General features: G+C 42.8%; 4 protein-coding genes across 11 annotated transcripts; 3 read left to right on the top strand and 1 right to left on the bottom strand.

The window, feature by feature from the left end:
- The first annotated feature begins 23029 nt into the window (after positions 1-23029).
- Positions 23030-68943, top strand: UBE2E1 (ubiquitin conjugating enzyme E2 E1). 4 transcript variants are annotated; one of them, XM_088053329.1, is made up of 6 exons: positions 23030-23209; positions 25348-25436; positions 27541-27591; positions 59839-59971; positions 66930-67077; positions 68029-68943. In XM_088053329.1, exons 1-6 carry the CDS (start codon positions 23030-23032, stop codon positions 68124-68126), a joined length of 699 nt encoding a protein of 232 aa, XP_087909455.1. In that variant the 3' UTR covers positions 68127-68943. The 4 variants fall into 4 exon arrangements, with proteins under 4 accessions (XP_087909455.1, XP_087909468.1, XP_087909466.1 ...); XM_088053342.1 differs by having other exon boundaries at positions 25258-25436; XM_088053340.1 differs by lacking the exon at positions 23030-23209 and adding an exon at positions 23859-23972.
- A 2404-nt stretch (positions 68944-71347) lies between these two features.
- On the bottom strand, positions 71348-84978 carry NKIRAS1 (NFKB inhibitor interacting Ras like 1). Of its 5 annotated transcripts, XM_014248555.2 has the most exons (6): positions 84925-84970; positions 83817-83910; positions 83016-83140; positions 75878-76119; positions 74797-74933; positions 72825-73063 (listed from the first exon to the last, which is right to left on the bottom strand). In XM_014248555.2, exons 3-6 carry the CDS (start codon positions 83107-83109, stop codon positions 72967-72969), a joined length of 570 nt encoding a protein of 189 aa, XP_014104030.2. In that variant the 5' UTR covers positions 83110-83140; positions 83817-83910; positions 84925-84970; the 3' UTR covers positions 72825-72966. The 5 variants fall into 5 exon arrangements, with proteins under 5 accessions (XP_087909490.1, XP_005519002.1, XP_087909475.1 ...); XM_088053364.1 differs by lacking the exon at positions 74797-74933 and having other exon boundaries at positions 71348-73063; positions 83798-83910; positions 84925-84978; XM_005518945.3 differs by lacking the exon at positions 74797-74933 and having other exon boundaries at positions 71348-73063.
- A 93-nt stretch (positions 84979-85071) lies between these two features.
- On the top strand, positions 85072-90547 carry RPL15 (ribosomal protein L15). Its single transcript, XM_005518948.3, has 4 exons — positions 85072-85154; positions 86546-86730; positions 88122-88258; positions 90191-90547. Exons 2-4 carry the CDS (start codon positions 86559-86561, stop codon positions 90494-90496), a joined length of 615 nt encoding a protein of 204 aa, XP_005519005.1. The 5' UTR covers positions 85072-85154; positions 86546-86558; the 3' UTR covers positions 90497-90547.
- A 15495-nt stretch (positions 90548-106042) lies between these two features.
- Positions 106043-130109, top strand: NR1D2 (nuclear receptor subfamily 1 group D member 2). The gene is made up of 8 exons (XM_005518954.3): positions 106043-106332; positions 109727-109987; positions 111921-112009; positions 112939-113083; positions 114681-115297; positions 118499-118684; positions 122486-122696; positions 127050-130109. The coding sequence occupies exons 1-8, from the start codon at positions 106317-106319 to the stop codon at positions 127244-127246; spliced, it is 1722 nt and encodes a 573-aa protein (XP_005519011.1). The 5' UTR covers positions 106043-106316; the 3' UTR covers positions 127247-130109.
- The last annotated feature ends 319 nt before the right edge of the window (positions 130110-130428 follow it).

Here is a 130428-nt window from a genome sequence, read left to right as displayed (position 1 = left end):
CAAATTGCTTTATCAGTTCTAGATAGCCGATTTTTCACACACACACGCACACACACACACCCCACCCCACCCCCTTGGTGTTTGCTGATAAAATGTTTGCACACTGTTACATGGGGAAATACAGAGCTCTTAGGGGAAAAGAAGGAGAGAAAAAAGGCCTTGATAATTTAAGAGCTGGCATTTCAGAACGAGAATGTCAAGTAGTTTGGATCTTGTTGACGTTGCACCCTGGGGCTCTTCCTCGCTCCTTTTAATTCATGTTTAAAGCAGGCAGAGTGATCCTGCGTTAAGGGCGTGTAGTCAGATACCTCTGCTGGGGATTCTTCTGACCAGCTTCAAGCATACAGCGGTGACTGAAGTCCGTGGAGACAAGGATCTGTGGATATAATACTGGCATTGTCTACACTTTCATTCCTGCCCTGCGCTGGCCCCTCTCCTCCTCTGCATTCATTGTCACTATTACATTTATCTGGGGAGAGAGGCCATCGTAAGCTGCATATTTATTAATCATTCTTACCTGCTTCTCTTTTTGTTCTTTGCTCTTGTTCTTTTCTGCACGTGGAGACAGAAAGGCAGCAGCATATCATTGCAGAAGAACTTACACAGCGCTTTTTTTATCCACAGATCTCCAAGGTAAGTGCTCTACCAAGGTAAGTGCTAACACAACAATTATCATTGCTGTTTCTGTCGAATCAGAGAAGCGATGCTAAGAGAGAAGCCAAAGGGCACACAGCAGGTGATACAGCATGGGAGAGACCTTAGAGTTTCCACAGTTTTATGCTATGTGCTTCTTAAGACAAGAATCCTGGTGGAAAGGCCTCTCTCGTCCATAATCAGAGAATTTTTGACCAGCAGAAGTTTACCTTGTTTTAGTGGGCAAGCCATCACAGCACAATATTATCTTCACTGTAGCAATAGGGTTACTTTCAGCACTCTGCAAAACTCCTTCCCAATCACTGCTTTCTGTAGAGATTACTAGGCTGATGTGGTAAGCAGGCTGCAAAGAGTGCATAGGGATTAGGAAATGAATATATGCATCAGGAGATTTAGAAGAGGTCACTAAACCCCTGACTGTTATCAGCTACCTCTAAATAGCCCTGCCTTCCAAAGCTCAGGCCGACCACCCTGGGTAGGCAGAGCTTTCCCCAATTACACAGACACAACAGCAAAATTTTGATTTGCCTGAAAGCAGTGGTGTCTGTGTAGTAACATAATGCTCATTTCTTGATCTTAATTTTAGCTTTGTTTGTCTTCTGAGAACAGTTTTAAAAATAAAGTCCATATTTTTTTTTTTAAGTGCTGATGAGGATGGGAGTCTGGATGTCTCAGGGATTAGGTAATGGGAGAGACAGTCTTTGGCTCGAAGTCACCCATTCAGCTTTGGTCAGGTCAGCCGTGTGTTAGCATTTATATTGCCTGCAATCCCAAGTACTGAGAAGTTGGTGGTCCTGTTCTGATGTGCAGCTCAAAAGGAACATTTCACTTTGAATGTGAAGAACATTTGTCAGCAACAAGGCTGAGGACTACATGGGCATTGAAAATAAAGCAGACCTGAAATTTCTGGGCTGTGCCAGGATTTGTGCTCATGGGAAGAAGCTGTGGATAATGCTGCACATCTCTTGCAGGTAATAGATCTAGGGAAAAGTCTTCAGTGCAATCAATCTAACACCTTCTCAAAGGTCCTATCGTCACTTTAAAAGAGGCCGAACATTAGTATTGTTTTTCTTTGATAATTGAAAGTTTCAGTAGATTCAAGATTTAACCAATCCCCTTTAGGCTCATAACAGCATATGAACTTCATGTAATTTTGTATATTATTATCTCCACTGAAAATATTCTGTAGTTTCTTTTTCCCTCCTGGTGTAAGTACAATATCTATAACACAATTCTTGCAGCCACTGCCAGCGCCTTGGACAGTTGTGAGGGGAAATGTGAATTAGAAGTGGATTTGAAAAAAAAAAAAAAATCCTTTCCTTAATGGTACCTTTGTAACTGATTAGATTTGGTAATGGACTTGCAAATGAAGTTTAAACATTAATCTAAGAGCTCAATTAGGTAGGGTATTATGGTGCAGCAGAGATTTTCTCCGTTCCCCAAGCAAGTGAAAAAAACCTTGGAAATTAAGACAAAATCAGCTCCTCTTCTTTCTTGTCTTTTGAGAGGTTTAACAGAGGTTGTTACTGAATTAATGAAATATTATTGATTCAAATATCCTTTCTACTAAGTAAAATGAAAAGGGATACCACTTATATTTCCTGAGCAGCTTCATACTGCAAATGGCAACACCACTGCAGCCCCATAGGCCTGAAAATCCCCAAACAAAAGTGACCTCTCTCGAGGTCACATCAGAGAGCCATCTGACTTTTCTGAATAAACTCTTCAGATTTAACGTCGCTCTGGGAGTCATAAAGTACACTTTTCAGTATGACCAAGTTACTGGACCCCATAATGTTTGCTCACAAAGGTGCAGACTCAAAAGTTGCACTTCACTGCATATTTAGATTGGAATTAAGCATATCATTAAAATTAAGTATGCACTTAAGTGCTGCTCTAAATAGAAATGCTTTCCTGAATCTGGAATAGTGGCAAAGAGTAATTTCTTCCACTGCAGGTTTTGCAGGATGGAATGGCATAACCTACATTATGTGGGAGGTCAGATAGGATGGTTGGCTGTAGTCATCCAGTTTGGATCTCCAGTCTGTGAATAAGACACATCGTTGAACAAATACCAACTTTCCATCTGGACTACATCCAGCACAAGTGAACAATGTTTAGAATTATACAAAGGAAATAAAGACAGGCTGGAGTAATTAAACACAGGGGAGATTTTTTCCATTCACAAGCCCTAGCCATCAGTGTTTTGAATAACTTGTTCTATTAAAAAGCTATCTTGCTACAATGTATTTGAACAATCCTTTATTCTGCTCATTCTATTAAGGTTGCGCTAAAATTATTCCACTGAGTATTGCCAGCAGCTTTGAGAACTTTAGCACATAACATTAAGTAGAAAAGAATAAAGACTTGGCTAAAATAACACATGGCAACTCTCTTAAAAGGCACCGTCAAGGCATTTTATACACCTTTGCTTTTACTCTGTTTTGTTTATAATATTCCTCTGAGAAGCCTGAAAATTCTGGCTCTTCCCACTGGCATTTGATCCAGTGTGGAAATAGACGTTGTCTTCAGTGAAAGTAGAAGCTAAGAGCTCTTTCCTCTTAAGGGTCTCAGCTTGCACAATCTGCTGCTGTACTGGATCAGCGGTAAAGGCGTCCCAGTAATAGCTCCTTTGCAGCTTGGTGATGAAAGGAGCATCTGAATTGGCAGTTCACGTAAACCAATGACTGTGAGACAGGTGTCTGCTAAGGAAGGCAGGAGCCTCCCTTGAAATGTAAACATGTAAACCCCCTCCCCCTCTGAATTATTATAATTCTGAAATCAAGGGTTTCTCAGATATTGTCTCAAAGATATGGGAATAGGAATAACAGTTCTTTATTAGGAAAATTAAAATTAAAATGCAGTAGTACGAAAACCCACTGACGGAGTCAGGATACAACCTGACACCCTGTTGGTCAGGGTGTTGGTAGCAGTCTCATTAAGTGGTGGCTGCAGCTCTCCTGGAGTGACAGATGTGGTTCTGTTGAAGCAGTGATCCTGTAGAAGGGTGTGGTTTTCCTCTAAAGGTCCAGTGGTGGTGTAGATGAGTCCGGTCTTCCTCTGGGAATCCAGTGCAGGAAGACTGACTGCGGTATTCCAGTCTCAGATTATATCCAGGTAGGAATGCTTGGCTCCTCCCCCTGGGTGGAGCATCTCACAATGGGATGATTTAATTTTATCAGTCATGCAGTGAGACTCAATGGCCCATTAACAGCAGATATCCCTCTGGAGGGAGGATGGGTCATGGAAGAGATAAAGAACACTGCCACACCTGGTTTTAACAGGTGGTAGTAGAATACATACTTTACGTCTTGCATTGCAACCTAAGACACCTTAAAATATAAACCCTTGCAAAGTAACACCTACTATCTGCATGCAAGCATAAAAATGTCTTCCCAGTACACAAACCCAGGAGATGCTGAGTTTGTTACAGAACAAGGCTGTCCGCTGCAGTTTCCCACAAGATGCACCTCCAGTGGGACACTCATGTGCCTAGTGATGCCTTGCAGCAAAAGACACTCTCCAGCTGCTGCAGGTAGGATAACCTGAGCAGGAGGACCGTTCTGCCAGCTGGGACCCTTTGGCAGTGGGTTGACAGCACGGTGTTGACACAGGTATACAAGCCTCACAGCATCAGCTGGGCTCATGTAGTGGAGTGAACACTGAACAACTCAGTGTAGCCATCCAAACCATCTCCATCAGTGTAGCCATCCAAACCATCTCCATCAAATGTGGGCTGACAGCCTCAGCTGCACCACTGAGTTAGAAGTCTTTGCTGAGTGGCGCTTTGAAGCAGGGAATTGCTTTCCTCTTCCCCCATCTTGTACTCTAGTGCTTTTTGCAACACATCCATCACAGCTCCTCCATCTTACTGTCATTTGGCTGTCTGAAGAACAGCAGGAACGTGGACCAAAGTGACTAGGTACTGATTCAGTTCTCTCTGAGGTAGCACCAACACTCTGCCAGCTTTAATTACATGAAAAATATTAATTCAGTAATGTGGGAGCTTTTTATAAGCCTAAGGACCGGTTCTCTTTTCATCTACGCTGGAGTCAGTCAGAAGGATGTCGATAAGAGTTAGTGAGACCCTGTTAAAAGTGCAGTCTTAATTCCTTTCCAAATATCCTAACAGAGTGTAGATGTCACTACACAACTGTTGCCTGCCATCAGTCAAAAAAAAGCATGCTGAAGTAGTACCTAGGACTAGCTATTAAAAAACTTGCTTTGATTAGTTGAATGACCATAATCTCCTCTCCCACCATCCTTTTTCCTGTTTCTCCACTGCCTCCTCACCCAGACCTGGAACCATTCAAAGTGACAGTTGCTGGTGACAGAACCCTGCAAGAAAAATGTTAAAATCCAGCCCAGGAATGCCCCAGGGAACAAAATGGAATTTCTTGAATTCAGAAGGAAAACTGGGGCAATTAAGATTTCACAGCATTATGGAGTCAGGGTCAGAGGTATTTCCATCCTGTTTCACAGATCTCCTGAGAGCAAGGCTCTCTACCAGCATTACATCACCCATCTTTAAGAAGAACAGCAGCAGCTGTTTAATAGCACTGTGTAACACTTCCTGACAGCTTATGACAAAATGGGAAGTGGAAATTGGACCTTTCTTTTGCAAAGATCATTGCTACTATTTTACCCACCAATTGTCTCTAATGAATTGTGTGATTCAGCCCCAAGAGAACTTGCTTGAAGAATTGCTCTCCCCAAGAGAGCTACTGTGAAAGCCCTTTTTGATAGTTTTTTTCTGGATTTGACAATTTCCTTGACACTAACCCCCCTCCCTCCCCCTCTCACGAACCTGTGCATGCGTGTTGCTCACTCTCTGCCTTCCTTTCCTTCCATCTTTCCATGAGAAGGATTAAAAGCCTCTGTGCAAAGATATCAATGAAAGTTTCGTGCCTGAAACACAGTTCTACTAAGATGAATATTTGAGGGAAGCCTGAAGTACCTTTTCAATCTTTGCCTATCAATTGCATTTTGAAGTGCTGATTGAATCTGACTTGTAACAGATAACAGATATTTAAAGAGAAACAATGCCTTGTTTCATTAAGGGTCCTGGTTTTCAAAGTACATCAGTCCTTGTCTTGAGGTGATGCAAATTTCCACTTGGATACCTTTACAGTGTTTTGGCCACACCAAGATCTTGTCCCTTACGTATTCATTGAGTTTGCCTTGGGTCATCTCTTTCCCTCAGAAACAGAGCTCAGACTCTTGCCTTCGTTACAAGGCCTAACAAACAGTCTCCCACAGGATGGGAGATTGTGCCCATCCCCTTGGCCCGTTGTACAGGGGAGGCAGCATGCCTGATGAGTCATACTTCAAGTGAGGTATTACAGAGCAGCTGAAGCATGGTACCCTGCTAGCAGGGTCATACATATCTGAGCACCTTTCTATTTATGGGATGCTCTTGAGACAATGTAGTTGAGATTTATTTTAATATATGTGATTCAGGACACACGTACAGAGTTGAATTTTTGTCTCCATATCTGTACTGTTTCTGTGTGTGTGCATGTGTGCATTTTCACTTGTGTGTTATGTATATATTGTAGGTATGTTGCTTTGGTTAGCGGCTCTTCAGATTCAGGACACAAATATTCAACAGTTTCATAATTCACTACTCACATTCACAGATCTTTTCAGCTTCCTAAACCATAACCACTCTCTACATTTTGTAAGAGCAGATGACAAGGACCACTGACTCATAATGGCACCTCATAACATTAAGTATTGAAGTTGGACATCATATTAGAGTGCAAAATTGCAGACAATAATCACGGCTCAAAGCATATCTCTGACATAAGCATAAATATTGCTCATTAAATATTATGGGAGAGGAATATAAAAGTCTTACTTGGTGTCTCCCTGAAGCAGTAAACAGCATAGCCAAAGCACTTGCTATGAACAGCTCTGTAAATCTTTATATAACATTTGGCATCCAGGAATGAAAAATTAGTTTGTCTTCCTGTTCATCTACATTTTGAGGAAAGATATAAGTTCCTGGGAAACCAAATCTAAACTTTTCCAGAGGTGCTCAGCCATGGGAACCTCAACACCCTGTTTGAGACCTCAGTAATTCTCCCTGTGACTGGAAAGCACAGCTGCTTCCAGTAGCCAACACAGCACTATAAAACATGACACCTCCATCCTTTCTAAAGCAGATCCTCCGCTAAAGTCAATGAGAATTCATCATCTGTATCAAATATAAAATAAAGTCAAAATAAAGTCTCCATATGCAGTTTTTAAGTCAGATGCCAGCAGAGATTTTCTTCTCTGGGATATGTCCCTAGATTTAAAAAAAAAAAAAAATTAAAAAGTTTTAAAAATCATGCTAGAACTTTTGTTAGTTACATCAGCACAAAACCTGTATATACACCAAGTCAAAGGCTTGGGATTCAAAACATTTGTTTTGGATACTGTTAGTTGACTGGAAGCAAATGAATACACTCAAAACCCTAGTCCAGGCAAGATAAACAATGCCATAGCACTCACTGAGCTGATGAAACTGAAGCCTTGCAGGCAAAGCCAGGCTTCAGACCAGCAATCATCTCCATGAAAGCAGGCAGGCAGTCGTGTGCTGCTCTGCCTGCACTCCAAGCCAGACAGATGTGAAGCAGCCAAGAAGTCCTAGGGAAGCATGTGTGTTGGATCCAGTGTGTCATATGTGCTCTTGATTAGTTTTCCATTTCCACTCTTGGAAGACATCCTTGTCCATATGTGGATTAATTATGTGTCACATGCTCCTCTTGCAATCAAGAAGCAATATCAGCATTTTCCTGCAGCTACAGAAACACCTTTACATTGAAAGTCTTATAGGCTGGCATCTTTTACTAGAGCAGAAGGGGGGAAAGGGAAGGAGAAGTAAGATTACTAAAAATGTTTCTTAGATTTAATTTTCTTACTGGGAGCTATGGTTTTACAGGTAAATAATTAAACCAAAAGTATCACATAGGTAGCTGACATAGGGTTCCTAAATTTATAATGACCACATAAAAATTACCAAGTAGTGAGGGATGCAAAATATTTACTATAGCTTCAGTAGTCAGCACTTTTAAAAACCAAGCCACTTGATAGAGGCAGCTAAACAGGCACATTGGAAATGGTTTGCCTTAATTAGTTCCCCAAAGTTACATAGATTATTAGGAAAATAACTAAAAAAGCATTTTTATTCAGAAGGCAAAATTTAATGCAGCGTTAAACTATTAAGCATAATTTGCATGAATAGTAGTGTGCACACACAACTGCCTCTGTTTGAACTTTACAGCCTTTCTATATAATATACTAGTAATAATTTTCCTCTTGTAATACTCGTTACATTTCTCTTGCTTTGGGGGATATTAAGTGAACTCTTTTGTAGGTAAAATGACAACTGCAAATGAATGGTAAGATTGTGTAGCTGAGCGGATAAAATACTTTAAAATATGGCACTATGATAAAGACACCTCTGCAAAGGTTGCAAATAATTTTTCATTTTAAGGTCAGTGTTCATGATTCTACTAACATTTTTAGATAGGTTTAAGAATGAGGTTCATTCTGTTTAAATGTATCACAGGGCTGTATCTGTAGAAAGCTTTCTGTGCCTGCAGAGAACCTGCTCCTTTCCCACAGCAAGGGAAGATGCAACCCTCTATCTTTGAGAGCTCATCAGGAAATTATTTAATTTGGCACTATATAGTTTGATCTCTCTAGGTTCTGTCTCCTCTAGGTCAAGAGGTAAGCTCTTTTTTACTAGTCATAGGCACAGCTTGCACTAATAATGAGGGTCATGTGCTTATAGATAAGGAGGGGGGTTTACCTTATAAAGCTATCTCACGAGAGATTGCCAGATATCAACTTTGGGAATTTTCATGGATTTTATACAGGAGAATTATACAGACACTTAGGGGAAGCCATAAAAGAAATCTCTCTCCAATTGAGCACTACAATATTAGGAGATTAACTTTCCACGTGGTTGTCTGCAGTAGGAAAACTACTGCAAAAACTCTTTTAGATGCAGTACTGCACTAGCAGGCTGTGCACGAGGGCAGGCAGGGCTTGGTCCTACCACTATGGAATCCTGCTCCCACTACTGCTGTGAAACCAGCACAGTTTGGTTTTCCTTGGGGCTTAGATCCATAACAACCGATGGTAGGTTTGTCTGGACAGATGCATTCTGCAAGCTGCAATTTCCTATGCATTCTTGGGGAGAAATGTCTTCAGGAAGGTGCTTTGACAAGTGAGGAATTTTCCCCAGATTCTGCCTTCAGTTGACTTCTCAGAGAAAAGAGTAAAAATAGCAAAAGCAAAAGAAGTAAACGGTGGTGCCCGCAAGTTTGAGAGGAATTTTTCAGAAAAGCACCCTAACTTTGAGAAGCTTGATGTTAACTTGAGCTGAGCCTGGGGTCAGGCCAAAAGGTGTGGCAGGAAATTTGTGCATGAACCCAAATTCTGCCCCTGTTACTCCATGTAACAGCACAGACTTGAGTACCCTTTTCTTGAATTCATACTCCAGAGGAGATTTTGTGTTTTTATGTTGACACTGGTAGCTGATGCTTTTCTGCTTCACTTCTGGAAACAAAGACTTTTCTGCTGGCATGGGTTTTGCTCTCTTCACAGGTCTCCTAGCACACACAAAACTTTGTTCAGTGCCAGTGTAAGTGGGCTCCACTCTTGATGGCTCAGTGGAACTGAGGAGCCTACACCAGCAGTGAACTTGTCCCAGTATACCAGAGGAGAGGTGTTACTGTCTGCTGGGAGCATCTTACTCCTCACTGCCAGCGCCATAAATATATATTAAGATCCATCCTCTCCATCACTTCCTGGCAGCTGCATTGCCTCTCACCTCCCTTTTAATTTGATTTCATTCTCCATCCTAACCTGAACCCCAAAATAAACCCCCCTTATTCCTTTTCTTTTTTTTTTTTTTTTTCCTCTTTGTTTTTGTAGGGGGTGGGGGAGGAGGTGTGGAGAAAGGCCCTTTGGACATCTCAGCCGCAGTGGTGATTTTGCAGCGTTGCTAAATGAATTCTCCGAATAAAGCCGGCGCGCTGCGAGCTCCCCCTCCTGTCGCCGAGACGGTGCCGTCCTGCCCGGCTCTGCTCGGGGCGGCTCCGACTCGGCACCCGTGGTACCTGCGGCAGGGCGGAAGGATGCTGAAGAGGGGCTAATTTCGAAGGAAAACTCCTTGGCGCCGCCAAGGGAGGCCTGGCACTGAAAAAAACCTGGCATGTTGGAAAGCAAAGCAGCTTTATGTTGTACACTAGAGCCTTCATGGGCTAGGGTGATAAAATTGTCTGGCACAGCATAACACTAGCCTTTGCCAGGACAGCACTTATTTTATACAACTGCATCTTTAAGAAGGAAATAAATGCTGAAATTACAAGAAAATCCCTTGTTCCTTTGCAATCTCTGTATCTTCCTTTGTCATGGTTTAACTCAAAGGGCTTGGGATATAAGAAGGAGAAAACAGAATTTTTCAGAGACTGTAAACCTGCCCCTGAGTCACAGAGGAAGAGGGAATGCAGACTAGTGTTGAGAGAGGGCACCACATGCACTGTAGTCAGAAAAATTTTGTGCAGGCTCTCCGCATCTCTGCATTCTAGATGCTGTGTCTCTGTAGAGCAGGAGGAAGAGCAGAACTTTGCATGAGGCATGAGGGATGGGAGAGCCACATTCAGAAGTGCATAAGCTGTGGACGCTACTGAAGCTCATCTTTGCACACAGCGTCGTGAGAGCACTTTAAGAAGGAATTAAGTTTTTCAAGTGAAAGCTCTGCTGAGAAATCATCACCAATCAGTGTTGCCAGACAACAGGCAATCACTGTGGATCTACCCTTGGGTCTGACGTGGGTTAGAGCACAATTACACAGTGAAGCTGAATAGAACAAGTCCAAGAGCTTCCTCTCACTTTTCCAGAGGTAGGGTACATTCTGAGGAAACTGAACCAGCTACTTGAGGAGTGTAGCTGTTGTCTTGTTTACAAATCTGAGCCAACAATCATTAGGCAGGGGGGAGTAAGGGAGAAATTGGATTCAGGCCTCTCCTGAATATGAGCTGAGAGCTGTAGGCTATTAGGGAACAAGAGGAACACCATTTGAGGTGAAAATGAACCCCAGACCCAGGAGAATTTCACCTGTGTCCTTTTATGACTTCCCACTCCTGGCAGGCCCTGGAAACGAATGGAAGATGGTCTAAGCCATTAGACTAGGGTGGGGAGGACACAGGGGTATTGACACACAGGGAAGCAGGCTGGGGAGAGAGGCTCACTCCTGGAACTGAAGTGATTCATTAAAACTCTGCATAGAGTACAATGAGTCAAGCAGCTATTCATTTAACACTGGAGGTGGGAGTAAAGAATGCAGTACTTCATCTGTGGGCTTGCACTAAAGCCTAAGCAAAAGTCTGAGAGACAGCAATGTGTGCTTGCACAGTTTGCAGCCCAGCCAGGGAAATCTGGCACAGCTCAGGTACCACTGGGTAGATGTTTTCCAAAAAATCCAACTTCTGGCCTGCCCACTCCCATCTCTAAAATCCATCAAAGCCATTCATAGGGCCCTATAAACTGTGGAGCACAGTTAGACCTTGGGACAAAACACATCTGTACTTCTGAGCAGAGACTGTGCCTGTATTATGGGCTGCAGCTGTGAGCTGAGAGGTACATCTATAAGGCAGGGCAGAAGGAGACCACCACACAGGCAGAGAGGAACAGAGCTTTACACCTGGGGTAAAGGCTTTAGCCCTTCCCAGACCAGGGGACCAAGTGGATTTAGAACAGGCATAACCTCCACTGGGCAGTTGGGGTGGGTGAAGATGCCTGTGAGTACTCCATAAGGCTTTTCCCCTCCTCTTTCCCAGTATCTTCACATATGCTAGAAGCGCATCCCATATGCCAGGAGCCAGGAGGGATGGACAGATTAAATTCTCACCCCTGTGAGCTGCTTCAAAACACCTTTAAGCCACGAGACTACTGAGAATTATTCTTAGTGAGAGCCAGACCCTTCCTCTTAGTCAGAACTTTACATGAGGCAAGTTTGCTGGTTTCAGTTGGACACTAGCGTTACTGATTTTGATTTCTAAAAGTAAATCAGAGATTTAATCTTAGAAACAGGCAATGAGGAAACCTTCCAGCCATCAAAGTGAGGTTTGACTCAAAAAGGAAGAAAGAACACGGTTGTTCATAGGCAGCTTCAGAAATCAAAGAAGCCAGAACCAAATACTGACTTCCCCAGCTGCCACCTTGCCAGCGCTGCCTTGGCACCAGGCTCCTCTTCTGAAAATGTGAGTGGGTGGAGTTGTATTTGCAGGCTGGAGGGAGTTCCTGAGCTGACACACTGCCAGATTTGGGCCTTGTTAACTGTTGCCTTCACTGTCAGATGCTGAGATTATAACAGGAACATTTTTAATAACAGGGGGGCGGGGAATTAAAAAGAGGCTATTAGATTAAGCAGCAACCCTGAAACAATCTGTAAGTCACAGTAAAGAGAGAGAGATCTGGAAGATTTGCCAAGGTCAAAGGTCATCATTATTCATGTTCCAATAGCTGACTTGATGGATTGTCTCTAGTCTGTATCCCTTTATTCCTTCCATCTCTCCTAAAGACAAATGCTTAAGACAAATCTCTAGATGGAGGGATAGCCTCTGTAATAGATTATTTCTTATTACTTAGAAATTGGTTAATAATTTACTAATTCAATTTCACTGCTCCATCCCCCACTTCAATTAATCTTTAGGATATAGAGTAAATGCTGTTCTTTGTTCTTCCAGTACTAATGAAGAAAGAAACTAACAAGGAGACCTGGCCTTGATACCTTTCTAAAGATGATTTAGCTGCATAGTAGTCAGGTTTTTTTATCTGCTTTTATGTACTTCTACTTCTTAGACACAAAATCCATCCATAACCTGGAAGTTGTACAGGCTGCTTATGAGCCAAATTTCAAGCATGCTTGAGTCTTGACACAAGTCTTACTCTACAGAAATTCCATTGCTTGTCAGTGTTACAAAAATCATGCACACCTATTCTCCTCCATCCTGTAGATAAATATTTTATACAGATACTTTATACATACTCAAATAAAACAAGATATAGCAGCTTTTGTACAGCAACTCAAACTCCTGTCTACCACTCTGGGAAAGTGCTTTAAGATTTAGCAGATGTAATTTGTTTCTAACAAATTTTATCTGTGGCTCTATGGCCATAATGCATTTCAAAGAGATTATTTTTAATCTCGTCTGTCAGGAATTACACCAGCATTGTCAATTCAGATTCCTGATATCCTCTTCAGCCCTGTTTCCTATAAATCTATTACCTTTGTTTTCTTACTTTTCTTCTATTGTTTTTTCTTACCCAATCCTTCCCATCAGCACTCAGAAATGTTTCCAGCCCTGCCCATAACAGTTTACCCAGGATATGCAAGAGTCTGTGATGGATGGCTGCTTGTCTGCCAATGCACAGGTGTGAATTAGGAAACCTGTTCAGACTCCAGCCAACAGACTTTTGTTCTTGCAGCATGTTGTGTCATCAGTGGCAGGGGTTTGGACATAAACATTTAGGGCACTAAATGACACATTCCAGTGTCCAGATACTTTTTGCCAAGTGGCAGTTCACACCTTGGGGAGGACCAAATAAAGAAACTGAATGAATATGTCAAAAAAAACTCCAAAGTGAAACATACATAAGCTTACTTGATGTAGCTGCCACTGATACAGGAAGCAAACAACCTTTTTTCCCACATCTCCAAGTTTGCTTAAGCAAGTTCAATTACAGGATAGTATATTAAGCCATTTAATAGATTAATGAAAGTACTGTCCATCCAATGAAGGGAAGAAAAACTGCTGTTGAGCGTGGGAAAAATCCTGTCAGGACAGGACTCCTCACAGCAGGCTCTTGGCATCCTTTCCCCCATGGACAAGGGCACCCAGACCTGTGTCTGAGTTTGCTTCTGAGGGCTTTGTAAGGAAGCAGTGGATGGAAGGCTACATCCACGTCTGCTACAGGCCAGCAGCACTCATTAGTTTTTTGTCTTCCTATAGGGGTGGGAAATTCCCTGTGCATCTTATTTTCTACTTTGCCCTTGAGCATTAAAGAGGGAAGGGCTTGCTGTATGAAATTTGCTTAACAGATTCCTAATTCTACTAAGCAAACACATCTACACACTACAGAGCAGGCCCACAAATATATTAGAATTGTGAATTGTCCCAGATCTTTGGCAGTAGGGGAGTAAGATTTTCCAAGTGACTGAGTAAATTGATGCCTCCAAAAGCACTGTAAACTGATCTGTTGGGCTTGACTCTGAGCTCCCTTTATTCCAGTGTAAACCTGCTGAACTCAATAGTTATGCCAAGGCAAAGTCAGAATCCTTCTCTGCACTTTTTTCCTTTACTGTGCTGCCTAATCCCATAGCTGCAATGAAACTGAAAAAATCTATATATACAAACTCCATTGGCCAGGCTATCTTATTGTGAAACCCACAGTATATCCCAACCTTATAAAAAATCATTCAAGTGTGACACCGTCCCCTCTCTTGCTTTTTTGATAAGCACAGAGGAAGGGCTGCCAATAGCATAGAAACTGGAAGACAGGAAAATGAGATTTCACAGCAGTGGAAAAAACATAACTAAATGGATATTAAGGCAAGTAAATTAAAGAAATGCACAATACCTGGGTAACACATCCACAACACATGGCTACAGCACAGATGTTAAGGCAACTAAAGGACTCCCCCAATGGCAATCTTTGAGTTGCAGAAAGCAGCAGCATTTCCACTAATGAGTTGCTTCTAAAAATCGGCTCCTATCCAATGGCTTAAATTGAAACATATTAAACTAATGAAAAGAATTTTATAGACTTAATCATTCAGTACATGAGGCTTGATGAATTTAAATACAAGGTAAACTGTTGAAATACTGTCATTTTAAATAAACCCACAGTTTCTCGGGTTGCATATGATTGTACTGCATTGTTTGTCCTGTGTGACACTGTGTATTTAGTAGGGTGAGTCCTTCTGTGGCATGGACAAAAAATAAATGGACATCTTCTGAGATTAGTAGATGTTTAAAGCAAAAATAATGGCAGAATTTAGAAGTGGCATTGGAAAGGTGTTAGTCCTGTCTCTGCTATTTAAAAATCTACAAGTTCTTTGTCAATAAATTCCTAGAAAAAAATGGTAATGCTCCATTTCCTTATTAGCTGTTTTTAAAAAATCATATTAATATGCCTTTCATATCAGCCTACGCTGTAAAGACTGCTTGTAGTTTCAATACATAAATTCTGAGATATGAAATGCAAATTTCATTTTTGAGAACACGACAATTTATGTGCAAATCTTCAAAGAGCAACTCTCCTTCTGACTATACCTAGCAGAGGAAGTACTCGACATCTGTTGTACAGTGTCTTTTATATTTTTTTTTTCAACCTCAGTTTTGAAAACAAACCTTTTCAGGGTGTGGTACAATTGCCACCCAAAGTGCCATGGAGCTGTGCAGTTTCACTGACACCTTAAACATTGTATTCTCTATAGGAGGCATGTTCTTCTGCTTTGTTCTAAGCATACACATCACTGGATTCTTACCAGACACATGTCTCTGGGCTGGGAGACATCTTACTACTACATAGATTTATTTCTATGAAAATATCTATTGACTTGGGGTATGGTTAAAAAAAATAATTAAAAAACAAAGGAGTTAAAACCAGTTAAACAGGAGTTAAAATTCTGCAATTATGTTACAATGTCCTGTTCATATGGTGGTAATCCTTAAAGCCCAATTATACTGTAGCAATGAAAAGTTCATGTCCAGAGGGCTCCCATTTGTGTCACATCAACTGATGCAAGAGGTAGTGGTTCTCAAACTGTAGGCTTCTGTGGACCTGAGAGGCTGTAGAGCATTTGCTGTGTTACTGATCAATCCAGAGAAAGCTGCTTCCATGGACTGTTGCAAGGCCCTTTAAGGAGCAGCCTGGAAGCCTGGAAGAAACAGGAAATATGGAGCAGAACCTCATGTAGTGGCATTTTCTAGAGAAGGAATGGGGGAAAGGACCTAAGTGACCATTTCACATGCTTGGAGAAGATGGGAGAAAAAAAAATCTGGCTGACTGGACATACTGGCCAAAATGTAGGGAACCACTTCTGGAGAGTTCAGAAAAGAGAAAAGGAAGAAGAAATTGAAAAGGTAAAAAATCAATCAGAGAATCACGGTCATACAAATATAGAGAAAGACAGGAGAAAAGCTTGACAGCTTCAGGCTACTGGGAGAGGAAAAGAAAAGAAAAAGTCAGAGGGGTAGAAAAGCTACAATAAATTCTTTGAGAAAGAGTTGCAAACACAGCATTAAAGGAAGATCCTCCTGCTCCAGTTCTAACTCAACAGAAATGTTGAATGAAGAGATTGGCAAAGAAACTTCATTACACCATGGATAAAATTTTCCAAAGCATGTCTGTGCAACCAAAGAGGTTGTTATATTATATAATGTTGTATAATTATACAGTACCTTGTGTGAACACTCTAGAAGTGAAGCTTTTTCCAATTTGGATTTATATTGCTCTGGAAAGGCTATTAATTGAACCACAGACAGCATTTTTGTGGTGGGACAGGAGTTCACAGGTAGGGTTCTGCTTGTTTAATTGTATCTGTATGGTTGCATTGATCTGAAGGGTGAAATGTGTCTGTGTGGGTAAAGGCTGAAATATCTAGCTGCCCTTCAGGCCATAGACATGACGTTCTTTAGCTTAGCAAGAAGTCACATTTCAAAGACACCTTTTATGATGGTACGGGAAGAGAACAAAACAGAAAAAGTTTATTTAACAACAAAATGGGTATTTTAGGTACTCAGAAATGTTTAGGTTTCCTAAACTTATACATCTATGTCAGCAATTGCTGAATATGCTACACGGAACTTTCATGAACATGAATGAGAGAAAGGATAATGAAAAAGTGTTATGTGTGAAGTTTTAGTCTGTGCTGTGAACACTTCTATAATCTTTGGCATAATCTAAGAGTTACCATGGTCTACATCAGGAAGAAAAAAATAGACAATAATGTTTAAGAAGTTTTGAAATTAAGGGCTCTCTAAACCTGGAGTTTTTAACAACTTACACATTTTGTTTAGTTATTTACATGGGAAATGAAGAATACTTTATCACTCAATAAAGATGAAAAACTACTTGATTCAGGTGTTAAATATAACTACTGGTTAACAATCAGATGCATGTTCTATTCTTTGCTTTCATGTACTGGTCAGACAAAAAGAGAAGAAAAGAATTGCAATACACTGGTTTCTCAAGAATGCAGCATCAGGGATCTATAAAAGTCTGAGTGATTCTATTGCTTCCTTTTGAAGGCTCTGATAATAAGAAGGCCTAGAGAGAAAAATTGCTGTTGAAGACCATTGAAGTCTTGAACTGTAGTCAAGCCACAGAGTGAAATTACTGAGCCCTGAGCACCTCTCCTGATCCTTGTCTGTTGAGAAGAACCTTTGTTAGATGAGGAGCCAGAGGTTGAAAGACTCAATTGAAATCCTCGCTAAATACATTTTTTAAGAAGTCAGAACATGTAGATTTTTTTCCTCACATGGATTTAGAAATCCACAGAATAGTAGCAGATGGGAAATCTCTCATTTTTTAATAGAAAGAATAAAACAGAATATTACCAATTCAGTGTATGAGCAAGCAAAGCAGAATTTCTTGTACTAACCCATCTGAGCCAGGGAGACACTTAGTATGACACTGAGAAATATTTGAAGGTGCAGAAAGAAAGAACTGGAGGTGTAAATATTATTTATAAAGTGAGAAACCCTCTTATCCCAAATACTAGGAAAATTACTTTGTCCAGTTATTACTGAGTTCTTAAATAGCCCATTCAGTATAACTGACTGACATTTTATGTGTCTTATTGCAGATCTGCATCTCCACAGTGAGATTTTCCTGAGTATGTGTTCCATGGTCAATCTAACATTCTGGTGACCATATAATAAATACTGTCCTTTTTCATCTGATTTTGTCAAAGTGATAAAATCAAAGGCAGAGGCATAATCTGTGAGCCTACACTATTAATAAGCCATCTACAGTAGTTCTCCTATCTGACTATTTTGTTTCAAGACACAGACACTCTGAAGTTAAGCTTACACCAGAAAAAGATCTCTTGGATAGTTGTGCAGGCAACACAGTTGTACAGACAAAAGGCAATGTCAGGAGATGCATTCTGTGCTGGCAAACCAGTCTTTTAGACTGGCTTTTACTGGGCTACACCTGGTGTTATCCCAACATAGGCAAATCATAACCCAACCATACGTCAGCTATGGATTTGCTCCAGCAGTGGACATTGCCACTGGCCACTTAGTGGTGACAAATAAAAAGCAAACACAAGTTTAAATGTTAAGTTTTACTTTCCTGCATGCTAGCAAGAGAAGAGAGACAAAAGCAGTGTATTTGCTTCAGTTTGACCCATCACTTCCAAGAGTCCATTTGTCTGGGTCATGTTGGCCCACATCTTTCCTCTCTTCCAGAGCACTTGACAACAGGAACGTCATCACCATGGGATCTTTCCTATGGCAGTACTGTTTGATGATAGTCCATTTATTGCTTAGTCTGGTATAATCCTTCTACTATCTGAGTTTCTTCAGAACTTGAGTGCTGCTGCCAAGGCAAAGGGGAATGTAGAAATGGAAAGCTGATGACAATCAATAAAGTAACAGTTCCTGTAAACTAAAAAACCAGGCAGAAACAGGGAAAACAGCTGAACTACAGGAGCATGCATTGCCAGAAGAGAAAAAGTCAAAGAGTCTGGAATACAAAGAGTCGGGAACCTTAATGGGGCTTTGGGCAACCTGGCCTAGTGCAAGGTGTCCCTGCCCATGGCAGGAGAGGTGGAACTAGATGATCTTAAGGTGCCTTCCAACCAAACCATGCTATGATTCTACGAAGAAAAGCAGAGTGAGATACTGCAAAGCCCAAAGGAAGCACAGAGACCACTGGAAGCACAGAGAGTCAGCATTCTACAGAAAAGGAGATCAATCCATCAGGCACAAAAAAGGAAGTGACAAAAAAAATCTAATGAGTGGCTATGAGTGAAGTCTGAATGTTCACCTCTATTTATACTTTCAGTCTAATTCCAGATAAACATCATTCTCTTTTTTTACAGGATGGAAAATGAAGATCAGAAATATGGAGTCAATGCCAGAAACACAGACAAGGGAAGAACCATATATCTCTCAGTCTTGATTGCTAAGTAATAGCTATAGACTGGGCAAACTGAGAAAGCAGTGAATCATTGTATCTTCAAGGTAAAGCAATTCTAAGACTCAATCTTATCACCTGGAAGTGAGGCAGAAGTCCCTGGAAATATATCTCATGAAACTTCTTATGAGGCTGTGAAATTGAATTGATCTAAGCAACTCCAGTTTTTCAATTACCAAAACAAACCAGAATATATACCAGGAGATGCACAAAAGGAGCATAGTAAAGGAAGAAGATATGTATAGTTATATGCAGCTATACTTCTCTGCTTAAGCTTTTGAAATTAATTGCTGGCCAGTCACTACATCTATAGAGGTTCAGCCAGGACTTTAACAAAGGCAAAAATATGTAACAGATCTCAGGTATCTCTGCCCACACTGACAGTCACCCAGCAAAGCCTTCAGGTCCCAGGACTAATCTCAAGCAGAACCAAAACCAAGTAGTAAATAGCAAGAGTCTGACAAGGAGACCTAAACTTTTCCTTCACAACTAAGTCCTCTTTTGTACTGGAATAAAAGGAGAGGAAACAAGTATTTTTCTGCTGATGGACCCTTTCATTCTTCTGTAAGGAACTGAAAAAGATATAATTCTAAGGACTAAGAGCGGTATTGTGTGAGAAAATTACATCAAGGGAAGTTGGACAGCATTATTAAGTTATGGCAAGATAGTTGTGAACAGGAAACCAAGGGGTAAATTCACTATCTTATGTCACACACATAAGTCACTTGTGTTTTCTCTGTTACTTTTTGTCTCATTTGAATGAAGTTCCTTCCTCTTTTGGAAGAGTTTCTGTCTAGCTTTATTCAAATAGTTGTATTGTAAGTCCTGAGCTAATTGTAACTTTTCCTTGCCACCTCGCCTTGTATTACAGGGTCACACAGAAAGGACAAAGTGTGTCATCACAGGACTGTGTGAGGTATCAGCATGTTTCTCACTTTGCCACTTTCACTTGCAAGCGTGACATTACCAGCAAGCTGACATTAGGAGAGGCCAAAGAAATGATAATTTCTTTCTGCTCTCCACAGAAGGTCTGATGCAAAACTCACTGGAATTGCTGGAAATTCTTTGGCTCAGACCCAAACAGACCAGTCAGAAATAATGCTGAAAAGGTATTTGGAACTGAGATGATACAAAAGGATTAATGTGAGTCACCTTCCCTTAGCAGAAGACTTGGAGCGATTTGAACTGGCTACCTTCTGTTGTGAATTAAGCTCAAAGCCCCAAAGGCAACTCGATTCCAGTCATCTATCTTTTCAGCCTCCTGCAAACTCAATCCAGAGGGAAAAGTGACTAATCCTATTCAGTTGCTACACTGAACTAGTACCATCGATTAAAAAAGCTTAGGGCACAGGGAAAATGAATAATCTGGGTCAGTTTTCCTCTGCAAGTCCTTTGCACAACTTGGCCAAGAAAATAAAAAAAAAACCGAAACAAAACTAAGGAGACAGGAAGAGGAAGCACTGATAAGAAGGAAAGCTCACCCAATAACGTGCACACACTTTACAGGAAAGAAAGAGAAGCAGATCAATGGTGTTTTGTCAAAATTCTCGAAGTGGGATGCAATTGATTAGAGGAGGTAGCTCTCCTATTTGGTGGAAAAAGAATCATGTACTACACTCTCCTTTTTTTCTGTGTCAGTGCAGAGCTGAGAGGCCAAGCATGGAAGAAGGGCAAGCTGCAAAAACATTTCTGGGCATAGAAGTCGGCTTCTTGGCTCCCTCTCTTTCCAGGTTTCTGGGTATGGCATGGCTAGCACGGGAGAACTGCCCGTTGCTGATCCTAGCCCTGACCTAGGACATGAGTCATAAAATGGGAGTTGCCACTCTAGCAGCTGCTCAAGAACTGACATTAGTAGGTGCTTTCAGCAAAAGCATTTTTGGGTAGGCTTCAAAGTAAATAACCGCTGCTGCTGGTGTTCATATTATTACTTTGAACAGGGTTACCAAGGATTGTGTGCTACAGAAAAGGTTAATCTACAGATAACCCCCCACCAAGATTATTAACATAATATAGCAAAAGTGCCTGTGTGATTTTGTAGAAATATTTACACTTTTCCTGCCCCTTATTACAGAACTGGAGGGCTTTTGTTATTGGTATCAATTGTCTCTCTTGACTTCACTGAAGGTTCCCTGTGACAACAGGAAAGGGCTAAAGTTTGGGGTTTTTTTGTGGTGAAAATGAAGATTTTCTGTTTTAAAAGAGTCATTCCATATAAACAGTGAAATTTGTTAAGCCTGGTCACTTCGCTCCGTGTCCTCATATCTTTTGCATTTGTCACCTGACACATAGCACCACATTGCCAGCCCCATTCTCCACAGCCCCCTGAGTCATTTAGGAAAATGTTGGCAGAGGGGCTCATTGCAGTTTTCAGGAGCTGAATTCTGACGCCATTTTGTCAATGAGGGGCATGAAGTAATCAGATCATCCACCTTTATCTAAATGCCAGTTTTCATGACGTTTATTATATGTCTTCAGGGCCATGGTCAGTGGTGGAGATGCCACAACTCTAAAGTTCCTAGAAGGTAGGATTACCATAGCTTTCCAAGTGTCTACCATAGATCAAACTGGACAGGTTGTTTCTGCTAACAAACTGGTTTTGGAAGAAAGTTAACTGAAGCCAAATATGTGGTACTACTGGTAATAAAGACTGAAGAGAAAGGTTAGCAGGAAAAAAAAAAAGGCCCAAAATCAAAACCCACACACAAAGACCATTTAAGTGTGACACTGCAGTGGAATTCCTTCTGTTGTCAGGGTGACACTCACAGTGTCACTGGAGTGTACATATCTGGCACACTGCACAGCTCAAACAGGAGACTTGGCAGCAAGTTTGGGGAGTGTAGCTAGATGAGGGATTGGCCCAAGGGAAATGAGGTGCTGCTGAGATGTGTGCAGAAAATGGGTGAGGGAGGAGAAAGAGAGATGGTAAGGAGAGAGAAGCAGCAGATGCAGAAGTCCAAGGAAGCAGAGGAGAGGGTGATGGAGGAGAAGACTGTCTCTGCAAGGATGTCCACTCTAGGGTACCTCTGGCTCAGAGATTACAGGATATAAATGGTGAAATGTCAATGTCATGAGGAGATCCTTGTGTTGAGTCACAAAGTGTGAAGCTGCTGTCCCATGGAGGAAGGGCTCAGCATCCCCAGGCAGCCTGGCTGACAGCCAACCCCAAAAGAAGCCACGGGCACCAACTATCCTACCCCAGCCTGAAGGGTTTCATCCCCACTCAGCCCTTGCTAAGGGGCAGCTTCACACCGCCGCTGGCAGCGGCGGGCAGCCCGCCGTGACAGCACGGCGGGGCACGGCCGCTCGCCGCGGGGAATGGGGAGCGCTCCCCCGGCCGGACCCGCGCCCGCGCTGGGGCCATGGTGGCAGGCCGGGAACGGGCAGAGCCTGGCAGCGCCACACGGGAAGCCCGGGCTTCAGGAGGAGCCAGCCTCGGCTGCCCCCGCTGTTCCCCGCGGAGATGTCCAGCCTTGGGATGTCCCCCCCGCCCCCATCCCCCGCCGCTCCTGCGGTTTCGGATTTGTAATTGACCCCTCGGGACTCCCCAGGTGTCATGTCGTAACAGCGCCCTGTGGAGCCAGCAGAGCCTGCGGATCACCTCGAGGTCCTCCCGTGGGAGAAAGGGTGACATACAAACTCCGATCCATTATCGTGGTGCGTGGTAGTGACAGTCCAGCGTATTTTCGGCCACTGAAGACACCAAGTAACTCGATAGGCGATCCCTCGATAGGCTGTGGAAACTGGCGGCACCGAGCCAAATGTGCCCCGGGTGAGGTCGGTGGGAATGCTGGTCCCCATTGTCCCTTCACGAGTGGGTCCGGCACCTCCAGGAGGAGCCGCGGCTGCCCACCGGGGCTGCTCCCCGCGCCTGGGCCGGGGGCGGTGGGTCGCTCCAGCCAAATCACTTTTCACCGCTGGGAGAGAGATGGACAGCAGAGGCTTCGGAGAAATTAGTAAATCGCCTCGCGGTTACAACACGCTAGCGAATACAACACGCCTTTTCCCGCAGACGGGCTCCCCATGAGGGGACTAGGGGTAAAAAAAAAATCCCTAATACTTTTACCTTTGGAAAATCGAAAGGTCTGTGTGTGTATCTGTGTGCATCTGTGCATTAGTGCTGTCGCTGCCAAGCCCAGAATTTTGTTTTCTCTCCCAGCATGCGTTGATGACATCACGAAGTGCCCCTTCTTTGTGTGTCAGTGATGTCACCAAATGCAGTGTGGGGGACAATGGAATCCTGAACTCCGGGCGAGGGCGAGTGGGAAGCGGCTGCTCCTGCTGCTGGTTCAGGGCTGAGCCGGGGGAGGGAAGGGAGAACATAGCTGCTGCTTTAGGGCTGAAACAGGTGAGAGACGGGAAAGCTGCCGGGGATTCCTTTTACCTGGATTGCTGGGGGCGAGTGGGCTTTGGGCTAGGCTCTTTTTTTTTTTTTTTTTTTTTTTTTTTTTCTTCTTTCTTTTTTCCCCTTATTATTCCTTTCAAACTGAGACAGGTGAGAAGTTGCTGCTGCTGCCGGAGGGACAAAGCAGGTGAGGCAGGGGAGAAGCTTTGGGGTTGAAACAGTTGTGAGAATAAGAGGAAAGCAAGCAGCCCCCGCGCCGAGCTTAATACCCCTCTCTGAGCCTTAAAAAAAGCAGCCCCGGGAGCTGCCCCTCTCCCAGCCACCTGCTTCCACCGCGTCCCCGCGGAGCTCTCGCACGGAAGCTGCAGCACAGCCGGGGAGGGCGCCTGTCCCTCTCCCTTCCGACACCCTTGCAGGTTACTTTTCAGAGGGTCTCCCTCCATTAAAAACTCACGTCCCCCTCCCGTGTGCCCCTTTCTTCCCTCCCCGGGGGCAGGGAAAGGGAGGAGGCCGTGGCGGCCGGGATCCCCCTCCATCCCCGGAGCTGGGGCTCCGCCGCCCGCCCCCGCCGCCCTCCGCTCCGCGCCGGGTGGCGCCCCGGCCCCGCCGCCCCCCAGCCCCGCTCGGCGGTGGGGGAGGCAGCCAGGGAAGCCATTGCCTGTTTAATAGTTGCTGTTGCAGCACTTCCGCTTCTCTCCCAGCGAGAGAGACACGAGTGGCCAGGCCCAGCCGCACCGAGGAGGAGCAGCCAGACACAAAGGGAGAGGTAGGGGGACGGGGCACCCCCCGCCGCCCTCCCCGGGGGCAGGGGCGAGGGGCAGGGCCGGCCGCGGCCCGGCGATGGGGCGGCAGCCGGCGGGGCAGGGGGGTCGCGCCCGGGGCTGTCAGGTACCGCTGTCCCCCGGCCCTGCGGGGCCGCGGGCGGGGCAGCTCGGCCGGGCCCCCTCCGGCTCTCGGCCGGCGGGGGCAGAGGAGCTCCCCGGGGACCCGTGGCCCTGGGAAGGAGGTGGCCGTGTGTCGACCCCCCCCCCCCCCCTCGGGCCCGTGGCTGCTCTCCCTCCGAGCCCTTCCCCCGAACTCTCCCGGGGTGCCTTGCCAGCCCCCCCATTCCTCCCGACGGCTTCTCGCCCCTCTCGGGTGCGGACCTGCCCTCGGTAGCCCGCCGTGCTCGCCCTCCTCCCCCCGTGCTCCCAGGGTGCCCGCACGGACCCGGGCTGCCTCCCCTTGGCCCCCGCTGCCCCCCTCCCTGACACCGGCCTCCCTGGGCCCTCCACTCTTGCCCCTCGTAGGCCTTGGCCCTCCTTCACCCCGCTTCCCCCCCGGCACAGACCCTGTGCTCCCTCCCCCCTCCGCTGGCATATGCCCCTCGGTGCAGCGGGCCTCGGTGGGTGCCACCAGTGCACCCCACTCCCTGCTTAACCCTTCCCCTTGGTTTGCTCCCTTCCTGCCCGCCTCCCCTCACGGCTTCCAACACCCGATCCCACAGACGGGGGTTATCCAGCAGGCAGGGGTTTCCCCACCACAGGTCGTACATCTGCCAGGGTCTTCCCTGTGTTGCCAGTGATGCCCCACTTCCATTTTAGATCTGGCGACGGTCACCCTCCCGGCCCCGTCCCTTCCTGCCTCCCCCACGTGCCTCCCGGGAACCCAAGGGACCGGAGCTGATCCATTTTTATCTCCTACACCCCTAGGCTCGATAGTGGTGGGTGGTGATGGCTCCTCTTGTGTGTGCAGTTTGGGGGGAGATTAGAAAGAATTGCTTTGAGCTTCCCTGATCCTTGCAGTTGTCCTCGTTCCAGTCTCCTCTCATTCCGCACTTGCTTTGAGAGGAAGCTTTTAAAGTCCCTTTTCCCCTGCTCCTCGGTGTTACTAGTGCAGGGGAAGCTACTGCTCTTCCTGCTATGGCTGTAGGGCCTAGAGAGGAGAGGGAGACACGAGGATCCTTTAAAAGGAGCATGACCCAAACACAGAGCGAGATTGTCAGCAGCCTTTCTCTGTGTGTGTTTGTGTTCACTGTTTGTTCCCCACGCCCCATGGTGTCTCCTCTCCAGGTTGGGGTGTGTGGTGGGGGGGTCGCTATGTCGGATGACGATTCGAGGGCCAGCACCAGCTCCTCCTCATCTTCATCCTCCAACCAACAGACAGAGAAAGAGACAAGCACGCCTAAGAAGAAGGAAAGCAAAGTCAGCATGAGTAAAAACTCTAAACTGCTATCTACCAGTGCCAAGAGGTGAGGCTGCAATCAGTTTTCTCACTGATTTGTTGCATCTTCCCTTCTTCCTCATTTTATTTTGCTGTTCCCCTGCTGCTCCCATTCTTCATCTCTAGCCCTTGTGCTCAACCTTTCCACACGAAACTTCTATTGTCTCACTTTTTTTCAGTGTTTCACTGCAGTGAGTGTCTATCGAACTTCACTGCTCTCTGGTCCCTCTTCCTGCTTATTCCAAATATTTTCCTGGCTTTTCTTCTTCTGGGCTGTTACTCTGACCCTCAATTATTTTTGCTGTCTTTTCCTTTTTCCTTGCTAGCATTTGTTATGGGAATGGTGTAGGATTGACATTTAGACCTTTTTTTTTTTTTTTCTCCTACTGCAAGCTATATGGTCCAAAGTAAGGCATTGCATTTCAACATCTGTTTCCCTCTCTTGTGGGCTGGAGTCTAGAGTGTGTTCTTTTCTTTCCAGGACTGAGTTGGAGATTAATTAATGTTTGTGAAGTTTTGAGTTTGCTTGCTTTGGGCGAGTGCACTCCAGTGCAAGGGGTATAATATAGCCCGAGATTTTTACCAACAAATACATTACTATTGTTTTTGTCTGTTCATCACTTATATTGAATTTTCCATGTATGATTGGATGCTGCCTGGAATAAATAATCTGCAGCAGGCCCACTTGTGGACATTCAGCTCTAAAATAGCCTTTGCTCACAGCACAGAGTGGGCTTGGGCTTTTTTTGAGAATAAAGTAATTTTTATTCCAGAATAATGTGTAGGGAGAGACACCTGTGTAGAATAGTAATTCTGGAACAGCTGTGTCAGTCAGTTTTCTTCACTTGGACAGACTCTTGGAGCTACCCATTTAAAAAGGAAAAAAAAAAAAAAAAAAAGTTACCCTTATTTATTCTGTGTGTCACCTGAATTCAGCACCATCCTGCTCCAGGGAGCTAAGCTGACAAATGGAGGTTTTCAAGCAAACTTGCTTCAGTAAGAATAATAAACCATCTCACTGAACAGCTTTGCCAAGCAGCAGAGAGGTTGTATCAGTAGGTGTCTAGAATGACTGGGGTTTTATGCAAATGCCCTGTTGTAGCAACTAAGTTCTCTGTGGCTTTGTAGAATTTAGGCAGTTTGGTTATTCCAGATCTCCACTCAGCAGGTTTCTATGGCAAACTGACATAGATAGTGTCAAGCAGTGTTTATGTGCTGTGCCCTTCACTTTTAAGGAGAAGATTTTAAACTGCCTCCTGTGGAAAGGCCATGGTTCTTGTGTGTGACAAGTGGCAGGAGATGCTGGCTGAGTTTAAGGGAGAAGGGAGGCAGGCTGAATGCTGGGTGGGGAAATCTGGAAGGGAAGCCTGAGTGACAGTAATGGGACTCCAGGGAAGAGGATGATAGCTGGTTGGGCGTTTTGTGGCAAAAGCAGCGTATGCCCAGAATAGTCTGGGCCGGGAGGACAGGGTGTTGGCTGAGCACAGTAGAGAGAGGGAGCGTCTGGAGTCCTAGGGAGGGGCCATGGGGGTGTTGTGTGGCTCTCGAGGGTGAAGAGAAGGGAGAATTGAAGGTGGTAGGAATGTGCAGGAGCCTCGGAAATAGATATTCACCTTCCTTAAAGCGTCCTTGAGAATGGCGCAGTTATTGACTCCCTCAGGGCTGTGGGTTTTTTTTTCTCAGGATGGTGATGAGAAGCTGGGGGAGAGAGGAGGAAGCCAATTTGGCAATGACTGTTTCTCTCAATCCCGTACGACAAAATTCCTTTTTAGACTGCAGTTTCCTCCTGGTGCATCACATTTGCAGAGGTTTCCCCTCATTTACAGGCTGGTTGGCAGAGCAAAGCGGACAGTCTTTTCCACTGTGTGGTTGGCATCTTTGTGGGAGTGCAGAGCAGTGCACCAGTCTGGGTTCAGTGTATGATGCCTGTCTGCTTTTCTGCCTGTCTCTTTAACAGGGCAGGGCACCTGTCCTGCTTAGGGGGTTTGGACTGGTGGGAGGCTGCAGCTGAGAGTGCCTCTCTCTTATGTACTGTGGCAAGCTCACAGGGACAGTGTGTCTGCAAGGAGAATGTGTTAACTGCTATCCCACACAGTGACTTACCTTTGTTCCTTCTTGCTTTATTGCCACAGGATTCAGAAGGAATTGGCTGACATCACCTTAGATCCACCTCCCAACTGCAGGTTGGTGTCGATTCTTTACCTGAGGAGGGTGGGGGAAGGTGAGGGGCAGAAGTGTGCCTGTGTATTGTAACTGCCCTTAGGGGCTCTGGACTGAGCAGAGGAATGACTGTTTAGGTGGCCAACAGTAGTTTTGTGAATGCTTACATGACTTTAAATAGTTTTCAGGTGGGGGTACCTCCAGAGATTGTATATGTTTTGACCAGTTTTCTGTTTGTTTTGGGGGTTGTTTTGTTTTTTTAACAATTGCCTTTCAATATGTTATACTGTTTTGTGTGTGTACGTTTCAGAAACTGATCTAGAAAGAAGAGCGTAAAAATTTTCTCCTTGTTTGTTTTTGGTTTATAAATCTAATGCCTGACTGCACTAATCTTATATAAATAAGAGTCCTGCCAAGGAAGCAGAGAATGCTCTGAGGTTTTTAGTTCAGAGTTCTGTTGTGAACAGCAGCTGACAGTGGAAGAGAAGTGCAAATTCGTCACTCAGTGGGTGCCCCACTGGAACATACATCTCAGCTGATGAAACAGAAAGCAGGGATATTCTGTTGCCCTTTATAAAGCAGCTTGTTTTTAAGTATGTTTGAGAAACTTGTTTTGTTTTATTAAAACATCTGGCAGGTTGATTTGTTTCGTTGAATGGTGTCCCTGAACCTCTTTGCATTTGGAGAGGGGCAGTAGTAGTGTAACATCTTTGGTTATACTTGGCCATCTAAGAGGAAAGAGGCTTTCAGTATGGTCTGTTTGCTGTGGTTGCTAAGTCATAACTCTGTTCCCATCTTCTTGCTGTAGTTGAGGTTTGATGTCTTTTGATGTTGGTAATAGCCAAAATCAGAGAAAATTATGTTTATAACTGTTTAAATTGGTCTTTTTGGTACTGAGTTTCCATCCACAAATGTACACAAACCTTTTTATTGAAGCTTTTTGCCACTGTTAGTCTGTGGGGACGCATTAGCATGAGAGTTAGCCTGACAGGTCCAGAGCCACCCTTTCAGTACCAGTCCCTAGGATCATAATTAATTAAAGAGGAGATTGAATGTGATGGGTGACATCTAATCTGATAGTAAGAAGATTTTTGTGCTGTTGGGATGATAACCAATATGTTTTGAAATCTTTAGCTGTGACTGTTGTAGGGACAGTAATGACTTACCTGAATATTACAAAATTTCCAGTTCTTGGGCTGGAGATGTCTGTCCCGTGTGCATCCCAACTCTGTGTCAGGATGAAGTCCACATGCTTTTCCCTCCTCCTCCCACTTTAAAATTATTTTCATGGGAAAGAAACAAAGAAGCACATCTCAGCTGCTGTTACTTGCTCTCTAGGTAACGGACTCTGGATGGTCAAGGTGCTGGGGCTTCAGACTGAACTTTGCAAGTCTGCCCAAAAGCTGTGATAGTATATGAGTATGTTAGATTGTGTGTTTCTCCTGAAGGTTTTTGTAAATGATATTAGAACCCTTATTTGTCTTTGTTTCATTTGGATTCATTCACAGGTAAAGATGAACTAGCAGACTACTTGTCAAAATACAGTATAGTTTTGGTTTTTCTTTTCTAATTACGTAGACCATTGAGGATAATGTGCTTCAAGGCCTGCTTACTAAGTTTGTGTTCTTTCAGCCTTTACAAATATTTCTAATGGTAAAAATCAGTTTGTAGTACAGGTAGTGATGATTACTCTTCATCCATAGTGGAGTTACAAGTATTCTGCATTCATTTTGACTTTCAGACAGGTGTCAGTGAGGGCTGGCAACTCCTGCAAGTAATGCATGAAACTGGTGTAGTTGTTACTGCCTTTTAATATATTCATAGGTATGAGAACGTGAGTGGAGGGGTTTGTTGTTTGTGTGTGTGTGTGTGACCAAAGGAGTTTTGGTATTGCTCATCTTGGGGTGAAGTCATCCTACTTCTGTAAATACGGTGCTGAGAGCCAAGAAGAGCAGTTCTGCTTATGGCTAACAAGGCTCCAGTTGTGCAGGCAAGCACTGGGAGTTTGCCCCTGTAGCGGCTGCTTTGTAAAAAGGCAGGCACATGCTGATTGCCACAACAGTGGGATGAGTTTCAGCCATTGCAGTTCTGAGGAAAGTTCACCTCTTGTGAAAAAAAGAAATAGTCAGTTTATGACTGTGAGGAGATGAAGCAAATGAGAGACTGTGGTTGCTACATGATGTTTAAGATTGCCAAAATTTGTTCTTGGGAAGATTGCTAACAGTGTCACTGCTTTCCTTTATACTTTTTCTTTTCGTATGAGCATTACTAGCATGCTGTGAAGGAGGTATTAAATACACAGTTTGAGAACTTAGTTTCAATTTCCTGCCTTTATGACTTTGCTTATTCTAACCTTGCCTCTGACCTCCTGCCCCTCATATCTCTGCTGTCTTTGTGCCTCTACAGACTTTTTTCAGGTGTCACTGGAGGAGAGACCTATCATCTCCTTTTAGGCATCTTACTCTCTCCTGCAAGTTTAATCTTAGAACTTACATATTCAGGGCATTATGTGTGGTGCCACGTACTACCTGTTGTGCTGTCAATTTTAGGATTGCCAAAGCCTCATGTAACATTTGAAAATGTTTGTCTGAAACCGTATCCTTTATTGTGTTGGAAACATCATAATCTTTTTATCTTTTTCTGGACATCTGTTCTTACACCCCCCACCACCACGTTTGTATTTTCCCCTGTTCTGTGCGTGGTGTTTGATATAAGGTCGTGGTTGGCTGTGCTTTAATTTTTGGCCTCACTGCAAAATACTGTTCTTCTTTCAGACTTACTGCAGTAATGGGAGTTCAAGATATTTAACATATCCCAGAGCAGCTCTGCATATTGAAAGACAAAGGTTCAGGTTGTGAATGATTTTTAGTAATAACTGTTTTACCACATCTTACATGAAGTATTTTTCTTATAGAATATGACATACAAGATGCAATTACAAATAATGACAACCATTTGACATTTCAAACAAAATAGCTTAAAAAGAAATGTTTCATTTTTATTTTTGTAGCTTTCAGTGACTGTGTTTTCATGTATGTAACCCACAGATCATCTGTTTAAAAAACAAAAACCAAAGAACCCAAACCCCAAGCACACTCAACACCCTGTGATTGAACAGCTGTGTGGTTTTTACACATATGTGGGTAATATGAGGGGAAATTTATTCCAAAACTTCCTCTCTCCTCAGTACTTTGCTTGCTTCTGTTTTTTCCATAACTTGCCTGTGTCCCCCGAAATTTTACCTGGGCTCGTGTCTCATGGGCTGCTTAATTTCTCATAGACCCTTTGCGCTTGTGTCTTCTTCCTCAGGCTGGGATTTTGATTTCCACAGGCTAGTGCAGTTAGTTGTGCAGAGGTGCAGAATACGTGCACAGAAACAGTCTCTGTTTAGCTTGCATTTAAAAAGTAGATTTTTGGACTTGAAAACATTTTCTAAAAATACTTATTTAATACATATGGCAAATTCTTGGGTTCCTGCTGGGAGCGATGCTGTCCTTATAAGTGTCCTAGTGTAATGTATGTTTGGCAGCTATTTCTGAATGCACTTTAGCCCTCCTCATTGTTTTCAGTAGGCCAGTGCTCTGGAGGTCTTGAATTTCTGCAAGATGATTTGACTCCCAATATTAATACTGAGTTATGAAAGTTGAACTTGGCATTCAAGCTCAAAAGGTGGTTAGTGGTTAATATGAATTGGAGAATGACTGTTTAGACCTAAAGTGTTTTAAATATTTTAAGAGTATATCTGCTGATCTCTTCTACTTTGTTTTATATCAGAGAGTTTAATTCCTGTTTTAGAACTCAAAGAAGGTAACTAGGAACTTCTTAGTTTTGGTCTTTTGTATATGCTGATGACAGAGGGGGTGTCATGCCTTTGCTCTGGGTCTGCAGATGTTAAAATAGGGTTCCATCTTGCTGTGTAGGCAGTCTAGATTTTTGTTTGCTGGTAACACTTGTGCAAAACTAACGTGTTGTGCAAAAACTTTCCTTCTGTCTCTGTGATGAGGTGTCCAAAGCTTTAAGAGAAGCTTAATTTAAAGCTTTTAATTAAAGCTTTAAGTACTCTTTATTCGCTTTGTGTCATTTATTCAACCTCTGTATCTAAGCATCTCCTGGTGATATTGATGTGAAGTTATGGAACAAATGGTTTTCCCTGTTTTTAGGGGTGGGGAGTTACAGCACACAAAAAACAAATGACTTGTCCAAGGTCATGTAGGAAGTCTCTGGCAAAGTGGAGAAATGAATGTAAATCTCTTTTGTTTCAAGCTAACTTGCAGCTGAGCTGTTCTGCTGGAACTGTGTGCATCAGTTGCATTATGAACAGGGCTTTGAATTGGTGCTTTATTGGGTGTCTGGTATTGACTGTATGTAAGCATGGTAATTTAATGTTATTTTTCCCATCTGTGTAGGGGGACCAAAATGGATATTAACTAGAATTAATGTTTTTTAATCTATCTTAGCCAAACTGAAACAAGTTTGTCTCCACATGGCTCATTTAAGTCTATATAGGCAAGACCAGCTGTTATTTAAATAAAAATAATTTTCAAACCTTTGCTGAAGGAGGCATTTGCCTGCAGGGCTTACCGTTGCTTTAGAGTAAAATGCTATCACAAATTCATTATTTAAATAATAATAAAATACAGTTGTGTTCCTTGGCACTTTCAGCCCAGTTTTTGTAAATTCACAGAATAAGGACCAGATCTCCTTGAGAGTCTCATGAAAGTTAACTGTCAGCACTTAATAAATATGTGTCTCAATAAAGATGGTGGGGAGAAATGCTCTCTGTTATAACGTATGGAATATTAATAGTTTTTAAAACTTTGCAATGTGGAATTAAGATTTCTTGGCTTCAGAGAAGTCTGCATAAAATGTGTGGCTCAAAGGCAATTTTGAACTCAACAGCTTTATATTGTAATTAATATATTTCATCTACATACCATGAAAGTCTGGAATTTGTCTTGCTTACATTTGTTTTCTATGGTGCTTGTAATTTTTTTGCAAATGTATTTTTTCAATACTTTCAACTCCAATAATGCTTTAAGTACTTTTGCTTTTAAATCTAGTATATTATCTAAGGATGGATTGTCACTGTTAAACTCTAACATCAGTGTTGTTTTTGTTATTTTCATGTGCGAAATAGCCCTTCCTGAACACAATCATATTCTATAGTATATGAAGCTTTCTGGTCTTAAATTTTCTAGGTAAAAAGCTTAATTTCATTATGACTTTTTTCCTTAATATGCACAGTCAAATTATTAGGTCAGGAATGACACAAATGCCAGCTTTTGCTTCCTTGTAGAAATTAAAAATTATCACCTTTAAGGAAGGTGAAATTATCAGCTTGCAAAAGTGGTTTTAGAACTCCTTTTTTCTTTTTTCGCCTCATGTTGTGTTGAAAATGTGAGTGTTTTCTGTGAGACGTTTCCAGATGTAGGATAGGAAGGACCTTCGTAATTAGTGCTGTGTGTAGTTGAAAAATATCTTTTGTCACATAAACTACCAGTGGTTCGGCGTTCCCTCCTTGCTTTGTTTGGCACATGATCCCTGGAGAAATAACTCTTCCTTTTGAAATGGTGTATTAACTAATTTAAAGATCCTCTGCAGCTGTGTATTGTCTAGCTTGCAAACCATAAAAATAATACATTTCTACACTGGCTGTATTTAAGTATGTGGAGGTAGCAGCTCCTGCAGGCGAAGTCCCCTGCCCAATGTACTCAGACAAAGGCTGCACAGGAGCAGTTTCTTTTCTGGGGATCGATTAGTTAATATTACAGGAATTAACTTTTTCGAAGCCACTTCTGTTTTTATTTTAACTGTCAGAAATGTTTTGGTGGCCAGGCTGTTCGGATGCTGTGGCAGGAGCTGGCTGATGCTGTGGTAGATTTTGCTTGGCACGTCCTGGCTCGGTAATTCCCAAATGAACTGCATTCTGTGCTTTTGCGTGCCAAACATGGAAACGATGAATCTTGAGAGCGGCTGTGAAATTGTATCATGGCTAAGAACAAAGAGGATTGAAATCCCTTCTGTGCACACTCCCTTGTATACCACTTAATTTTATTATTTGGCTTTCAGTTTTGCTGCCCTTGGAGGGCACTGTGCAACTGTGTTTATGATGCTGCATATATGTTTTATCTGACAAATTCTTATATTTCCTCGTGGTTACACAGTCTTGTTTGGTTTTTCAGTTGTATTTCAGCGCTGCTTGTCTGGATTTTTATATTGGATATGTGTATAGCAGCAGTTTATATGTCTGGTTTTGTTTTAAGAAGCATACACTCCATGTGTATGATGCTTCATAGACATAAATGGGAAATAATGTGTGTGAGTTGTTTATACTTTAGGGCTTGAATCTATCTTGCCTTTTTATATGAAGACAAAATTACCCATAGATAATTAGCTTGTCTAGGGGATCGAGGAGGATGGGTTCATGTTTGAAGATTGCATCAAGAGCAGGTTGCCAGAGCCTTGTGGTTTCTGAAGAATGGGTTGGTTTTGAGAGCCAGTGTCATTGTGTCTGGCAGATGCTCGCTTTGGTCCTGCTAGTGGAGGGGCTTGTGCTGGGGATGGAAACGGAGCTCACCTGCACCGGTACATCAGTGGATTAAGGTGATCAGTGCGTAGTGAAACTTCTGCAGCCTCTGCCTGCACCCTTCTGTAATTGTACATGACAGACCAGCCTTCCATGCAGCACCTTTTCAGAAGCATTTAATGTACTAAAAAAAAGGATACCATTTTATGTGAATGGGTTAAGGGGTTACTGCACACCTGTGCAGACACACACACCACACTCAAAGTTAAGGGCTATGCTTTTTCCACAAAACAAAGTGCTTCAAACTAAGTTAAATTAATGATGCAATTTAGTCATTATAAGTAAAATCTTGCCAATCTGTACATTTATTTGAATTAAATAAATTTATACTTATTTTTCCCTCTGAGGTTTAACAGTGGAGGTCTAAATACTCACTTCATTATATTATGAAACCGAGGAGAGAACATGTATTGTCAAGTACTATAAATAAACTACAACTGTCAAAATAAGCACTGTGCACTCAGGAATTCTGAGGGGTTTTCTTGTTACTCTTGCCAATTTGCAAATTTCAGCTACGTGCTATTAAAATACCAAGGCATTTGGGGAAAGTGTAATGGTTGCAACCATGCATTTAATACATATTTTCTGTGTGTAAGGGGCTAATTGACATTACAAGGAGAGCTGTTGCAGAGCTGTATGCTTAACTTCAATATCCAATTTGCAGTGTTCTTTATTAACCTGGACTCTGGGGGAAGGAAGCTGGGGGAGAAAAGGAGAGTGGAGCATGCAGACCATAGCTTAGGGCAGATGTGGTGTTTGAATCTCCCCACTCCCTCCAGTCCCTTCCATAATTTCACAACTGAAAATATGGGTCAGGTAAGATGAAATTGAGCTGTTTTGAGAACTGGGTCCAGGCCAAGTTTTGGCAGTTCATTTGTTTAAGAGAAAATACAAAGTAATTGGATTAAAGAGGCTGTACAATTAATGATATAGAGTCCTGTTAGATTTCTGTGCTTTTGTGTTTCTGTAAATCATTGTAGAATTTAGGTCTCAATTCCTTCAGGACCTTCAGCTTTTAGAGTCAAAAGTGAGTGTGGACCTAATCAGATAAGCATGTCAGTAGATGGGTTTTGCACTTTGTATCAGTGTAAATGACTGTTTAACAAGATTGTTCATCTCTCCCTCTGGAGCTACTGGACTTGCTGGAAACACAGAGAATCTTGATCTGGTAGAGAATTGTAAAGGCAAAATGGGGAGTAGCTTCCTGGAGCAGGTGGACTGCTAATATTTAATGCTTTTTCTGCTGTGGGTATCTGAGCAATACATTTTGACCAGTGCGCTAATCCCAATGTCTCGCTGGGAGAAATCAGGAGAGGAGTCTTGGTGTGTTTTCTTTTGATGCCTAGAATCATACAGGAGTGAAAAGACCCCCAAACATTAAAAATTAATTCTGAAATCAAAAGTGTCTTTTCCACAATAGGTGAGTTGATGGGAAAAAAAAACAAAACAAAACAAACAAAACCTACTTCTGATACAGTCTAAGAACTTTGTCAGATTTATTTGAGACAGTGGTGATTCTACAAGGAAAACTGCCAGGATAACTGTCTCAAAGATTTTAGATGCAGCTTGAATATCTTCACTTACATTTTAAGGAGCTAATTTAGGTTATGACTGTTATGGATTGTCATAGGTTTGCAATTTTCAAATGGACAACTTCTAGAAAGTTTCAGTGCGTTATTTTATATTCTGAACAAGTATAGCTGCTCTGAGAAGTGGCCTATAAGTGGTGGAGAAAGTGCAATTTATTAAAGCAGTGTTTAGCTGCTGCAGATGGTTTTGAAAGATTGCTAAAATGTACCCAGCTGTAATAATACTATTTTAAAGTAATGAGATCAATACTGTAGTATACCACAAAAGGTCATTTTATCAGAAGTTTCTGATCAATCAGATTGTTGTAGTACTGTATTGGCACAATATTTTCTATATGTTTTAGTAACCTTTTTAAAGGAGGTAAATTAGGTGATACATACAAGCCTTTATAGTTAGTGTCCTCTTTGTCTTCCTTATAAGTTATTTATATTGACTTATAAGTCAACAAGAATTGTCTAGCTTGCTTTTTGATGGGGTAATTCTTAATTTGAGATTCTCATGAAATTTTGTAGTGCTTTGAGTTCTGAGGTAAAACTATTTATTCCTCCTTACACTTGGGTGACTGTGGGAGAGAGAAAAGACTGAAGGCTTTAAATAGCTATGCTAAGTCTCAAAATATCATGAATCTCACTGAGTTCTCCATTGCATTAAAGTTGTGGTGATGCTTCCCTTCCTACTTTAAATTGAATTTCTACAGCGCCCTTGTAGCCTAGGAAATCGGGTAGAAAGATGTACAGTAGCGACAAGAGTGACCTAGGAGATCTTAGTTTTGGATGTAACTAGTGCCAGGCCTTCAGCTGCCCTGCTGCTTGTCTTTCAGCTGCATCCCCGAGTTGAAATCTCTAGTGAAATCTTAATGTTTTCTTTAGAATAGCATCTTTGCAATTTTTCCATCCCCTCACTCCTCTTGTAAGGTTAATCAGATTGCAGGTATTGGTACAACTGAGAGATGAATGAGTTGCAGATGAGGAACAGAAAAGGACATAAAACCACTCAAGGCAGCAAGATTGTACAAGGCATTAACGGAGACTATAAGGGACAGCAGAGAGAGGTGGCCCATCAGGATGACTGAGATGATTTTGCACTGGTTGCTGGAACAGTTGCAGCAAAGTTGGAAGTAGAGACAAGACTGATGCTTTTTCTGCTCCAGCAGTTTAGCTCCACTTCCTGCTCCTTGCACTGTAAGGAACAGAAGACACAGGTCATCCTCATCTTGACGGATGGGGAGGACCATCCATGGGCCACCTTCTTCCTGGTCATAAGCAGATTTTTAAAACAGTAAAGGATACAAGCTGCAGCAATAGTTTTTCTGTGGTGGTTGTTTTACAACCCCACTTGGGAGATAAAATATTAATTTAGTAATAAAATTAATGCACTTATATAATCTTATCGTGGGAACAACATACTAATCCTTGAAGAATATGTGTAACAGGTGCCCCACTGTATTTTTGCAGACCTCCTGGAACTGCTGCTTGAATCACATGTGACTCCTGAGCCATGTCCTCCTAGAAGCACATCAGTGAAGTGTGAGGAGTGGGAAGAAAATCTGGGGAGGTGATAGCAAGCAAAGAAGCAGAGAGAGTAAAAATGCAGAGAAATGGAGGAAGAGGGCAGAAAATGGAGGGAGAAGCAAGTGACTCAGTCAATCCCAATCAAATAGACTAGTATTAAAAATAGAAAGTTGCAATTTGATTTTGTTGAAGGCCCTGTGAATCTGAATCTGCCAAAGAAGCACACCTTGCTGTTGTAGCAACTGGAAGAGAAGTATGGCAAAAGCTGTTATTCAGTATTCCCTAAGACTGGAAACACATATTCACTGAAACTGTTAAAAGGTCATTTTAGAACAGATAGGGTCCTTCTACCCAGTAGGCAGTGAGGTTCTGTAAACTCTTCTGATGGAGGTTGTGGAGGCAAATAGTATCAGCATGTTCAGAGGTGGGTTGAAGAAATTAACGAGCAACAAGTCCATAAACAGATACAAAAAGGAGAGTCAGGCATGTCCTCTTTAGCACCCCTAATCCAGTGGCTGTGGATTCTGAGGGTGTACAAAAGGGATGGACTACGGAGAGTGTCCACTGTCACCTATTCTGAGGAGTAGGCTCTTACTGCCAGGAGTAGAGTGCTGAGTTTAATGACCCCAAATGGTCTTTTTACGTTCAGTGTGGAATACCCACAAAATTACCTCCTTCCCCCACCCCATTGTCCCTCATTCCACTCCACTAACTTCAAGCTCTTTTCTATTTCCTTGTTCCAATTGACATGGCTTTTAGCCACAGAAAATGTTCAACTTCTGCCCTTCTTGCCTCTCTTCTTTTTATGCTTTGCCATTTAAAGCAAACTCTTGTTTCCTGTCACTCAGCCATTTCTCCTTGTTTTTGTGAAGGATTAACCTTTATGCATTTGAGTTGCTGAATTTAGACTGTAAGCTTTTCAGAGTAAAGCACTTCCTTAATTTTTGTTGGTGTTGGCAAAGTGGTATGTAAATTTCAATTTACATTTGAATGTTCTTTATTAAAAAAGTAGGTTTAGTCTTTGGGCTTGTAGGTGTCACCGTATCCTGCCATCCCCAAAAAAGTTCTGCTTATGTTGCAAAATTGCCTTTTTTTCCCCTTATCTGATAGAAGTAAATAAGTGAGTTGTTTTATTCAGCAGCTGTTGTATTATCTTGAATATGTGATTTGGTTATTTTCCGGTTTTATGCACACCAAGGTTATCACAGCTGTTACTTTGTGATACTACTACATTGTAATAGGATAGTGTATTTTGAGATATATTAGTGTTGGGGCTTTTTTCTTCCTGGATAGTGGCAGCGAAATAATAAAGCTGTCCAACAGCTAATCTCTTTCTTTGGTGTCTTTGTGCTCCTACTTCACCTTCCACCTCAATATCTAGGAAGACCATAACTATTTGTTAGGGAAATATGAGTTAAAATGCATAGCTATTACATATGTTGAGACATTCCAGTTTCAAGTACTTAGTATTCAGTGTGTGTGCTCTTAATGACTGTAAATATTATGTTACATACGAGGTTTTGTAATGTATCAGGTATGTGTTGTACATTGTTTTTCCCACAAAATATGCTAATTTTCTAACCCCATGGACTGTGCAGCCTCTATTTTCTGCATTGCATTTCAAGGCTTTTGCCTTGTATTTCATAGAAGAGTCTTATTTATGAGGAGCTGTAAAGTCCAGACAAATAATTTAGCATTGGGATTGTTCAGGTGCACATTTCACTGCATGCTGAGTAGTACAGAGCTAGCCATTTAGGACGTATTTATTAACTAGTACTGGATTTTGCCAGGAAAGACTAAAAAGTAGGGATTGGATAGCAGAGGTTTGTGTGGTGACACCTGTGGGGATACAAGGCGGCAGGGTTGAGCCATGAGTGGTAGCAGCAGAGTGAAGGGCTCTGGGTAAGTGGGGATGTGCCATGACCTCTTTCATGGCTGGCTGAACAGCTGGGTGAGTTTTGTTAGTGATTCATAGCTGGACTTAGAGAGGTAAGGGTGGAGTGCTGATTTAGCTTTGGATCTGGAAAGGAGAGCTAGATTTTGCTAACCAAAGTTTGTCCTGTTTGCAGCAGTCTTCACTGATTCAGAACAAATGAAGAAAAAAAGGAAGCTAGAGTTGATGCCTGAACTGTGACATACTAAGAGTGAAAATATAGGGTGGAATTAGATGTAACTCTTAAAATCAGGGAACAAGGCAGAAAAAATGATTGTTGCCAGATCGCTTTCCACTAGTAAATCTTACAGTCTCTTGCAGAGACTCCAAACAATCTCTATACTTCTTTTCCAGGTTTTACTTTCCTTTATCATAATCCAGTGTGTTCCAAGTCGCCAGTGTGGTGTAAGTTCTGGAAGAAAGATCTAGAGTGGCTGTTCTGCAAGCCATCTCAGCCTTGTAAAGAACAGAACTAGGAGGCTAGTGTCTCCTGCCTCCTAGTGCTTCTGAGCTGAGCATGTTCTTCTCTTTCCTGATGGCTGCACTGATCCTTCAGCAGTTAGCCATTACATCTGTCAAAGTCTGCAGCCCATGCCTACAGGGACCTGAAGAGGCAAGGTTGTGCTGTTGACAGAAAGAAAATGTGCATTAGGAATTAAAAAATAAGCAGACATAACCATTCTTGTTTTATTAATTTACTTGCAAATAAGTAGAAGTGATCAGCTAAACTACTGAATGTGTATATAGATTTTTTTATTTCTTTTTAAATTGCTAAAGTATCTGGTCATGAATCAGAGTAGCTTGATGAAAAGGAAAGAGGAAAGTGTTTTTAAAGTACTTAAATGGGAAAATGGGATAATCCTGAGTTGCAAAGTAATACAGAAACTGAAATTTGTCATCTTTCTTTATGTAGTACTCTTTGGTCATTGAAAAAGTATTTTATTAGCTTGAAAGGTTTCTAGTCAAGAGGATACATCTAAACTTCACTTGGGAGTTATGAGGACATTTGACTGTGTGGAAGATGAGCCTGTGTGAGCATTACATAGCAGACAGCTGTATGCCAGGCCAATGAAAGCTTCTTTGGTCAGTATTTTTACTAATCCTCCTCTCATGTACACATTGAATGTCACACCTGGAAAGTCATTTAGTTGCTGTTGTAGCAAATTATTTATTTTCAAAGGGAGATCTCATTTTTTTAGGTATTAAAATAATGGAACTGTAATGTTTGCTTAGATTTGCTTTCCTGAAAGATAATGTGTCATATCCTAATGACACACTAGGTCCAGTGTTAAATTTCAGTCCTTGCTAGAGATAGTGAATGAACTGTGTCCAGAAATAAGTGGTTTTGCATGTCCCTGCTTATATTACTAGAGTTCAAGGTCACTAAAACAGTTCTGTAGAGTTTAATGTACAATATATATTATTTACCCCATTTTTTTCTTTAAAGTGACAGACTGTTTACTGAACAGTGTGATCACTGTTTTATATGTAGGCAATGATTTTCTCAGCTGGTTATGCACAGAGGGTAAGCATTTTTTTGTCCTTATTTATATATTTATTAATTATGCTGAGACAACTGGATGGAAGAAAGCATTCTTGCCTTTGGAATATGAAGGAAAGATCTCTATTTTTGTTTAGTGTGCTAAACAAGGTTATTTTCTAGTAAGGGTTATATAATATGATTATAAAGTTATCCTCTCTTCCAGAGAGTCATATATGTGATCTCTGGTCAGTACGAAGAAACTCACACTTTTGACCTTTCTGTCTCTTTGGACCCATTACTTGTTGGACATAATGGTCCTTCTAAAATTGCTTAATTGTTCCAAGGAGATCATTTGTGCTTACTGCATTATTGCCATTTAATGTTGCCTCTCTACACACTGCCAAAAGTCCGTGGTATATTGCATTTTTATTGTTATGTAAAGCAGCTGTAAAACAAACTGTAGCTGTGTAAGTGTATTTGAAATTTTTGCTATTGGCTACTTTATTTTTTCCCTATATGTCTCTAACTTTTCCATTTATGGTTTCGCCATCACAGGGAGTTAATGAAAAATAATCATACAGACTGTTTAAAAAAAAAAAAAAAGCAATGCTATGCACAGATTCACGTTGCTTCCTTACTCATATTTATTTTTCTATTTCTTAGTATAAGAAAAGATAGGAAGGACATGCTATGCTGGGCTGTTTTTTGGTGGGAGGGTTGGGGATTTTGGCTTTGCTTTGCATTGTTTTGGCTGTTAAAGTCTTCTGATTTTGGGACACTTGAGGAGTTGTAGACCTAGTGGCTGTACAGCAGACTAAGGAAGGAGATAAATGCATGTGCAGTAAGACATGGATCTGGATGAGGGGAGGTCTCTTTAACTCCTGTTCTTTAATAGTTGCATCCCTGTGGGCAGTCAGGCCCATGTGCATCATTTGCACACTCACAAGATTATGAAAGGTGATTTCTCTTATGTGTTCAGATTTCTCTTTACAGGTAGTACTGAAGAAAACAAGGGCTTAAATTATCCTATGTGTTTGATTTCTTTCTGTATGTCTTTAAGTATGTAGTAGAACACTATGTCTCGTGTGAGTAAAATTATGACTTTCCACAAAAGCTGTTTCCAGTATGAGTACTCCTTGAGATGATGAGTCTCTTGATCATTCTTTGCCCTAGTGGTAAAAGTGTGTGAAACCAGCATAACAGCCACAGGGCAACTTCTTTCACCATTTCTCATCCATTCTGGCCACAGCTGCTAAGGTGTCTTTAATAGGTAGAGTTTTTCTTAGTTTAAGCTGTTTTTCTGCTTTAATTAGAGCTTGCACAACTTAGATCTTGCTTTCCAGTCTTTTCAGAAATATACCTGAACTCAGTCAACACTGAACCAGAGCTGCCTTCCCTCTGTAACCTGGGCTGGGGAGGCATACCTACTTGGTGGGGGTCTGTTCTACATGGATTAAAGGAACAGAAACTATAAAGATGAAAAGATGCTCAGGAGGGGAACATGTACTTGGATTTTGCCAGCAGTTAAAAGTAAATCCCTTACAGTTAGGAACACTCTGCATGTGTTTTGCAGTAGTTGAATTGTTTAAGAAGACTGAACCACTACCAGACTTCAACTTTGAAATGATGAAGTAGATTTTAGCTTGATTTTTATTTTGCCTACCATTTCATTTTGCAAATTATGAGGTAATTCATAGTAATTTGTGTATTTTAAAACTGTTAGATACAAACTGTTAGATACAGGAGCTCTAGGGGAACAGTGGTGAATCAGATCTGCTTTTTATCAGCAGTGTGTTTAAAGCATGCATGTGTGTGCAAACACATTATGTTGCGTTCACTTGCCACAGTGCAGTTGGAGTTTTGAGAAAGTAAAGAGTTGGTTTTTTTTTTCTTTATTTTTTCCCTCCTAAATGTTCAGAAGTAGCTGTGTGGAAAAGAATTACTGTAAGATCAAGTTTCCTTTTCTTTAGCATTTAATTTGACTTGTAGAAGTTCACGGAGTATGCGTTTTCATAAACTGCAAACATTGCATCACCCAGGAGAAGCACACATAGGAAAGTCTCTTAGAGGTGTGCAAAGCAGACTCCAAGGATAACTCTGACTTGCCAGTTAATACCAATGGAATAAAGGGTAAAGTCGAACTTCTTTTCATGGCTGAGAGGGAATCAGTGCTGCCATAATGTATATTCTTGTAGTTATTTTGTAGCAAAAATGATAACACAATTCTAGATCCTCTGCAATATATAAGAGTGTGTGTGTGTTCACATGTCACTCAACGGAGTGAGTACAGCTACGGGGGTGTACAGGCTTTGTGTACTCCAAATTTATGTATGAAATAATATCAGTATGATCAGAACTAGATATAACAGGACCATTCTCACACAAGTTTGTTAAAAGATGTATGACAGTTTTAGAAAATTCAATCTGAATGTTGTCACACTCAATCAGGACACCTCATTTTGTATATCACCCACCTGAGTTTCCTTTTTGTGTCTGATCCTGTCATCAAGTAGGAACTAATTGTGCTCTTGGCTAATCATAGCAGACTAGTAGCTTTCTTCTAGTCTTTGCAGTGTTTTGACTTGGAACAATGAACTTCCTAACTGTATGAAAACACTTTATTTATTTATTAATTATCTGTTTCATTGTTGAAAACACACCTTTAAAAAAAAAAATCTGATCTGAATGATTTCTCTGCTCCAGAAATTTGTTTTCAAGTCCTCAAAGCTGGGCAATATGGGTGAGGCCTTTTCATGTCTATCAAATGTATACTAATGAATGTGGTGTAAAGATCAAGGATACCATCATCCTGCAGAATGAAGCATTGAAGGGTGTATTTTTCCTCAACTGCAGTGTTGTTTCCATTAAAATAAATGAGGAAGGTTGGAATTTGGTATAGTAAGACTCAGTGCAGGCTGGTAGTGGATCTAAGGGTAGGCAACCTTTGTATTTAGGGATCAGTCCTATTGCTGAAGTAACATAAAAGCTGTAATTTCTCTGAATTGTCCTTTCCTGTTCTGGAATAACTAAATCAAGCAAAGTTTCCACTGAAATTGTAACACCAATGTCATCAGTCTGCAATGTGGCGAGTTCCCTCTGAAATCTTCTTCCACTTGCTTTTACAAATTTAGTGCCTCTACATGGATATCCCTATTTAATTAAGTGTTTTGATTGAAGTCATGCTTTTGTTTGATGCAGTTTACACCCAGATTAGTTACACGCAAATATAGATGTACACCCTTCCTGCAAGTGCCCAGAAATGTCCTTGCAAAACAGTGGCATCAATCCCTTTTTAAGCTGTTCATCCATGACCCTGATGATGGCACCTGAGAACTTGCTTATGCTCACAAAGGAAGCTGCAACTGTTCTAATTGCTTCTACAATGAGATTTAAAATAGCATGCTGAGTATGTGTGATACCAGAGGTTCCATCTTCAGCCATACACACTGTATTTCATTTGGTTAGTTTGTGGTTCATTGGGGTGGTTTGTTTGGTTTGTTTTTTTTTTTCCAAATATAGAAATACCAGGATTGAATAAGGGAGCATTTTTAATTCTTTTGATATTTGTTTTCTCATTTTCTGTCATAAACCTTATGCCTAAAGCTCATAGGTTTGAATTTCTTTACTTCCTTGCTCATCTTTCTCTGATTCTCCTAGTTTGTAGGTAAGTTTACTCTGGAAGAACAGATATTTACTCTGGAAGAACACAATCAGGATGAAATATTTCAGTCATTTAACTGCTAACTTCATGCTGCACTGAATTCTAGTGTAAGAGAAAATAAATTAGAAACATCTGTTTTCTTTTTCTCATAACAGAAGAACCAAGAGAGATGTTCTATTGAAATCAAGGATGGCAAATAGAAGAGCAATAAAAGGAAGGTATTATATGTGTTTTTCACACATATAATTAGTCTCTGGAACTTACTGTCATAGGAAATTATTGAGGCCAAGAATATAACAGAATTTGAAATAGAATTGGACAGGCATGTGGCTGCCATCAGTGTTCAAAGCTGATGTTATTAATTATGGTTATTTGGGAGCAATATTAAACTCATGCTCCTAGGTTTAAGCAAGATACTTTGAGATGTTGTATCAGAAGAGCATGGTGGAGGGTTTTCTGGGGGCTGGGGGAGAGTTATTTGTTTCTTCCAGTTAAACTTGGCTATAGTCTAAAATCTCCTTTAATTCTGAGCATTACATTGAAATCTTTTCCAATCCCAGCTTGCACAAAGAGTGTTTTTTCCCTCCTTCCACATACACATGTGCACACCTGTCTTGTATCTCTTTGGATGGACCAGAAATCCTCCCATACTGATTTTGTCCCTTTTCATGCTCCTTTTCCACATCCCTTTCCATCTCAGGTCATCCCAGAAATGACTTTTATGCATCACGTCTGATCAGGTTGCAAGGGAAATGCTTACGGAAATGACCTACAAAGTGAGCAATAGAATCCAAAGACTTATAAATGATTAATACCTACACAGAGCAGAAGCCACAGTGTTGATTAAACTTGAGTGTGCTGTAATGAGTGAAATCACTATATTTCTGTAGAGGAAGTGATGATGGTAGCAAGCTCTTTACCATCGCTTGCCTTTTTAATAAGTGGCACTTCAGATTACAGAATTAATTCTACAGAGTGGAAAAATATCAGGAGTGAAGAGAGAAATAAGTTAAAAGGCTAGACTATTACAGTTGACATTTATGCCTGCAAATCTCAGCAGGACTTTAAACTACACAGTTTCTACATGTTGGGGCTAGGGAGGAGAAATATCTTGATACACTAGAGATTTAAAAAAAAAACAAAACAAAAATGCAAACAACAAACCCCTCCAAAAAAACCCAAACCCAAAACCACATAACAGAAAAACCCAACACAAACCCACATCTGTAGATTCAGAGAGAAAAGAAAAAGGTAGTTGAGCAAAAACTAATAGCACTAAAAATTAGAAATACCTAGGTTTTGGTCAAGGCATTCCTGGCCTTTAAATTCTCATATTGGGATTATAGGAAAGGTAACTTGAATAAATCATGTGGCTTCAGACAAAAGAACTTTAAAATGTCTCCTGTAGAGGAGTTCAGCTCTCTGCAAAGCTCTGTGTATTCCTTATAAAGTTCTCTTCTGTAATTATCTATAAACTATTGTCAGTTTAATCACAGAAGCAAATCTTGTTTCTTGTTTTGAAAATGATCATCAGTAGCATTGATTAATAACAAACTTTTAGAATTAACTCTTCCATAAAAAATACAGTATTTTGTCTTTTCATGGCAGATGCAGCAAGATGCTTTCAAAAGTGTTCTCTGCTGACAGTAGGAATTAGGAATGCCATAATTACTGACTGGACTAAGTGTGATGAAGCAACCCCCCAGTCCAAGTGCTCTGTAGTGATCTGGCCTTTGCACTTGCTGCTGGCTTTGTTGGGGGGGTTTTGCTGGATTCCCAAGAGATTCCTGTGCCCTGCATTGCATATGAATTAGTTCTGTTGAACTTAATGGAATTTTTGTCATTGACTTCAGCTAACCCAGACTTATACAGGAAGTATCAAAAAAGTACAAAAGTACTTGATTTTAGAAAGAGACTTGACAAATGTATGCTTACAGGATAGGTCTTTAATAATGAGTGGTTTGCCACAAACTTTGAAGTAGGGAAAGAAACTTACTCTTTACTGACCTTGTGCTCGCTAGGGCCATTATCACCTATGGTGATAAGTTTTCCCATTTTGAAAAAAGGATCCTGTGAATGAGAAAAAGGCTTAATTCAAATACATGCAAAGTAATGGCTCATCTATCAGCTTCTGTGGAATGCTGTCCACTCTATCTTTAAAAGAGTGTATTGGAGAAGTAATTAGATTTTGGAGAGGAGAGATGGAATTTATTAAAAAAGGAACTGGAAGACTTCTCATGTGAAGACAGAGGGATTGTTTCCTTTAAAAACCAAAAACAACAAACACCAAAAAACCAAACCAACAAACTTAGCATTTACAGGATCACAGAATATGCCAAGTTGGAAGGAACCCACAAGGATCATCAAGTCCAGCTCCTGGCCCTGTGAAACACCATCCTCAAGGATCACACCATGTGCCTAACAGTATTGTCCAAACGCTTCTTGAACTCAGGCTTGGTGCTGCAACCCCTTCACTGGGAAGCCTGAGTCTCTTATTTTTTTAACCTCGAGAGAGAAAATAGAGAGGAAAGTTTTTTTCTTCCTCTAAGACAAGAACAAAGGCATATGGAATGAGATTAAAAATAGTGAAATTTAATTTGTTCACTTTTTACAGAACAAAATGGGGTTCCATGCTGTATTACACGACTGAAAGCAGGAATTAAGCTAGCCTCAAAAAGTCTTAGGCTTCTGTGGAGGGCAAAATCAGACAGAATTACAGCTTATTCATAATACTGACTTCAGAAGGAAAACATGGATGCCTGGTGTTGAGGCTCAAGCAGATACCACTGAGGGTGTTGCTATGGTAGAGGAAAACCCAAGACTTGGCAGAAAACTTCTGATGCCCATCTCTGACCCATTTGACACTGGAAGACAGTGAGATACAAGGTGTTAAACTAGGTGGACTTCAGATCAGCCTGGTGGATCTATATTTCTTTTGATAAGTTAGTAGATAAAATTTGCACTTGACCTGTGATCAAAATCTTTGCAGTGATACTATCTCTAGTATACTAATGTGTGAACTTTAATATTGTTCTATAGGAGGAAAAATGTGCTTAGAAAAATAATCTTTGTAAGCCATGTTGCAAAAAGTTCTGTGCTGTATGAAACACATATACATATATGTGTGTGTATATAGAACAACACCACTATTAAAAGAGTGATTTCTAAAAGTATTTTCTGTTATATTTTTGTCAAATTAATATGTCTCTCAGAGAACTGAGTCTTAAAGCACAAAACAAGGACTCACTTTGGTGTTTTACTCCAGTACTTAAGGTTGACTTTACCTGATGAGATTTCAAGTTTGTAGTATCATTAACTCATGTCTTAAAAGTTGCATGAGTTTTGTGTATATTTATATAGAGTGAATTTAAAAATCATATTAGTATTGGTTAGTTTTGTAATCTGTTAATGATACTGTCATTGGGATGATTTTTTTCTGAGTGATGTGTTCTACTCTTCTGATGCATACAAGCCTAGCAGAAGAGAGCTATTTTACCTTAATTGGAAAAAAAGTTGGCTCATCATAACCTGTTGGCTCATCATAAACCTACATTTGATTGAAAACCCAACCCAACAATATTTTTTTTTTTAAAAAAAAAAGGATAAGTCACTTTTAATGATGGGAATGTGAGCTGCCTTTGGAAATGGTCTATTCTCACTAATTTGTTAAGGAGGCGGTTTCTGTGTACTCTAAGAGTTTATTTACTGGCCTTTCTGAACTGAGGTCTTGACACAGAAAATTAAATGGAGAAATACCGGTTCATTATTTTATCTTGAAAGTTCAGGTGGAGTTGTCAAGACTGGATGAGAAATTTTCTAACATAGTGTAAATTGTATATTTCCATTGTAAACTTACTGCTGTTTGAACATCTTTATTTCACTACAAGAAATACTTGAAATGCCTTTTAGTAAGAAAAATCAAAGTGAGTGAATCTGGAGTGGTAGAAAACAAATCAGTTTCCCTTGTGCTTAGAGAGATTTTTCCCTGCCTTCAAACCTGAAAACCCTGTGATTTGTAGCTAGTGAGAGATTTATTTCTCTTATGTTGTTATGTATGTAACACTTTCAGGTGTTTTGCCATACCACTGTGTGCTATTATGCTGTTTTCATACTCGTGCCTAATTAGAAGCAATGTGTTCAGTTTATATTCAAAAACTTAATAGTGTAATATTAGGTGCAAACTGCTCATCTGTCTCTGTGTCAGTTTTGCAATTTCCTCGGCATTTATGGTTACAGCATAACAAAAGCAAGCCTCAACTCTCAAAACATAGCCTAATCTTGTCACTCTTGCTTCAAAGTATAACTTGTAACAATGCTGAGGTTAAAAGGTTAGAAAATGTATGCTGTTCTCTGTCTCTAAGACACATGTTTCTGGGAGGTGTGCTCTCCTCCTTCTGCCTCTACAATAGAACACCTCTTGCTAGAACTACTACCAATTAAAATGTTACCACCATCCAATGAAGGGATGTGTACTTCAGACCTTTTTTTTGTAAATTTCTTGGATTGCTTCAGAAGTTTGTGAGGAAAATGTCTTTATTTTTTAATGACTAGAAAAGCCTTCATGGCAACATACATGTAGTATTATTTAATGTGAGTGGCTTCAGGTAATTAAAGTGTGAATTTACCTTCTTTTTTTTTTTTTTTTTTGTCCATGGCACTGAGACGTTTAAATTTAGTTTAAACTAAGAATGTCAGTGATCAGCTGAAGAAGCAAGTTTCTAAGCCATGTGGGACCAGGATGCTTGAATTTCTTGTGTTCCCTGGAAATTCCCTGTTCCCTGCCTGTCATGGTCCTCTGTGAGCAGAACTTAACTGCCACACATGGGAGTTGTCTTTCAGCCTATTAAATTGTTGCTAAGTCATCTCTCTCTGGTGGAAATCTGGGAGCAGAAAGACACCAAGTGTTGGCTTGTGTGAATATAACATGTTTTCCATGAAAGATGTAAGTTATATAATGCCCTAAGTTGAAACTATTATTGCCTGCCACGTCATTGGTTCATTGTCTTTAATGTTTCCTTACATTTGGGATATTTGGACATTTACAAACAAAAGGGTCATGAAATAAAGGTATTGGGAAGGTCAAAAAGTTCCTAATACTTTGAAAATAAAAAATTAAACAAAAGTTTAAAAAGTCACTGCAAATGCCTGTTTAGGCTGTCCTTATGTATGTGAATCTATTGTAGAAAAATCAAAGTTCTATTTTTCTTATTAAATCTCTTCAGAGATTTTTTTTTGGTTTTTTTAAGGTTTTTCCCTCTTATCAGCTTTGAAATATTTGTATCTACTACAGTAAATGTTGGCTGGATATTGTGACTCACTCATGTTATTAATGGGAACAACTTGCAGTGATTTATAAACAATTTTTAGTGGCTGCTATGTAGTTGGCTGGCAGCTGTGCTGTATTACAGTATAGGTAATCTTGTTATATTTAAAGCAAGCTCTCTTAGATTTCTGTTTCTAGTCTCTGCATGCCAGAGTTTCAAAAGTCAAAGGCAGTGCTTTCAAATTACTTTACTTTTCTGCCAGGTAATTTTGATAGTTTAGACCTGTGAAAATCAGGAAAGAATTACTCTGGGTAGTACAGCATAATTGTGAGAATTTTGTTGTTGTTTTGAGAAGAGTAACCAAATTTTGAGCTGTTGTTAGCTGGTTTGTGTACTTTTGCTATTAGCACCCACAGTGAAATAGGTTCATTCAAATTCAGTGATCCTGATTTATTTAGTGAGTGGCAAGGAAAGAAGGTTTAATGTAGGTAAAGGAGAAGGGAAAGACATTGAGATTAGACTTTTTTTTTACTTCCTATCTTTTGTGTATCTTTAAGATATGTCCTTCAAGACATTTGTATTTTGTTCAGCAACATAATGTTATTGGTATCAGCATTGGTATGCTGATGGGAAGCAATATAAAGATGTGAAGCCAAGATAATGGGATGGCTTGTTTCTCTGGTTAAGTGATGTTGACTCTACCTGTCCTACATCTAATGGGAAGGGGACTCACTTTGTTGATTGGCTGATGGATTGTTCTAATTTGTAGCATGTTTTTAGGGTGGGTTGGTTGGTAGGTGTAGATGATGGAACAGGTAAATCAGCTTAGGAGCACATGGTACAGGAGCAGGTTTTTTTCTCTTAAATTATGTTCTCTTGAAAACTTAGAAGTTGCATATAAACTAGTAACTTTGAAATACTACTTCATCTGTTCCAAGTACAGACTTGAAGCAGAATTTCTGCCATTCAGTGCAACAAAGATGGTAGCATATCTCTAGTCTGGAAATGGACTGATTCCTGTCTTTCAAGTAGCCCTTTTCCTCCCCATGGAAGTAAGAAAGTTAGCTCAAGGATGCAGTTAGGTGAAGTTTCAAGAACCTTGTCCTTATTAGTTTGAGGAAGCTCAAGAGTCTTGTTTGCTTTCAATTTTCAGCATAGTAGAGGCATCTTGCCAAGCATTAACAAATCTTCAATTTTCTGGGGCTGTTTTTTCCAAGCTGGTTTGTAGCTGCTATTGCCCTTTCAATTTAACTTATTTAGGGTATGCATTTCTTGATCTACAGAATTATAATAAAATCAATAGGGCAAATGGATGATAAAGTCCAAAATAAACAGTCCACTATGTTAGCTTGATGCTGGATAGGTAGGCTTATGCAATGGGATCCTCTATTATTTTTTTTTCCCTTAGTAGGGCAAATGACTTGTGAAGAGACAGAATTGTCCAGATCACATGGGTTCAAACTTATTACTATTACAGTTGATGTACTACAGGGCTTCCAAATCTTTATGATGTACTGGGGAGTTTTATCTGCTTAGTGAGATCATCTTCCACATTCTCACACTGATGAGAACAGGACAGGCGATGGGCATGATAGACGAAACACAGATGTAGTCCCAGCTTGATTCTGGAATGGTATATTAATGGTCGTAGATTTCTATTTTCTTTAATGGATAAAGCACAGTATTTAGGACAGAGCCCTGTTAGCATTCAGTGTAGCACCTCTAGGGCTTATGAAGGGGAAGGGGGTATTATTAAACTGTTTAGTTGTCAGAGGGGATAGTTTCCTTTACGTGTATGAAGAATCTACTATATCACAGTAAGTGCCAGGAGGAAGTAGATTTTTCTTTTCAGGAGTATACCACATTTGAGATTAGTAACACAAGAACTTTCATATTTATTAGCAGTATTGATTGTCTTTTATTTGTCTTTAATTATAGGTCTGTCAGTTTGATGCTAGGCAACCAGTTTAGGGTATGCTTGCTTTATGCAGCCATTAAAATTACAGAAATAAATAGGTTCACTAGTTATATTTCTACACCAATTTTCAAAAATGTGTTGGAATATGAAGAGGCCCCCCCAAAAATGGTGTAGTTGCAGAAATAGTGCATTTGTGAAACTGCCTGGTTTTCCTTACCAGCTATAAATTACACATCTATGCTATAAATACATAAATAATTTGGAAATGAGGTCTGATGATGTGTGATAATTTCTGTCCCAGTGTAGGTAGTTCATAGTCAACAGACAAAAGGCAGGAAGGAAACTGATTTGAAAATAACATAAGATTATATTGGCGGACCACAGATTCTACCATCACATCTTCTTGTCATTTTAAATGAGACATTGCTAATTGTTAGGTGAATCAGATTCTCTGTTACTCTTGCCCAATTTGTTTTATTGTTTCTTATACAGGGTATTATTTAATGGGACATGTAAGGTCACATATAAGCTGGGACATTTTCATTTATTTGATTTTTGGTCATGGCCTCAAACTACACCTGTGAGGAGAAAAGAAAAATATTTGCGTACAATGAAAATAATTTCATTGATTACTTAGTCTGGCATTTTCTGTATTTCCATACTGTGCATACTAAAGTCTCTGACTTAGAGAAACAGCCTTTCTGCAGTCATGTTTGACATTGAAAACATTCCTACATGTATGTAGTGGGACAAACTTCCATTTCTTTGCAGTAGAGAAGGCTACAAAGAAGCCACTGGAAAGAAAAACTGAAACCCTTGAGAACTGAGTGGGTTGGATTTATTTTCAATTTTGCAACCAATGCTAAATGGATTAATTTCTCTTGAACCTTTTTATAAGAACTTGCTCCTAAATTTGAGTGATTATTGCTAAACTAAATAGAGCTGCAGCACACTCCTGAGAATACTGTAAATTTCCTCCTGACCTCCCTGAGGTCAAAACTGAGATTTTATTTTAAATCTTTGAAGCCTGGTTTAAAAATCAAACTGCAGTGAAATTGTTTAAGAGGGTTGGCCTTTTCACCAGGTAGCTTAGTAGTAACTTCACAGTAATGTTTTGCAGAGACTGAAATATTTCAGGTAAAAGTCCTACATTTCCAAGTACCCCATGGCATTTCTGTTCCTATTGCAATAGAAAAAGAGTGACATCTTGGCTGTGGTAAATCTTGGTTGTTGTGTGATCTTATTGCCAAGTATTTTTTATATAAATTGGAAAAAGTAGTATTTTTTCTTTCCTTCCCATGAAGAAATTCCCCTGATCAGTTTTCCTTGAAGTCCCATAAATCCCTGCATTACACCTTATCAGCTCTGTTATCAGAGCTATTTAGTTACTTAGTTCCTTTTTTAACCTAGTAAGAAAGTAATTCATTGCACATTTATCCTCCAGTTTAAGCTTTCTGCAATCGTTCAAACCTTCCTAATTTTACATTAGGCTGATACTTAAGGGAAAAGCTTTCCCAGATGCTAAAACAGAAATTTTGTGCATGGAAATGCAGAGAAGAATGATATTATTTCTAACTCTGTTAGAAATGTGGTGGGATTTGTAAGGCACTTATGCTTGTGCAATAATATTGTGACTGCATTTTAAATTGAAGGCAGAAAACACAATACTTTCAATGACTTACAAGAAAAATAATAGTATTTACAGCTTTGTTCTTGAGAATCAAATCCCTGAACATGAACAAGGAGAATTAAGTTCTATTTTCAAAATCTTATGTTTAGATTGCTGTACCAATATTATGTTCCATTTTTGCTCACTTACCTCTCTACGTCCTTTGCTCACTTCTTATGTTTTAACTAAAGCTGGCTGCAGCTTTTTCTCTTGCTGTCTTTTCCCTCTATCCCTCATTGAGCCTGCAGGAAATTCACCTGATATCAATCCATCATTTTTATGTTAGCACAGAGGAGCAGCTTGGTTGTGTTTAATGACAGTGGGCAAAAATTGCCACTGATTCACATAGGCACGTACTGATTCAGTATGTTACCTTTAATTTGCCATGGTTGCCCAGGAGTGGTTTTCTTGTGTTGTGATTTTTTTTTCCTTTGTTTTCCTTTAATTTCTATTCCTTGACTTAAAAATGGGAGGCATCTCACTTTTAAACTACTTTGCCAAAAAAAATTGCAATTAAGTGGAATGCCCCAGGTATTCTTTTAACTACTTCTGTTTTGTCTATTTGGATTTCCTCCTAATAACTACATGTTTTAATGCTTATTTTATAATTGAAAAACCTTTGTAAATTGTGTTCACAGGTCTTTGGATTGTATTGTAGCAGGCTTAGCATAGTGGGGTCCTGTCTATGAATGGTGCTATAGCAATAATAATAATAATAGATTTTGGTAGATAAAGCATATGCAGAAGATGACAGTTTGTTTCTAAAATTAGAACTGTGCATTAATATGAAGGTTTTGAAGTGATGTTTGGGCTGAACATCTGCATTTTGTTTTGTTGGTTTTCACTCTGTCCTTGAACACTCCCATTTTAAGACAGCTTGCTTAAAGGTCTGTAGAGCAAAATGTGTTTGAATGGGGGATTTGGTGTTTGTTTTCAATGGCTAAGATGGATGAGCTGTTCTGCTTCTTTGTAAAGGTGGCACTTGCCTCCCCCAGTGATCCAGTGTTTATGGGGTGCTTTTCCAATCTCTCCACCAGATTCGGCTTAACAGTACAAGTGAGCAAGTTCAGGGTGCACCCACCCAGCGGGCTACGAGAAAAGAAAGTGTATTTACCCTGAGGTCAGGGATGGAGTGGGCTTGTCGGAAAAATCAAGGTGCAACAGAACTTCATGTGAGAATGATACACTACCTGCCTGGCATCCAAAACATCTAATGTGTTTTGGGCTTACATCTTTGGAGAAGAAAAAAAAAAATAAATAAAAAGGAGGAGGTGGGGAAAGAAAAGGGAGAAGAAGGACCTTCTAACATTCAGCTATTTCCTAAAGCTGCCTAGTAAGTCTATAACTAAGATGCTCTTCCATGTTGAGCCATTAACTGTTTCTTACCAGAAAACAAAGCAACACGCAAAAAAAATTGATGTTGCTGTCAGTTTGTAGTGATGCAGTTTTACTTTGGAGATCATTAGATTCTCTGCCACCCTGAAAATTCCCATGTGCCATTACTATGTTGTTTGCTTTCTGATTTGAGCTATGTCCCTTGGAAAAGGTCATGTCTGCAGTGTTTTTAGAATTTATGTTTATTTTCCCCAAGTGTGCAACTTCAAAAAAGCTTAGCTACTAGCATCAGACTCTTCATGTTCAGAGCAAAATAGCCTCAAAAATAGCACCTAGGGATATGGAGTAGTTGGTGTATGAGTTCATGAGTTTGTTACTTGTGATTTTAACTGAAATATATTGTAGGATTTCATTATGTGTTATTTCTTTCATTGTACCATGGAATCACCCTTCTCATCACCCTGACGGATAGCAGACTCCGGCACTTCTAAACTACTCTGCTAAATTAGTTAGCTTTTAAAAGGAATATGTGCTGTTTTGGTATATCAGGGTATTAACCTAGTGTCTGTAGCATCAACTATTTTGATTTATCATTGCAGTGATCTGCTATTGTATGTCTTCTGTATCTCAAAGAAGAGAAATTAAACTATTTGCCAGTCTGAATTTTCACTAAAGGGAGTGCTTACATTATTGTTTGGTTAGCTCCTAGAAAGGACCAGGTAGTTTCCAAATGAACTAGCATATTTACATAAATGATGGACTCTTTCTGAGTCATTCTCTTGGAAAGTACCGTCACTATGTTCCCAGGGATTTTAGTACATTAGCTATACGTGGTGAACACCAGAAAATCCTGCCTTCCCTCTGTGGCATAGGTATATTTTGAGTGATTATCCCAGGGTGCCAGGGCAGAGGAGGAAGTTGAGGAGGAAGTTTTGCATGTGCAAAATATCAGGGTGGTATCATGTACTGCAGACCTGTGATGGAGGTTGTATCTGGCTGGCTTAATATGAAAAAGCCATAGGCTGAGTGTTCTTGCAGACTGTCTGTCATTTCAGCTTTTTCCAAATGTGAAAGTGTGTGTGTCTGTGTGTGTCTTCTCCATGAACACTGACTCTCTGAGACAGAGTTCTGTATTTGCAGTTGATTAGTACTGCAAGGCATCTGCAGCTAATTTACCTGGGCATTGTTCTGCTCCCCAGCCTCTGCTCCAGGCATTTCTAATTTACCGGTTGGATTTTTAAGTTGGGAAAGAATGTGGCGCCTGCCAGCAAAGAGAGGCAGAGCAAGATCAGGTTTTTCCAAAGAGCACAAGACTGGTTAGGACTTGGCCCATGCAGGACTTTGAGCTCAGTCTCACTTGTGCTGAGGCTTTCTCTGTGGCTTGTGTCTACCAGGGGGTAATGCCTTGCATTTTCCTGCTTCTAGGCTTGGAAAAATAGATATTCCTTGAACAATACCTTGGCTCTGGGAGGTTTCCCAAGAAGTGTTTCTGTCATAACATCTGTCTGGGGGATAAGCCAGCATCATTGGTGTCTTAGTTTGAAAAACAAGTGTCTGCTAAAGACAGCAGGAGCTTCTTTTGAAATGAAAAATATAAGTCCACTCCCTCCAAATTATTCAATTTTGAAATTAAGGGGCTCTCAAGCAAAGACATGGGAATAAGAGTAACAGTTCTTTACTAGGAAAATTAAAATAAAATGCAGTACTACAAAAAAACCACCAACGGAGTCAGGATGCAACTTGACACCCTGTTGGTCAGGGTGTTGGTAGCAGTCTCATTAAGTGGTGGCTGCAGCTCTCCTGGAGTGACAGATGTGGTTCTGTTGAAGCAGTGATCCTGTAGAAGGGTGTGGTTTTCTCCTAAAGGTCCAGTGGTGGTGTAGATGGGTCCAGTCTTCTTCTGGGAATCCAGTGCAGGAAGACTGACTGCGGTATTCCAGTCTCAGATTATATCCAGGTAGGAATGCTTGGCTCCTCCCCCTGGGTGGAGCATCTCACAAAGGGATGATGTAATTTTATCAGTCATGCAGTGAGACTCAATGGCCCATTAACAGCAGATAACCCTCTGGAGGGAGGATGGGTCATGGAAGAGATAAAGAACACTGCCACACCTGGTTTTAACAGATGGTAATAGAATACATACTTTTGGTTACATCTTGCATTGCAACCTAAGACAATTGGGAACAATCAGGATCAGTTGTTAGAGGGGGTGCAATGCATCTTCACTGAATATTCACTTGTTTTTCCAGGAGAGATCTCAGTTGCACTGCAGTGTAACACATGCTGCTTGATGGGATAATAATGGGTTGGGATCTTTCCAGTTTTCTTTTGGGTGTAATTTTTCACTCTGAATTTCTGGTCTTTTATTAATTTCTTTCTTTGGAGTGAAGAGGTTGTAGGCTGATGAGTCAATACAGAAAGTTGTTGCTTACATACTCATCTTGCAGTGGAAAATGTTTATATTTAATTGGTTAAAATTGTCTTCCTAGTGGTCATATGTTGGGCAGCTTCAAAGTGTTGTATTAGTAGATCTAGACACTTAATTTGAGCAGTGGTGACACGTATCAGGCAAGGTGACAGCTGTGCCAGTGAGCCCTGTGTCCATGCATCAGTGAATTTCTTTTTGAAGCAGATAATTGCAAGGATTTTAAACAAAGAATGTAATCTTTAGCCTTTGACAGTCTCCATATCTCCACCAAAAGTTAATGCCACTGTTCTTACACTGTGGTCAAGTATTGTGACTTTCCTATTATGTACTAGGTCTTCATGAGCTGTTTGATATTACTAATCCTAAATTAAATCTAAGCAGTATCATACTTGAAGCTGACTTGCATCTTCCTCTTTCAGTCTCTCTTTTATAAGAAATCAATGGTAATGTGTAAAAGTTGGGCATGCACAGCTATTTTACTCTGTTAATTGAATTATGAAAAGCTTAAAAGTAAACCTTAGCACATCATTGTTAAAGCCTACTGATGTCTTAAAAAGATGTTGCACTCTTAATATGGCAGTATATTACTTGTGTGCAGTGATAGCTCTAATTGGAAACCTAATAGGATACAAGAGATTTCTGTGACTATTACTAATGATAATATATTTTTTAAGTCTGTGGGATTTTTTTATTAACAGTCCTTTGAGCCGAAGCTGGGAATAAAATGTGAAATATTGGAATATTTCTCATAGGTTCAGAGGGCTGTATTCAGGGCTAATCACACATCACATTTCTTGAGTGCTGAAGTGCTCTCTGTTGGCAGTTCTGGTGATATAAATTCCAACAGTAAATCGGTGCAAATGAAGTTTAAGTACCTGTTCCCGTTCAGTAGCTCCACCTTTAGGAGGGGAGGGAAGGGAGGATGATTGCCAGTGCATCTTGCGGTAATGACAGTGTGTCAGTAGGTTGCTAATAGGTACATAAAGGGGTGATTCCTTGAAGCAGTGGCTAAGGGTGCCCTAGAGAGTCCTTTTCAGTAAGTTTGTACAGTTAAGTTGGTGTCTTTCCAGAGGCAGAGCTTCCTGTCGAAGTACAACACTTTTCCAGTCTAATGCACAAGTGGTAGCTGGAGAGTACTGCGTGCCCAAATATATGGACCTGCATAGGACAGGGACAAGTCATTAAGGTGGAGTGGGATGCCAGGAGTGTTCAGGATGGAATGGCTTTTACTTTAATTTAATAGTCATCTTGAGCTGTGCAGGGTTTTGTGTTCTGGAGAGAAAAATCCTTCCCTTGTGGCTGGTGCATCATTTGCAGAGCATCTGTCTTCCTTTACTGCTTTCTTACACACTTTGCTTTCCCTAGAAGCATGCTTTTAGTCATAACTTCACAATTGTTGAATTATCTAGCACCAACATACTGTGAAATTTTATTACTAGATTAATCTGGGGTGGGGGAAAAAAAGTTTAGTTTGATAACAGAATTAATTCCCTTTGTCTCTCCTGATTCTCCTGCTGTGAAGAAACATGTTCACCAGTACTGGGAAGAGCAGGGGGAAAAAAGTGTCTCTGATCACTCTTGTTATTATGACAATTTATGTTCTTCCAATTGTATTTCTGTTTGTAACATTGTTATTAACACTTTGTGATTGCTCTCATTCCCTGCATGTTAATCAAATGCATATTGTCATGTGTATATTTATTGTATTGACTTCCATCTCAAGTAATACTGCTCTGTGATTATTATAATATGAAAGAGTCTGGTTTTTACCCTCTGTCCTAGAGCAGCCTTGTTAAAAGGAGGAAGGAAGAGCAAGGCTAGTTTTCATTGTATTAGGAATGTTAAGATCCATCCCCTTCAGAACAACGGGAGAAGAGATTTCTGAAGCCATGGTACATCCATGACGAAAAAAGCTGTGTCAGCACCTCCCATTATGCAAAAGATTTTTCCAGCTCTGGCACCTTACAAACAAAATACTACCATAGCAGTACAGAAGGGAAGAGGCAGCATTAATGGAGTCCTACACCATTAATGGCTTTATAGGTTGAGCTGTACTTAGAAATACTCAGTGACACATGGCACACTACTGAGTACAAGTGTCTGAGGGTATCAGTAAAACTAGTTTTACCAAGCAGACATTTGATCTCTGAAACACCTTTAGTTTGTACTGCTCGTAGTGAGCTGCTGGCAGGTTAGGCAGAATCTCAAATAAGCAGAGCTAATTTGAGAAAGTGCTGTTTTAATTTGACACAGTGATTTTAATTCCTCCTAAAAAAAGCAGTTCCACAATGCAAGCAATATCAACAGAGTAAGATCATGTGGCCTCATCTTAGAAACCAGTGCAGCAAAATTATAAAATTGCAGAAAATTTTGACATTTCAGAGTGTCATCATTAATTTGGCTTCCTTCAGTTGTACTGTGAGCCTTTGTTTAACAATAATGCAGAATATATTTTAATTTTAAAGAGCACACAAAATTAATAAAATTAACCTAGATCCTTAATTTGTTTAGTATGGTCTTTAATATGGTACAGTTTATTTAAGACTGAGATGGAAGAGCCATTTCTGAAATACAATAAGAAATTGTTCTTTGAAACTTAGCTCTTAGTTCTGGGCAATGCTGCTCTTGTAACTGTCAAGATAGAGAAGATGGAAACTATACCCCACCCCTAGTTTCTCAGCTTTGCTGAACAGTCTGGAACACTGATAAGTTCAGGTAAGATCTCTTGGTGTTTGAAAGCATTCAGTCTTCTCTTAATCCCTGTCTCTACTTCAGGTGATATATGAAAAGTAACTGAAATATTTATTCCATATCATACTTGAGGAATGTAAGAAGTTGTATTTACTTGAGCTGTGGTAGTATTTCTAAATTATTTTGGTTTTTATCCCTTAGTGCTGGCCCCAAAGGTGATAACATCTATGAATGGAGATCAACCATTCTAGGACCTCCAGGTTCAGTCTATGAGGGAGGTGTTTTCTTCCTTGACATCACATTTACACCAGAATATCCCTTCAAGCCTCCAAAGGTAAGAGACCTGTAGCTAACATCTTAAGTCATGAGTGCTAAACATGAATAGCATACAGTGTTAATGGAATGCAGCCCATTTGAAATCCACTCTTCTTAAGAACAAACTTAAGCTCATTTTAGACATTATAGGAGTTTCTATTAGCTTATGTTAACAGCTTTTCCAGTCCACTTGGTAATTATTTTAGAGCTTGTTTTCTTCCTGCTTCTGTTTGTAAGAAGTCCTAAGCATTTAGTGCAAGCATTGGGACAGGACTGAGAAACTGAGAAGTAAATAAACTTGAGAAGGGGAGAAATGGTACAAATACTAATTTCTCAAACAACTTGGGTTCTGTAAGCGTAAGTTACATGTGTTTTGGCCACCAAAGTAGTATTTAATTTTTCAGCTTTGTTGGACACTTGTGTTGTTCACCTATTTGTACAGTAACAAATGTTCTGTAGGTGTGTTATATTTGTGAAGCTCATACATTCCAATTGTTCCAGTGTTCTAAGGCAAATACCAGTGCAAGTGAATGTTATCCCGTGGTTCCGATATATAGCCACAGGAAAAGTGTTGGGTTACAAGAGGTGTTTGTGTATTCACTTGGTGTTTGTCTTGTATCTGAAAGCATTTATGTACTTGTTTAACTTTCTACTTAGAAGTTGTTTGATTGATGAGATAAATGCCAATGACTGTACCATCTTTCAGACTTTGGTCTAGTCTGCAAGAGAAGGACTTCTTCAGGCCATCAGTCCATCTCAACAGAGCAGTGCTAATTGCTAACACAAGACAAATTAATACAAGCTTGCCAAATTAAGGAAACTGTTTGCCTGTTCTTGCTCACATAACTTCATGGTTTCTGGTAGTACCAACAGGTCCTTAAAGTCTACCTCTAAGATAGGGCTCCAATTCACAAACAGCATGGTCTACCTTGGGACGTCTCAAGTGCTTTTCTGCTGACATATTTCCATTTCTTTTTGGAGATTCTCTGGCAACACAGATGGTTCTCATGTCAGAATTGAATTCAGTTTAGTTTTTTTTGGTTGGTTGGTTTTGGTGGTTTTTTTTGTTTAATTTGCTGAACGTTTTTTTGTCCAACCAGCTGTTTGCTGTTTATTATGTTGTGAGCCCAGTAAGCATTTAAAGAGTAATCTTTGCTTTGCCCATGTGTGCTTTGTTACACCTTCGCTTTCTATGCTACAGGTCAGAAGCATTTATCAGCCAAGGCTTGTTCAGACTCATCATATACACCTGGAATGGTTTGGATTGGAAGGGGCCTTAAAGATCATCTAGTTCCAACTTCCATACTGTGGGAAAGTATCCCTTCCACTAGACCACGTTGCTCAAAGCTCTATCCAACATGGCTGTGAACATTTCCAGGGAGGGAGCATCCACAACTTTTCTGAGCAACCTGTTCCAGTGCCTTACCACAATATGGGATTTCTTCCTAATATCTCATCTAAATTAACCTTTTTTTCATTTTAAGGCCATGACTCCTTGTATATGCCCTAGTAAAAAAGGCCCTGTCCAGTTCTTGTGTGGGCTACTTTAGGTACCCTTTTAGGTACCCATTTAGGTATTAGGAGGCTGCTCTAAGTTCTTTTTAGAACCTGTTCCTTCTCTAGGCTGAACAAGCCCGACTCTCTCAGCCTCTTCATAGGAGAGGTTCTCCAGCCTCTTAATTGTCTTGATGGTCCTCTTTTGGACTCACTCCAGCTGATCCATATCCTTCTCATGTTGGAGGCCCTGGAGTTAGATGCAGCGCTCCAGGTGGGGTCTCACAAGTTCTTATGATTGCCAGATACAGGTGCAAGGACCTTGCACATGGCCTTGTTGAACTTCATAAGTTCACAGGCCCACTTCTCTCTGCTAGTCCTAGCTACCTGGCCTTGCTTCCACTTTCTGTAGAGTTCCTTTGTGTGTTTTTGCCTAGGAGCTCCTTGTTCATCCATGCAGGGCCCTTCCCCTTCTCTGGTTTCCCAAAGCAAATCCCATGGTCTAAGTAGCCAAACCCCTGGCTGTGGCACCAATCCACCAGTTGGTTTGCTAGATTTGACTAGCCCTTTTGAACCCTTTCTCTTTGACCAGGAAGACTGATGAAAAAACTGCCCATGCTCCAGAGTCCTTTCCTGTTACTCCCAGGACTGCCTTATTTGGCTTTAGCGTCTTTTCTGATATGACGTGTGTCGCCAGTCTGAGAGCAGCAAAGTGGTTCTGTGAGGACACCTCAGTCTTTGGGAAGAAGTCTCTTCCTGCAGGTCCTTGCCATGGCAAGCTTTCCATTCTTCTGCAATATTGGCCCCCCTCCCTTTTCTGGGAGTTTCTGGCTCTTTGGCTGTAGGCTGTGGGTCCAGTGTTCTAGTGTTTGGAACAACTGTCTAATTCCTCCTCAGCAGCCCTGATGCCACACAGGCTTCTCACTGCCTCCTACAGCACAGCCAGCTGCTACAGGAGGTTCCCCCACCTGGGCAACACCTTTTGCAGGCAGGCCTGCTGGCTGTCCAGCCCAGGGAAAGGGCTTGGCACAGCCTGCAGTATGAGGTCCACTCGGCAGCCTCTCCCTTCAGCAGTTCCATCTGGGTAGAAGTATCTGCCACTGGTGGGGTAGGTAATGCAAATGCCCCAGCCAGAGTTGCAGCCCTTGCTCTCAGATGCGTTCCCACCATGCTGCTTCGAGGGTCAAGTAGGAGGCCTTGCAAGACCATACTGTAACTACCAGAGCTGCTGAGACAGCAGCTGTATGCCAAGTTCCCCAATGCAGACCCTAATAAACAGTTGTGTCATTCCAGCTCAGCCCTGCTTTCTGCTTGGTGCTTCTGAGATCCCTTTGTCTTTATCTTTGGATCTAAACCCTCACCCAGATGAAAGGAAGGGTGAGATTAAAACACCAAACAGATAGGCACTGCTTACTGAGGCCTTAATAGAGAGTTTAGTAGCAGTTTCATTTAAATGGAGTCTTTTATTTAGAAAAGTTCAAGTTGGTTTACAAACCTCATGTATCCATGGAAGTAAAATGCACGTAGCTTCAGTCTCGTTGAGATGGTATGTAAGAGAAAGCATGGTGGTGCTATAATTGAACTCACTTTTTCTACTAGGGCACTTCAGGTTGAAATTAAGAACCTTCCTTTGAGAACCAAAGCTACTCCTGTATTAAAATCAACACTAGTATTAATCAATGATAATGTAGAAAATATGATTATCATATCGCTCCTGCTTTATTCCTGCTATTTCGTTGATTTCAGACTGTCCAGCTACTTGCAGTAATGAGTAAATACTGTCTGTGGATCGTGTTTAAGTGGTAGGCTAATGTAATTAAAGTTGCCTTCTTATAAGTGTCTTTTAGGGCAAGAAATAAAGAAACAGCTAGTTGCAACAAAACCCAGTGTTTTTGTTTATACCATCAAAGTATATCTCTTTGATGATATACACTCACAGAACAGTAGAGTAATTTTAAAATAGAGTAGAATGTCATTTTAAAAGCCTTCATGTCTGAAAAGATGAAGCTCTGTAAGGAAAAAGGACTAGTAACCCTTGAATCTTCCTTGGTAAGCCCTGTAAGACCAGTAGAAGAAAACCTCTTTGAGTCTTTGGTAACTCCAGTGAGGACAGTTCCTGCTGTGGCGGGCTGCCCAATGGTGAAGTGCTTGTACTTGAACACATTTCATAACCTGAAAATGAAATGTCATTAGTGGATTTACTTAAATAAAATTAGGTGAAAATGGTCATCCTGGCAAGCTTCCAAGCCCTCAGGAATATGTGTGAGAAAAGATGTTGAGGCATAAACACTGACATATGCTGTGTGATTGATGAGCATCTTGGAGATATGTGATGAAGGATACACAGGTGTAGACTTTGAGGACTGAGGTCTAGCTCCAGATGAGGGTTTGATTCAGTGTGTTGGAGCAAATGTTTTTGGAGAGGATGTTGCTGTAGGAGAGCCAAAAGACTGTGCTAGAAGTGATATTTAGATTCTTGTGAGGATATTAAGAGGGTCTGCACTACTGTGCTTGAGGCTGGAGAAATGAAAGATTTTAAATTTGACTTGGAAATGTGTTGCACAATACAAGGAACTTCAGTGGGAGAAATCTGATACAGGGATGGATACTCTCTTTCATGTCCTAAATATGTATAATGGAGTTATTTTGCATTTAATTGAGCATTCTATGCAACACCTTGAAGATGTTAGCATTAATATGTTCTCTGCTTTTTATGTTTTCTCATTTTGTGTTGTATTCTGGTTTTGCCTGTGTTTCAGATAGCAAGTGAGTCAGGCACGTGCTGGGTGTGCCTGGATTTAGAAGAATCCGATAAACAAGTATAATTAGAATTTAAGAGTTCAGTATTTGTACTATTACAATGGACATTTTCCCAAGAGTTACATTATAGTTGGTTTAGATTTCATTTACTGAGGTGAAAACAGTAGCTTGTGTTGACCTGGTGTGTGTGCTTTGATCATTTGTATTAATAACCTCTGACCACTTCCTTCCACCCACTCCTATTTTGCTGCTTGTGTAAATTAACCTCTGCTATCACTTCAGGGTAGGGTTGAGATTAGCTTCTTTTATGTCTTTTCAAAAGCTGTGCTTAACTCCATGTAGTTACTGCATTAATGTAATCTCAGGTGGGACATTTCCAAAGGATTGTTCAATTACACTGTATTTTTCTGCTATTCCACATGCTGTTCTCTTCACTACCTTCTAAGTAACTCCGTTTCTTTTGATTTTGGTCTGAATGTACTAGGTTTTGGTGAGATTTTTTTTTTTTTCCTCTTTAGGGTGTAATGAGCATTTACTTTACATATTTTTGTATGTTTACAAGTGGGCCTCCAATTTCTCCCACTTGCAGTTCCTTTTGGTTTCCCTGCACTGCTGGCTTTTGTGCCATCAGCAAAAATTGTAAATGGCAAACAGCTGGACTACATGTGTCTAACACCATCCTAGTTCTGAGTTGCTGCTAAAGTGAAAACAAATTTAGAGTTTTTCCACAGTGCTTGGTAGAGTTCCTCTAGCTGCAGGAAACTGCTTTTAGTGCCATGGATCTATCACTTAAGGATTATATGTTAAGGTGTGTTAAGGAACCGGGCTGTTCTGCAAGTATGTGAGAGTCTTCTTTCATTTTCACTTTCCCCTTCTTCATGAAAAATAATTTAAAATTAAACTTATTCTTAAAGGCGAGCAGCATTCATGCTTTGTTATCAGTTATTAGTCAAGTGGACTGAGAGACTGTCTACAGAGTATTTAGCTTTTGTGCTGAGAATCAAGATTAACAACTTAGTCTTTACAAATTAGAACTGTTGACCTATGTTAATTTGGGCTTTATTGTATCAGCTTGGAAATACTCCATGCTTCTTCTACTTCTGGAAGTGTTCAAGCTGTCAAAATTGTTACCTCGTTTACAGTTAGAAACCTTGGAAAGAGGCCAGGTGCAGGTCAAACACAGAAATACCGATCAAGCAGCAGGGCTGGGCTGAGGGCTGCTCAGGAACCCAAGGCAGAGCCATTGCCAGCAGCTGCAAATGCCACGAAGGTGTTTTGCCCTGAACAGCGTGGGCTGGGGCAGGTAAGCAGAGGCAGATACACCATACACCCTCTGCTCAGGCTGGTGCACGTGGACTTCCATGTGACTGCAGGGAGTAATTGCTGCCTTTCCTCAGAAGATTAGATGATCTGGGAAACAAAGGTCATTTAAGTTTCTTGTCTGCTGTACCTCTAAGGCTCCCTAGGTAGAAAGCATCAGGAGTTCTTGGTTTTGGAGTGGCAGCTTGTTGCAGAAAATGTGGGAGGGTAACACATCTCTGCTCTCTTGCAGTCGTTTTGCTATTTCCCTCATAATGTGCAAACGTGCAGGGATTCAGGGTTTCCTTTGTTTGCTTCCTGTTTTAATCCACAGTCCAAGCAGCTGACAAGAAATAAAGCATAAAATCTCCCCAAGCATGCAGTGTGGGTGTCTCCTGTGTGACAAGTAACCGCTTTTGGAAGTCCAGAAATAGCCCATGTGCTCTGTGCATTGGGAGCATTCTTGGAAACACTGCACGGATTCAGTGCGCAGGGACATGCCAGTCACCAGGGTTCTGTAGCTGTGACACCCCACCCTGTGCCTGCTCCCCAAGCCTGTGAGAGGGAGGGTCACAGGAAAATTTTTTGCATCAGAAAGGCAGTAGAAAAAATGAGGATTGACTGGCAAGTTTTATGAGTGGGCTGGTCCCATCTCAAGAGAAAGCCACTAGTGTGTTCTTGTCATACCACACGCTTACCAAGTGTGTTTTGCAAATTCTCTTGTGACCTATAAACAGACAATAAAATTTCTAGGTGTGGATAGCTGACAAATTTTGAGGATTTAGGACATGAACCCACCAGACTTTATTCATGTGCATAATCCTAATCCGTGCAAATTGCACCAAATTTGTTGTCACTGTTCACTCAGTGTGTCGGGGTAGGGCCTCTCTGCAGGTCCCATGGTGTTCTGAGAATGGCTCCTGCTGCTTGTGTTTCCCTTTTGGGTAACTTCTGTGGCAAGCTGCCTAGCTCATGAAAATAAGTAAATCTAACTGATTTCCCCCATTGTTGAGCCTCTTAGAAGTGATGGAAGCTGTGATTCTAAGTGCCTTGGCCTGTCTGGAAGATTTTACAAATCCTTGGGAGTCCAGAAGGAGAAAAATGCTGGTGTTAGGCCCCGGGCCCTCTTGTCATTGGGAACAAAAAACAAATTAAAAAAAAAAAAATTTTAAACCCACCACAACCTGGGTTTTACGTGGAAGTTGGCTCCTGAGACTTACTCGTTTCTTGTTTTAAATCCGGCTCTTTTTTGTTTCGCCGCGAGAGGGCGGCGGCGGCCCGGGGAGCCCGGCGTGGGTCAGGCCGGGACCCGGCTGGGCCGGCGCGCCCGGGCGCTGCTTCGCTCCCTCGCTTGGAGCTCCTGTCCTGTCCCTCCCCACAGCCTGCGGCACCCCGGCACACCCGCTCACACCCCTCTCTTGCAGGTAACGTTCCGGACAAGGATCTACCACTGTAACATTAACAGCCAAGGCGTCATCTGCCTGGACATTTTAAAAGACAACTGGAGTCCAGCGTTAACCATTTCTAAAGTTCTCCTCTCCATCTGCTCCCTCCTCACAGACTGTAACCCCGGTAAGTCCACCTGCCGCCTTGCATTCCTGCCAGCACCTAAATAACGTGGCCCTCCTCATTCCATTGGTATTGGCCAGCTCAGTTCCTGCCTCCGGTGGAGTACATTTCCCTCTCCAGGGCAGTCAGAGAGGGGCTGGAGCTGGCGGAGGGGGATATCCCCTACCAGCCTGCTCTTCACTGCTCCTCAGTGAAGAGCACTGCTCTTCACTGCTCCTCAGGCTGACCCATGGGGAAACAAGCGATCCTCCTGCACATGAAAATCCTTCCCCTTCCAAACACAGTCTTCACTGGTCTGTAGGGCTACAGTAATTCAGTAACAGAGCTTGAAGAGCCACAAACAGTTCTGAAAACGGGGGGTTGACCTTTTACTTTCCATCATACATTTAAAAGTGACCAACTATGCTGCAAGTGGTCATCACTGCTGCTCTAACCCACCCACTGTCCACACGAGTTAAGAGGAATATGTCTTCGTGTCTAAAGTCATTTTACAGACTGCATTTTTGTATGTCTAAAGAGGAGAGAAAGGTGAGATTTAACAGTGTCCTAAACTTGTTGTACTAAACCCCTTCTTGAGATTTTGCCTTTCCTAGAAGGCAGCTTTACTTTGTTACAAGTACACTTAGCATGAGTATCTCAGTCACCCTTAGAAGGAATAAAATAAACCTGAAATGCATGAATTGGTGAAAACCTTCAGTAATGCAAAATATGACTGATTGTTGTGTCTTAAACTTCTTAAAACTTTATTGGCATTTCACTTTGTTAAATTACAGATTAGTACATCACCATAAATACATAAAATCAGAGAAGATACAGATCATCAACTCAGTATGTTTAGGTTGTTACAGTGTACCTTGCCTGTGTGTTTGCCTTGTATGAAATTCACACTTTAGCTTTATTTAAAAGTTTTTATTCGGTAACTTGTCTGAAATAAGCGGTGTGTTTCCTTTTCAGCTGACCCCCTGGTTGGAAGCATTGCCACTCAGTATATGACTAACAGAGCAGAGCATGACAGAATGGCCAGACAATGGACCAAAAGATACGCTACATAAATTGGATTTTCTTCAAACTCTTACATTATTTGTCTGTGATGGAAAGAGCTGCTTATGATTTTGAAGGGGTGGGGGGAGGGAGGGTGCTGGTAAAGAGTAGGGTATTTCTATAACAGATTTTATTCAGTCTTTTATTTCCTAAGATTTTGTTGTTGTAACTTAAGGTATCTTGCTACAGTAGACAGCTAGGATTTGGAATAGCATACTTTAAGACTGTAATTAGTTCAGCAATATTAGCTCACATATAGTACCGAGAAGAATGTAAACTTCTTAGACTTCTTTGGTTTTCAGTTTGCTTGCAATATGTAAAAGATTAAAACAGCTTAATTTTGTACAGGTACATAGGTTGACATTTATGTAAAAGTCCTTTCAAGACTCTACACACTGTTTTTGCTTTTTGTTTGTTTGGGTTTGAGGGATTTATTTTGTTCTAGGTTGAGCTTCTTTTTTTCTTTTTTTTCTTTTTTTTTTTTTTGTAAAAAGATGTTGGGATTGTTTTTCCCTATGGAGGGCACATTGGTATTTAACAAATCCTTTTTAAAGACTGTCATCTCATGATCTGTGATATGGAGAGGTGTATATATCGCCTCATATATGAAATGAGAAGTAGTTAATGTATTATTTTATAAGCCAATCTATCTTTGTGAAAAGAATAAAGGGTTTAATCAGGACTTACGGTAACCTGTAGTGAAATACCTTAAGCTGTTTAACTGTAAGGTGTGGAATAGGAGTCACTCAGTGGATTGGTTGTATGTTGTGGGCTACTTAAGTCTGCATTTGTTACTGTGCTAATAAAAAGATGTTTAAAAAAAAAAAAGAAGAAAAGATTTCTGCTTAGTCCCTTGCTTTGTCATTTTGCTAGAATAGCATCTGTACGCTTCAGAGGATTTATGCTGTGGTTAAGGACAAGGGAGATCTGCAGGTGAGTGCACTGACTGCTGCTATTTTAGGAAGACACTTCTAGACAACCATACAATGAATGACAGCATAAGACCTTCACAAGTGTTCACTAAGTGTTGTGCAGGTACCTGGCCATGAGGAGGTAACTTGCCACAGAGTCCATGATAGTTAATTTTTAGCTTAAGTTTTCACAGCCTTGCCTCTGCAGGACTGGCATGTTGTTTGAAAGTACAACCAGAAAAGTGTAAGCTATCTGGAAGGGAAAGAGGCCAGAAGCAAAAGGAAGAAAAGAATGTCTTGATGCTTTTCTGATGGAGTGGACTATCCACACTTGGAAGAGAAGGAATCGTGCCCTGGTAAGGTAGCAGACAACACCGTAAAGGCGTATCTGTAGAGCCTTTAACTACCTATAAAGATTATCTCCTAGAGACATAGTGTTTACAGTGAGGTGTGTAGCAAGAGGGCAGTAAATTGTGGAGATGGCATTTGTAACCACTCCCTTAAGGTACAGGCCGGAAGCACAGATTCATTTTCACATGGCGAGCCCTTCACCTTGCGACATTCTTGTGAGTGCTGGGTGGTCATCTGTGCTCTCGGATTTGGAGCAAAAAAAATTCTGCATGTATTTCATTTGAGTACCTCTCATCCTATCTAGATACAGAGCAAATCTAAATTGGGCCAAAGTGGTCTGTTAATTAAAAGTGTCCTTTCCTTTGCTGGGTGGCTGTGGATAGTAGCACCTTACCCTCATCAGTTGAACTGCTGTCATTTGACAGTGCCTTTGGTGTATGAGTTCCCTCAGCTGTTTGCCTGTTTGGTATCTACATAACACTAGGAGCATCTCTGGTAATCTTTCCCTCTCTGCTACTGAGTAAAGAGTAAATGGCTTAATCTCTCAGTAGGTTTTTTCCAGCTTCTTGCTTTGTGCCACCAGGACATGTCAAATTAACTGTTGTAACTGGTGGGGGCAACTGATTTGTACAATGTTTATTCAGCAGGGTAGAGGCTTTAGAGGAAGAGAGAAAGATGGTTTAGTTTCCTAATTAGTTTTTCTTCTTTATAATAATTTTTCTCCATTATATTGTGAAAGGACTCTAGTTTTGCAGCAGGTAAATAATCCCAGTGACCTAGAACAGGGTTTGAGTCAGTGGAACAGTAAGAAAAAAATGCATGTTCTGCCCATTAGCTATCACATTATACACTGTACTTTGCCTGTTAGCCCTGTGTAAAACTCTACTACAGCAAGTTTCATTTTTATCCAGTAACAGCCACTGTGTGCATATCATTTGTAGATGAGACACCAGATTTTCCATCACTTGTCAGTAAAACACTATAATATTTAGAAAAAACATCAGAATAAGTTTATGAAAGAAAACAGTGGGTGGTGTTTTTTTTTTTTTATCTGAATGTCTCAAATAATCTAAACTCTAAATTTAGCCAAATCAAAGAAAATGTGTTTGCCTTTATGTAGCCTATTTGGAAAAATGGCCTTAGTCATTTAGAAGATCTGTTTCCCTTGCCTGTCTTAAAACAGTCAGGTCCTGGAAGTCCAGTGGAGCAAGCAAGCAAGCTACACTTGCACTGCACAGCTCTGGCAGCCTACAGGTGACATCAGTCTTGGCAGAAAAATTGGCACCAAGTCTGCAGCATGCAGAGCTGGACAGGAACCAGTCATCCCCATTCTTTCCATCTCCAGGCATTTTAAGTTCATTCAGACTTGTCAATATGCACTCCTTTGGCTCAAGGGTCAGCTTTAGTGATGTGCTATTAGTAGACATCTTCACTTATTTTGATTGCTTCAAGGCTGATGGAAGTCCCTTTGAGAAAAAGGGTTCTGCAGAGCTGAAGAATAGGAACATGACCCATTCCTTGGTAAGAGGTTGTAGTGAGGTGGTGAACCACTGCTGCTCTGAAGTCGCCTCCACTTGCCAAGCATGCAAGCATATACTGGGTCTTCTGGGTAGGAAGAAGCCTGGAGTACACTTACACGTGTGTTCAGTAGGAAATGAGTGAGGAGGGAGTGTCATCCTGCAGCACTGCTGGGGACAATGACTATTACTGGCCAGGTAGGGGGAGGTCGTGCTATAGTGCTTACTCAGCTGCAGTGTTGCAATGGAAACAATTTTATGTTCCTAGCAGGGCATTACAAAAGCTTGCTCATTCATAATTACTCTCTTATCTTACTCCTTGGCCACAGCAATTCAAACCATATTGAGCAAAGCGCATAAACAGTTTCGTCTACCTCCATTATAATGGTAGAGATTCCTGCTTAATTTTCAGTGAAGTGTACTGCTGCTCTGACATTAATAATGCTGACAGACTTTAGTAGTGCTGACAGGCTTTATTAATCAGTATTCAGGAAGAGCAATACTATGAGCTTAATTGTGATCATTAAGCACACAATTTAGCACTTATGATATGACAGTGCAAATATTGCTTGTGGTTTTGCTGATTCACAGTGAAATTCTTAGTATTTGTTCAAAAGAGGATTAATTTAGTGGAAAATGCAGAAACTGGGTACTTCACTCCCTTTCCCTGCTCTTGCCTTCAAATATAAAGAAAAGCTAGCATCAATTAGTACAGCAGGTTGTTAGATGCCAAAAATCTGGCTCCTGTCTCTGGGAAAAGTGGCTCATTCTGTCTGTCTATATATCCCCTTTAGTTCAGTTTACTGCCAGGCTGGTCTGGGACAGCAGAGTCCTTCAGCACACAGGTTTGCCAGGGTTGAGGCAAACACAGCACGTGCAGCTGTGCTCCTGCAGCTGAACCATGTGCAGTGCATGAAGACCGAGGCCGTTCGTACAGGTATTTCTGGGCATTTGCCACAGGGATGTCTGCAAAAAGGCAGCCTCCTACCCTCCTCAGCCCCCACCTGCAGAGTCATACAGCACTTTGTACCAGCTGTTATCTGGCCTATGGAGGGCAGATTGCTGCAGCTTACCTGAGCAGCCAGGTAAGTGTGCCCTAAGCAGAGCCCAGCAATACATCCTGCATACAAAATTGATCCATATAATCCTCAGTAAAATTACCACCTATGAGAATGTGACTGATTTGTAGTGGACAGGCTGGAGCAAACCCATAGCTGCGTTGTCCTTAGGTTGTTCAATCAATGAGTGCTCCAAGAGCTTTTCTGGTTTCTACAAATGAATTCCTGACATGAAAGCACTGCTTACTAGACTTTGTTGACAAGGTTCATGTTGGGGTATTTCCCAGAAGATGTGGGGGGTGTTTTTTTTCTTCCAGACACTAGCAAAACATCACTGGCTAAATCTGGTAACTGTTCCTCCCACTCCATATCCTTTCCTACAGCAAGACACTGATCTCAGTCTCTTGCAGCATCAAAAAGCCCTATGGCCCTGTTTAAGGTCAAGGTAAAAGAACTGTTGCCATTTCAAATATATCACCTTTCCAAACTGAAAGCTTTATTGCAGCTACTTTTTGTGACTACAGGCTATAGATCTGCAGGGCGATTATATACTGGTAAGCTTGTTGATTTGTCCCTCAACATGGCTGTATCCAGGCATAGTAAAAGGCCCTGCTAAGAGGTATCCCATCTATGCCTTCCTCCTCCATAATCCTGGCAGCAAAATAACTGCTCTCATGAAGTGCTTTTTGAGGCTTTTACCAACAGCAGCTTTTTCAAGCCAAGTCTGTGAGAAGGAAGGATGCCTCTTAGCTATAAGCTTGCTGATTTTATTGCTGAGTGGTATTATTGCTTTAAATGAAACTGCAAGGAGCAAATGGCACAAAAAGGACTTAGACTGTGACCTGGCAGCAGGAGACAATGCTAAGCTAGTCTAGTTTTCACAGTTATTCCCTTTGCTCTTCCTTCCAGGCAAGGGAAATGTTGATTTGTTCTGGGCCTGGGACAGTTTGCTAGCTAAGAAGGTGAAGGGTTCAAGCAGTGTTTTCCGATCTGTCACAGTCACTTCCCACAGTCTCACTTTCTCAGCCCTTGCCCATTGCTGTGCTGCTTCTGTTTCCACTTGCCTTTGGTCCAGGAGGTCAGTTTTGTTTCCCAAGACAATAACTGCAACCTACAAACCAAACAAGAGGGTGAGCTTTATACCAAAACCATCCACCAGCCACAATCCTTTTAAGCAGCAGGCAGGTAGCAACACAGTTCAGACTTGTTCTGTAACTTAGCACTGGCACAAGGTAAGTTGCCTGTAGTTTGGAAGATCAGGGTCTGGGATTTGAATTAGCCTCATCTACTTATGGGTTGGAAGCTTGTTTTAATCATAGGATATGCAGGACTTCCCCTTCTTGCCACCCCGCTCCCCGCCCTCAGTGATTGCTTGAAGGGAAACAATACCCAAGAGATCCAAAGTTAAACAGCCCTATTCTCCACTTACTTGGGAATTGAGCTGCCCTAGACAAATGATAAGAGCATGATATCCGAGTAGGTCTCAGTAGCAGATGCTGGAGAGATGAAAAAATGCACAGCAGCAGAGAAAGCCTGGATCCCACAGTGGTGGATTTTGTCCTGTTTGTTTCTTTCCCAAGCCCCATCCCGCAATATAAATAAAGCCAGTCGTGCCAGCAGACCAGGAAGGCTGGGCTATGGGGTCCCTCTCCCAGCTCAGCCCTGCTGGCTGCCCAGCCCCAGGCACCAAGAGCCACCCGAAGGACTGAAGGGGACAGTCTGCTGAGAGTGGCAGATAAGCACCAGCAGCGTCCTCGGGGGAGCGGTTCCAAGAGCAGCTAGTTAGCTATGGAGAGCAGCACAGCGGTATCAACGCAGATCTGCAGTTGTAGGGATCCATCAAGTGACTTGTGTATCACCCAGACAGTCCAGTGTGGCTGAGCTCAGTAAGTACATGCAGTCTTCCCAGTGCTTCAGCTCTAGGAAGTGCCAAAGGCAGCACTGGCCACATGAAGCCACTGCTCCTCCTTGTTTCAGCTGTTTTCTAAAAATGTTTTACCAGCACCAGCTCTTAAGGCAAACCATGACTATATTTTTAGTTCAAGGTCCTTAGTCAAACTCTGTTTTCATCTCTACACTAGTGGTTTGACAAAGATCAAGTGATAAAGTCCTCTCTTGCTGATGATTTGTGGGGTTTGCTGTGGCCACACCTGCTTGCTCTTTCCTGTTCATCAGGCTAACTCCAGGATGCCTTCTACTTCTTTCCAGCTAGAGATGTTTGTCCTGTTCCTGTGAGGTCTAAGGCTTCCTTTCTTTTCTACAGTAGGCTAGGGTGTTTGGAAAAATGCTGCTTAGGGGTTTTTTCCCCCTCTGTGAGGGCTTTGAAAGCATGTGCATTTACCACATGCTCCAGCTGAATTTTAGCTATGGCAAAGCACTGTCAGTATAAGAGAACAAAACCTCTATTTAGTATAAAATTTGGCCAGGCTTTAAGGTGTGTGCTGGAGAGCTCCCACAGCCAGCAGAGGCAAGAAACCAGCCATCAGTGCTTTCTGTCATCTGCCACACAACAGGGGACTGTGCCACTCAACGAGTTGAAATTCTGCCAGCTCAGAAGCACCATGTGTGGAGATACATTCCCAATTCAGTAAAGAATTCATTCTAGTGGAGCCCAGACTTTAAGTTACAGAATCATTAATCTGCTGATTAACAGTTACCTTAAGGAAGGACTCCTGATCTCACCTTGTACACTTGAAAGCCTATTTTTTAATGGAAATCACAGGAATTAAAGCTATTTTATCCATCTGACTGTGGCCACCACTTTTTAAACTATGTTATCCTCAGTCAAAATCACAATTTTAAGCTCTCCAAAAGGATAAGCAAATTGACTGTTTTCTAATATACCTGCATGCAATGAGAGAGAAGAATTTTGACAGGTTACACAGATGATCAGGACACAGATCCTGTTGGGGCTGTAACTCCCTCTCTGCATTACAACATGGTGTATAGTACCAAATCAAGGCCTTCATAAAGCACAGTGCCTGGAAAAAAATAAAAAAAATCCTGCTTGTCCACCTTTCCTTGCCCTGCAGGGGAGTTATGCTTGACTCCTGTATCCCTGATATACGTGACAGTGTGCAGCTCACACCAGCCCTACCACCTAACATACTTCTGTGACTGCACATTCATCTGCCGTCAAACTTGAGCCTGCCTTCCTCCACCACCCTGTGTGCTGTCAGTACACACCAAGCTACATTTTTGCAAAGTCTCTCCCTACCATTATCCAATTAATTCTTCATGCTTTTTTTTTTTCCTTTTAAACAGCATAAAACAGGCATTTGGAAAGCTGTAGGCTAAAGACATTAAACAGGGAAAACTACTCCAGAATATAGATACTGTAGGAAAAGCCGTAATGCTAATGCCACATGCAAGTTATATTTGTTTAGCTAAGCTGGAACACTGTCAGCTGAAAACACTAGCTGCTTTCTAAGGGAAAATAGAGCAGTCATTTCACACAATTGAATTGATTCAATATGGTTGTTAAAATACATTAAAGCTGCTTTGCCAATTGACTAATGTCTGGGAGACCCATTGTCAATTACACTAGTTTGTAAGCCATCAAGTACATGAATACAAAACAAACAAAGATAATGCCCTTCGTTATATTATTCTATGCACTTGACTTCCCCTGTACAATATCTAAAAAAACATGAGCTGCACTGCTGTAGACCATATGTTTTATTAGTCATAAGTGTCCTGGCTGGTGCATTCAGCTGACTGAATTTTAGCTGTAGTAGAGGAAATAAGGAGGAAAAAAAAAAGCATTCTTTTGCATGACCTGCATGGCATGTGAATTAAGCTTCCCTGGCATGTGAAGGCCTCCTTTTTGCTGGGTTGCCCAAGGCTGTGGGTACATTCATTTTCCTGAGCTCTGCGACCTTAACTTCCTATCACCGATACAGCATTTAGCCAACCATGCATGTACCTCCTTTTTGTCCCTGAAGACGTCAATCTCCTTTTTGAGCAGTTCGACTCTTTGGAAGGCTTCGAGGCTGGTCACGGCGTACACCAGGACGAAGCCGTCAGCCACAGAGAAATAGTGCTTGGGCAATTCCACACCCTCCTGCAGACCCCTGGTGTCATAAAGCCGCAATTGTTCCTTCACGCCTCGGTCTGTCTCCACCGATGCCAAATACACATCTTCCATTGTGGCACCCTCTTCTAAGCCTGTTTGAAAACAAGCAGGAATGTTCCACTGCTATAAATATACCCTCACTATAAGAATTCCTTGCAGTGCAGCAGAATTTTGCCCCACAGTAGCTTTCAAGAGTGACTTGACCAGGCCTTGACCTTGCCTGGCAGCTCCATGGAGGGCTGTATTCACAGATGACTGCACTAGCTATTTCCAATAGTGACACTGTAAATACATTAATATGTAAGCACATGATTATGTCTGTAAAATTAATCTATACAACATGCACATTTAGAATAGGATAAGATATATGCTCTCTTCCCAAGTTTTCCAATCTCTGGCCACCCAGTTGTACCAGTTCTGTGCCAAACATGCTGCAAAACGAGCCTGTCCAAACATACCCTTTTGGAACAACAGCCAGGGAACACCAGATAGTCAAGTACTAACATCTTAAGCCTACTTCTTTGCCTCATAATGAGCTGGATCATACTGCACAGGCAGAAGACAAAGGAATAATAAAATTCCAAAAGACTGCTGGAATAATAATAATTCTGGAAGTGAATGTCTATTGGTGGTACAACTAACCAATATGTGAAATTAAGCCAGAAAGGGAAGGGGATGTTTGCAGGCAAACAAGTTGCATACTGTATTTACTCAAATACACAGTGAGATTTTTCCATCCCCTAGGGATTTAAAATTACTCAGATTTGCTAATAGGAACAAGTTCATTTGCTGAAAGGCAAGAGCATGCACAAGGTAACAAGCTTTCATATACATATCACCTGTTCCACCCTGACTATCTGCATACTGGCCCTCCTTCCCTCCTCCTCTCCACACAGGAAATGTGAAGTAATTCAAGGCAGCTTGCTTTGAACTAATTAAAATTATTTTTCCTAAGCCAAACCTGAAAACACATAAATCACCTTGGCTTTGTGTTCCTCCTAGATGCAGGTGCATAAGGTTACAGGTCAAAACAATCTATGTCTAGTGTAGCTGGGCCACTCTCAGAGTTGGTTTTAAGTATTCATATAAGCCCTCTGCAACCCACATTTTTGCCTCCACTGCACTCCTATATACAATTGTTTGCTGTTGCAGGACTACAGTAATGAGTTCTGCTTTATTCTCTTTGTCTGCCAAAAAGGGACCATTTTAGTGTATTGTTTAAGAAAACACAAGGGATTATCTGGCCTATGAAAATAAGGATTTTGCTATATTCAGTGACACTATTCAAAACACTTCACATTGACAAACAAGCTAAAGCATTCCACCCACGCTGCTGGCTTCCCGTGATGTATGCAGCATTCCTGTGCAGGAAAGTGGCACAAGCTGTTCTTTTTGCCCCTCTCTGTGCAGACTTCATAGATCAAACTCTTACTAGGTTTCCAATGATTTGATTTATCTTGCTTCCAAATATAGCCACGCTAATGTGTGGGAGCAAAACTAAGAACAGAAAGACAAAGCAAAGGTTAATAAGAAGAGGAAGCACAAATGCATCCTGTGTGATTGTAGAATGTGTAAAAGGAGCATTTTTAAAGACTGAGATAGTAACAAATCCCTTTCTGGATACAGCACTGTTGTTTAGACACAGCACTACTCTTGCTCTGCCTCGTTGTATTGTACAGACAGTTCAAGGAAATATCTGCCATCAGTAAACACAGCTTTGGCAAGATGGAAGGAACCATAACTACCTAAGTTTTCTTTTTAAAAACCAACAAATAATATTGTACAGTTTTTCATCCTCTAAATGCTACACTGTAATTCAACAGCCTCTAATATATCCAGCTTACCCTGTGACAATCTCTTCCTAATGGCATTAAAAGCAGCAGAGAAAAGTATGTCTTTTAACATCCTATTTAAAAACTAAGAGGAAAATTTAAGACCTGGGACTTAACTCAGCAGGACAGAGCAACAAATTTTGATGTGAAGTGGGAGGGACACATAGGAGGGAGTTGAAATTTATGCACCAGTATCAGATTCCAGAGGTGAAATGTCACCTACATGCACTGGTGGAGAGAGTATATGCAAGTAGTTTCCTAAGTAAACATAGATAATTTTTAGAAATACCTGTGTCACCTTATTCTAGGCCCTGCTCCTAAAGCCCAGACCACGCAACAGCCACCTCTTGCTGACAATGATGTTTACACTTATTAGTAGCATCCCATTCAAACTTCCTAGGTCTCCATTCAAACAAGAGTCAGGCAGGTTGTTGTAAGAGAAGCAACACTAGTCAGTGCCCTAGAAAGGTGCTGGCACCATTCCATCCTCCTTGCTGCAAAGATCCTGATTCTCTTTCCCTTCACTGGCATGCCCAGGCATCCTTCCGCCATCTCTGCCTGGGTGGGCACGAGCAGCTTATGTTGGGAAGATCCTGTCCCTGCAGATTGCTGCCAGCTTGAGTAGTTTTTCCATGGAGCAGAGCACTATCGTGGGCCAGCTCTCAGGTTCACAAGTTAGAGGGGTGAAGGGGAACTAACAAGGTAGTGCACAATGTCACACTTCCTTTGAAAACAAAAAATATTAAAACGCTGGAGAGGGGGAGGATGAATAGACAGAAGTGATGCCACTCTCTAGCACCTCCTTAGCTGGTGCAAATCTTAGGAGAGGCAGAAAGGTCTTTGATTTTTACCAACTGCTGCCACAGAGGAACTGCAACGGGAAGCTTCAGTCATAAATTGGGTGTTGTTACAACCCCTTGTGGCTTCCAAATGAGGAAAATAAAAGGCTCAATATACTAATGAATACTGCACACTCAGGCTAGGCATAGCAGATAGATCGCAAATACCTAATTAAATCAAAATTTCAAGAGGGATGGAATTTCAAAAGTTCCTAGCTGGATCTTGAACATTAATGCAGTACAAATTTTTTGTCTTCTTGAGTACTTCTGAAGATCTCCTGTGTAATCTCTTTTTCCCCTTTTCCAGAGGAATTCAGCTAAGAGCTCCTAAAACCTGCTATTTCTTATATTTGTAAACTGCAGAACAACAGGTTTTTCTTATTTAGATCTCAAAGGACAGTGTATCACAGGATCCCTGACTTGGGAAAGAGCTGGACAAACTTCAAGAAGAGCTGATCTGTTTAGATTTAGCTGCTAGGGAAGTACTGGTCCCTCAACAAATAGCCAGGCTGTGACCCTCAGTTACATACATTCAGTTCCATTTTCATCTGTTTCTAAAATGCAAAGCTAGCTGCACTTCTATCACCAGGTAGTTCTAATTTAAGAAGTGAAGAAGAAAAAAGGTGTCTTTGCCCACGGCAAGGGGGTTAGAAGGAGATGAACTTTAAGGTCCCTTCTAACACAAACCATTCTATGATTCTATGAATGTATAATGATTCTTTGAATGCATAATTAGGTTAATTAGCCTCCATCACATCCAAAGTGTAAGCCAAAACCCCAAATCCCTCCAGCTGGAATAAGTGAGGCAATTTCTCTCATTAGGGCTTCTACCACAGTAATATATGGTGTTTTCATTCCTAGCTAGTAAGAGGATCTGAAGTAGCTGCTTATGAATAACCTGACCATACCAGCTGTTTACACAGCCAGAAGGCAGAGAAAAGTTTTCTGCAAGGGACAGTTCTCACCTTCTCCCGTTGAGCTGATAAGTTTTAGTATAGGCTGAGAGGCCAGAAATATTTTAAAGGCAGAAGGAAGACTCCTTTCTGCACCATCACTGAACAGGAACACTGTTTAAAGGAAAAATATCCATCCTCTTTACAGACATGCCCTGTGCCAAAGGTAAGCCAGCAAATCTCCTGCTGGCCTGGTCAAGAGAGGTCAGGCCAAGCAGTGCCAGGTACCACAGGTACTTAGTGGGACTATCTTCTGCTGCCAGTCAAGGACCCTTTTCATGGCTGAGGAGGTAAGACTGGCCCCTCTTTCTTCAGGACAGCAAGAAGGTGGAGGATTTGGACAAAGACAACACTTAAGTCACAAAAAGAGAGATCAATCCAGGTACCAGGCAATCACAGAATCATAGAATAGTTACAGCTGAAAAAGATTTCTAAGATCATCAAGTCAAATGGTTCAACAAACTACATTATTTTACTTGGCTCTGAGAGCATCTCATCTATTTGTCCCCTCCTTTCTCATCCTGGGACACAAGGAAAATTCCCTTGCAGTTTAAAGCCTAGCACAAAATCCAATACCAAACATCATCGCTCAAACGCTACAGGGACACAAATAGTTCTTTTTGGGGGTATTCCTCCTTCCTGAGTACTTTTTCCTCTTTGACGTCAAGCAATCTTAGTGCCTTTTCAAGAGTGTTAGCTGCTGACCATGTAAGTAACAGTGGCACTTAAGGACTTCACCCATGATGAGCCAGGGAAACCTGAAGGTGCATGTTTTTCTAGGAAAAGAAACAGTGCAACTGGGTTTACAGCACCATCACCAAGCACACAGCCAGGAGCATGGGCTCAAAGCCAAGGGCTTTACATAGCAGCATGAAACCTCCAAGGACTCTAATCATTTCCCTGACACCAGCTGTGCCACCACTCCTTTTTACAGGAAAGTCAACAGGAGGCACATGAGCATTGACAGACTCATGGCTGATTTACAGCTAGGAGGAGACCCTCGTGACAGTAGCTGTGACACCTCAGAGAATGGCAGCAGACCGTGCCTCTTGTCACTGAGAGGAGGATGTGCCTGCCATCAGAACGGAAAGACTCCCCATGTTGGCTCGGCCATCCTCCCCACGGCTCCGGGGCCCTTGGAGCGGCCGCAGAGCCGCTCCTGACGTCAGTCAGGAAGCACAGGTTTTGAAACAGCTTGTGTCCATGTTGCCATGCCCGGTGAGCTGCCTTGCTGGTTGGCTCTGAACAGACAGGCTTTCAGCAAACACACGGGTCCCTCCTTGCCTCCGGCCAAAAAGGCCAGCAGCCAAGATGTACATGTCCGCTTTCAGGAGCTCACAAGCTTTAGGAAACGAGGATCAAGATCCTGTAATCATGTTTCAGGTGGGGAAGGGCCACCCCTGCAATGGTAGCACCATTGTGCAGTTTAAAGCAGCTCAGCTAAGGAGCAGTCAAAGACGTGCCATTCCTCAAACTCTGTCCTTGCACAGGGAGATCCTCACAATGGCATCCTGCCCCTACAGTTTGGGAGTTAAATCAATACAGAGCGGAACAGCAGCTGAAGGTCTTCTGAGAACCATTTCCACCAGCCCATACTTCAGGCAACCTCTGCCACAACTGCCTATGTGCTGAGGAAAAGGCAGGGAGGATGGTGACCACTCAGCAGGACTGCCAAAAGCACCAGCTTATTGGTCCATCCTTCCAAATGTGCCTGATGGCCTGTGTAGGGGAAATCAAAATTGCTGGGCTGTGGCCACTCATCTCTTGGAGGTGCAGCAGCTCTGTAATGACCCTCTCCATATCTTGATCTTGACTCTGCTACTTGTCCTCTTTCTCTGAATGTCTTAAGAACACGATTTGACCAAAATCACAGAAAACAGGAAACTACCTTCTTCCTTCTCCCCTTGCACTCCCCATCTGCTATCAGCTGTTCCTTCCTTTACCAGTAACTCCAAAAAATAAAAGCAGAGCTTCAGGCAAGGAAAAATTAACTTTTTAAGTGCAGGGTGGCCGGGGGCAGGTCTGTGTTGCTCAGTGGCCAAGCTGGAGCAGGGCATTTGGGAGTGACAGAGGGACACCCACAGCTAAACCCCAGGCACGAGGCCTCCCTCCGGTTATGTCAGCCAGTGTCCATGACGTTGTATAATCATGTACATGGCTGGCTCCATAAATAGCTCCTCTGATCAGCAACACCCAAATATCCTTCCTGCCTGGGTTGCTAATAGGAGGCAGGAATTAATGCAAGGCAATACGATTTAAGTAACGTGGCCTTGCTCACGCTGCTCGGGTGTCTCTGACAGTCACACAGCCCAGCACAGAGGGGAGGCAGGTCGGCAGCAAAGGGAAAAACCTTCAGCCTGCAAAGCTTTGCAGCCTTCACGTTGAAAGCTACACAGGGCTACGTGCCTAGCACTCAGTAGGATGCTGGAAACAGATGTTGCTGCAACATTAGAGGAAATCCTCCTTTTAAACACGGGTATTAGCACACAGTTCTGTATCGCTTTGCCAGCAAATTCCTCCCATCCACACATTTTAAAGGTGCAGTGCTGCAAAGCACCATGCTAGAAATCCTTGCATTTATCCAACAACTTATCCTGATGTCTAATTTACTTGGCTCAAGAAAAAAATGCAAAGTGACTAAACATCTTCTGTCAAAGCCCTGATGCCACCCCTTGTTTCTAGGTGAGGCAGGAATCATTTGTCAGCCTGATGATCATTGCCATTCCTTTCAAAGCCAAATGTGGAAACAGAGGGAAACATGCCGCTTTTGCCTTTGTTCCCTTCCTTCTGTGCACAGCAAATATCAGGCATCCCCTGTTCCTCTGTCAAGTCTGTTTTCCTCGTGAGGATTTCTTAAGAGAGCGGAGACACTTGGCCTTCAAAATTCAGCACAGAATGTGGAACCTAATGTGGAGCTGTTTTTCTTTCCAGAGCTTTGATTAAGTGTTAGCCAAAACCAAGCAAAATAAAGCTTTAAGAATGTGAAACAAAAGTCTAAACAGTGTCTACACTCGTCATGTGACAGCTATTTATTTTTCAGGCATCTACGGCATCTTTCAGGGAACGAGATATTTCTTTTGTAAATATGCAGCCGGCACATCACCTACTTTCAGTGTTTCTTTTTAAACATTCTTGTATTTTATTACCAGGAACATCATGGAATGAGTTCTTCTTCAAGACTCTTTTAAAAATCCATAAGCAAGGGATTATGAATTTTAAGAACAGCCCAGAGATGCCACAAAACCACATTTCCTCCTTCACCTCAGCACAGTTCGCAGTCCTCCATTATTGGTGTTTTGGGGCCCACACCGAACAAGATGCTAGAAAAGGAAACAACCTCCCCCCAGAAGTAAAAATGTCTCACCAACAGTATGCTTTCCATAGAGAAGCTGCTCCAAAATCGCAGTCTTTCCCACTGAGGCCATTCCACAAACCACCACCTTGTAGCCCTTTCCCATGTTTCCCGAGGGCCGGTTCCGCAGCGGAGCCCTGTGCAGACAGGGGAGGCTGTGAGCCTGGCACGGCGCAGGGATGGGCACCAAGGGTGGGAGCCGAGCCCATGGAAGGCGCAAGGCAAAGCGCCAAGCAGCGGGGGCACAGCTCCCTCCCAGCGCTCGCCAGCGACTGATATTTTTAGGACTAAAATTTCCTCCCACACCATTTTTTTCAGGTTTTAGAAAAGCTGCCAGTGGTGCTGATGCTTGCCTGCAGCCTCGACACTTGTCCTGTCAGGTTTGGGGAGACTGGGAGTGCTGGAGCATGCACACCCCCAGGGCACGGGCTGTGTTTGTTGGTGTGTGTGTGTGCACAGCGTTATCGGGCTTCCTGGGGTGGGCTTGATGATATTTCATAGTACCAGGATGGCTTCTAGAAATGCAAGAAAATGGTGGTTCCTTCCCTTTTATTCTGCTCACAGTAAGTTTCTAGCTTTTACGGACTAGGAACTACAAAACAGGAGTGTAAAAAGACAGGCAGAAACAGAGGAAAGCAAATGCAGAAGCAGGTTTTTTCGGTCTGCTTTAAATCAGTTTGATGGGGTTGGTTCTAGCAGGAAGCATCCAGCAGCTAGGGGCATTTCCCTCTGCCAGTGAGCCATGGCAGGGCAGCAGGCCCTGACTCAGTTAACTGTTTGGAGCCATTTCCCACAGAGAGAACTGAAGAGTACCTTTTCTGGACCAGGAGGAACTGGCGTTGTCCTGCTTCAATTCCAGTTTAACCAGGCAATGCTTCACAAGCCAGGGTGCTCTGAAAAGCATACGCTGAAAAACAGAAAGGTCACCCTGCAGCCGCAGGTAGGGAGGCAGAAGGGACTTGCAGGCTGAGAAAGCCTAACTCATAGAATCAGAATGGCTTGGGTTGAAAGGCAGCTTAAAGATCCTCTCCTTCTAGGCCTCTGCCGTGGGTAGGGATGCCACCAATGAGACCAGGTCACTCAATGCCCCATCCGACCTGTGCCATGCAGGAGGGATGGGAGCAGGGACAGGAGCAGACCAGTGGGTAAAGTCAGGGCCTGCAGAAGCAGGCTCGATGGTGTCCCCTCCCTACCCTCCACTGAAGAGGTTTTAGGATTGTTTCCAGGGTTTTACCCTTAGCATTTACTATTTAGAATAGAATAAAATAGAATCATTAGGTTGGAAGAGGCCTTTAAGATCATCCAGTCCAAACAGCAACCCAGAACTACCACAGTAACCACTAAACCACATCATCCAGCAACAAATCCAGATGCCTTTTAAACTCCTCCAGGGATGGTGACTCCTCAACCTCTCTGGGCAACTTTTCCAATGCCTGAGCACCCTAACAGTGAGAAATTTTCTTCTAATACCTAATCTGAGTCTCCCATCTCAGCTGAAGGCCATTTCCTCTGGTCCTCTCACTGCAGTCACAGTAGAGACCAACCCCCAGCTCACTACATTCTCCTTTCAGGGATTGTAGAGAGTGATGAGATTTCCCCAGAGCCTCCTCAAAACTAAACAAATCCAGCTCCCTCAGCCCTTCCTCGTAATCTTACGATTTTAAAAATTATTGTTATTTTAAATTTTTTTTTTTTTTTAAGGCTTCATTTCAGGGTTTTAAGCAAAGTCCCGCCCCAGTCCCTAACGTGGGGGGGTTATGGGGGTTGGGGAGAGGGGATATATCAGGAGATGCCGCATCTCGCCAAGCCCCTGCCCCAGGTGCAGCCCCCGGGCAGACCGTGCCCCAATGTCCCGGCCCCAGAGCGCGGCCCCGGCCCCCGAGCGCGCCCCCGGGGCCGCCCCCCCGCCGCGAGCGCGCACCTGGACGGAGCGTCCCGGCCGGCCCCATTGACCGCGCGGACCCGCCCCCGGCTCCCATTGGCGGGCGCGGGGGGCCGGGCCGGGCCGGGCCGGGCGGGGAGGGACGTGCGGCCCGCATGCCCGCAGGACTACATTACCCATGAGGCACCGCGGCAGCAGCCGGAAGTGTGTTGCGGCCCGAGGGCTTGTGGGAAGTAGGGCCTTTCCTTTCCGTCGCTGGGCGCCATCAGGTGAGGGCTGGTCCGGGCGCGGCCTTTCCCTCAATCCGTGCCCATCCCGGGACCCGAGCGCCCATCCGCCTGTTTCCCCGCCGCGCCCGCCCGGCTCCGGGTGGGATGGGGCTGCTCCTGCGGGCGCGGAGCCTCTGGGAGGCCGGTGGAGGAGGGCCCGCGGGCTGCGCCTCGGTGGGGCGGGGAGGGGAGCGGGGCACCCAGCGTGGCCCTGGCGCGCCAGAGCGGGTGCAGGTCCGTGACAGACGGCGCGCCCTGGTTTGCTCCGGGTTTGTGGCTTGTTCGTGGGGTTTTTTGTGCCATTAGGCCGTGAAAAGATGGAGGGCTGGGGATGGGAATGGATGAGCTATAGCTAGGCAGGTTTAAACAAGAGGGGTATTCAAAATCACACACGAACTGTTCTTGGCGTATTTTAAAATGTAAATAAAGTGGCCTGCGTGTATGTGATGGTGAGTTCAGGTACGCGTGCTGATTGCTGCAGATGTGTAAGGCAGCAGGGGTTTTTAGGAAAACAGCAGTAACCATGACGAAAAAATTAATTAATATTTGATTTTTTGAGATGCTTTAAACTTTTAAGACATATTCAGTTCAGAAGAGAGTGTAATAATCATTGTTTCTTAAGGATAAAATTTGACCTGTAGGAACTTTGTGTTGAGCCCTTGCTCTGCAGAAGTCAATACAAACTAGCTCCAATGGTGCTCAGCAGAAACGATTTTTAAAAACAACTTAAAAAGACTCACAGAGCATCTATGGAGCAAAACACAAATGTCAGCAGCAGTAGGACACTGAGCATTGACACTTCTTTTTTAGTGTGACACGGTCAGTATGCCCCATTTTACTTGAAGCCCAGTTTCAGTGGATGTGGAGGAAGGCCTGCTGAGATGTAGGAGTCGCCATGTGAATTGCTCTTGAGGAATCAAAAGTCCCAATCCAGTTAATTTCTTAAGCCATTGTTAAACGTACACTAATAAAACTTCACTTAAGTGAAGCTTTCACTTAGAAGTAAACCCATACTGAACTCAGAGTTAACAATAAAGGCCACGCTCCTCAATCACGTGGCTCTTGATAGATTTGCATCTAAAACTTGTTTCAGGTGTTAGTTATTGGGTTTGGCAGTATCAGACATAACACATCTGAAAATTTCTCAGTTGAGGAGTTTAGCACTTCAGAATAAATAAAAAGGAAGAAAATTGCTGGAATGGTGACTGCAGGGTATCATGTTAAAGGCTGCCAGCTGTGATCCGTGTGTCCAGATGTGTCAGTGGTACAGGGAAGCGTGAGAGCTCCCTGTCTTTCAGTGCTGTTCCATGTGTGATTTGGTGTGGTGCCACTGTTGGAAGATGTTCAAACTTGGAACTGTATTCACTGTTTTCACTGACCTCTCCATCCAGCAGGTAGACAGACATGGGTGCCTACAAGTACATCCAGGAGCTGTGGAGGAAGAAGCAGTCGGATGTGATGCGGTTCCTGCTGCGTGTCCGCTGCTGGCAGTACCGCCAGCTGTCTGCCTTGCACCGGGCCCCGCGCCCCACGCGGCCGGACAAAGCCCGCAGGCTGGGATACAAGGCCAAGCAAGGTAATGGCATGGACAAGTGAAGTCCATGTGCCACGTGATGCAGTGACATTGACTTCTTTCAGTGACAGCAGAATAACAAAATCTGAAACTGAAGTATCCCACAATAAACTGAAGTTTTCTGCAGGAAATGAACAGAATATTGTAAATGTCCTCAGTTGGTAGCAGTGTCCGCAGCACAGCCTAAAACTTTAGCTTCACTTAATGTTGCATCTATGCGTTCTGTTGCCATTCTGGCAGGTAAAGATCAAGTGGGCTTTGGCCTCAATTTTTGTTCTTGTGCAATGTTAGTGCCACAGAATTGAGCAGGGTTTTTAGTATCCTAGGTTTGGGGGATGTCTTTTCTCTGACCAAGTTTTGCCATCTGTTACTTCAGCTCTTTTCAGGTGACTGAACTGTGACCTTCTAGCACCTTGAAAAGAACTACAAGAGATCTGAGTAGAGACTTGCACAAGAGCATGTAGTGACAGGACAAGGGGGAATGGCTTCAAACAGAAAGATTAGATTTAGATTAGATATTAGGAAGAAACTTCACTGTGAGGGTGGTGAGGCACAGGAACAGATTGCCCAGATGAGTTGTGAATACCTCATCCATGGCAGTGTCCAAGGCTAGGTTGGATGGAGATGTGAGCAATCTGGTCTGGTAGAAGGTGTGCCTGTCCATGGCAGGGGGGTTGGAACTGGATGATCTTTAAGGTACCTTCCAAAGCAACCCATACTGTGACTGTATTACAGCTGCATGCACCTGGGCAAGATGATGGACTTCGTACTGTTACTGAAAAACAGTTATTGGTCAGGGAAAGAAGTGGGAAAAGTGGCCATCCATGTGTAACTTGTGGAAATCCAGGTTAAAACCCAGTATTCGCAAAGAAAATAAATAGCTAAGACTTGACACTTTTGTCACTGTTATCTAGTTTCCTCATTTCTCAGTGACTAGATTTCAGCAGGGTTTGTGGAGGGCTTGTGCTTTAGTGCTTTGTGAGTGCTGCCATCTGAATTGTGCAGTTTGGGTAGTGGTTTTGCTGGTGGGGTTTTTTTTGTGGTTTTGTTTTGGTTTTGGTTGGGGTTTTTTTGGTGTTTTTTTTTATGATTGTATTACAATATAGTTGTAGCTGATCTTAGTTGGTTTGGGACTGGGTAGTGGTAAGGTGCCATAAGCTCTGGTTTGGAACCAAAAAGTAGTTGCATCAGGATATCACTTTCCTTACTCAGTTGTAATTAAAGTAACAAAAACATATTGTACTATCTACCTCAGGTTGTATATTTTGGTAAAAAGTGGTATAATGACTTTGTGTTGCAGCATTTAATGTAAATTTTTGGGGATTGGAAATGCAGTGCAGGGATGAAAACTGGTACTAGAATTGTTCTAGCTCCTAAGTCACTGTTTCTTTTAGGTTATGTTATCTACCGTGTCCGTGTTCGCCGTGGTGGTCGCAAACGCCCAGTCCCGAAAGGTGCTACCTATGGTAAACCTGTGCATCATGGTGTTAACCAGCTCAAGTTTGCCCGGAGTCTTCAGTCTGTAGCAGAGGTGAGTATTTTGGTTATTGCTCACAAATTTGTATTGGAAAGTTTTAATCTGTAAAAGCTGAAAGTACTCAGAGACAAAATATACAAAACCAAACCAGCTGCTTTGTTAGTAAGTTGCTAGTAAGATTTTGAATAATGGTGGCATGAAAATAGCAGAATGTCTTTAAAAGCTCTATTGAGACAATAAAAAAACTGTTCAGACTTTAAAAAGGGGATCTGTGGGAACCACTTGGGTGGTTTAGTGAAGTTCTGAAGTATGCCACTATATTTATTACAAAAAACACGTAACTAGTCCAAGCCACAGTAAAATAAAGAGCTAGGCATGAGAAATAAGAACTTGCATGTGCTAAGGTGTCTTACTTGTCAGTAAATCCCATTCCTGTGTTCCCTGCCACGTGGTGTGGATTGCCAGCTGCAGGTGATGTTCCTTTCACAAAGTACACGTGAGTTCCTGTCTTAAAGCCTGTAGCACCTGTTTGTGTAGTAGTACTGCTGCACAGCACACTGTGTTGCAGGAGCTGAAGGCAGTGAGCCAGAGACCTGCTTCTTTATAAAAAACTGTTACCTCACAAGCACACAGCTTGGTGGTTAACTTATTTTTAGGTGAGATCTTGTTACTGAAATACTCAAAATGTAAACTTGATTTGATGAAATCTTGTAAGCTTCATTGCTGTCACAGTTGTAGTCTGGAAGAGATAAGAGTTCTCACCTTTACAAAAAAAAATCTTTCTCAGTGGGTTAGAGTTAGTACCAGGCTGCATTCTCAAACAAGACATTGTGGAAGAAGGGAGAGTGTCATTGCCTTTCCATCTTGAAGCAGAAAACTTTTCTGTTCTCAGGACTTTGAAAATATCGTGCTCACGGCATTCTCTTCATATGTGTTATTCCCAGAAACCTGATGGTTGATCACATGCTCACTTATGCCAACTATGGAAGAGGTTATTTGCCCTCAGTTTTAGCTTGAAATTTTCTGGATCTGACACAGTCTTTCTGGATGACTTAAATTTTTTAATATGACAGAAGTGCAAAGCCTCAGTTGGAGCTCCCATCCTTGAATAGAAGCTGGTGGAGGGTGACTGGTGTTCTAGTATTTCATACAGCTGTTGCTCTCACACTAGAATAAAAGGACTTGAAAAAATGTTACTCCATGTGCAGAAAATAGTCAAGGGCTGTTTAGGGAATCCTGTAGCAATAGGTTAAGGTCACACTGGGGAAGAAGATGAACAGGGTCTCATGGGTTCATGCTTCCCCATGGTGATGATAAAGTCCTACAATTAAACACATGTAGTGTGTTTTAAATAAGGAGCACTCTTGACAAGAGAAGCAGATTGAGTCGCATAATTGCTATTTTCTGCTTTGTTTTGTTTTCTAAACTAAGATTGTGTCTTCCTAACCACAAGTGAGGATAGGAATAGCGAGCAGTAATACAACAGCAGTGGTACAAGGATTTGTTACATCAGCTATTCATTTACTTCTACCAATACAGGCTTACTCTCTGCAGAAATTTCTTTCTCCCCTGTAGCTTTGGATGTACAAATTAGTCAGTCTTTCATAACTTCCCACAAAAGATTGTTCTGTGACCCCAAGTGCAGCTCGTGCTCTTCATCTTCACATTGAAGTTATTTTTAACATTGTATATTTACTGACTGGGTGCTTCTGTGAACACAGAGTTCTTTGTTTTGTCAACCAAGCACCTTCCTGCTCATGGTCTTTAAAACCTGTTTCATGCAGGAATCCAAAGAGAATCCAAATTTTTTTTTTGTAACATAGCATTCTTTTCAGCTGTTACTGTTCTTACATCTTTGCAGCTGGAAGGAGATGAGTTTTTATAGGAAAAGAGGTTGTCCTAGGGAAAATTGAAATTTTATGTTTGAGGTAGTAATCTTTCTGCATCCACGGTTTTACAGCCTGTTGCATTCATTTTTTCCTCTAGGAACGTGCTGGCCGTCACTGTGGGGCTCTGAGAGTCTTGAACTCGTATTGGGTGGGTGAAGATTCCACTTACAAGTTTTTTGAAGTGATCCTGATTGATCCATTCCATAAGACCATCAGGCGGAACCCCGATACCCAATGGATCACCAAGCCCGTCCACAAGCACAGAGAGATGCGTGGGCTGACGTCAGCCGGGCGCAAGAGCCGTGGGCTTGGCAAGGGCCACAAATTCCACCACACCATCGGTGGCTCGCGCCGTGCAGCCTGGAGAAGGCGCAACACCCTGCAGCTGCACCGCTACCGCTAATTCTTGTAAACGTGGCCATCTAATAAAGATCATGCAGGTTGTTAAATTTAACAGTGCTTCTGCTGCTTCTTGGGTTACGTGGATGAGCGTAGAATTCTCCAGGAGTTCAGGTGTTTCCGTATCTTGACTGGCTTTTGAAAATGTAATTGGATACTTGTGAAGATTGTAGGCCCTGAGTATAGAGTTGTGTGATGGGTTTCACTTTTGATAACATAGAAGGATGTGTGCAATGTGTATTGAAAACCCAAGGGCTGTCCCATGTTCTTTTTTCTCTTGGTCTGAGTTTATTTTTAGTCACTATAGGTTGGGGTCTCTGTTGTCCTGTGCTTGAACTGGAGGCCAGCTTTGACCTTGTGCAATGAGATGTAAACTGAAAGTGCTCATTTCTTTTTTATAGGTGATTAAATACTAATGGCTATTTTATTTTTCAAGTTCTGTTTTTTCTTACTTCAGTGTCAAACAAGCTCTTGGGCCTCTCAGCTACAAATGTCTAAATCAAATAAGCACGGAATGGAAAGGTAAAGCTTGCTCTGTTTGTTGCAATGCACAGTATTAAAAATGAGGGCACATTGCAAAGAATGATAAGGTCTTAGGCTGAGTAGTAAAATACTGACTGTAGAGTAGATATTACTTCATTTGTCAAGATTGAGGGGGCACAGTTTCTTAAACCTTCCTTTTGATACCAGGACAGAAAACATGTCTCTGTGTTAAAGAGTTGCATTCTGATTTACTCTGCATGGTTAGGTGGTAGAAATAACTACATTTGGATAGCAGTTACAGATTTATGTATTTCAACTACTTTTTGTGAGATCACAGTGTGACCTTTTCAGCATGAAGTCAGTTTGCACGTAACGGCTGAGAGATTAAATGCAATTCCTGGTAAATTAGGTGGATGGCTGTTGTAGCTTCCACAGATTCTGTACTATATACATTAGGTAGTCATAGGAAGAGAAGTTAATAGAAGGCCCAAGAAGTAGCTGTGTCTTCCGGGAACTTCAGCTTGGGATGTGGAGTGGTTTTTGATTTTTTTTATTCTCGAGTCTTAAAACGTGTCAAGATTTTCCCTTCAACTGAGCAATTCACTTCATAATCCAGTTTAGGTTCTTACAGGAGAGTGGTAGTCTGAAGAAGAGACATTTTGGCAGTGTGTTCTCAAAGCCAGGAAGAACAGCTCAAGGAGGCAATTCTTTGATGATATGTTTTGTTTGGTTCAAACAACAGAAATGCAAAATAATCTTGTGTTAAAAAGTGTTAAAGCTATCTCCTCTAAAGATGGGAGATTTTTTTGCCTCTCCTTTGAAGTATCACTAGTGTTCTTGAAAGAAAGTCCTGTGATGGTATAGGACAGGAAGCGTAAGTTCCTCAGCAAATTTGATGAGGACGTTTCCCCTGAACGTGGAGGGGGTTATTGCAGAGAGGGGGCTGAGGGGCTGATCTGTCTGGTTTGTAGATTTAACAGCTTCAGGTAGTGCCAGTATGGCCAGTGTGTCCATTCCTGTGGAATTTCTTTTGTCTGCTTGAGCAGCATGGTCTAGAAAAAGATGTCTGCCCATGGCAGGGGATCCGGAACTAGATGATCTTTAAGGTTCCTTCAACACAAATCTATGATTTTTTTTTTTTTTTTTTTTAAAGCAACAGCTTCAAGGCTGATGATACTTTACTAGGAGATTGTTAAGCTGTTTGGGACCCTTGCCATTGATGAGGCAGGGTGACAGCAGATGATGGGGCAGTCAGAACTAATGCTGTGTCCTCTGCCAGCATTCAAACTTTGCAGCATGTGGCAGGTGTCTTCACTGAGACCTGCCTTAGGTTGGCCCTTGTGGTCCTGTAATTTGAACTTAAAAATAAGGGGGAAAACACTGTTCCCTCTGAAGTTTATTGAAAAGTGCTGATGACTGTATAAAAGGGCATGGTATCTAGCAGACCAGTGAAGGAATTTGAAACAGATGGTGGTGCCTTCAGAGGATGCTCTGGGTACATGCAGCTCATTCCAAGTCTTTGAGAAGTCAGATCAGCATAGTGTCTTTCCACACTGTAAGTGTCTCATGCTCTTAGACAGGATTTTGGGTTTAAAGGGACATTGCTGTGCAGAATTTATGTGAAGCAGAAAGACTTTATATTTTATTAAAATCTTTATTTTAAAAATATTTTAAGGATTGAGGAAAAATTTCTTCATTTGGCGCTGGTTTTTTTTGTTGGGGTTGGGGTTGTTGGCTTGGGAAGTCAGGGTTAGAGAGAGGTTATGTGATCTCTGCCTTTCCTACTTGATTCTTGAACCTGTTGTGCAAGTTCAAGGGATTGCAAGTAGTCTGTGTTCCTTTAGGTTGTGGTAGAAAGCAGTCACCTGAGACAATCCTAGTGAGAGGCTGTAACTTGAGTTCAGCCCTCCCCAGACACCAAGGGTCTGCCTGAAACAGGGACACCGAGCTGTAGCTGAAGGAGGGCAGGAGGAGGGAAGAGGAAGCTTCAGGAATTTCACTAGGCAAATCTATTAATACACAGAGGAATCTAGTAATCTGTTTCCAGGCCGTCTACTTGGCTCTTGTTTGCAGGACTGATCATTTCTCAGTCTGAGCAGGCATGTTTTGAATGTAATTAGAAGAGCTGTCTGGCTTCTAGGCAAGACAAAGTGAATACCACAGTTAAAATGTAGAGAAGTGGGGCTGTACAGTACCAGCTTGGTTCAGCCTGGTTTTAGGTGCTGTTGAAAATAGTTGACTGTAAGCTTTTAATGGGCTGGATTTTGCTTTTGTGTCAGCTGCCAAGATTAGCTAATCACTCAGCTTTTGGTACAAGGTGAAGACCTGGCAAGGGCACTATTTCTGTCCCGAAGGGTGGGATGTGTAAAAACAGATTGTGTGATTTAGGATGTTCTTTAAATAAGCAAGTAGTAAACTCCCTTCCACATAGCTAATAGAAGTGCTCATTACTTGGCAACACTAGCTAGGTTGAAAAAAGCAGGGACTCACTAATCAACAGCGAGTGTAATTGTTTCCTTGCTTTGTCTCCAAAGCATTGGGAATCTCTGAGGCAGCTGTGTGCTGCTGGGAGGAGGACACTGGCATGATGCCTGCAAAAGGCACAGATGCTGGTGGAGGAGGCAGTTGGCTCCTTCCTTGCAGCAGAAGGTCATGGAATTTCACTAGTGATTTTTGTGGGGGCCTTAGAATGAAGTAATTAGTGATGGAGGAGAGTTATAGCTTGACTTTCTCACTTATCTCTGTCCTTGTAATGCAGCAGTTGTTCACTAGCCTTGACCCAGTAGAGAAAAGTGACTGCCTGTGAAGAGTTCGGTACAGCTAATGAATTAAAAAGCCAGGCTCTAAAAATAGAGCCTGATTCCTACTCTATTATCTACTCACTCTCCAAGCTTGGAAAAACCACCATATTTTTGTACATCTCTTCTCCAGCAGACACAAGTCTAGTTCGCTGAGTATCAAGCCAAAACACTCAAAGTGATGGAAACACTGCTGCAGCCACAGAAAAAAAAAAACAATTTGGATTTGAATTGGATGGTTTTTTTCTGGGGCTTTGAGCAACCACCAACTTTTTGATCCAATCCTTTTAGAGTAATTGTTTGAAATGTAAAGCTGTATGAAAGGATGGAGAGCCTGTAGGTTGTTCACTGTATGTGTCAAGGTTCTGAATCAGCTTCAATTTAATAATTGCACACAGAGTGTTTAGGTTGCAGAGCCTCGCTCCCTACAGTTAGGAAGTGTCTGAGCTACACTGCTTACACAACCTTTAATTCAGTGGCTATCCTGCTCTTACCTAATGGGCGAGAAGAGGCCTCTGGCAAAGCCAGGACTGGAACCCAGTTCTCCTGGACCCCTTGTCACTGCCTGAAATTTAAGAGAGCGTGCTTTTCTTTGGTATCAAATAATGATGCTCAATGATATAATTAAAGGCTCTTATTGTAATGAAGATGACATTCAATCCCATTAAATGCTGTCATCTCTCCATCATTCAGGGAAATGGAGAGCCGGGGTATCCTGGAGATTAGAGAGCAGATGAGTGATTAAATTAAGCCTGGCTCTGATAAGACCAGTGTTGGCTGACACTGCTCTCTCAAATGGCAGGTACCCCTATTCCAAGCCTGCTCAGGTCTCCCTGCGCTTTTGGCTTTGGGAAAGCCCTCACTAGTTAGCAAGTTGGACCCTAGCTGACCACATAGAAGTTTTGCAGTCTGTATCTCCTTGCACAAGAGCAGCAGAGGAATGCCTCTGGACCCAAGCTGGCTGTCCAGCTGCTGGCTGTGCAAGTTGAGGAGTTCCCTTGGAAACAGGAATGGAGAGGACACATCGAAGGGAAAAAAAAATAACGGAGGAGAAGTAAAAAAAAAAAAAAAGGACAAGTAAGCTGGCTTTCAGTGGGGCTTGTTAGTACCCTGGTGCTGTGCAGTGACTTGAACACCTGGTAGAGGAGGCTACTGCTAGCCAGGGTCCCTCAGGGCTCTTCAGCCAGGTCTGTGTAGGGCAGTGCCCACGGTATAAACCTGGCTGAATAAACCTACAGCTCCTCAGAATAGCTCCACCCATGTCTCTGCTATCAGTCTGCTTCCCTGAAACACCAGGCATCGACTGCACTTCACCAAACCCAGAGCAGGAGGACAGTTCTCAGTTGGTGCTGTGAAATATATGTCCTGTGTCCAGTGCTCAAGCCCTGTGTGCCCCAGGCCTTGTCACCAGGCTGTGTGTCAATAGAGCAGGAGGCAAAAACCAAGACTCTGTTAACTCTGCACTGTGTTCACGAGTGTAACGAAAATGAGTCGTCATCCCCCGAGAGCTCATCCACCAAGCAGAGGAAATAGCTCATTAGTCCAGTGTTCACTCATTCATTTATTCATACAGTTTTCTTGCAGCATTGTTTTTCTGTGACTAACAAGCAATTATTTGAACCCTTTGCTTGTATGAGAATCGCGGTCCTTCAACTCATCTGCTGTTACAATCCACCTGCCTCTCTCACAGGTTTCATGATTAGTCAGATAAGTTTAGATAGCAAGTTACGCAATATTTATAAATTATATGTTTTGAGCTTTGTGTTTTCGGTTCTTTCAGAGCCATGTATAAAAATGTTTTAGAAGTTGCTTTGTTTGCAACTTTGGAAAGCGGTTTTGCCAAGGCTCAGTTAAACAAAGTCGTAGTGAACCTTTCAAGCAAAACAAAGTTTCTTGTATTATTTTCACTTTGCAAGTTACTGCTACAAGTGTGGGTGGAGAACATCTGCTTAAGATCTGTTTTACATAAAAAGACACAAATTAAGATTCAGCTACACAGGAGGAGTCAGTGTGCAAGTAACAGGACCTTTCTTGAGGTTTGTTGGGTTTTTTTTATATATAGAATTATAGAAAATACTTGATTCAATTGGTTCTGTTGAATCTATAGAATCTAGTCTCCAATCTTAATCTAAGTAGTTTTATTTCTGATAGATGCCTGGTAGTCCTTTCTTAAGAGGCAGAGACTAGAAACCCATGTGAGCTAATAGTAAGATACTAAGTTTTTCATTTTAGACCAATGATTTATGCTGGGAAGGTGATGGCTGTCCATTGTAAACAGCAATTTTAAAGCAATAGTTAGACCATATCAATGGGAAACACAAAATAAGTTGATTACTGTAAATTACACTGAAAATCCAACTCTTAGATTTATGATTTATGTTGCCAAGAAGGAAAACAGAAATGAAAACACCATGAAAAACTGAATGACTGTTCTGACTCTTGAGGCTAAATGAAAATCTCCAGTATAGTTATTACATTCATTGGCTAGTTTAATAAAAAATACAAGAATCATAAAACTATGTAAAGCATATGACATATGTGAGTTCTATTTTCTCCAGTGATGGCCCCATCTCTTTAGAAATGAAAACTTAAAAATGCCTCTCTAGCAAACAATCTCACCTAGTAGGTGCTATTCTGACAACATTCTGAAATTTTAACCTATTTTAAGAAAAAAAAAATTAAAGTAAGCTTTGAGCATTAATAATTCTGTTAGCCAAATTATGACAGTGTTGAAATGAACTACAGATATGAAACTTGATGGTTTTCGCAGATTCTGCAAATTGTCCTAAAATCGCATTAATTGCATTACAGCTTGAACATTGAGTTGTATGGTACTTTCATAGGAAGTTTGTAATAGCAGTAAAGGCTGAAGCAATTTTGTCCTGTGCAGGGAGTCAGACAGAGAACCAGGGTAGTGACTGCCTTTCATCTTCCCTCACTTTGGCCCACCCTGAAGTGGTAACCCTGGACCAGCACCCACCAGCCAGCACAAGCTGACCCATTTAGTTTCTCCCTGGTTTTATTTGCAGCTGTGTGAAACAGGCTTCTGCTTGCTGCTGACTCTCTTCATTTTGCTGTTGTTGTTATTCAACAGGAGTGAGATTGCCAAAGTTGTAGTTGTTTGGTTTGTAAAAGACGAGCTGCTCAGCGTCTTGTGCCAATGTTGTTGTCACAAGAGCTGATTCTGTCTGTCTATCAGGCATGGTGGGGAGGAGCAGAGGTGGGTCTGAGCTGGCCAGCTCTGAGGTGGGAGATTTCCTAATTCCAAGATACACATGGTGCAATGTGTCCTGCTGGGATCTGCGACGCAGCACTGAATTAAGACTTGGCATTGCCGCGAGGGGAACTAAAACAAGAAAAAAACGTGAATGGCCATGCAGGGCCAGCCTGGAGGTCTAATGGATACAGTGCCTGTTTTTCACAGGGACCAGCATTTGGAAAAAGGCTGGTGAGTGTGGAGCAAGTCCAGGGCCACATGTAGCATCTCCATTTCTCTGAAGAGCAGGGTAAGGATTTCCTCACGCTGTGGTTGCCCTCATGCCAGCAGCCACCCAGTTCAGCTGCAAGCTGTGACATCCAGCACTGGCTGGGAACTCCCACAGGGCTTCTGGCTCAGCAGGTGCACGGGCTGGATCCATATGCAGGATGGCATCTGAAGGTAGATAAAGAGAAAATTACTGCCTTGACTCATAAGTGCCTCCTGTAATTTGAAATGGGAAGTGGAAATACAACCTGTTTTGATGGTCTGCTCCTGGAAGCTCACTGGACCAGAGACTTTCCAGATGACTCAGAGCAAGGTGGTTGTTTGCTGAGAACTGCTGTATCAAGGATTTGGCAGGATTATATAACAAGCAGTTGTCCTTCACCCCTGATAATGTGTCTTCTCTGCGAGACTGATGCTTACAATTCACCAGTGTTGAGGAACAGCAATAAAACAAAATGGCAAGTGCCTGGAGGCATCTTCAGGATGCAGCTGAGCTCCTGCCTGGAACAGATCTATTATTTGTTTCTAGACATTGCACTCCAGTTCAGGAAAACGATAAAATTTCACTGCTAGTCTAATGATGCCACCCATTCCTTTGCAGTGGTCCTGTTTAGGTTGTGTTTGCCATAGTGTGCCTCGCTGTATTTAGCAGGAGCACTAAAAACAGTTGTGGAGAGTGTACCTCTTTCTTTGCTAAGGCTCAGAGAGTGAACTCTTTAGGAACTGGAGCAAGGCTGCCTTATATTGTGTGCTTGAATTTTGCTATGTCTCTTTAAGTGCCCCTCCTGGAAAAGATTATACTGGATTGGTGCAATTTGGTGAAAATTGTCAGCGTAGATGAAGGTTAAGAAGATCCATTCTAGGATGCATTCTCCCAATTCAGGGAAAAAACCAATAAACACCTCCACACAAGAAAACTCCACCAAACAAACCAAACAAAAAAGTGAAAACCCAGAAGAAACAGGAATTGTCCTTTTTGTCAGTGTCTGGTATCAACTTTTGAAGAAGATAATTGCTTGTGTTAGGGAATTCCAAGAGTATTTTCAGTCCTTGGAACTGCATTTGAAACTAATTAACTCTGTTCCAGCCAAAACCAGCACAAGACCCAAGCTGGGAGTTGTGTTTATTTGCTGATGTTCACGTAACAAGAGATGAAGTGACCATGATGATTTTATTAAAACTGCAAGTGCCTCACCAGGAGGTTTTGTTGGTTTGCCTGTGATCACTAGAAGGAATGAAAGAATTGGCTTCCTTCCCTCTTACTTGCAATGGTTTGGAGTCGAAAGTTCTTACTGTGACTTAATGCAGAGAGCCACTTTTGCTGCATGTGAAGCTGGTAGCTGAATCTGACTAAATGCACGTCTGCCTTTATTCACAAGGCTGATAAGATCCAGCTCTGTTTCCATCCCATCAAATACGAATGGTCCCTTAGTAGGAATATTGTTGTGTCAGGAGTAATCTGGGCAAGTCGCTGAGGCATAACACAGCCAGACCCAAGATTCAGGACAGCCAGAGAGGTCAGCATTTCCACTGCTTGTACAAGTGCCAAAACTGCAAGTGCAGATTAGTTTGGATACACAGCAATGTTTGAACCCAGAGATATCCCACCAATGTATTTCTAAGGCCCTACAAATATAATTTGGATCTCATCCTAGTGTTTTGGGGTTACACCCTTCTGCTTTCAATAGAGTTATTCCAGATATATTATATCTGGAATCTGAGTTAAGAAGCATTGTGTACTTGCAAAGGCCTCAGGTTTGTTTCTAGTAAGCTTTCACTTTTGCTACCAATTCCTTGCAAAGGGTTTTATGAGAGAAACTCCATTTGTTTTAACAGTTAAGTTTTTATAGCTGGAAGCAATTTTCTTTAGTGTAACATTTCAGGAGCCCTTTATGGCTAGCGATATTTCATTGAATGCCTGAAGATTGAGACCTAATGCATGACTTTATCATGTATAAAGCTTATTATCTGACATAATTTGGTGCATAGCAGGCTTATTTATTTAAAAGGTCACAGAATCATATTTCACCCCTGGTAATGGCATTTTTATCCATTTAATAGGTTTATCCTAAAGCATATTTATTCCTAATGCATTTTATTCAGAAGCCAGTTAATAACTTTTAACTCTTTAGGTTCTTAGCAGAATACAGAACCCAGCTTTTCAGAATAAGAGTTTGACTAGTTGGACCTAATTCAGCAGCACACAAAGTCCAATACAGAGTCCCATGCATCATCTTTTGATTGAACTCAGCACCTTGAATCTGTAAGTCATCTTTTGGCCTCCAAGTTAGCCAGGGTGAGACAACAATCAGGGGAAAAAGCACTGTTCTGTGTAGAGCCTGGAGCTGTCTTGGCTCTTGAGCTGCCAGCTATACTTTGGGCAGTAAGTCTCAGGGCCAAAACGTGTTTTGGTTTACTTCCAAGAGAATTTTTTGACTATACTTGCCTTTGTTTTGCCTAGATTTAAAAGGCAGCTCTCACTCTCTGGGCCAGTGCACAGGGACCAATGGCACCTGTGATGAAAGCTGTTCATTTTCTACAAACTTGTGCTATTTGAGGCCCAGATGCAAGTCATATTTGCCTCTGTTGGTGACTGAGCTGAGTTTTCTCTGGAATTTTTCTTGTAAAATACACCAGTAATCACACTAAGCTTTCGCTGCTACAGAGGAGAGAAGAAAGGGTGGTACATAAAACCTTGCAGGAGCTGGGGCTATCATTTCTGTCTGTGTGCCCTTCATACAACTTGCAGAATTTCCCCTAAACAAGGAGAAGGCATCATTTGCATCTCTGCTCTGCCCAGGGTGAGCTTTATGTTTGTGTCATACTACATCTCTCCAAGAATGAACGTAGCTTACAAAGAGATAAACTAGATTTATGTTTTGGTGGCCTGGAGGGTTCAGAAGGGGAATGGTGGAGCTGAGCTATGAGAAGACTTCTGAAGCAATGGTTTTGATCTGGTGACAGCAGTGACACCACACCAGGGATGTCCTGGCCAGCACCATGTCACACAGTGCCAACATTATTGCTGCCAGCCTGCAGCTTAGCTAACTTCCTAGAGAGCATCGGTGCTTTGAAATAAGGTGTTCTTCAGGACACTGTGATTTTATAAAAGAGTTGGAAAAAGGCAGAGGAAAATACAAAAATATAGACTTAGAAGGGTATTTATTACAGAAGACACCAGAGTGGGAAATGCAGTTGCCCCTTGAGAGGTTTGGGTGGTGGAGAGAAGGGACTGGCAGCTGTCACAGCATTAGGCAGCAGTCATATGCTGACCGTGCCTTCAATACAAGAGTGCTGATGCCTTCTCCAAGACAGCACAATGTGTCAGGAATCACCTGTAGCTAAGCTGTGTGAGTCTTTTTCAGTGAAGGCAAAGGGTAGCTCCTTGTACATCCTTTGCACTGTCCATTCTGCTTCTCTCCCAAAAACCACATTTATCCCAATCAAGCAGTGTATAATCTCGTCTTTGTCTCATCAGGTGATGATTTTATTTCTGGGTAAATAGACGATATACTGACAGATTAAGGAATTTATAGCACAAAAAGGAAAAGGTGGGCAGTGATATTACTGCCATATAAGATAGGCTTAATTAATGTAGAATTAATGCTTTGTCTTTCTAGACTAAAAGTCCAAGTCATCACCTTCCATTAAAATCTATAGGGGCAGATGATACTAGTGGAAATACATCACTATTGCATGAGGTTTTTTCCCATCAATTTGACCAGCCCAGGCAACCAGTTGTATTACTAAAGTATGTGAAAAAAAGCACACTTGCAATAATGCTGGGTAAGAAAAAAGTGGCAGGGTTATGTGCTTCAGGCTATAAAGTGACTGCTGAGGAGCTTAATCAGGAAGAGAGTTGCCCTATGGGCAAGTTAGTATATGACTGTCTATTATGAGTTTTTATATCTTCCTCTAAGGCTCTGATACCGAGAGACAGGATGTGAGTGCAAGGGGATGGTTTGTGAGCCACATCCTCTGCTTGGTTATACTTAGCTTTGTGACTGCACCACTCCCAGTACCTAAGCTAGCTGCATTTGTGTCATGTAGGCATGTCCTTAATGGGCAGCTTTAAATTATTCTATATTTAGCTTTTGCTTCTTCCTTAAAGCATTCTGCACACATTCAGCCTATGAAGGGATGTGATGACAAGCTGAAGACCTCTGGGACCTCCTTATCAGGATTTCTCTTTGACAGAGAGAAAAAAGTGCACCAACTGAAAGAGTTAGAGATATATATGTTAAATAGGAATGGACAAAAAGTAGGGCAGAGGGTCAGAAAACACTGTGTAGGGCTTGACCCAAGCTGACTCTAATCAATAGAAAAATTTCCACTGGCTTCCAGAGGCTAAGATTAGTTAGATGAGTTATGGCTATTTATATCATTTAATGTACGAAAGAAGTCACAGTTACAGCTATCTTTATAAAGACTTTTAGAGGGCAGTATTTAAGGTAGTAACCATAGATAGCAAGTGAATCTTTGCTTTAAAGAAACTGGAAATGCAAGCATGGGTTTGCTATCAGTTGTCTCACCGAAGAGAAGTGTACTTGTATGAACTAGTTCCATCTGCAGTTTTGGAGCACAAATTATTCAGGACAGACACATTACTGAGGATTTCAGGAAGTTCTTGTCACACAGACTGACCAGAAAGAAAAAGAGTGACAAAGAATGTTTATATGGAGGAAAATAACTTTTATTATATGTAAGCCATTGTATGCTATAAACAACCAAGGGAGAGAACTTGGACTTAACTGCAGATCTGTGCACATGTCAGCACTGTTCTGAGCATCAGTCAAAAAGACAAATAAGAGGTTAGGAATTTTTTCCTGAGGTAACAAGGAAAAAAGAAATAGAAAACTTAAGGAGCTGTTGCGGCACGAAAAAATGCTGCTCCTTGGCACTCTTCAAGTAAACAATTTTTTTCTCTCTGCAAAGTTTATGTTTTGATCCAACTAATATTATTGTAAATGTGCCAGGCACTGAAGAAATTCAACTCATCCGAAAGCACAAGTGCCTTCTGAAGGAAAAACTTGTGCATTCCTGGCTGATGTGTGGATGTTTACCAGGATTAGGAGGGCCTCTCCACAGGGACAGAAAGGTGCAGACATTCGGTTCCAACCTGAGGAACCACCAGCATTTCAGGCCTGAGGAAAAAGAGTCATCGGCCTCTACATACCTCTGCTGAGGTGGCCAAAGTGCATCCTGTCCCACCATCCAGCTATCAGCTGCACTTAACATTTATGTCAGCATTAGTTGGTGCAACAACATTGTGCCATCTCCCATCCAGAGGTAGCACAAATGGGAATCACTCTGCAGCCTCTGGAATTTAAACATGCTGCTTGAGCTGCTCCATGTGTGTGGGCTGGGAGGAAAGAGGGATAAATGTTTGTGTTCCTTCCCAGGGGTGGGAAGGGATTTGAAGAAGCTTTCTATCCCATCTTCTGTGTTTTTTCCCTTCTTCTGCCCCTTTGTGTTTCAATGCCTCACTTCAGTCTGTTCCCAGAACCACAATTCTGCAGATAGCAGCAGCAGAGGCTGAAGGATTCTAAGGACTGACCAAACACACAAAATTCCCAATCACTCTTCCACTGATGATTCAAGTGCCTGTACAGCCTTCAGGTTGGAGAGGTGCCATGCCACTGTGAATGCCAGCAGTACACTGCCTCTCCATAATGCTAGGATTTGTTTTGCCCTTCATGGAAAGCTGGATCACAGTCCCTTGTGAATATCCCCAGGGAATATCCACTGAGTATCACATCTTTATTTGCAGCTCAGCAAGTAACACTAGAGCTTTGGCAGCCAAGCTAGAGTAAAAGAGAAGCCCCTCAAGAAGAAGCCCAGGCACCATGACTTGGCCAACACTCAAAGCCACAAGTTACTATGCCAGGTGTGTGCTTGTGTGGGTTTGGAAGAGGCAGGCAGAAAGAGGCTTCAAGAAAAATTTGACCCTCTTACTACATTGACAGAGTGGAGTCTTTTTCCAGGTTAGAAGGCAAGATTAAAAACCTTGATGCTCTCTAAGACAGTTTTCTTTTTCTCCAAATATTGAAGTGCCTCTCGTGGTCTACTGTGGCAGTCCACAGCTTTGTGCTGAACAGCAGAACTAGAGCATAGGAGCGCACAGGGCCATTTCTGAGATGTCCTTTAGAAACTCCAGGACAGGAGTCACACTATTTGCATCACATGGCTACCCACAGCCAGCTCGTCCTGCTGGTCATTCTCAGGAAACACACACCTTTTGGTGCCCTTGATGTGGACAAGGATCCTGTGCAAGGGGTGGGGGGGGCATTATTTGCTTTTTGCCATACTCTATCCCTAAGAGAAGTGCTTGGCTCATGCAAACCATGTGTGCATGTGGAGCTACCTCAAGAAAGGAACCAGAAAGGATGTAGTATGGGAGCATAGAGAGCAGTCCTAGGTCTGGATGGGTTGTTCTGAGATAGGAGAGAAGCAAAACAAATACATTCTTGAAGATAGATAGATAGATAGATAGATAGATAGATAGATAGATAGATAGATAGATAGATAGATAGATAGATAGATAGATAGATAGATAGATAGATATAGATGGGGGCTGGCTTCAGGACTGCCAAATGCAGCACTGGAGACAAGAGCAGGCTGAAACTGCTATAATGATCCCCGAGAGTCTCAAAAGTAGATGGTAAAAGATATTAGAGGCTGGGATCTCTCTGGGAGTGACAAAATCATATCCTGGCAGTAAAGAGGATAGACTGAGATTGGGAGCAATAATGTGATGGCCTCTCCCTATGGCATCCTACGAACCTGCGTACATTGCCATTCTCATTTGTCCCGCCAGGCAGGAGCAGCAGCATTTATCCTTACCCACAAAGGAAGTGAACAAGCAGTCCTTCCCTTTATTGACCACTCTCAGGAATGGAGTCCATGCACTTGAAAACCTGGAGCCTCCCTTGAGCACCACAAATGGCCTGCAGGCCAGGTGGACCTTTGGTCTGAGTGCCAGTGCCTCCATACTCATCTTTGGGTGCTTCCATCATAACCTGCAAATTGAAGCCTTATCCAAAAGCAAAAGTTCTGTACGGTTTTTAAGCAGACCTAGTGAACATCTGGGGTCAATGACCCACCAATTAATAAACGTGACTCAAACATCTGTTTTGTTAAAATCCAGATACAATATTAGAAATCCCAGAGACACAGAATACACAGACAGAAAAAACTTGCTCTCCTGTTGTCCATGACGTCCAAGCTAGTTTTCTAATAGCATTTGGTGTATTCACTACCTTCTCTGAGTCCATAGGCCAATTTCATATGTTGAGAGGTTGTGATGGGCTAATATCAAATACATCTTACTTGTGCTCTGTCCACAAAGACCAGCAGCCAGGCAGAGGAGCGAAACAGCCCTGAGCACGGAAAGGGAGGGTGGTCTATCGTGCCCTATACCTGACCATGGCCAGGGCAGGCAGCACTGCTTGGCACCCAGTCACACAAGCAAGGACTATACAAGAGCCAGAGGGCAGCATGGCGGGGCTTAGGAAATGTAGTTTAAAGTTGGTATGAGGAGAAGAACTGGGCATATGAGGAACTTTTTCTGTAGGAAATCAGGGCTGGGGGATGAAGGGTCTGGAGATAGTGATGGATATTGAGTGTGGACCAACAGGAAAGCTGTATGCCTCCAATTGGTGACCATGCACAGAAAACTGGGAAAACTCACCCTCTTACCTTATTCAAGAAGTGATGAAGCTCACACAAACTGACCTGTTTACCTCATTTGAGAGGAGAGGAAACTCACCCAAATCAGGAGGCAGTAAACTACATTTAGCTGCATTTAACCTCCACTTGTTAACCTAATTTAACCCCACTGCCTCGCTCTCAGTCTGGAGGTCAATATAGTGCATGAAGCCACACATCTGCCTCTGAACCCTGCGGTTAGGGAGGGACAGAGCTTCATTTTGGGCTCTATATTGGCTTAATGGAGAGTCTTACCCTAGTTTCTGCTCCCTTTTTTGTTGTGGTGCATATTCTTCATGGGTTTCCTTCTGGGAGCGGGAGTATGGGGACCCCGGTGGGACACCCCTGCTTTAGGTCCTCTGGGGTCGCATCCCTCCCCCATTGCGGGAGGTCCGTGCCCAGAGACATCACTGCACGGTGTAAGGTATTAGAGGCTGGAATCGCTCTGGGAGTGACAAAATCACGTCCTGGCAGAAAACAGGAGTGACGGAGATTGGGATCAACTGTGTGATGGCCTCTCCCTATGGCTGCAGAGGGAGAGACTGTGGCTGCAGCGGTGTGTGTGCGCTGCCGAGAGGGGTCTCTCCCGGATATTCCCTTCTCCCGGCAGTGAGAAAACACGCGGCTAAGAGGGCGCGGAGCGCTGACAGTTGGAATTGGGAGCTGTCAGATGCTCGTGTCGGGATAGGAGAGAGCTCGTCAGCTGCGGCAGTCACAGCGGTGGCATTTCCTGCCGGTGCTCGGCGGCGGAGCAGCTGACACCCGCCGCCGCCCCCCACCGTGCCCCGCGGCGCCGCGGCCGCGGTGGGCGAGCGCCGTGCCGGTTGCGGCAGCGGCGGTGACCTCGGCGGGGCTCCCCCGCCGCACCGCCCGGCGAGGGCCGGGGGACCCCGCTCCTTGCGCTGCCCCCGCCGCCGCAGTGCCCCCGCACTCCCGCACGCTCCCGCCGCACGTGAGCGGTGCCGCCGGCGCGGAAAGTGTGTCACTGGGTGAGGGGGGCGGCGGGGGGGGGGGGGGGGCGGCCGCCGGGGCGGGGCGGGGCGGAGGCGGGGCGGGGCGGGCGGCGGTGCCGCACTCGCTCTGCGCGGCTCCCCGAGAGCGCTTTTGTTGTAAAGGGGAGGGCGCCGCGGCGGGGACGCGCACCCGCTGCTCTGACAGGAGACAGCGCGGCCGCCTCCCTCCCTCTCTCCCTGCCTGCCTCCCGCCGGCTGCATGTAGGGCTGCGGCGGTGACACGGAGCTGGGAAGACAACGACCGAGTGGAGCCGCGCCGCGCCGACCGGTGCCGAGCCGGGCCCGGCGGAACTCAGCGCGGCGCCGCCCGTGCCCCTGGGGGAGGAGGAGGAGGCCGCCATGGAAGTCAGCGCGGGTAAGCGGGGTCGGCCGCTGCGGGAGGCGGGGGTCAGCTGTGCGGGATAGTCCCGCGGGGCCGGGAGGGCGCGGGGGTGCGGGCGGGGGTCGGCCGGGGCGCGACGGGGCGGGGGGAGCGGGGCGGGCGGGGGCGCTGCCCGCCCCCGCCCCCGCTGGGGGCCGGCACGGCCCCGCGCCGCCTCACATGGACCCGCCGGGCGAGCCATGTGCGCGCTGTGTTTACGTTCCGCGCGGCGCGCCCGCTCATTGGCCGCGCGGGGCGGTGACGCGCGCATTGCATAATAGCGGCGGGGCGGCGGCGCGGGGCGGCGGGCGGCGCGGACACGTGAGGCGCGCGGGCGGCCGGGCGGCCGCTGTTTTGGTGGCCTACATTCGCGGCGGCGGCGGCGGCGGCGGGGGCGCGCCGGGGACCCGGGGGGCCGCGCCGCAGCTGCGGCGCCGGGCGGCCCCGCCCCCGCGGCTCCCGCGGCTCCGCCCCCGCCGCGGTGGAGCGCGGGGGGGTGAGGTGGGGGGGCCGGCGGCGCGGCGCGGTGCGGGGGAGTGCGCGGGGTCGCGGGGGGACACGCGGTGCGGCCGTGTGCGGCGGCGGCGGCGGCACGCGGCCCGTCCCGATGCGCGGGGGCGATGTTGTGTAACGGGGAGGGGGCGGCCCGGGGGCAGCGCAGGGCGGGCCCGGCTCTTCCAGCCCCGGCGCCGCGTGACCGCGGCAGGGAAAAGCCGCAGCCCCGGTGCGGTGGAATGGGGTGAGGCGGGAGGGCGGCCGCGGGCACGGCGACCGCGCTCCCCGCTGCCTTCCCGCTTTATTAGCCAGGGAGATCGGCGGTGTCGGGGGTGCCGGCCGGGGAGCCCCTGCTGCCGCAGCGTCCCGGGGGCCCCTTTGATCGCCCGGCTAGTTCGCCGCCTGCTTCGCGCCCCTGCGGCGTTACCGCTTCCCAGATCTCTGTGTTAAATGAAACACCAGCACGCTGCGGTGCCCCCCGCCCCTTCCCTAAAGTGAATCCCGCCAGGTAGAGCTCGAAGGGTCCTCAGCCGGCGGTGCCGCCGCAGCAGCAGCAGTAGCGCGGCTCCGCGTAGCCCAGAGGACTCATTTCACCACCCTCCGGCAGGTGGGTTCCCTAAGGAAATCCCCGGCAGTTCACAGAACCGGGGCTGCCTGCTCCACCGAGCAGCCCGGTACCCCCTTTCTGCGGCGTGCCAGCGTCCGTGTGCACGTGTACGTGCTCCGTGTTGCGCTCTTTGTTCTGAGATGTCACCCTGTGCTCTGCGTGAGAGTCAACTTCTGACTGCTGACCAAACAAAAACAGGGTTCACAGGGAAGTGTAACTTCTGAAATAACAAAAAATACGAGGAATCGCGACTGTGACGCTGGCAAGACTGCCAAGCTCTCTAGGGTGCCAGAGCAGCCCAGCTGTCCAGGGCTCCTGCAGCTCCCGGGAGAAGAGGGGTGAAACTCCCCCACAGGCACACGCTTTCTGTGCTCCTCTGTGACATTGGCCTTACCCTTGAGGGAAAAGAGCATCTCTTTTATGAGCAGGGTTTAAAGATAATGGGGCGCGGTGGCAGCGTGGAGAAACGCGGAGTTCCCTGCAGGGGCTGCGCTTGCGTGTCCCGATCTGCCCCTTGCCGATAAGGATGGCGCCTGCAGAGAAGCCTGGTGCCTCCCTTGGACCAGGTGAACTGTGAGCTTTGACCGGCACCTGGCAGAGACGCGTGCGGCGCGGGGGGGTGGCACAGGCCTTTGTCAAACAGGTGCTGTCTTAGCCCAGCGCTGGTGGCTGATGATACCTTGTTTCTCATGCCGTGGCTGAACCTATGACCCCATTGCCAATCTTCCTTTCTCTGAAAACATGATCCGGAATGCGTGCTGTGCTGCGTGGAGGATTTCTTAAAAAAAAAAAACAACCAAACCCAACAAACAGTGTGGGAACAACCCCCGTGGCAGGGTGCAGGGACACTGGTGTCTGGGAACGTGAGCAGCAGCCTGTGTGTCCTGCACGTGTCACATGGCCCCTAAGTCTGACTTCTGCTCCCAGGCAGCTCTGCCAGGAGCTCCTGGGCTGCGTGCTCCTCCTGCAAAAGTTTCCTTGGTAGAAAAAAATGAAATGTTGAAGAGGAAGTGCAGCAGTTTTGTTGCTGCAGGGGTGCTAAGAGGACCGTTATGTCTAATAAAAAGTATTGAAAATTTCTAAGTCAGAATTGTTCCCTGCAAGCAGCGGTGTTTCCAGTGTTGTATAATACCACTGCTCTTATCTGTGTGGAGAGGATGGCTGATTTAAGATGCTACAGCCTCTGCCTACCGTGCCAATTCAGTTGATCAAGGACTCTACAGACACCAGTGTTTTTTCCTCCAAAGAAAGACAGTGCGTGGCCCTTTTAAAGTTTTGAATTCTTACCAGTGTGTGGAGTTCCTTGCTGCAATGTCCTGAGTCATCAGTGAAGAGAGTCTACTGAGCAATAGAGGCATAAAATGTAGAACATACTGAGTGTAATTTATTTAAACAGTTTCATGGCTATGGCTTTTGAAATTCTTGTGTGAAATATCAAATGTTTTTATATTGACTTTTGAAACACTGAGTCTTGGAGACAAACTCATATGAAGTGCAAACAATTTCTCTTGCTTATGAGCAAGAAGAAGGAGCCTGTGAGAAGCCAGAACTGCTCCTGGGTCTGCCTGAGGACAAAAAGCTGTTTCATCTGAGGGATTCTCAAGTGTGTCAGATTGCAAGAGGCGGCAGGACAGAGGCTGTTTGCAAATAGCAGCCTGGCAGTTGGAGTTTAGCTGCTGCTAGAAACGCTGCAAAAGATTTTAGTCGGACAAACGGTGTTCAGTAGGCTAACCAGACTGCAGTGCTATTTCCTTCCTTTGCCCCCATCCTTTCTGCATCATGAGCACCTCCCAGCCCTTCCTTTCTGTGCCTCTGGCACGTAGCCTGCATGAAGTCTTTCTCTCTGCCCTATTTCTGTCCCTAACCTAGCTTGTTTGCATTCTGGCTCCACAGCGCTGTAAGATCCTGTCTTTGCTCTGGCTCCAGAGGAGCTCTGCTCAGAGGGTGGCCAGGGAAATCCTCTCTGGGTCACTCCATGTCATGTCCCTACTGCCCCATCCTTCCAGCACTGTGGCTTGTTGCTCCGTCTTTTGGTTATGCCATTCCATCTCGGCCTGGACCAGAGGAGGCTGATAAGATGGGAGAAGGGGATGGGGCAGACTGGGAGGTCAGCTGTAGAAAATGAATGGAGACAAGCAAGCTTGAGGGAGAGAGGGAGGGAAAGGAGTGCTCCAAGGAGCACGTAATGGCTGATCTGGTGGTGCTGGGTCACGGTGTGGCTCACATGGCAGCGGTGCATGTCTGCTGGTTATGTCACTACGTGCTGCCTTTTTTTTCTTGCCTTAGGGGGTGTGATAGCTTACATCAGCTCTTCGAGCTCGGCATCTAGCCCAGCCTCATGTCACAGCGAGAGCTCAGACAGCGGTTTCCAGTCGTCCTCTTCGCCTGTACCATCTCCTCCAAACAGCTCCTCCTCGGAAAGCGGATGCAATGGCCGGAGCAGTGAAGGCTCTGATGGGGCGCTGAAGAGCGATCGGCTGGAGGAGACTATTAAAACAAACCAGTCGAGTGTTGCTGGTTTGACAAAAGGCCATAATGGAGTCACAAGTATGTTTGGTGCCAGTTCCTGAAAACACCATTTTCCCCTTGCGTGTAACAACCCTGTGTGTTACAACCAGGTTTCCCTTTGGCTTGTGGTGCAGGTGCATAGCAAAGCCTCCATTTTTATCTTTTGGCATGATATGTGTGGTAATACATACAGTATTGCCATACAAATGCTAATATGATGGGGGTCCCATTGCTGCTGACTTCAAACAGTCCATAAATACAATCCAGCTTTACTTCAAGTTTACATTAGTGAAAACTGATCTTAGTAAAATCAAACACTTGGTTAAAAAGAAGTGATGAAGTAAAGGTAATATAATCAGAAATTACCTTCAAGAGTATTTATGGAGATGTCTTGGAAATCTTTTTTCTCTGTTCTTTCATACTTTCCCCTGCCCCCTCTCTTCACCTTCCCTCCCTACACCCTGGTTGTGAGGAACAAAATAAATAAATTACCCGAGCATAATACTTTTATTATTAAAAGTGGTAGTATTATTAAAAGTGGGTAGAACAGTTACCTTTTTGATTCCAAGTCATAATTCTGTGGATGTGAAAAATAAAATACTTTTGTAAACCAGAACTAAAGGATGTCCTTTTAAAATACATGTAACAATCTCTGCCTATTTACTTCACACTTCTTTTGGTAATCAGAAAAGATCAATTACAGAGAATTGTATTTGAACAGTTTTGGAAGGGCAGGATTCAAAATAAGTACTGGATGAATAATTCAGCAAGCAGTTGGAATTTAGTCTTTTAGAGGCTGGATTATTTTATTGGCAGAATTGTTTTATCATTTTGGATTGTTAAGAAGCTGGAGTAAGTGTCTAATAGTTCTACCTCAGATAGGGTTTTGTTGTTGTTTTTTGGGGGCTTTTTTTGTGTGTTTCTACCTTAAGATCTTAGTGAGAGCTTTTACTTAAAAATTCTCTAGTAACTAGGTTTTTGATATCAGGGCAGAGGTTCCTGAAATGAAACCTGTCGCAAACTGTTCAGATAGATAACTTTTTTAGCTCAGTACTGTGTTTAAAAAGAAGAAGAGAACTAAAGCTGTGGTTTGGTTCTTTTTCTTTTTTGAAAACCTTAAAAAAATGTTTTAGTTACTTTTCTGGTGGAATATGTTTCTGTGGGAGTATTTCCAGCTGTCTCTGTTGGATTAAGGTAACTTTGTGGTTACTGAACTCACTGGTAGAATTCCCATTGGCTTCAGTGAAAACAATGTTAGACCAGCACTTAGGACTTGCGAAATTTTATTGACAAGCTGAAATAAAATAGGTGGGGGAAAAACTCAAAAAATCAAAACCATGAGCATTTTTACAGGATAGAAAAGGTATTTTCAAGTTCAAGTGTGCAAACCATTCTGGATGTGCACTCAAATGAGTGGTCTCTACACATGTAGATATGGCTGAGTTACTAGTCCTAAATTGTTATCAGATAGGTACAGTGTATGGCTAGTGTTGAATATATTATAAAGCGTCCTTTAGTATTTCTGGCTTTTAAGAAAAAGTGTTTCTTCTCTGTTGGGGAAACTGTAGCCTTTCATAGGCTTTCTTGTCCTGATGGAAAAAACAGATTGAGCCTGAACTTTGGTGGCCTAGTTAACTGAATGGTCCTTTTAAAAGTGCTTAAATGTAAGCAGACTTTCTTTTTCTGCTGCTGAGTGCAGTGCTACTCTGTTTGAAAGCCCAGTGAATGTGTGCTTTCTCCCTGTTCGTTTTGAGTGCTTCGTGTTTGTCCTCTTTCCTCCCACCCTTGCACTGGTACCTTCTGAACTGTTCAGGGGGTTTGTACATTCATGTTGTCTGTTCTTCTGCTGTATTTTTTCATGTGTTGAACTGACCTGACATACTTCAATTTAAGTCCAGGTTTTAAAAGCTGGAAACATGTTCCTGCAGTTGTCATTGGTTTCTATATCCTTGACTTTTTTGTTTGATTCTAGAATTTAATGGCATGGTTCTTCTTTGCAAAGTCTGTGGAGATGTCGCTTCAGGATTTCATTATGGTGTTCATGCCTGTGAGGGCTGCAAGGTGAGCTATATTTCTGCTCACCTTTCTGCTGGTGAAATGCTCAAGTTCTCCCCATAGGGGAAAAGGGGTGATACAGTCAAAAAATTTTGGTATAGTTCTCTGTTAAACATGAGAAATTTCAGAAACTATAGGGAACAGGCAAACTGCTTAGGAATGTACAGCATTTTCCAAACTCTGCAGTACTTTCTGTTCCCACCCCTTGTTCAATCCTGCCTGACTTGGAGCGCACAGCAGAGAACAAGATCTGGAAGCAGAGGTGGTAAGGACCATGTCACGCAAGACATGTGCATGTTAATTGCATTAAGAGATAGTGGGTGTGAGTTGTCACCTGGGCTCGAACACAGAACAAAACAGCTTTGGAGAAGCAATTCTTTACCACAGGGAAAGCCAGAACTAGATACGTATTTTCTTAATCTGTAACATTGCAAATGTTATGTTCTGTGAAGGAGCTTGTCAGACTAAAGGGTTGTGTGAAAAAAACACCTTTGAAGGTCATGTGGTGCAGCAGGATGGTTTTGTTGCCAGACTGCAGAGATGGAAGTCAAAACTTTGACTTCCAAAATGCATTATTTTGACTCCCATCTTTGCACTTGATGTCATAGGTGTTTGAGAGCATGCCTTAGGAACTGTTAGTGCAGTGATAGAGGTAATATTTGAGATACTTTGCTCTTACATGCTGACTATGCAGGGAACAACTTAACATCTTCTGTAATTAGAAATCACAACTAGTTCACATTACATACAAATCACACACAGAGGGGAAGTAAGTCATGAGGAGTACCAAATTTTTAAAAATCTCTTGGGGCTGATGGCTCTGAAGCAGCTGATGTGATGCAGTGAGGTTTACTGAGCTCGCAGAGATGAAACTTGGTGTAAGGATTTGACATGTGCTGTAATGATAGTTGTGGGGTTTCTTTGCTTGTTTACAGGGTTTTTTCAGAAGAAGCATTCAGCAGAACATCCAGTATAAGAAGTGCTTGAAGAATAACAACTGCTCTATAATGAGAATGAATAGGAACAGATGCCAGCAGTGTCGTTTCAAAAAATGCCTGTCTGTTGGGATGTCAAGAGATGGTACGTTCCTGTACTGAGCAGGGATCCTCTGAGAGGGAGTCTGCTGCCCACCTCAAAAGCAGTTGCTGAGGGTCTTAGTGGCAGATAATGCAGCCAAGCCCTTTTGTCAAGGAGAGGTTCCCTGTCTGAGAGCATTTAGTTCAGCTTGCCCTCTTGCTCCATGAGTGTCCTGGGGTGGTAAGGTGATACTGCAGGCAGCCGCAGAGCCGTCCTCCCGCCTGTGGAGCTGATGCAGCGGGATGTGCTGCAGTGGCCTGCTAGAGGGATGGTTGTAACAAGTGTCTTGATTTTAGTTTAATGTTAAGACTTACAGCTGTATCCTACCTGAATCTTAACAAGACTCATATTTTTCTTTTTTTTTCTTTGTTTTTTCTGTTTTCTTTTGTTGCTATTGCTTTTTCAATGAAAGGGAATTCTGCCCAACATGATAGCTCTAGGGTAGTTACAATAGAACCTAAAGAGTTAGCTTTTGGGTGAGCATGTATCTGCTCCTTTTTTTTCTTCCTTTCTTTTGTTAGAGGGAGAGGAAAGGCAAGGAGGAAATGGCTATGTTGGTCTGTGTCTCTGACCACCTTGCTGTCTGTCCACTCCTCATGACATTTTAATAAATAATGCTGAAAGTGTAGTTCATTTGTCTGCTACAGCTTACTGCCACAACCAGGACTCTTCCTTCTGTTTCACTTTTTAATTTTCTCTGGGTGTTTGTTTCACAAGAACTAGGAATCTCAGGCTGTTAATAATTTAGTGGGTGGAGTGTTAGAACTTATTTTAAATAATTGTTCTGAGTTCTTGTCGTGCATAGGAGTTATTTCATCCCCTAGGCGCTTGTTTGCGCACGAGGTTGCACCTGCTCTAAGGAAAGAGACTTAGTTACATTAATGATGGACTACTGCACGAGCATAATTACATCAGTCGAAACTGGTTATAAGCCCTTGTGTGGCTGCGGTTGGACAGGGTGGTAGAGGCAATTGTAGATTCCCTAGAACAGGGTCAAAAGTGCTGCAGCCACAATGATGCCCATCCCCTTGCCAGCAGAAAATGTCCCTGTCAAGGCAAAGTTATCAAGAAAATTTTCCAAGGTAAGCTTCGCTCAGCATTGATTCTCTTGTTTTGGTAAGTTACATAGTTGGTCTGTGAGGACCTGTCTTGTAGGGCTTTTATGCAAAGACGGTATGAACTGTGTTTACATTCAGCTAATTGTCAGCTCATGAAGCTGTGCTGATTTAATAGATCCAGTCTTAAAGCCTGATGCTTCCTCAGTTAACACAACTGTGTGTATAGTGAATAGCCAGGTTTGAGGCAAAAGGGGAAAAGGCATTACAGATTGAGTGCTTTAAGGGCTGCCTTCTCCCTGTGTGCAGACAATGGCATACATTTGTATTCATGCCAGTCCTATGCCCCAGAAGCTCTCTGACTTCACCAGTAATACCCCTGCTGTAGTATTGGTGAGGGCAGTTAAAATCTTGCCTTAAAAGGTAGGATTTTTTGTTGGGGTGTGTATTTAGTGTGTGCATGCTAACACTTTCAGGACTGACTTTGTTTTTATTTATTTTTTTCCCTCCCCTTTCCATCACTATCCATTTCTCCACCTTGGTAGCTGTTCGATTTGGCCGTATTCCCAAGCGTGAAAAACAGAGGATGTTGATTGAAATGCAGAGTGCCATGAAAACCATGATGAACAGTCAGTTCAGCGGTCACTTGCCCAATGAAGTGTTAACAGAACATCAAGACCAAGCACCTCAAGAAGATCTTTCCTCCAAGCCCAAACAAGAGCGAGAAGCCATCAAAAGCCCTTCTCCCCCTCCTAGTGCTGACATGGCTAAGGAGGAAGTGATCGGTATGGTCACTAGGGCCCACAAAGACACTTTCATGTACAACCAAGAACAGTCCCAAAACCCAGCAGAGATGATGCAGCCCCAGGGTGGGGAGAGAGTGTCAAAGAACAGCGAGCAGTACATCTTGAGCAGTGAGCACTGTGTTGGTGGCCTTGGTGGCCCTCAGTACCCTGAAAGGGAGCAGCACCTTGGTGGACAGTACAAAGGGAGAAGCACAATGCATTATCCAAGTGGGCACGCCGTGTGCTTCACAAACAGCCACTGCATGAACTTCACCACTGGTTACACTCAGCGAATGTGTGAGAGGATCCCAGAAGATGGCTTTTCTCCAAACAAGAATACCACTTACTCTTGCAGCACTGGAGGAAGAATGCATCTGGTATATTGATATCAGTTGTTTGATTTGACTTATTGGTGGGTGTGATCCAGCTGTGCCTCAGTAATCAGTGAAGCTGCATGCAATTGGCACAACTGCTGAAGCTTTAAAGGGTGACACAAATTTGATAGGGCAGATTGTGATGAAGGACAAAAATGGCTCAAGGTGTGAAGGATTTGAAATCGTACAAGTGATGGGGTTTCTTGGCTTGGTTTTTAGCTAACTGAAAGTAAAGTGACATCAAAGAATGTTGGTTGAAAAAACATCATGGGTTTTTTATGTGACTTTACTTCAAAATGAAAATAGGAGTTTATAAATTTCCCTTTTCACTGAGTCCTTTTGAAGACTTCTCTCAAATAATCTATACAGTCAGATGTACTGTATTTTCTTTAAGGGTATTCAGAGCAAATTTCTGGGGTCAAACCTCAGGGCTAGGATTTTAAGCCAGTCTCTACAGGCCTTACTATGGGTTCTAAAATCTCTTTCGCAGGGTAGGCTGCTTTTTTGGTGATGGGGATTTTTTGATTTGTTCTGTTTTAATGAGGCCCACAGGCTACGTGTCCTTTTCACTGTAGAACATCCTCAGATCTGAACAGAGGCAGGAGAAAGATGCACAGCTAAACCATTACAGAGAAGTTTAGGGTCTTTTCTGTAATACTTACACAAGTGAGGCTCTGGACACACTTCTGGGTACCTTAGATGACTTTGTTAGAGCATTTTCTCACTGAATTCCTAACAAGGATGCTTCCTGGTTTTTTGCATATGGTTGTTGGTTTGGTTTGGTTGGGTTTTTTTTGCCTTTGCTTAACAGGTCCCTCTCATTTGCCTTGCACCTGCTGTTTCTCTGCCATTCAGTTACCAGTTCTGTAAGACCCTTAAAATAGATTGTCCTTCTCTTTATCACTGGAGCCGCCTGGGATGAGAGAACATAACATCCTCGTTCTCATCCTGCGCTCCTGGTGTGAAGTGTGAGCCCCTGACCTTTCTGAAGTACTTGAGCTGCTGGTGTTTTTCTTCCTCCTTCTATTTTGTGAAGATCCTTCACAGGTTCTTGAAGACATCCAAAGGTCTCCATAATGAAGGTGCTGCATTTCCATGGGGGCTTTTTTTGTTGGTTTTTTGGGTGTTTTTGTTTTTAACCCTTCTTTGTCTACTGCATATGTAGACAATGCCATCCCTAGCAGGGTCTGACCTTAATTGCAGACTCCAGGCACTGCAACATGGCAAATAATAATTCCCAGCCTTTCTTTCTTGCAGGGAAAGTATGTGGTGTTGCTACAACGTCATTCTTGGCACTCCTGAGAAGCAGAGGTTAAACCTGTCAGTATGGGCGGGCAGGGAGTGGTGCTGCCTTGCAGAACCTCAACCAGTCAGCTTGACCTGTGCATAGCAGCTGCAGGCAGGAGTTAGTCAGTGATGAGGAGACAAAACCAAATCCAGCAGAGCACTGCAGCTCCCTCTCCCCACCCCACCCCCTGATATGGATGAGGGTTTTGCCCAAGAACTCAGTGAGTTCAGGATCTGACCAAATGAGTCAGCAGCAATAAAGGCAAGTAAGTAGGCTCTGAACCAGTAAGGAAACAGATGTTCAGGGGTTTGGTCGTTTTTACTCAATACCCCTGTAACCAGAAAAGCAGAACAGGTCATTCCTGAAGAGGTTCCTCTGAAGAGAGCTGGTGACTGTACAAGCTAACTTCTTCCATAAGAATCCTGATAGAGTTCAGGGAGTGCCTGGATGGCACTCTTAGGCATATGGTTTAGTTTTAGGTGGTTCTTTAAGGAGCATGGAGTTGGACTCAATCCTTATGAGTCTCTTCTGATTTAAGATACTCTGATTCTTGGGCAGAGGTCTATCGAGGGACCACAGACACAGTGCACTGGGTGTAGAAGTGATGGTTTCCCCTTGGGACTGAGTGCCTGTGGGTAAGGGTGTGCTGTCATGGAATGAGAAGTTCAGGCATTTTTTGCATCCATTGCAGAGCAGGGTATTGAACCAGAGATTCATAATTTTCAGAGGGTACTGTATTTATAACCTATGTGAATAATACCTATGTGAACCATTGCAATATCACAGGCAGAGCAGTGGTTGGCATCTGCTGTCCTTCTGGTTGTGTGCCTAGACCTTTCCTTTTGCCAAAATATTATAGTCTTGTAATCTTAGGACCTCCCACGCAAAGAATTGCTAGGCAATTACCATACTCAGGATGCCCTGCAACAACAGCACAGCTCTGAGGAATTGCTAATCTATTTCACTGTTTTCTCTTTGTTTTGCTGACATTATGTAGGATTACATACGCCATTTAGTATACTTGTGAGGAATACTTGAAAGGAATTTTTGTCCTTGATGATGACAGGTGAAATGAATATTAAAAGGTTTAAGCTTCATTAAAAGATGTAAATTTTAGAAGCTAGAACTGAAAATATCGCAGAGCTTCTGGTTGGCCCTTGCAGAGGGAATTTATTGGCAGTCAGCCCTGACTGATACATCTGATCTCAATGTAATGGATTCAGACTTTCCTACAAAAAATTGTGGTATGTTTGTGTAAAAGAAAGAGCATTTTGTCATCTTGTGACTGAGAAATACTGGAATACCAGTTCCTTGGTGTTCCTCCTTCAGTGATAGAAGTAAAAGCATACTTGAAGAAGAGGGTTATCCTTGTAATGAGGGTGTAAACCTGTGACTTAGGAAACCAAGGCCGGCTTTCTTGCTCTGGTGTTGACATCTTTGTAGCCTTGACTGAAGCACTTCAGTTGCCTGCAAAACAAGAAAGATAGGAGAATGAATGCCACAGTGACTGTGAGATTGCAACTGATTGGTTTTGAAATCACAATTGACTGTGAAATGAGAGGGATAATACAGTCAAAGAGAAATTCAGATGTCAGAGCAGAGCAGTTGAGATCAGAGAAGATAGCATGACCTTGGTTCTGTCAGGTCTTTCACAGTACACAGTGTTGTAGGTTCCAAAGTTAACAAATTTATAAACAGATTGCTAACAACCCCATGGATTTTTTTCTTGTTTGTTTTAAAGCAAGGGCAGGAAATCCAGTTTCTTTGGGGATTGACTGAGGAATACTGATCTTTTTTCCTGTGTGTCATTATTGCAAAACTTTGTTGAATAATAAACATGGTACTTTTAGGTATTTGTCAGTGTTTGGAATGATACATTTAAAAGTTGTTTTCTGTCTGTGTTTTGCAAATATCAGGTCTGCCCAATGAGTAAGACTCCCCATGTGGACCCAAACAAGTCTGGCCATGAGATCTGGGAAGAATTTTCCCTGAGTTTTACTCCAGCTGTGAAGGAAGTGGTGGAGTTTGCCAAGCGCATCCCAGGTTTCCGAGATCTCTCCCAGCATGACCAGGTCAATCTTCTGAAGGCTGGGACCTTTGAGGTGAGACCACTGTGTGTATATTGCAAACCTGACAAGCTGGGCATCAGTCTGACCCTGTTAGAACAGAACCAAATAGAACTGGGTTACATCAGGCAAAACCAGCTTGTTCATGGATGCTCTGAGTGTTCTCTGAGGTGATGGTGTCCAAGGGATCTGTTTGGTCAGACTTTGGTGACCTCTTCCCTCTTCCAATGAGCTCAAAACCGCTAAGCCCTTGTACCCTTCCCTCTTCCCTGGGCATTAATAAATGCATAATTAGGGGTTTCTAGCTACCTTTACTTACTCTGGGGAACTGTACTGCATTTGGAAGGGTAGATAGGTTAGAAAGCTGTCTAGTGACTTACAAGTTTTGTTGAAGAATGTGTTTACTGCTCTGCATGTCCTTCCTTGTGCCATTCTGCTTCCTGCAAAAGCCAGAGTATCCAATCCTGACCAGTCACCACTTTGGTGGCAGCTTGGGAGTGTCTGAAGCTTCCATGTCCAGTGCAGTATCAATGGTAATTACCTGTACTGCTGCAGCTCTGTAGATACTGTGTGCCAGCTGCAGCCTGACTTACTCTAGACTAATCCCACTAGGTCCTCGTGGTTAATTGCATCCACTTGTGGTCATGACGTATATGTGAATTAGTGGTATTAATTTGGAAATGATACCACAGAGCTTGGTGCTGTTTTATAATTAGTGACCTTCACTAGATGACCTTTACATCATGTTTTAGTTGCCCTTCCAGACCCTTGTGTCTATTGGACACCATACACGTTTCATAAATATTCAAATGTGAAATTTGAATAGTGAGGACACATTTCATAAATATTCAAATATGAAATTTGAATAGAGAGGGTCAGAGGAGCCAAAGTCCCAAGTATTTTATGTTACTGTGCTTTTCTGGGGAGTGTAGCATTGGTGTGATGCCTTTGCTCTTGTTTACTTGATTTATTCTTTCAAGGAGAGATGTTGGATTTTATATTTACCTGAAATGAGGACATTTCTCATGTGATGTGTTGAGTCTTCTGTCTGCATTTATACAGCCCACTTCTAAAATGGGTAATTGTTGGGTTGGAAGGTACAAGTTACACAGGAAGTCTTGTTGCCTGGAGTCTGTTAGTTTTCTTGTTTCTTCATTTTTCTGTCATGTATTTTTTTCTGTTGTACTTATTCTTGGCCTTTTAATATTCATCTACAACTCCTGTAGTGAAGGGGCTGTATTTTTACTTCACTACTTTCACCTTACACAAAAATGTTGGTTCCTTTCTCTGCAAAGGAGGAAGAGGAGGAGGAGGGTGAAAAATTTGGCTTGAACTGTCCCTGTAGCGTAAAGCCAAAGCTTCATGTTTTTAAGTGGAACGTTTTGTCTTGGCCTTGCTTCACCTGAGGCTTTTCTCAGGCCTCATATGCCTTTTTGCCAGTTACAAGCACTGCTGATAAGGAAGTTTCTATATCCAGGGGAATTAATAATAATGTATGGCTGCATGCCTGTCACTATTCACTTATTTATAAGAAACATTAATGATTCCAGTTAGCGAGCTACAGCTTGTAGTTAAAGGCCTATGTGGCATCTTAGCAACAAGAAAACAAAAGTAGGGCTTCAGAACAGTGGAAAAAAATCCACAAAAGGATTAATGAAACCATTGTAATAGAGGCAAAAGCATCTTGCAAGCCTGGTGCATCCAAGGTCATTTCTGTCTTCTGGGTAACAGAAACAGGATATTCCAATGTCTGCACGTTAGCAGAAGAACCCGAGTGAAAGTGCTGCCTCCAAGTCTGGTGTGGCTGGCTTGGCACTGTGCTTCTTAGCAGTTCATATTTGAGGAGTGCCTGTTCTTTGAGGATAAGAGGACACATGGAGACAGTTTTGGTGCAGAAGCTGCACAGCTATATATATATTCACACACACGTAAGCTAAAAAGGTCTCTTAGAACTGGGAGTGCTGGGGAGCTCAGTGTATCGTGGTGGCATTTGCATGGCTTCTTATGAGAGCCAGCTCAGAAACAGCAGTGAGCCTAAAATAAGGAACTCAACTGGTTTTGAGTGGGCCCTCCTCCACCTCCCCTCCAAATGTAGTTGATGGTAGAGCTAATAAGGCCCTTGGATCCCTTTGAGTAGCGACTCAGATTTGACTACAGCTAGTAGGGAAGTGATCAAGTAACCTCCAAGAGTGGAGGTTAAAAACAAGGTTTTTATGTACCTGTATTGCTATGGTCAGGTGGTAGGACTGGTCAGGTGTATCCTCAGCATGCACAAGTATGAGCCTGGTTTGAAGTGAAGTGGGATGAATCAGTCCTGTGCTATGCCACAGTCCAAACTGTTCTTCCTTGTTTAGAATGGTGGCATTGAAAAAGGTGAGGTCTTTGCCTTAGAATAAGTCAGCACAACTTCATGGGCTTCAGTTTTGAATAGCAGCACTAATCCTGGTTGATCGTTATTTAAAGATGTTTCTAAAGCCCAATTCTATAGGGAGAATACCGTTTTGAGCTGAAAGGTTGCTGGATACCTGGTGGGTCTGTGCTAATGCACAAGTTCAGCTTTATCTGCCTGCCCTTTGCCTGGTTTTGTTGTGTTCTGATGGCTTCTGCATCTTGGTTTCTGCATTCTGTGCTTAATGTCATCAGAGGACAGATAGCTTAGCTGACAAAAGTGAATAGTATATAGTGCTCTTGTGTCCATCAAAGTTGCTGCATGTTGTTTGGCTCGTAAAATTTAGGAGCAGGTAATGTAATGTGCATGAACAGCGTTTGAATTCTCAAACATTTTCATTTGTTTTGAACACTCCTTTCTTTAAGCTTGTCAAAGGCACTCGTCTTTGAAAACCTGGTTCTCCTCTCACCTGTAGTAAACATTTGAATTAATGCAGTTAATGGGGTAAATGAGAAGAGACAACTGTCACGCCAAGAGAATACAGCGAGTCTCAAGTTTTAACCAATGCCAGTTAATTTGTTTTCTTCAAATAAGAAGGCTGTTCTGTGCAACTTAAACCTTGAAAGTGTAAATAAGGTTGTTGAATATGAGTAAATGAAACTTTACAAGCCATTCCAGAGGGAAACATTTCACAGTACAACTGAGAAACCACAAGAGAAATGTCAGCCCAAAGGGGTAAGTTTAGCACACCTCAACGGTTCCAGCCCAGGTGCTTGTACCAAGGGGGTATTCCCAGCTGCTGCAGACCAGGTGCCATCTCAAGCTGTGCTTGGCCAGCCTTTTAAAAGCTCTACATGTGGCTCCTTTCTAGCAAGAGCTCATTAACATTCCTGTGGGTACAGTGATGTGGCACGGTACTTTTCCAAAGAGTGCCTAGGGGGCCCGATCATCAGGTGGTGTAAATCAGCATTGTTTCCACAGAGCTGCTCTACTTTACTCCAAGTGAGAATCTGCTTCAGTACCTTCATTTTGCTCCTCATGAGTGTGGCCAAGAAAATTGCTCTTTTAATGCTCTGTATGCCTTTGGCTGTTGTGTGGCTTAAGCAAGTTGTCCTACTGCCGTATTTGTGAATGACATGGTCTGTGTGGCTCAGGCTGTCTGAGGCTTAAATTTTAATTTTCTTGCCTTTCATATACTGTAGCCCCTCCCCTGCATCCACTCCCTAATTTTGTCACTTGTTTGTTTCTCTCAGATTACAGGGCTAGGGCTTGCCGTGTGTTTCGCAGCTCAATAGCATGCTGACAGTTTCTGTATAAAATGCTTACAGAATGGTTAATGAGACACTTCAAATGATGTTGAAAAGTTAATTTTTCTTTGGTTTTTCTAGAAATGCACCTACGTTTATCTGGTTTTGTTGTTCTTTTTTTCTTCCTTTTTCTCTTACCAGGTTTTAATGGTACGATTTGCATCTTTGTTTGATGCAAAGGAACGTACTGTCACCTTTCTGAGTGGCAAGAAGTACAGTGTGGATGACTTGCATTCAATGGGAGCTGGTGATCTGCTCAACTCAATGTTTGAATTTAGTGAGAAACTAAATGCCCTGCAACTTAGCGATGAGGAAATGAGTTTGTTTACAGCGGTTGTCCTGGTATCTGCTGGTAAGGAAAGAAAGTTAACTTGCACCTTTGCCAAAAATTGAATGTGACTCTCTATTAAAAATTTTCTGTAAAATATATACCCTGTTATTTCATGTCTAAGTGCAGTTGAGTAGGTTTTAAGGTACTAGCAGTCCTGGTCTTTCTAACATTGCCTTTTAAAAAACGGTGATAATAGGCTTATGTTTTCCTACTGCATTCTATTTAATGCAAAAACAAATTGCTGTCCCATGGCCATTTAGATGCTGTATGTCTGATTCTTCTAAGTTTCACAGGACAGCATCACTGAAATGACTCCTTGCTTGCACAGTATAAGTCTTTGGATAAGGTGGTATTTTTGCTTCCAAGTGTTGTCGTTTAAGTCTATTGCGTATTTTACTTAAGTCTAAATCCAACAGTTTGATCTCTGCCTATGTCAGCAAGAAAGCCCTATCATCTGCATCGTGACTTCTTACCACTAAAGGCCTGCCAATCCACTGACATCTTCAGCAGCCTCCTATCTTGTTTCAGTCCCTGGATAGACAGAACACCCTGGCCCAGATTCAAAGAAGGATTAAGCACCTACTTCTGTAGTATTATCTCAAGCCTCAAATTAGGCACATTAGCTCTGCATATAATACCTGGAATGCAAGATGCAGAATCCCTGCTTGCTGGGTAGGAAGCTCTCTAGAGGTAGGTAGCAGGAATGCTCGCAGCACCCACTTAGACAATGAGCCAGCAGCTGGGGAGCGCTGAACTCCTTGAGCAAGTGCACCCCTTTCACATGAGCAATTGACACCCTTTTGTTATCAAGGAGGGGCACCCAGGCATGGTGCTGTAGGCACTGTGAGGCCTCTGTAAGGAGGTAGGACAGTTCAGTCTAATAGCTTTATGCATGGCTGAACTGAAATGTCATGGCACAGGACGGGGCAGCTGTCGCCTCTTCAGTTTGTAAGCTGTGATAATGAGCAGAGGGTGGCACAGAGTTAGCAAGCTTCAAGAGCTAGAACGAATGGCACTGTGAAGGAAGCATGGCACTATAATCTGAAGGAAATACAGAATCTGTTGATGAAAATGTTCAGGTAGCAGGGAGATATCTGAGGTCTTAGTTGCATTTCCAGACTCTGGAAATTCTTGATAAGAACTGGAGACAGCCTTTAAAATAAGGTCTGACAACCAGGTCTCTTCCCTTCTTGTGCACTTCTAACTAGGCTTACAGCCATTCTTCTTGCTTGCTCAGCTCCTGGGTCCTAGAATATCTCATTCTTGTGCCACCTGTTTTCAGACTCAGTGGCTGTGTCTGTTCTGTTAAATGTGCTTCTAGCACCGTGCCATTTCCCCAGCCTTTAAAGCACTGTGCTGATTGCCAGCTCCCAGCAGGGATTAGCTTAGGGATGTCATGTAACATGTACAGCACCTAGTGTCAGCCATGCAACTGGACAAAAAGAGAAGGTATTTGGTATCCAGGCTTCTTGCAGTTGCTGAGGATTTTTCAGATCATATTTTGAGTATTATTGCTGCCTATCTTAGCTACCTCATGGTCTGATCTGCAGTCTGATCACAGCCTTCCTCAACAGCTTCACAGAATTTTATAGGATTTTATAAAGTATGGCTCTATTAGTCAATGTTGGGGCTCTATTTCAGATACAGGGGTAACCCTGATGATCAGTGAGTCCAGAAATTTTCAGTGCAACTTTACTCTGTTATATGAGACTGGATTGAAATGCTACAGTTTTTACTTTGCTCAAGTGAGTAAATGAGCAGGCTTCATGCTCAGGCAGGTACTGAAGAACAAAAGTGGCCTCAGCAGAGTTCCTGGGGAAGATGCTTACAGTGCGAGGGATTGCCAGGAGGAGAAGGTGCCCATAGAGCTGAAGTATTGTGGGCATGTGTTGATTAAACAGACCTTGAAAGACAGATCCTGCATCCCACTCTTTGAGGAGTAGTGTAACCAAAAGAGTCATTTCCTGTAAGGGGAGGTGGCACTTCGTTAGAGATGAAGAGTTAAAGAACGGGATCGGAGAGAATGACATGGAGATGCAGGCAAAGGAAAAAATGCCATAAATGTAAGAAGAACTGAAGGTGGAAGAAAAAGGCCATTATGACTTCTTCATCTCAGAATGAGTTATTCAAGAGAAGACTGAAAGGAAGAGAGTAGTCAAGATTTACATCAGTTCCAAAAGCAGAAAGCAGTGTGATTGTTGAATGCTGATTAAGTGATCCACAATATAAAGTACCATGCTGCACTAATTAAAGATCTTTTTGAAGACTTTTAGTTGATCAAAGTTAAGAAAAACCAAAACCCACCAATGGAGAAGGAAATTAAATCTCTGAATACTGCTAGATGGGAGAAAGCTTGTCAGAAACATCTCCACTTAACACTGGATGAATAGCCATTCTTAGGAGGAGTATTTAGAATGTGCAGAAGAAGCAGGGGTAGTAGCAAGGACTACGTGTAACTCTGTACATCCTCTCCTTCCCCCCCTCCTTCATGTCATATTGCAAAGAAAGAAAAAGCAGGATCACACTTGGGTGGTGCTGAGGAATTGTCTTGGTACCATTTCAGAATTAAAAGAATGCTTCACCTCTGTCTTCAGTTAGCTGGATGTGTTGAAGATGGGGGAGAGGTAGCAAGGTGGGTCATGGCCACTGAAGGAGGAAAAAGCAAGGCGGAAGCAAAGCTGAAAGAATGTGGTTTGTGCAGATCTAGAGACCAGATAATCCCTTAAGTAAGGGTCTTGCTTTGTGGTAGAAGAATATAAAGTGCACACCCTCTATTATTCTCCCTTACTGGCATAATGCTAGCAAAATCTTCTGTTGGCCACTGGGAGCAACTGGAAACAGACTGAGAGGGAGAAAAAAGATTTGGACTAATTGAAGTGAGGAGGCTACAGTAACTCATCCAGCCAGGAGAGGCTGGGCTGCATTCTTCCACCTTCAGAGGCAAGGCAGTACTATTCTCACTGTACAGAGCTCTTGTGAAACTCTTGTTAAGCATGTTCTGTGCAAATGTCATTGTACCTGCTCAGAATAGAGCAAAGCTTTTGCAGAGCAGGGGGTAGGCAGCAGGAGAGATCATTTAATAAATAAAGGCAGAGAGACGTCTACTCACTCATGTTCTCTTGGACAGCAGCTCTCAAACCTAATGGACAGTCTTCACAGAAAAGTGGAATGTGTACTAACAACAATTGTTTAATAGTAATCAGAGCTCCTAATTGTAGAAGATTCTGGAACAATCTTCCTAAAGGAAGAAACTGCATGTAACTGCTTCGAAATGCATCCTTAAGTGGATTATGTAATATTTTTTCCTATAGCAGTGGGGAACTGTGCTGAGTAGTCCAGGAGGACTTCCTAGACTGTTCACCTGGGCAATCTGATTGGATTGACACTGACAGCATAAGGAAGGGATTCCCACTCTGACTGTACAATCTGACTCAGTGTTACTCCAGAAAGCTGTTGTCATTCCATGTCCCAGTTCTGCAAAGTGCTTAAGTACATGTACACATCAAAGCACATTTCTTTTTGTGCCAGTCACTCGGCTGTGTATGTGCCCTGCTGAATTTACATAGTGTTTAAGAAAAGAAGCTACAGCGTGGAAAAAACCAGCTACTGTGCATGGTTATGAGGTGAGATGTTTTACTTAAAAATTCATCCTTTCAAGCCACTTACTTAGGTTCCACCTAATGATACCAGGTGTGTTCTTAAATATAGCTGTCTTGAAAGAAATGCTCCAGGCATGGTGGGAGTGCATTATGAGAGAACATAGTATTTGTCTTGATGTTGACATTCTTCTTTTCCTCAGCTGGGAATTTTTGCGTGCATCATGTTTCATTTTGTAAGTGCTTCAGAACACGCTCAGAAATAATGCCCAGTCTCATGAATGCTTGTCCTCCCTTTGCCCCTGAGAATCCCATTGTGCAGATAACAATTGTGGCTTGTTTTTAATGGGATTTCCCCCTCAAACCTTCAGTTTAAGTTTATGGTTTTATATCTAGCCTTAAGAAATGTTTGAAATTTTTACTTTCATGTGCTCTTTCTCCTTGGGTTGAAAGTTGTGATTCAGCAGCATGTTTAAACATTTGCTTCGATCTGTCCTTCTCTGGAAACACGGGCTAGGCATCATAGAAATAGTGATTGAATGCTGCCAGTGTGGCATGAACTTAGTACTTTGAAAAGTTAATGCTAAATAACCTTTGATTTAAAACTTCTGGCATAAGTATCTGATTTTTCTTGTGCTTGTTAATTTAGTCAGGGATTCTTGCCCTGGTTTTACGTTGCAGGCTACATCTGTTCAGTCAGTTTTTGTAGCCCCCCTACCCTCCTGTTTTTTAATTTCTCTCTCTCCCTCTCTCCCTCTCACCCTGCCCTTTTGTTTAGATCGCTCCGGAATAGAAAATGTCAATTCTGTGGAGGCACTTCAGGAAACACTAATCCGTGCATTAAGGACCTTAATTATGAAAAATCACCCAAATGAAGCCTCTATTTTCACAAAACTTCTTTTGAAATTACCCGACTTGCGTTCCTTAAACAACATGCACTCTGAAGAACTGCTGGCCTTTAAAGTTCACCCATAGGCCTTTAGGTCTCATTTGTACTTGGACTTGCCTCGTGTTAAACTGTTTTGTGCTAAAATATGTATTTATACAGTTGTACCATTTGTTGGAGAGAGTTCACAGACTGTGAACAGTTGATAGCTGTCCCATAACCATGCAATAAAGCTTTGGCAGGTGCATTCAGCTGACGGCGGCGCAGCGTGCGGAATCCTCCAAGGCATCCCAGCCCAGCTGTGCCGCACTCCTGCAGGAGAGGCTGCCATGAGCCCGAGTAAATATGGACTCTTCTTTCATTTAGGAAAAAGAACCACCACTGCCCTCTCATGTAAACAGAATGCAAAGTAGCTGTGTATGTGCTTATGGAGCATGGAATGGGGTGGGAACAATTCTGTGCTAATAGGAAAATGGAAGAGCTGATTTAATTGGTCTTTCACTTATCTAGTAGATGTATGTCTGTGTCTCTTGATAACTCAATCATGGTTTCACTATTGTTATTCCATTAAACTCGATGGAATGGTTTCAGCCTGCACCAACTCTTCACTGAGCGTGTGTTCATGCCATGTGTATATAATATAAATAGTTAAGTAGTGAGTGTTTATGGCTATATAAAGTACAGAGTTGTGTGTATATATGTGTATGTATATAAATAGTTCTATACATAAAGTATACATATAATTTCTTCACAATATTTTAAACTGTGAAGGAATTTAAACTTAAAACAGAAGGTGATCTATGGAAAGAACCAAATAGATGCACTTTGCATACTGCTGAACTAATTATCTGAGCATTTTTTAGAAAACATCAAATTTGCATTAATATGCTGTGTTTGTTAATTTAAAAAAAAAAACAACCAACAACCAAGAGTGGCACTAAAGAGGCAGAGTCAGATTCAACTTCCAAAAAGGTTTCGTAGAGAATCTCAAGCAGAAATGGTTTGAGGTGGCACTAATGAGATGGATTGTCCATTGCCACTGAGGTTCTTGTGTTCTGATAAAGGTTAAAGAAGCACCAGATGCTCTTCAAAAACTTCAGCACAGCCAGAAAGAAACTATCAGATGAATAGCAACATCTGTCAGAAAAAGAAAAAATGGGAAAAATGTATCCATGGTTGCATTTGGGTGTATGTGTGTTCTGTGACTGTTTATTTCTTGCAATACGTCATTTCGCTGCTTCATTGCTAAATGAGAATTGAAAACAGAAATGTGAGATTCCCCAGTCTTTTCACCATTTGGGCTTTGTGGTTCCCATGCCTGTTCTTCTGGAGCTCTCCATTGGTGCGTGTGCATGTGAGCGTGTGTGATGTGCAGAGAAGGTGCATTAGACAGTCTGGATATTTTTATTTTTTTCTTAAAAAAACACCACAAAAACCAACCAAACAAATGGGACTTTTTTTGTTATTTATGCCAGTAGCAAATTACAAAGCAGATCCACGACATTTAAGATTCTGCTGCTTTTCTGTTAAGGAAAGCAGCTCTCTATGGGGTGTTTTCCATTTGTAGCAGGACCTGGCACCAGAAGAGAGATTAAAAGAAGTCAAAGCAGTTGTGTTAATTAGTTATGTTTATGTTTTGCTAATGTGGGAAGAAGATGCTCCATCATCCTTGTTCAGTTAACTTGCCTTAGAGGTAGCCCTCCGGGTCTCTGGTGTTTGGTAAAGCTACTCTTCAGGGGGAATCTGCTCCTGGCAGTCAGGGCCAGGACCCCGGGAGCCTCCAGCCTGCAGAGCTCCTGCCCACACCACGGTGCGCTGAGAGGCATACGGTGGGCTGAGAGGAGCCCTCCTGCCTGTGCTGAGCATTCTCAGCATCAGGATCTGCCATGGGAAGAGGGAGGGCTTGCACCCTGCCGTGCTCCTCACCTTGGGGCTGGGGATTCTGCCTCAGACAGGAGGAAGGGGCTGAGAGTGGGTGAGGCAAGTGCTTGATAAGAGGCGGGGAAAATTCAGCTCTAGCCTTGGCCAAGGAGCAGAAGAGCCCACTCTTTCCCCTCCTCTGCAGCTGCTGCAGGCAGGACTGTCCTGCTTCAAGCTGCTTTAACCACTGGGTAATGGGCCCTCCGTACATAAGATTTTGCTACCCTAATGTGCTATCAGGGCATATTGTCCTAATTTCTGTTAACAGTCTGCATCCTACCAGTATTATTTATTTGAGAGCTTCGCTGAATTATGCATCGAACCATTCAGACAGTAGAGAGGACACAGTCACACGGTTTTGATTATTTAGTTGCTGAAATGACTTCTTTTGTAGACCCCATTTTCAAACATGGAAAGTACAGTTAGCCCTTGGTTGTTTCGGGAGGGAAGAAGGCTTCTTACAGAGATTGCCACCCTACAGCTGTGTTTTGTGTTTTGTTTTATTTTTTTTTTCTTCTTAAAACTGTATTACTAAGCCTTTAGGAATGTATAACCAGGACTGAGTAATTACTGCTTATTAATTTTTTTTAGTTAGATTGACCATGTATGCCTATAGATAGATATTCTAACTTGTGCAATTTCATTTGAAATAATCTTCCTGTACATAATGGAAAAACTCACATAACAGAAAAAAAAGAGCCCCAAACAGATTGACTGAACAAAAAGCTGATTAAAGTATGGTTCAAAAGTGACCCATGTATTACAAACCCTAGCTGGACTCTTAAAAGAAAATCTAAATTCATTGTGTTAGCTGTGTATTGTGAGCTCTTCTTTTACTGTGTCACTGGTTATACACTTGTTAAATGCTGAGATAATAGACTTTCATGCCAGGCATTTGAGTACTGTAGATTGGGTCATTGCTGAAAGATTAATGTACTGTATGACTTAAATGAAATTTTTATTCTTGATTTTATTCTTGATTTTGTTCTTGTTTTAAAAGATTAAATATGGGCATTATGTCAGCAAGCTAAACTTGTGTGTCTGTGTTCTTTGTATTTCTCTGTACAAAATCTGGCAGGGAGGACAGCACGCTGGGATGAACAAAGCAGAAGAGATTCTCTTCTGGATGAGAACATCAGCTGCTGTAAGGTCACGGGGCTGTGCTGGGGCACAGCAGCAGGGAGAGCCAGCATCTCCCTCTGTCAGTGCTGCTGCTCGGTCTTCCCACGTGTTTGGAGGGGGTTTCTGGTGCACTTCATTTGCTACAGTTACAGAGCTTTTTTTGGAATGTCATTAAAATAGTTATTTTAAACATTGCATTAATGTGGAGAATATAACTGTAACTGAGAAA

Source organism: Pseudopodoces humilis, chromosome 1 (assembly GCF_049639895.1).
Source record: "Pseudopodoces humilis isolate 2021_Gansu_Grassland_sample_001 chromosome 1, ASM4963989v1, whole genome shotgun sequence".
NCBI classification, from domain to species: Eukaryota; Metazoa; Chordata; class Aves; order Passeriformes; family Paridae; genus Pseudopodoces; species Pseudopodoces humilis.
Note: the sequence above shows the minus strand (reverse complement) of the source record. Positions and strands in the feature narration are given on the sequence as shown.

Coding starts and splice junctions, on each gene's coding strand:
- UBE2E1 (XM_088053342.1), top strand. CDS start 23,030: ATGACATCACGAAGTGCCCCTTCTTTGTGTGTCAGTGATGTCACCAAA. Junction 27,592..59,838: donor GATCCACCTCCCAACTGCAG/GTTGGTGTCGAT, acceptor TTTATCCCTTAG/TGCTGGCCCCAAAGGTGATA. Junction 67,078..68,028: donor CCTCACAGACTGTAACCCCG/GTAAGTCCACCT, acceptor TTTCCTTTTCAG/CTGACCCCCTGGTTGGAAGC.
- NKIRAS1 (XM_088053364.1), bottom strand. CDS start 83,907: ATGCTTTTCAGAGCACCCTGGCTTGTGAAGCATTGCCTGGTTAAACTG. Junction 76,120..83,015: donor CTATGGAAAGCATACTGTTG/GTGAGACATTTT, acceptor GTTTTCAAACAG/GCTTAGAAGAGGGTGCCACA. Junction 73,064..75,877: donor TCTTCAGGGACAAAAAGGAG/GTACATGCATGG, acceptor TTTGGTTTGTAG/GTTGCAGTTATTGTCTTGGG.
- RPL15 (XM_005518948.3), top strand. CDS start 86,559: ATGGGTGCCTACAAGTACATCCAGGAGCTGTGGAGGAAGAAGCAGTCG. Junction 86,731..88,121: donor GGGATACAAGGCCAAGCAAG/GTAATGGCATGG, acceptor TGTTTCTTTTAG/GTTATGTTATCTACCGTGTC. Junction 88,259..90,190: donor GTCTTCAGTCTGTAGCAGAG/GTGAGTATTTTG, acceptor TTTTTCCTCTAG/GAACGTGCTGGCCGTCACTG.
- NR1D2 (XM_005518954.3), top strand. Junction 109,988..111,920: donor AGGCCATAATGGAGTCACAA/GTATGTTTGGTG, acceptor GTTTGATTCTAG/AATTTAATGGCATGGTTCTT. Junction 112,010..112,938: donor ATGCCTGTGAGGGCTGCAAG/GTGAGCTATATT, acceptor GCTTGTTTACAG/GGTTTTTTCAGAAGAAGCAT.